The 144,179-nt window shown below is 45.1% G+C and overlaps 1 protein-coding gene and 1 long non-coding RNA gene across 5 annotated transcripts in view; one reads left to right on the top strand and one right to left on the bottom strand.

Moving 5' to 3' along the window:
• The first annotated feature begins 45,957 nt into the window (after nucleotides 1–45,957).
• On the top strand, nucleotides 45,958–109,228 carry LOC137561158 (uncharacterized). Its single transcript, XR_011029895.1, has 5 exons — nucleotides 45,958–46,011; nucleotides 63,928–64,044; nucleotides 85,044–85,209; nucleotides 99,045–99,146; nucleotides 109,132–109,228. It is a non-coding gene; the product is annotated as an uncharacterized lncRNA (long non-coding RNA).
• A 3,389-nt stretch (nucleotides 109,229–112,617) lies between these two features.
• KCNU1 (potassium calcium-activated channel subfamily U member 1) overlaps nucleotides 112,618–144,179 on the bottom strand; it is a 330,251-nt gene continuing 298,689 nt past the window's right edge. For all 4 annotated transcript variants that reach the window (XM_068274953.1, XM_068274954.1, XM_068274951.1 and 1 more), the window contains 4 exons: nucleotides 136,056–136,195; nucleotides 130,955–131,143; nucleotides 118,171–118,274; nucleotides 112,618–112,871 (listed from right to left, as the gene is read on the bottom strand). In XM_068274953.1, coding sequence (XP_068131054.1) covers nucleotides 112,742–112,871; nucleotides 118,171–118,274; nucleotides 130,955–131,143; nucleotides 136,056–136,195 — 563 coding nt within the window. In that variant the 3' untranslated portion in view covers nucleotides 112,618–112,741. The remainder of the gene's footprint in view (nucleotides 112,872–118,170; nucleotides 118,275–130,954; nucleotides 131,144–136,055; nucleotides 136,196–144,179) is intronic.

The following is a 144,179-nucleotide window of genomic DNA, read 5'->3' as shown; positions in this document are numbered from 1 at the left end:
TCCTCTCCTATGATTGGTTGCTAGGACCTGGCTGGGGGCCTCTGATTGGCCCAGGGATGTCATTTCCGCCCAATCATGACCTAATCCCGAATTTCCAGTGCGATCACGACCGTGATCGCTTTCCGAATATTTGCAATCACGGAATTTCCGTGGCCGATTTCCGTGGTCCAGAATTATTTGCGGATTCGGATTCGGAAGTCGAATAGTGAAAAAGTGCTCATGAATCACGGGTATTCCGTGATCACGGGAATAATCTGCCCATCACTGGTCCCTTCCACTCTGCAAAAGATTCTATTTTAGTTCTGGAGAGATGCTAAAGATGTGGAGGAATTGCTCTGCTGCATGAATTGTGTTGGGCTTCTAATCATGGCGAATACAACTAAAAACCTGACAGAAGTTATTCTGGGAGGTCTCTCTCAGGCTTATGTATTATTTTTGAACGACCTCTGAAGAAAACGGATATTTGCTGATTCACTGGATAAATGCTGCCAGGGCTTGTATGCCAATGTTTTTGAAAAAGGATATCGCTCCCTCATGCTGACAGTGGTTTAACCGAATTAATAAAATCACAAGAACGGAGGACCTCACAGCCTCTTCACTTCATCATAATACAGTATCTCAAATACATTTCTGAAGCCCTTCCTTTATTTGATATTCAGAATTCCTCTTTCATGACCTCTTGCTTCTTTAAACTTATTATAAGTAAAAGAGAACTAATCATTTTTCCACCGCCTCTGTCCATCTCTCTGACTGAAATAACAATAATGTTAATAACAACCCCATAACTTCAGTTCCCAAAGCATGGTGCTAGGGATAATATTTGATTTCTCTCTCTCTCTCTCTTTTACCCCTCACATTCACTCCCTAACCAGCTCCTGTCATCTCCAACTAAAAAAAATCTCGCATTTGACCTTTTCTCACTCAGGACACAACTAAAATGTGAATACATGCTCTTATAATATCTCATCTGGACTATTGCATCATACTACTTTGTAGACTGCCAACTAATAGACTAGCACCGCTGCAGTCTATACTGAACTCGACTGCTCGTCTCATTCATCTTTCTTCTTGGTCTTCCTCTGCTGCTCCTCTCTGTCAAGCTCTTCATTGACTACCAATTAACCAGAGGATCCAGTTCAAACTCTTAAAGAGACACTGAAGTGAAAAAAAAATTATGATATTATGATTTGTATGTGTAGTACAGCTAAGAAATAAAACATTAAGATCAGATACATCAGTGTAATTGTTTCCAGTACAGGAAGAGTTAAGAAACTCCAGTTGTTATCTCTATGGAAAAAAGCCTTTAATCTCTACAACTTTCAAAGTCATGGAGAGGGCTGTCTTCTGACTTTTATTATGTCAACTGTAAGTAAACAGTTTTCATTTTATCTGCCAGAGGAGAGGTCATTAGTTCACAAACTGCTCTGAAAGAATCATTTTGAATGCAGAGTGTTGTGTAATCTGCACATATTAGAGAATGATGCAATGTTAGAAAACACACTATATATACCTGAAAATAAAAATATGAGAATATTTACGAGTGGGGAATACAAATCCGGCGCACGCGCGGCGAGGCGGGGACGCGGCGGGTCCGCGCAGGGACGCGGAAGAGGCGATCCGGCGGCTAATCGAGCCGCTGGATTGGAGCCTCATCTACCCGCGTAGATGAGGCTTAAGCCCTAACCTACAAAGCTCTTTACAATCTCTCTTCCCTGTACATCTCCTCACTAGTTTCCAGATACCAACCCAATCACAATCTCAGATCTGCACATGACCTTCTTTTGACCTCGTGACAATTACCTCCTTGCATTCACGTACACATTCACGGATACAAGATTTTGCCCATGTTTCACCCCTCCTCTGAAATGCCCTTCCTCAACAGATATCTTTGAACGCTTCCTCAAAACTCATTTTTTCTGACAAGCCAACGCTCGACCTTAGGCCATTCCCCCTTTGACCTACGCCTAAGTTGCACCCCTACTAGATATCCTAAAAACACATTGCCGCTAGGTATGATAATTGCATACGTCCCCACCTCTTGCCCCCCCCATATCCTTTAGATTGTAAGCTTGCAAGGGCATAGCTCTCTCACCCTTTTGTGTCTTGGAATATGTTATGCATTTTATTTATGTTATGTCATGTTACTTTTGTCACTGTAATTACCGATTCTGTATTTTGTAGCAATTATGTATTTTGTATATTGGTGTACACCATTGTTTGTATTATTATATATCCCATGTTTGTTTTTTACTTTGTACAGCGCCACAAGAATATGTTGGCACTTTATAAAACAATAATAATAATAATTCCTTTAGAATGTAGATGCCAATTATGTAAAAGTGGTATAAGGGAGCTCAGACCTCTCATCCTAGTCCTTCCCCTAGTTCTTCCCTTCCCTACTATTCCAAGTTTCTTCTCTTGCTGGATTTACTTTTCATGTTTGGCTTTTATACTCCCCCTTCATGACTTTTTTTCTTGCTCTTTCCTTTTTTTTAAGTTGAAGATGTTTACATCAATAAGGTTATGCACTCTAGTAAATTTGTGCTGGTTGGTTGAGACTGCTGGTTAGTTGAGTTCCAGATAACCAGGACTCTACAGTAACACCCATCCCTTTCTTATGCTAGGTTGTAACAATTGCGGAATCGTCTCCGTGGTCAGTGCACCAGACGTGCGCTGACGCGGCGGATTTCCTCCACAAGCGTATAATTGAGGACACCCAGGCTAGGTGCTATGCACCTGCAGAGGGAAATTCCTGTTGGCAGGTGGAGCTGTGGAGTGCAGAGGAACAGCTCCTCTGCCCTACCACACACGCCAGACAGGAATTGTACAAAGGGAAGAAACGCAATCGCAAGAGAAGCGATTGAGAGTGAGCACAGAGACAGATTGTGTGTGTGTGCATAAAATTAGTCGCCAACCCGCGACTGTGCACACACCACAGCAGATAAGAAGCAGGAACGCGATCGCGAGAGGTGCGATCGCCAGACGTGACACAAGGTACAGCAAGGCGGAGCACGAGAGTAACAAAGGCACAGCAAATAATACAATAAGGAAATACGGAAAATAACAAACGCTAGCTAACCGCGAACACCGCACTCATTCGCAACAGTGCACGCGGTTATGCGCGGTCTCCACGTGATAAGCACAATAGAGACAAGCACGCCTAACTAACCATTAACAGACAAACATGAAACAGAGAACGCGAGCGCTTCCTAACGGTTACCTCACCGAGCCTCCAGCAAGCGCAGCAGACAAGACAGACACACGAAAACAGGGACAAGCGACAGAAGGATCCCCAGCGCTAGCGAAAAGTGGCTAGCGCGATCCCAGAAGACAGAACAGAAGGATCCCCAGCGCTAGCGAAAAGTAGCTAGCGCGATCCCAGGAGACAGAGTAGCAGAACAGAAGGATCCCCAGCGCTAGCGAAAAGTGGCTAGCGCGATCCCAGAAGACAGAACAGAAGGATCCCCAGCGCTAGCGAAAAGTGGCTAGCGCGATCCCAGGAGACAGAACAGAAGGATCCCCAGCACTAGCACTAGGGCGAGTGCGATCCAAACACACGGCAGACAGAACAGATGAGGTAGGCAGAAACAACCGCTGTTCCAACCTACACTCCAGACTCAATCAGAAGGATCCACAGCCGCTAACGCTAGGGCTTGTACGATCCAAACACAAGACAGACGGAACAGGCAAAACAGATAATACAACCTGACTGGACTAGAAGGGGAGCCTAAAGCAACCCCCAGAAATTAACTATACTAGATAGCAATGGCTGACACTCCAGCAGTGTCCATCAGGAACAGACCATGGAAGGGAAATGTCCAGCAAAGCATTCTGGGAGCAGAATGCTTTTATAGTGCCAGTCATCAAAAGAAGGCAGGTAACGGATTTGCATGACTAATGTATGCAAATCCCTCAGCAACACAAGCTGCACAACTGACAGAAGGTCTCCTTTCCAGAGTCCTGCAGCAAGCAAACCTAAACAATGGTCAAAAGGCTGCCTGCCTGCGCAGGCAGCTGAGCGGATTCTCACATAGGTACACACTAAGATTTTCTGGTAGTTTTACTGTCAGATCGATTTTTTTCAACACGTCCGATCTGATTTCTGAGCATTTTCCGATCGATTATCGATTGCTTTCTGTTCACTACGATAGGAAATCGATCGGAAACTGCTCGGAAATCGATCGGAAATCAGATTGGACATGTTGGAAATAATCGATCTGACAGTGAATCTGCCAGAAAATCTCATAGTGTGTACAGTGATGGGCAAAACTATTTGCCCCCTTCCTGATCTCTTATTCTTTTGCATGTTTGCATGTTTGTCACTCTTAAATGTTTCTGCTCATCAAAAACCGTTAACTATTAGTCAAAGATAACATAATTGAACACAAAATGCTGTTTTAAATGATGGTTTTTATTATTTAGTAAGAAAAAAAACTCAAAACCTACATGGCCCTGTGTGAAAAAGAAATTGCCCCCTGAACCTAATAACTGGTTGGGCCTTCCTTAGCAGCAATAACTGCAATCAAGCATTTGTGATAACTTGCAACAAGTCTTTTACAGCGCTCTGGAGGAATTTTGGCCCACTCATCTTTGCAGAATTGTTGTATTTCAGCTTTATTTCAGGGGTTTTCTAGCATGAACCGCCTTTTTAAGGTCATGCCACAACATCTCAATAGGATTCAGGTCAGGACTTTGACTAGGCCACTCCAAAGTTTTCATTTTGTTTTTCTTCAGCCATTCAGAGGTGGATTTGCTGGTGTGTTTTGGGTCATTGTCCTGCTGCAGCACCCAAGTATTATGTTCTTTTGCTGAAATGCTGTGTTACTTCTACGCCAGATGTAACGGGACACGCACCTTCCAAAAAGTTCAACTTTTGTCTCATCGGTCCACAAGGTATTTTCCCAAAAGTTTTGGAAATCATTGAGATGTTTTTTAGCAAAATTGAGACGAGCCTTAATGTTCTTTTTGCTTAAAAGTGGTTTGCGCCTTGGATATCTGCCATGCAGGCCGTTTTTGCCCAGTCTCTTTCTTATGGTGGAGTCGTGAACACTGACCTTAACTGAGGCAAGTGAGGCCTGCAATTCTTTAGATGTTGTCCTGGGGTCTTTTGTGACCTCTCGGATGAGTTTTCTCTGCGCTCTTGGGGTAATTTTGGTCGGCCGGCCACTCCTGGGAAGGTTCATCACTGTTCCATGTTTTTGCCATTTGTGGATAATGGCTCTCACTGTGGTTCGCTGGAGTCCCAAAGCTTTAGAAATGGCTTTATAACCTTTACCAGACTGATAGATCTCAATTAATTTTGTTCTCATTTGTTCCTGAATTTCTTTGGATCTTGGCGTGATGTCTAGCTTTTGAGGTGCCTTTGTTCTACTTCTCTGTGTTAGATAGCTCCCATTTAAGTGATTTCTTGATTGACACAGGTGTGGCAGTAATCAGGCCTGGGGGTGACGACAGAAATTGAACTCAGGTGTGATAAACCACAGTTAAGTTATTTTTTTAACAAAGGGGGCAATCACTTTTTCATACAGGGCCATATAGATTTGGAGTTTTTTTTCTCACTAAATAATAAAAACCATCATTTAAACCTGCATTTTGTGTTCAATTATGTTATCTGTGACTAATAGTTAACGTTTTTTGATGAGAAGAAACATTTAAGTGTGACAAACATGCAAAAGAATAAGAAATCAGGAAGGGGGCAAATAGTTTTTCACATCACTGTACCTAGCATTAGTGAATCTATGTTTGGTGGGGGAGAAGGGCAAAGAAGCCGCGGTGTTAGCTTAGCGATAAGGGATGCAGAGGCTGTGACCGCACTTGGGCCCCTGGATCAGAGGGTCCCACTAGGGTCCTTCTTCATCCATCTTATTAGTTTTTCATTGATATTATGCTGGTAATGAACACCTATGTATGTGCATTTAATAGTGGTAATCCTTAAAGGGGCACTATGGCAAAAAATTGTAAAGTGTAAAATATGTGCAAACATAACCAAATAAGAAGTACGTTTTTTCCATAGTAAACTGAGCCAGAAATGACTTTTCTCCTATGTTGCTGTCACTTACAGTAGGTAGAAGAAATCTAACAGAAGTGACAGGTTTTGGGCTAGCCCATCTCTTCATCGGGGATTCTCAGCAAGGCTTTTATTCTCACTGAGAATCCCCTATGAAGGGATGAACTTGTCCAAAACCTGTCACTTCTGTTAGATTTCTACTACCTTCATAGGGGATTCTCAGTGATTTATTTATTTTCAAAAGCACTTAGTGAATGGCAGTTGCTCTGTCCAACTGCCAAAAAACTGTGTTGCGAGCAGGGAAGCTGTCCAGCATTATTGCTTAAATCCTTTTAGGGGAATATCCTTAAAAAGAATAAAAGCCTTGCTGAATCCCCGATGAAGAGATGGGCTAGCCCAAAACCTGTCACTTCTGTTAGATTTCTACTACCTACTGTAAGCAACATAGAAGAAAAGTCAATTATGGCTCATTTTACTCTGGAAATGTACTTCGTATTTGTGTATGTTTGCACATATTTAAAATTTTACAGTTTTCAACATAGTGCCCCTTTAACAAACTGTTTCCTTACTCTGATTACACCTCTCTGACACTGAAACTGTCCTTGGTAGGTTTTGAGTGCTTGGGGGCCTATGTAAAACTTGCACTAGAGCCCCAAGTTCCTTAGTTCCGCAACTAGAGATAAAAAAAAAGTATTAACAGCAGTGGCTGTAGCAAGATGTGATGTGGGGGAGTTGTTAGGGTTGCTAGGATATGGTGCAGGGAGTTGTGGAAGTGGGAGGAGTCAGGACAATGTGGATTGAGTGCATTGGCTCCATGTCTGTCTGGGCAGAGGGTGAGGTTACAAAGATTGCTAAAAAGTAGGCTAGGACAGACAGCCATTAAAGAGATACACAATGTACTACCCAACTAGCATGGAAGAGGAGCCCTATAGGGGATTTGTATCAGGGTTGCAGAAGGGGTGCATTTTTGCCCAGCTCTGACTCTAAGTACCCCAAATGTGCCCCGGCTCCTCAACTCTGACTCCACAGTCCTGAATTATATACAAATGTTGCAGTACTTTGTGCCTGAGTCGTTGGAGATCTTAAAGAGAAACTCCGACCAAAAATTGAACTTTATCCCAATCAGTAGCTGATACCCCCTTTTACATGAGAAATCTATTCCTTTTCACAAACAGACCATCAGGGGGTGCTGTATGACTGATATTGTGGTGAAACCCCTCCCACAAGAAAAGTTCGAACTTTTGTGGGAAATAGCTGTTTACAGCTGTTTCCAACTGCCAAAAACCATGCAGCAGCTACATCACCTGCCAACAGTAAAATGTTCACTGGAGTTCCTCTTTAAAGATCTACTGTGGCGGTCGTAATTGGCAAGCATCACTGAGCATCGTTCGTGTAATAACGTGCCTGTACCCACATGTGAGATTGCAGAAACGACTGCTGGGAAAAATCATCGGAAAAATCATGTAGCGGGTATAGGCCTTAAGACAGCTAAAGAAAAAAAAAAACATAAATGGTTTTTAGCATAGGAGATGCAGTCATCTTTTAATTACCATCAGAACAAAGTTTCTGTTCAAACTCTTGTGAGAAATGCACTGAATGGCCACTGAAAAGTAATGTGTTTTGGAATTGTAGCTCTTGTTGTTTGTAGTTGTAATTACAAGTCTTCAAGTGACTCCATGAGCTGTTTAAAGAGATTGAGCCAGATGACTCCACAGGCTGCAGTGAGGAATCTGAGCAGACGGGATGTCGGTGAACCCGTCTTTTAACACTTTTTCAGAGACCAAAGCTGAAGGCCTGTCTTCCTACACACACAGTACATTCCACATCCTGCCGCCAGATGAAAGATCGCGACAAGGCCAGGTACTTGTCAGGCTGCGGGTACAATGACAGCAAGGGATTAGGATGTTCATGATGATGACCTTCACTTGTCTGTCTTCCAGACAGCATGGCTGAGGAATTATGGTAGAAATATATCTGGATAAAGTACACAGTATTCATTCTAGGCATGCTGGTGGATGTGCATTCTTTCTGTGTTATTATCTGTGGCCACAAGGTTACAAATAACAGTTTAAACAAAATAAAATTAAGGGGATTTATCAAGCAGCAGAGTCAGGGACCTGTCTAGTGCAAATCAAGATTATATTGATCAAAAAGGTCAATAATATTTTCTTTATCCCTTACCCCTGCAATGTCAGACAGCTGGCTGGGGACAGATCTGCTACTACCAGGGGCGTAACAATAGACCCTGCAGGGGATGCAGGCACAGTGGGGCCCAGAAGCAACAGGAGGTCCCGTCCTGGGAGACAGACAACTAAGGTCAAGGAGAGAAAAAACTTTCTGCTCTCTGCACAGTTGCTCTAACAACTGCATCTGCTCAGCCAGTAATAAGGAATCATACAAAATTTTGTAGTCAAAGATTTGTAGACAGTCCCTATTTAGAGTGCAGGGGGCCCCATCCAATGTTTTGCAGGGGGGCCAAGTGATTTCTAGTTACGCCCCTGGCTACAACAACTCATTTACTGTTCTTACCCTTTTTGAATGTGCGTTTACTGCGGACCTGAACTCAGAACTTCCTCTCTGCTCTAAAAGCTACGCAGCAGCATAACCTTTAAAAAATTCTTTGTTACAACTGATACAAATCCTGCTATAAATCTGCAGAGTGTCTACTTCCTGCTTTCATGGAAGCAGGAATATTGTTAACATCCTATGTTTACCAATTAAAGCAGACCTGAACTCAAAACTTCCTCTCTGCTCTAATGATAAACAACAGCATAATGACCTTTAAACAAAATCATTTCTTTGTTACAGCTGACACAAACTCTGCAATACATCTGCAGAGTGTCTACTTCCTGCTTTAATGGAAGCAGCCATTGTTAACATCCTGTTTTTACCAATTAGCTCTCTGTCGTGGCAGTCAGCTGACAAAGCTGAGAGATCAAAGTACAACTTGTGCTTAGTCACAGAAGAGGGAGAATTAGACAGGCTAAGCTTTCTAAATACATACAGGGTGCATTTCTCTATGTTTTCCTTCTGTCCTTTGCAAGAGTTCAGGTCCACTTTAACTCTCTGCCGTGGCAGTCAGCTGACACAGGTGAGAGATCAAATTACAACTTGTGCTTAGTCACAGATGAGGGAGAATTAGACAGGCTAAACTCTGTAAATACATACAGGGTACATTTTAAAATGTGTTCCTTCGGTCCTGTGCAAGAGTTCAGGTCCACTTTAAATTGTGACGAACCAAAACCTGTGAGCTTTTGTAACTGACTGAAAGGAACCAAAAATTGCCCCTTCTTAAAAAGCTATCTAATTAATAATTACCCATCTTAAAGAGGCACTCCAGTGAAAATAATGTAATTAAAAAATGTGCTTCATTTTTACAATAATTAAGTATAAATTATTTAGTTAGTGTTTGCCCATTGTAAATTATTTTAAATCCCTGATTTACATTCTGACATTTATTATATGGTGACATTTTTACTGTTGGCAGGTGATGTAGCTGCTGCATGCTTTTTTGACAGTTGGAAACAGCTGCAAACAGCTATTTCCCACAATGCAACAAGGTTCCCAGACAGGAAACTGCCAGGAGGAGTACGTACTCAAGAGTTTCTTGTGGGAGGGGTTTCACCACAATATCAGTCATACAGCACCCCCTGATGGTCTGTTTGTGAAAAGGAATAGATTTCTCATGTAAAAGGGAGTATCAGCTACTGATTGGGATAAAGTTAAATTCTTGGTCGGAGTTTCTCTTTAAAGGCAACCTGAAGTGAAAAGTATATGGTGGCTGCCATACTTATTTTCTTTTAAAGAATGCCAGGCTGCCCTGGTAGTGTGTTTGGCTACAGCAGCGTCTGAATCACACCAGAAACAAGCATACAGTTAATCTTGTCAGATTTGATAAAATGTCAGAGTCAGAAACACCAGATCTGCTGCATGCTTGTTCAGGGTGTATGGCTAAAAGTATTAGAGAGAGAAGATCAACGGGATAGTTAGGCAACTGGTATTGCTTAAAAGGAAATAAATATGGCAGCCTCCATATATCTCACTTTAGGTGTCCTTTAACCCCCCTGGCGGTATGATTTGTGCGGCTGCGCAGCCGCGGGAGGGTTTTTTTCGCCTTTTTTTTAGCATGTAGCTAGCCTAGCGTTAGCTACATGCTTCCCCCCTCCCCGCGGCGTCCGCCCGTCCCCTCCGATCGCCGCCGGCGCCGTTCTGAACGGGATTTCCTTGAGGGCTTCCCCCGTCGCCATGGCGACGAATGGAGTGACGTCACGACGTCACGGACGTCGTGACATCACAGGGAGTCCTGAGCTACCCCATAGCGCAGCCTGGCGGCAATTGGCCAGGCTGCGCAAGGGGTATGCGGGGGGGGGGCCCTGTTTCCGCGGCAGGTAGCGGCGCATCGGCGGCGGGCGGCGGCGATCAGAGCAAACACGCAGCTAGCAAAGTGCTAGCTGCATGTTTGAAAAAAAAAAATTATGTAAATCGGCCCAGCAGGGCCTGGGCGGCACCCTCCGGCGGCTTACCCCGTGTCACACACGGGGTTACCGCCAAGGAGGTTAAAAGAGAATATATGTGCAATTGTTCATCAAGAAGTTACTCCCACAAATTATTTAAGGATAGTGGGTGAATATGCAAATTACCAGGGACTGCTGTTTTTACTAGCACCAGGGAAATGTAAGTAAGCAGCATCCAGTCACCCTCTAGTCCCACCCACGTGGCACTCATTAACCTCTATAGACCCACCCACATGGCACTCATTAACCTCCATAGTCCTACCCACATTACACCCATTAAACTCCTTAGTCCCACCCACATGGCACACAGGACCTTCCAGAGTTGCATTGTCTGGAGTGGCAAATATAAATTATTATTTAGTATTTATATAGCACCGACATCTTCCACAGCTCTGTACAGTATATAGCCTTGTCACTAACTGTCACTAACTGTCCCTCAGAGGAGCTCACAATCTAATCCCTACCAGAGTCCCTACCAGAGCACTGAGGCGCTATTCCTGTCATTACAGACCTACTGTTGTCCCCAATTTTTTGCCTGATGAAGCGGGCTTGACCTGCGAAACGCGTTGCATTTCTGTTTGGGGTACCGTATAAATAAATGTGTTAATTTATACTAACAGGACTTCTCGTTTGCTTTTGGGAGGCAAGCCCACCACTTCCTCCAAGCATTTTTAAAGGTTTTACTTATTTTTATCCTGCTGGCGCCTCTGTTCTACATTCAAAATACACAGAGTCCTATGTATGTATCGTGTAGTGTATGTATTTTAGTCTAGGGCCAATTTAGGGTGAAGCCAAATAAATTATCTGTATGTTTTTGGGATGTGGGAGGAAACCGGAGTGCCCGGAGGAAACCCACGCAGACACAGGGAGAACATACAAACTCCTTGCAGATGTTGACCTGACTGGGATTCGAACCGGTGACCCAGCGCTGCAAGGCAAAAGCGCTAACCACTACGCCACCGTGCTGCCCATGGCAATATCCCATGGTGGAGAACTGCAGGCAAATGGCTTATTGCTAAGCTGAATAACATATATTGGGCCTGATTCACAAAGCGGTGCAAACTGTTTAACACGGGTGTGCTAAACAGTTAGCACGTGAAGTGCATTTCGCGGACTTTTGCGAATCGCGGCAAATTGCGCACGCAAAAGTCAGCAATCGTGCGAATCGTGGCACTTTGCGCGCGCAAAAGTCCGTGCGAAACAGTTTGCACCACTTTGTGAATCAAGCCCATTGTGTGTGTGGATGGTTTCACCTGCTAATAGATATGTAAATTTGTCAACTCTTGAATCTTTGATGCCACAGACACATGTATAAGGTGCATACACATGCACATTACTGTTGCCTGTAGGGATCAGGCCTTGATCCCCCAGGCACCAGTTTGGAGCCACATGCTGTACAAATGCATTGCTAGCCCACAGGCTAGTGACATGTTATTTTACTATGGAAGGGGAGGATGGACGATGGATTGGCTTTGAGTGGGTGGGCTCATTAGGGAAACAGTGGACTTGGACTGTGCTTCTGGAACTCCAGATCTATTGACAATGCACTGGGGCAGCTGTACACAAGCTACATTCTTGGCAGAAATGTACTGCGCAAGTGCAAAATGTTCCCAACCAGGAGAGTGGGATGGAAGGGGCCATGCTTTCAGCATGGGGGACAGCAGAGCAACTGAGCAGCGCAGAATTGTGGAGAGGGCCCAGGAGGACTTCAGGGGGCTGGAAAAAGCCCCAAGTAAGTAATTTATCACTTAAATTTTCACTTTACATTTACTTTAACTACTGAATAACTCAGCTCTACCCATCCACAGCCACTTTTGGGGGAAATAGGGCCAGAGGAGCCTCAGATTCTTCCTTTTCTCCCTCAAATCTACAGGCTTTTTTGTACCACCTGATAGCCGCAGTTCACATTCTGTCCTGTTTAAATGCAGAGTAGCACAACAGAGTTGTAATCACATTACCTGCAATATGTTACTTTCCACGCAGCAGTCCCCTGTCACTCACCACTTTTCTGGTCTCACAACAAGCAAGGCCGGATTTACAGTTTTCCCGCACTTAGGCCAACTTTCTTATGGCTCCTCCCATTCCATGTGCTGCCCCATCTTCCATGCGTAACACCCATGTGAAGCAGTCCTTCTCTTTTATATACAGCCGTTCTCTTCTACCATGTGTTGTGCCAATTTGAACCCTTCATTTTTAATTTATAGCCTCCTCCTTCATATAAAGCCACTCCTCTTCCATATAAAGCAACTCCTCCTCCTCCTCCTCTTGAATAGCAGCCACCCAAGACCCTGGCCTTTGTGGCCTTTCCAGAAATATGGCCCTAGCAACAAGTGGGAAGAGTTGTGAGCAGCAATGGAGTCAATACTTGTTATGGCCTAAAAACCTATGAATGCTCTTGTACACAATTTGCTGAAGGACTCTCTGGCTTTTGGTTGCACCATTTATTATACTGTATTTTCCCTTCTTCTCATGTACCATAACTTGCCATTAATAACAGGGCATAAATCACAGCTTTGACATTAACGATGAGATGTTTCAGAAACGATTGCCCAACCTGCAACATTAACAAGAGAATATTTACAACATGACTAAAAAGACAGGCCTCTAATTACACAACAAGACGATTAGAGCGTGTTTGAAATCAAGTGGAAGGGCTGAGTCACACGGCATTTTTCTTTCTGATGTTATTACAGGGAATGATGTGATGTTTGACAGACTGACAGGGATTACTTAAAAGTGGCACTTAAAGGAAAGTCGTGTTGAGTGAAATATGTGAAATTTGTTTTGTTGGTAATTCAACGGATCAAGTGAGAATCTTCCCATCTAACCGACAGCCTGAAATGCAGGAGATGCAGATTTTACATAGTTGGTTAGACTATTTACTAGGTCAATAGAATGTGTCATTCACTGGTGGTGAAAAAACACACTCTACCTCCAGCCTTTCTCATCTTACCTACTAACTGAAGGTTGTAAATACAGTATGCTTAATTATGGCACGATTATGGGCAGTGGCTTAGTGTGGGTGGAGCAGTCCTGAGTGGTGGCTTAGTGTGTGCTTCTGATTAGTGAGGCGGCTGTAGTGTGCGCGCAGCTGCAGGTGCGTCTGTGCATACCTAAGTATGCACCAAGGCATCTATAGGCAGCGGCTTAGTGTGGGCAGCACAGTTGTGGGCAGCAGCAGCTTAGTAGATAATGAAAGCCTATTTCTGAAAAATATTTTTTAGCTTTCTGATCTACATGGTAGGAGTCTACTGGACCATATACCAATACACTATACTGCAGTTTTAAAAAAAGGGCTTGGACTTACATCAATCATTGCCCCCACCCCATTATGGACAAGGCCGGATTTATGCTTTTTTTCTGCCCCAGGCCAATTATGTTGTAATTCCATTTTCATGTGCAGCCCCTCTTAACCACTTTCCGACCGCCGTATGTACAATTGGCGGCCGGGAAGTGCACCCCGCAAGGACCGCCGTATTGACAATTGGCGGCGGTCCTTGTAGGGGCATGGGCGGAGCGATCGCGTCATCAGTGACGCGATCCTCCGCCTCCGCCTGGCGCCGCTCACCCGCCGCAACATCCCGCCGGCTATACGGAAGCGCCGGCGGGATGTTAACCCCGCGATCGCCGCATACAAAGTGTATAATACACTTTGTAATGTTTACAAAGTGTATTATACAGGCTGCCTCCTGCCCTGGTGGTCCCAGTGTCCGAGGGACCACCAGGGCAGGCTGCAGCCACCCTAGTCTGCACCAAAGCACACTGATTTCTCCCCCCCCCTGCCCCAGATCGCCCACAGCACCCATCAGACCCCCCCTGCCCACCCCCCAGACCCCTGTTTGCACCCAATCACCCCCCTAATCACCCATCAATCACTCCCTGTCACTATCTGTCAACGCTATTTTTTTTTTATCCCCCACCCTGCTCCTTGCCCCCTCCTGATCACCCCCCACCCCTCAGATTCTCCCCAGACCCCCCCCCCAGACCACCCCCCCTGTTTACTGTATGCATCTATCCCCCTGATCACCTGTCAATCACCTGTCAATCACTTGTCAATCACCTGTCAATCACCCATCAATCACCCGTCAATCACCCCCTGTCACTGCCACCCATCAGCCAGCCCCTAACCTGCCCCTTGCGGGCAATCTGATCACCCCCCCACACCAATAGATCGCCCGCAGATCCGACATCAGATCACCTCCCAAATCCATTGTTTACATCTATTCTCTCCTCTAAACACCCACTAATTACCCATCAATCACCCATCAATCACCCCCTATCACCACCTGTCACTTTTACCTATCAGATCAGACCCTAATCTGCCCCTTGCGGGCACCCAATCACCCGCCCACACGCTCAGATTGCCCTCTGACCCCCCCTTATCAATTCACCAGTGCATTAATTACATCTGTTCTTCCCTGTAATAACCCACTGATCACCTGTCAATCACCTGCCAATCACCTATCACCCATCAATCACCCCCTGTCACCCCCTGTCACTGCCACCCATCAATCAGCCCCTAACCTGCCCCTTGCGGGCAATCTGATCACCCACCCACACCATTAGATCGCCCGCAAACCCGCCGTCAGATTACCTCCCAAATGTATTGTTTACATCTGTTATCTTCTCTAAACACCCACTAATTACCCATCAATCACCCATCAATCACCCCCTATCACCACCTGTCACTGTTACCTATCAGATCAGACCCTAATCTGCCCCTTGCGGGCACCCAATCACCAGCCCACACACTCAGATTGCCCTCAGACCCCCCCCCCCCCCCCCTTATCAATTCGCCAGTGCATTAATTACATCTGTCCTTCCCTGTAATAACCCACTGATCACCTGTCAATCACCTGCCAATCACCTATCACCCATCAATCACCCCCTGTCACTGCCACCCAACAATCAGCCCCTAACCTGCCCCTTGCGGGCAATCTGATCACCAACCCACACCAATAGATCGCCCGCAGATCCGACATCAGATCACCACCCAAGCGCAGCGTTTACATCTATTCTCTCCTCTAAACACCCACTAATTACCCATCAATCACCCCCTATCACCACCTATCACCACCTGTCACTGTTACCCATCAGATCAGACCCTAATCTGCCCCTTGCGGGCACCCAATCGCCCGCCTACACGCTCAGATTGCCCTCAGACCCCCCCCCCCTTATCAATTCGCCAGTGCAATATTTACATCTGTTCTCCCCTGTAATAACCCACTGATTACCTGTCAATCACCTATCAATCACCCATCAATCACCCCCTGTCACTGCCACCCATCAATCACCCCCTGTCACTGCCACCCATCAATCACCCGCTGTCACTGCCACCCATCAATCAGCCCCTAACCTGCCCCTTGCGGGCAAACTGATTACCCACCCACACCAATAGATCGCCCGCAGATCCGACATCAGATCACCACCCAAGCGCAGTGTTTCCATCTATTCTCTACCCTAAACACCCACTAATTACCCATCAATCACCCCCTGTCACTGCTACCTATCAGATTAGACCCCTATCTGCCCCTAGGGCACTCAATCACCCGCCCACACCCTCAGAATGCCCTCAGACCCCAGCCCTGATCACCTCGCCAGTGCATTGCTTGCATCTATTCCCCCCTCTAATCACACCTTGAGACACCCATCAATCACCTCCTGTCACCCCCTAGCACACCTACCCATCAGATCAGGCCCCAATTTGCCCCGTGTGGGCTCCTGATCACTCGGCCAATCCCTCAGATCCCCCTCAGACCCCCTTCCGATCACCTCCCCAGTGCATTGATTGCATCTATTTTCCCCTCTAACCACCCCCTGAGACACCCATCAATCACCTCCTGTCACCCCCCTAGCACTCCTATCCATCAGATCAGGCCCAATACAACCTGTCATCTAAAAGGCCACCCTGCTTATGACCGGTTCCACAAAATTCGCCCCCTCATAGACCACCTGTCATCAAAATTTGCAGATGCTTATACCCCTGAACAGTCATTTTGAGACATTTGGTTTCCAGACTACTCACGGTTTTGGGCCTGTAAAATGCCAGGGCGGTATAGGAACCCCACAAGTGACCCCATTTTAGAATAAAAGACACCCCAAGGTATTCTGTTAGGTGTATGACGAGTTCATAGAAGATTTTATTTTTTGTCAAAAGTTAGCGGAAATTAATTTTTATTGGTTTTTTTTCACAAAGTGTCATTTTTCACTAACTTGTGACAAAAAATAAAATCTTCTATGAACTCGCCATACACCTAACGGAATACCTTGGGGTGTCTTCTTTCTAAAATGGGGTCACTTGTGGGGTTCCTATACTGCCCTGGCATTTTAGGGGCCCTAAACCGCGAGGAGTAGTCTAGAAAACAAATGCTTCAAAATGACCTGTGAATAGGACGTTGGGCCCCTTAGCGCACCTAGGCTGCAAAAAATTGTCACACATGTGGTACCGCCGTACTCAGGAAAAGTAGTATAATGTGTTTTGGGGTGTATTTTTACACATACCCATGCTGGATGGGAGAAATTTCTATGTAAATGGACAATTGTGTGTAAAAAAATCAAACAATTGTCATTTACAGAGATATTTCTCCCACTTAGCATGGGTATGTGTAAAAATACACCCCAAAACGCATTATACTACTTCTCCTGAGTACGGCGGTACCACATGTGTGGCACTTTTTTACACCCTAAGTACGCTAAGGGGCCCAAAGTCCAATGAGTACCTTTAGGATTTCACAGGTCATTTTGCGACATTTGGTTTCAAGACTACTCCTCACGGTTTAGGGCCCCTAAAATGCCAGGGCAGTATAGGAACCCCACAAATGACCCCATTCTAGAAAGAAGACACCCAAAGGTATTCCGTACGGAGTATGGTGAGTTCATAGAAGATTTTATTTTTTGTCACAAGTTAGCGGAAAATGACACTTTGTGAAAAAAAACTATTAAAATCAATTTCCGCTAACTTGTGACAAAAAAATAAAAACTTCTATGAACTCACCATACTCCTAACGGAATACCTTGGGGTGTCTTCTTTCTAAAATGGGGTCATTAGTGGGGTTCCTATACTGCCCTGGCATTTTAGGGGCCCTAAACCGTGAGGAGTAGTCTTGAAACGAAATTTCTCAAAATGACCTGTGAAATTCTAAAGGTACTCAATGGACTTTGGGCCCTTTAGCGCAGTTAGGGTGCAAAAAAGTGCCACACATGTGGTATCGCCGTACTCAGGAGAAGTAGTATAATGTGTTTTGTGGTGTATTTTTACACATACCCATGCTGAGTGGGAGAAAGATCTCTGTAAATGGACAATTGTGTGTAAAAAAAATTAACAAATTGTCATTTACAGAGATATTTCTCCCACCCAGCATGGGTATGTGTAAAAATACACCCCAAAACACATTATACTACTTCTCCTGAGTACGGCAATACCACATGTGTGGCACTTTTTTGCAGCCTAACTGCGCTAAGGGGTCCAAAGTCCAATGAGCACCTTTAGGCTTTACAGGGGTGCTTACAATTTAGCACCCCCCAAAATGTCAGGACAGTAAACACACCCCACAAATGACCCCATTTTGGAAAGTAGACCCTTCAAGGTATTCAGAGAGGGGCATGGTGAGTCCGTGGCAGATTTCATTTTTTTTTGTCGCAAGTTAGAAGAAATGGAAACTTTTTTTTTTTTTTTTTCACAAAGTGTCATTTTCCGCTTACTTGTGACAAAAAACAATATCTTCTATGAACTCACTAGGCCTCTCAGTGAATACTTTGGGATGTCTTCTTTCCAAAATGGGGTCATTTGGGGGGTATTTATACTATCCTGGAATTCTAGCCCCTCATGAAACATGACAGAGGGTCAGAAAAGTCAGAGATGCTTGAAAATGGGAAAATTCACTTTTTGCACCATAGTTTGTAAACGCTATAACTTTTACCCAAACCAATAAATATACACTGAATGGGTTTTTTTTTATCAAAAACATGTTTGTCCACATTTTTCGCGCTGCATGTATACAGAAATTTTACTTTATTTGAAAACTGTCAGCACAGAAAGTTAAAAAAATCATTTTTTTTGCCAAAATTCATGTCTTTTTTGCTGAATATAATAAAAAGTAAAAATCGCAGGAGCAATCAAATAGCACCAAAAGAAAGCTTTATTAGTGACAAGAAAAGGAGCCAAAATTCATTTAGGTGGTAGGTTGTATGAGCGAGCAATAAACCGTGAAAGCTGCAGTGGTCTGAATGGAAAAAAAGTGGCCGGTCCTTAAGGGGTAGAAAGCCCTAGGTCCTCAAGTGGTTAAAGCGGAACTGAAGAGGATCTTAAAACAAACTCTTTCACGTACCTGGGGCTTCTGCAAGCCCCCAGCAGCCACCCTGTCCTGCGTCAGTCCTCCATGAACCTCCGTTCTCTCACCGCCAGCTACTTTCGGTTTTGCCACCGGTCCACTGTGCGTCTCTGGCCTCTTTTATGTCCAGGTGCCCGCTGGGGTCTTTGCAGGAATCCGGCCCTGATTATGGGCAGGGCCGGATTTCTGGAAAGGCCACAAAGGCCATGACCTAGGGTGGTAAAAAACAGACGGATAAAAGGGCGGCAGGACCTGAGAGAGGCTGCATGTCAAAATAAATAATTTCTCCTGCTCCTAAGCCGCCCTGGCTTTGCTGCGCACACAGTCAGAATTCCAGAGCTCCGTGTATTTTCCTTACTTCTTGGTGTGCGATGAGACCTAAATATCTCCTGAACATACAAGCTTCAGTTTAATGCCAGGGGTGTAGAGAAACATGGATCGCCATGTGCTTGCTGGGCTGACTCTGGTTGTAGACACAATTTCTGATCCAGTAAGGTAAACATTTTAACAGAATTATTTCCACTTTACAACTCAAGCTGGGCTAAACAATGTATTGCTGGTCAGACTCTGTTAATGACTTGAGCCATTCCTTCTCCTCTCTCCCCCTGGATTGTAAATCTTAAACAGAAAGATAAGGTTTTTTTTTTCCTGAGAGATTTATGGCAGCCCCTTCTAAGCTAAATCTTAACCCCTTGCTGGCTCATTTTAAAGTCATCAGTACTGCAGATGTATGAGACAGACAACTCCTCTATGATTATAATTGCAAGTGTTCTGTTGTATACTTTTGTATTGTTACATTATGTTTTGTATACCAAAAGTAATAACATATACTAACAATTAAAAAATATATATTTGTACTGTGTTGGCAAACAGTAAAAAAAAAAATCTGTGAAAGAATCAGTACAATAAATAATATAAAATAAATGCAACAAGTCTTATTACAGAAGAGCAGAGAGGGAGATGAACTGCTCTGCTACTTCATGGCTGGTACACACCATGCAATTTCCCATGAGATAGACCGGCCGAATCGATTATTTCTGACAGGTCCAATCTGATTTCTGATCATTTTTCTAATCGACTTTGTATAAGTGATCGGAAAATCGATTCAACCCATCTATCTGGTGCGTACCAGGCATTAGGGACTCACTGCTCTGACAGGAAAAACAATCATTCATCATTTTTCAGAGAGAAAACATTCATACATATACACAAGTCACGAAACAGGCATTTTCTCCAGCAAACAAGTAATCGCTAGTCAGGGTGTTGGACAGAATGATAGTGTGTGTGTGTACGCTTGTGTGTGTGTGTGGGGGGGGGGGTGGAGGGAGGGCGGTTGGTGGTACCGGGTCTAGGGCACTGGCAAGTCCAAATCCGGCCCTGAGTATGGGTGATTTCTGGTTACTCAGCCAGGAATCTTACCTTTGGTGACTAAGCGCCCTCCTATCACCACTATCATTCTTATAAATGCAGGCCAGGAGCTCCAGGCTCTGTCACTGGTCACTGAAGATTATTTGAAGTACACAAATGTCACATGATCAGTCACTATTTCACACCGATGATCCATCTTTCACAGAGGTCACGTGGTCTCTGTACACACACTGTCACTCACAATGGCCTTTATTGTCTGCCGCAGCCGAGTTCATTCCAGAGTGTGTATGTAGCATTAGGACAAAAAGATCCAACGCTGCATAATATGTTAATCAACAAGAGATTCAATGAAATGGTCACGCATCTAACCAAGATGCACCTGACAGACACTCACTGCATAGGGCTAATAAGCCTCACAAAGGCACAACTGTGCTCATTGCAGTGGAACAGGTGCATTAAGAACTAATGCATCTCACAATACAAATAATGGAAGCAAACCTATGCATTACACATTATTCAACTTATTAGGGGACCTTACCCTTCTCTTATTGAGAGAGACATCAGTTCAGTAGCAGGGACGCCACGTGCAGCCTTCTCTCGGGGTCCCCACCCTCACCTAAGTTTAAAATCACCCAACGATTTGGGAACATGCTAGCAACATTGCCTCAATAAGAGAAGGGTATTGTGAGATGCATCAGTTCTTAATGTACCTGTTCAACTGCAATGAGCACAGTTGTGCCTTTGTGAGGCTTATTAGCCCTATGCAGTGAGTGATTGTCAGGTGCATCTTGGTTAGATGTGTGACCATTTCATTGAATCTCTTGTTGATGAACATATTATGCAGCGCTGGACCATTTTGCCCTAATGCTACATACACACTCTGGAATGACCTCGGCTGCGTTCAGTCTGAATCAATGATATTCAAAGTAAACATGACATCATTGTTATCTATACACTTTATTTATAAAGCACCAATATATTACTCAGGGCTGTACAACAGACAGATGAGACTTTCTAACATTAAACAATACTACACAGGGACATTACAGCGATAAACAATGTTACACAAAATAGAGATGCAAATAGGTTACTAAGGAAGGGGGTGGGAGAGGGACACATAAGAAGGGTGGAGTGTAAGTCAAAGAGGGGGAGGGGGGGCTATGAAGATAGCAGGTAAGCAATGGTGAACAGATTCATAAGAGGGGTGGAGTGTAAGTCAAAGGAAGGGGGGTGGAGCTATGAAGATGGCAGGTAAGCAATGGTGAACGGATGTGTGTTTAATCCTTGCATATATGACATTGAGCAGATCAGTCTACTCAACACTAATAGGTCATATAGTCCTCCCTCCTCAGTTAATAGGAATTTCCATACTGACCACCCGTTTCTTGAATAGTGTTTCCCAATATACTTCAGAGTTGTTTCTCTATTCTCTGTTCTCTGATAGAGATGGCCCAAACCTCCGATTTTCGGTTCGCGTACCCCCCTCGAAAGTTTGCTTCGCACGAAGTGACACTGCGTGCGCTCAGCTCATGTAGGTAGGTGGGTGCACTGTGCACAACAGGTAGGTAGGTATATGCAGTGATGGGTTTTGCAATGTGCACCTGTCACACACAGACAAGTAGCGGACAGGCACAGTGACACTGCGTGCGCTCAGCTCACGTAGGTAGGTGGGTGCAATGTGAACAACAGGTAGGTAGGTATATGCAGTGATGGGTATTACAATGTGCACCTGTCACACACAGACAGGTAGCAGACAGGGACAGTGACACTGCATGCGCTCTGCTCATGTAGGTAGGTGGGTGCACTGTGAACAACAGGTAGGTAGGTATATGCAGTAATAGGTATTACAATGTGCACCTTTTACACAAACAGGTAGTCACTGAATGTGCTGGGCCTGGCAGTGGCACACACACAGTATGAATTATCAAGGCTGTCTATGCAACACAAGTGTCAGTAGGACACACAGAAAAAAAAATAGACCACAAGAACAAGATTAGCTCTGAAAAGCTCTTGTTGTGGGGTGCTTTTTTAGCAATAAGAATCAGCAAGGAGCAAGCTAAGAAGCCTACAAGAGCCTAACTAATCTTTCCCTATGAGAGTCTGCAGCTGCAGTAGCAGCTGACCCTTCTCTATTTACTGCAGGCACACGAGTGAGTAAAATGGCCGGCGATGCTTGCCTTTTATAGGGGGGGGGGGGGGGGGGGGCAGTGGCTCCAGGAGGGAGTGTAGCCTGATTGGCTACAATATGTCTGCTGACTGTGATGTAGAAGGTCAAAGTTGACCCTAATGGTGCATTATGGGGGCAAACCGAAGTTCCGGTAAAGTTTGCGGTTCTCCGCGATCGCGAACCTCCGGAAGTTCGCCGGGAACCGATCGCCCGCGAACCGTTCGGACCATCTCTATTCTCTGATTGGTCCAATTCTTCCGAGTTCTGTGATTGGTTTAAAATTACTGAGTTGCTGTAATGCAGTATATCCACCAAAATCCAATCTCTGAGTTATTTCCGACTTCCGAGGAGTATCTTTTTGGTCATTTTTTGCATTCGCTGATTGGCCAAATACTTCCGAGTTGTTTCTGCATTCTCTGATTGGTCCACTGCTTCCGAGTTCTGAGATTGGTCTGCAATGACCAAGTCATGGTAATGCGGTATTTCTGCTGAAATACGGATTTCCGAACGGAAATGCGTAAATTTTAATTTTGCAAAATCCGAATGAGCATCCCTATCTAACAGCAGAACACACAGTTGTCTGCACACTGTACCATTCTACATCCATAGCTTTAGTTCTGCTTTAAGAAAATACAAACTGCATGCAGAAAGTGTTGTGGTCTGATCAGCGCTGAGGATCACCTCGCTGGTGCAAGGCGCCACTGCTAACCGCTGAGCCGTCATGCTGCTTCACTTCTGTGTGCAGTAGCTAAACTATTAAATCCTCGTTGTCCTTGAGAGACACCGGAGAAAGTCTATGATTGCAGACTGGGTCCACGCCCAGAGAGCATCTTTCATTGGTGATTTTTACACCTGGTTTAGTTGATGAGAGTTTTATGACATGGTGTGTGAGAAAACGGCGACAGCTGCGAGATGGGAACCAAACAAAGCCGATGAAAAGTTGATTCTCACCCGTGACACATTCACAGTCATCACTCGTCAGCCTTAACAAGTTGAAAGGCAAAAACTCAGACTTGATCAGACAGAAAGCAAACATATCTGTGAAGCTGGATTACCCTGTGATGACTGCAGCACAATGGCGGCTTTGTCAGGGGAACTTCACCTTCTTGTTGCCTTTGAGGATTGAAAAGAAGATAATGCACATGGAGCTGAAGTCATAAGAGATGGGCTCACCTTCAGTCACAGCCTGCCAATGCCAATGACAAGTTTAAAGAGTCACTTCCACTGTTAATAAGCTACAGACTACCCAGCAAGCTCATGGTGAACCAGAACTCCTAGGAGTGTGTAAGGGGCTGGAAGAGACCAAAAAGCCTCCTTACTGAAATGCTATGGAAAATCAAAGTTTGCCTTCTTAAAACAGAAAGTATTTGCAATTTTTCAGGTTGGAGTGAGTTCTGAGGTGTCCCACAGTGCATCAAATGCAAATCATACTTTGTTGTCCCTGATAGCTAAACACACCTCCAGAACCACTGGAATGCAATGATCTGTCAGCTTGTTAATTGTACAGAGCCACAGTAATCCAACATGCATACACCCAGAGTTACAGAGTACCCAGAACCAGTCAGCATGCATGTTGGATTATTGTGGCTCTGTATATTTAACAAGCTGACACATCATTGCGTTCCAGCGGTTCTGGAGGCGTGTTTAGCTAACAGGGACAACAATGGATGATTTGCATATTCATCCATGATCATCATATGCTCACTCCAACCTGAATAATGGCAAATACCTTTTGTTTTAAGAAGGCAAACTTTTGTTTTCCATAGTGTTAATAAAGAAATAGAACTGAATGCTCTGTTATGTTCAAAACTACTAATAGCTGGTAGATAAGTACCAGAGCTGACCAGTTACTTCTGGAGTTGTGCGGGCCGAAGACAGGACTGGAAACAGGAGTGGTATGACTGGTGTAGCGGGACTGGTATGACAGGAACAATGACAGGGCTGACATGACAGGACTGACTGACAAGAATGGTGTAACTGGCTGGTATGACAGGTCTGATGTGACCGGACTGACTGACAGATGTGACTGGGCTGGTATGACAGGACTGAAGACAGGAGTGGTATGACTGACTGGTATGACAGGACTGATGACAAAACTGATGAGAGGACTGACGTGACAAGACTGACTGACAGGCACAGGTGTGAGGAATAACAGGTACACACTGAGTCTCAGATGTAACAGCACTGAGCGCTGTTTGGTCAGGGTTTAAATATGCTGAACTCCGTGCCAGTGCTGAAGTCATGCCCCCCGGCGTGACTACAAAGGAGCTGGGGCGCACGTGCATGCTCCTAAGAGCACGCGCCCCAATGGATTGTAGTTAAAAGATACCTTAGCGCTAAAATAATGCAAAAAATGATGTCTACTGGGTGTGTAGGGAGTAGTGCAGAGTCCTACCGCACCTCCCTTTCCCCCGGCGTCAGTCTGCAGTTGCCTGAAAAGCCGGCCGTTCTGAAGTCCTTGTTGGTGGGTCGGCACATGCACAGTATGTCTGCTGGAGTACGCGCACACTCCGCGGGAAGATGTACCCGTTGTGCAAGTGCACTGCACTTGAAGTCGCCAGAGATTGTGGACACAAGGCCCCCAAGCAGACATACTGCGCATGCGTAGCATAGTATGTCCAGGTCAGAGGGCACCGAACATGACTACAAAACGAGCCGCTTTTCAGAAAACTGGAGACTGACGCCGGGGAAAGAGAAGTGCGATAAGACTCTGCACAACTCCCCACGCACACAGTAGGCGTAATTTTTGGCATTTATTTTTAGCACTAAGGTATTCTTTAAAGGCCCACTTTCACTTTCGTGACCTCTGGGTCACGTCGTTGCAAGGAGAGACTGTGTGTCTCTCACCAGCACGCAGAGAGGCGGAGTCGCGGCAGGAGTCGCCAATGGCAGCTCTGGAGACCCTGTAGGAGTGCACCTGGTGGGTGTTTTGAGCAGGAACAAATAATGTCGCCAATCTCGGAGGGCTATAGCGAGGCAGTGGGGGGCAGAGAGCGGTGGCATGGGGACACAGGCATGTCGTGAGGAAGAGAACATGCCTCTGTGTCCCATCTCCCCCCCTCCCCCCCCCCCCCTCAGAACCACCTCGGGTTCTTTTTAAGCCCCTGATGCCTTCAGTTAGAAAATGATAATACAACTATTTATTGGTTACTACAAAACGTATGGTTTCCCTGTTGATGAGAGAGAGAGAGAGAGAGAGAGAGAGAGAGAGATTTCTCTGTTGAAGAGAGAGAGAGAGAGAGAGATCTTAAAATTTAAAGCTCAATGCCTCATCTGCTAATCTCTTTGTGTACACCCCTAGGGCTTGATTCACAAAAGAGTGCTAACTGATAGCACGACCGTTTTTGCGCAAATGTTTGTGTTTCGCGTGATTGCGAATTTCCGCCCAGAACGATAAAGTTCTTACGCATAAACGTGAATTTTCGTGCGCAAACAATATTGATAAATTCGCTATTGTGCGCAATGCAAAAATTTGCGCGAAAACGACCGTGCTATCAGTTAACACTCTTTTGTGAATCAAGCCCCTAGTGTCTCCTACCCACAACATACCTTACAACTTTTTGAGATCAGGAAGAGGGACACTTAAGCCACACCCCTGCCACACTGCTAATCTCGCCCTGATACACCCCTAGTCATGCATAATACAATGATTTCCTAAGAAAAATATGTTGTTTTATAATTCAAACCACACTGGTCCTTTCTATCCTGGTTCCTTTTCCTTCATGTTAACATTTAAAAATAATGAAATATATCAGTTGAAAGGAAGGGAATAAAGTTTAGAGTCAATTAACACATTTTTTATTAGAAAAATACATATCCAACTATAATTGTAAATGCGAAAGTTTGGATGTTTGTTACTCAATGGCTGAACGGATTTGAATGGAATTTGGCACACACATCGTACATTACCTGGAATAACATATAGGATACTTTTTATCCCCATAACCAAAAAGTGGGCAGAGGCAAATACAAATTTTACTGGGAAAATGTAAACTGCAACCATTCTTAGGCCTCCTTTCCACGAACCGTTGATAGGCAGTGAAATGCCTCTCAAACTCTCTCAACTGCTCACTTCTGCCTGGTAACTGCTTGTTGCTGGATGATAACTGCTTACTGCTGCCTGGTAACTGCTTGCTGAGCACACAGCTCAACAGTTTGTGGAAAGGAGGCCTTACACTGTTAATGGTAGGGTTCTCAAACTTTGCACAGTTGGTCACTGGGTGACTGAGATTAATATTCAGAACAGTGGGTGGAGCCTCGAAAGCCAATTAAAATTCACCTATTGCTTTTCAAGAGGAATATTTAATTGCTGCCATTCTTGCACTGTTAATGGCACAAGCCTCAAACCTGGTACAGTTGGTCATTGGGTGACTGGGGTTCAAATGCAGAAAAGAGGGTGGAGCCACAGCCAATCAGATTTGTTTCATGTCAATGCAAATTATTGATGCCAAAGACGGCAAAGCTTACAAGCTAGGTAATTGAGTAATTGTGTGTTAGGGTTAGAAAAAGTAGGAGGAGCCAACACCAGCCAAATACATACCCGGGCATCCCCGAGCCATCAGCTAGTATTTTCTCGCATCTGTACTTCAGTCCTGAAAGAGGGACAGATGAGCAGGAAAGAGGGACAGAGGGACTGGGTTCCCAAAGAGGGACTGTCCCTCCAAAAGAGGGTCAGCTGGGAGCTATGCCACTACCCTCTAGATTGTAAGCTAGTAAGGGCAATTGATCCTCATTATTGGTGATGTTATTCAAACTACACATCAATTGTAAGTATTGGTACTTGTGTCACTGGTTGTCCTGATTGTACAGCATGGTGAACTGTTCATGTATCTATGTATCCCCATTGGTGTATGTTTTGCACATTGTACAACACTACGGAATATGTTGGAGCTCTATACATGAACAAAAAAATAGGTAAAATCAACAATCACCTGATAATACTCAAACGTGGATTTTTTTTTTCTCTTAGCACTTTTTTTGTTTTCATTTTCACAGTCGTACCTGTTCACATATCACTTTCCAAGTGTTGCCTTAATTAAAACATCAGCTACATAGAGGCCTGTGGTATTATTAGTTTTTTGTGCAGATGGTGTGTTTAGGTGAAAAGAAGCTGGAGATAATTGAAATGACAAATAGAAGGAATGGTGTAAAACAAACAATGACTCATGTAGTACTAATTAGGATTTTTTAGACATGGTGATGATGTGTACATGTTAGCAGCGCTATGTACTGTAAATAGCTCACTTCTGAGTTGGAAGTACAGTTCTCTGTGTACAGAAAGTACTGCAAGTGCCTCATACTGTCCTACAGAAGGAACAGATGCTTTATCTGTAATCCATATAGTCTCTGAAATATGAAATAAATGTGGCAATAGTCTTCTATGGAACAATCTCTGTAAACCTCCTATGGGTAAGAATAGTTACGGTAATTGCTATCAGAAAGTCAGCAACCCTTGCCTAAATCAAGACAGACCTGCTGCTCCGCTGTCAGATTAGTGCCTGTGTACATTGAAACTAGGCTATATATGAACTTGCCTTCTGAATTGACTCCTGAGGTGAAAAATGCAATCAATCGTTACTTACCTGGGTCTTCTTCCTGCCCCTAGAAGTCTTCCGGGTCCCTCACCACAGCTCTGGTGCTCCCTGGTGTCCTGCTGGCCGCCCGTAAAGCTCGGTGACCCATCGGAGGCCGGCGCTTATGCGCATGCGCAGGCGGGTGTGGCTGCCCATGTGCGAGTGTACCCACATCACCACAGCTCTGGTGCTCCCTGGTGTCCTGCTGGCCGCCCGTAAAGCTCGGTGACCCATCGGAGGCCGGCGCTTATGCGCATGCGCAGGCGGGTGTGGCTGCCCATGTGCGAGTGTATGTACCCACATCACTAGGCAAGTACTGCATCTGCAAAGTAGTCTGTGTAGACTTAGTACATGTCTGATTACATGGGCACTTTCACGTGCAGGCAGCCATGCGCATGCGCAGAAGCAGAGCTTTATGTACGGCCAGTGGAAAACCAGGGAGCACCGGAGCTGCTGTGAGGGACCCAGAAGATTTCAAGGGGCTGGAAAAAAGACTCAGGTAAGTATAGATTAATTGCATTTTTCACCGCAGGAGTCCATTAAAACATAAGGTTTTTGCAATTATTCAGCTTTATGTGAACAAGAAAGATCTCCCATGATATATCACCACTGAAGATGGAAATTGTTCCTTTTTGGTCCCTGAAAGCTAGACACACATCCAGATTAAATTGTAACCTGCCTGCAGTGTAGAATGTGTTGCCCCTGTCCCTCATATAGCTAGTGCTGCTTCCTGCCCCCAGTATAGTATGCGTTGCTCCCTGTCCCTCATAAAGCTAGTGCTGCTACCTGCCCCTTATATAATATGTGTTGCTCCCTGTCCCTCATATAGCAAGTGTTGCTCCCTGCCCCTTATATAATATGTGTTGCTCCCTGTACCTCATATAGCAAGTGTTGCTACCTGCCTCTAATATAGTATTTGTTGCTCACTGTCTCTCATATAGCAAGCGTTGATACCTGCCCCTTATATAATATGTGTTGCTCCCTGTCTCTCATATAGCAAGCATACCTTACAACTTTTTGAGATGAGAAAGAGGTACATTTAAGCCACACCCCTGATCACCCCCCCCCCCCCCCCCATCACGCCCCTAGTCACACATACCAAAAAGATTTTATAACAAAAATATGTTCCTTTATAATTCAAACCACACTGGTCCTTTCTAGCTTGGTTCATTTTCCTTCATAGTAACATTTTAAAATGAGTAATCAAGTTAAAGCAAGAAGTTTTAAATCAGGATAATACCATTTATTGGCTAACTTAAAATGAATAAAAATAAGCAAGCTTTCGGCCTTGCAGCTTTCGTCGGGCTTATATCCCGTTAGTTTGCAGGCTGGTGGTACAGACAGCTATATAAATGGAACATCAAAAGGGAAAACAGATATTTTTTTCAAGCATAAATACATGTCATTAAGATGCCTTAATTCAAACAGACCATCTAAATGGGGTTAGAGGTTGTTAGCTGAGATAAGGATCCTTGTTTACTCCATGCTCGCAGACCTGGGATGAGGATTGACCCAGAGGTATCGTAAAACAAGTTCAGCTAGAATGGCTGAGAAAGTTCAAATATCATCAGCCTCATGCCAATGTAAAAAGTTGTTGTCCTTATTCAAACCCTTCTCCATAGTTTTGAACCAATTTATAAATTTTGTTTCTGCTATTAATCGCTCATTTGACGTTTTGAAGCCAACCTTCAGGGCAGTGACACGAAGATCATCCATGCTGTGTCCGTTGGACCGAAAATGTGTAGCAACTGGGAGTCCAGATTTGGTATGATTAATAGTGTGCCTGTGTCCATTCATACGTTTGCGCAGAGTTTGTCCAGTTTCTCCCACGTACATAACATTGGGGCATTTAGCACACATGATCAGATATACCAGATTGGTGGAACCACAGGAAAATGTGCCTTGTACTCTGTACTCCTGTTGTGAACCTGGTATCGTTAACCTGTCAGTGGAGTAAATGTGTCTGCAGGTCCCACATATTTTTTGTCGTAAAGTGATGTTCCGTTTTGTTGAGGCCTATTCAAAGAACTCCTGACAATCATCTGTTTTAGATTGTGTGGTTGCTGATATGACAAGAGTGGAGGTTTAGGGAATATCGTTCTTAGTCTGTGATCCTTGTGTGAAATGGGATGAAGTTCCTTAGCAATCCTCCTTAAGATTTCCAGGTGTGGGTTGTAGGTGACAACCAAATGGACACGTTCCTCTTTCTGGTTTTGCTTATATTTCAGGAGTTCAGTCCTGGGGATGATGCTGGCTTTCCTGATTTGGGCCTCAGCCATAGGAGGACTGTAACCTTGTTTAATGAAAGTGTTCTTAAGGCGATCCAGGTACTTGTCTCTGTCCATCCTGTCAGAACAAAACCGGTTGTACCTTATAGCTTGGCTGTAAATTATAGAGTTCTGAATGTGCTTGGGATGAAAACTGTCATATCTTAGGTATGTGGGACGGTCTGTAGGTTTGCGATACACAGAGGTTTGTATGTTGTTACCCCTGATGTATATGGTGGTGTCCAGATAGTTAATCTCTGTGTGAGAGTAGGTAAGTTTCAATTTGATTGTAGGATGGAAGGCATTGAAGTTCCTGTGGAACTGGAGAAGATCATTCTCACTTGCGGACCAGATGATTAAAATATCATCAATGAAGTGGAAGTAGGCCATGGGTTTTATGCCACATGCATTGATGTATTCCTCTTCGAATTTGGCCATGAAGAGATTTGCATACTGTGGGGCGAATCGCGAACCCATTGCCACGCCCATCTGCTGTAAAGGTCCTGTCCAAAAGTGAAATAATTATGAGTGAGAATGAATTTGATCAGTCCACCAATAGGCTTTACAGGTATGCCCTGACCCTGAAGATATTTACGGCAGGCCGCAATACCATCATCATGGGGAATGTTCGTGTACAGGGACTCCACGTCCATTGTGGCCAGTATGGTTCCCTTAGGTACTGGGCCGATGGCTGTCAGTTTGTTCAGGAGGTGGGTGGTATCCTGTATGTAGCTGGGCCTTTTACAGACAAGAGGTTTCAAGATGTTTTCCAGCCAACCTGAGATGTTCTCTGTAAAAGTTCCGCTCCCTGAGATTATGGGCCTGCCTGGGTTTCCCTCTTTGTAGATCTTGGGAAGCATGTAAAAGCAGGCTATTCTAGGCTCTTCAGGGATAAGGGTCCTTTCATGTTGTCTGATGTTTGCAGGCAATCTGTTAACCATCCTATTGAGTGCCATCCTGTAGCCTTTTGTGGGGTCCACCTGTAATTTGGTATAGTGAGCGGTGTTGGATAACTGTCTTTGTGCCTCCTGGATGTAGTCACTGGTGTTCATTAGACTATGGCACCACCTTTATCTGCTGGTTTAATAATAATGTCCTTATTCACCTTAAGGGATCTGATGGCCTGTCGCTCCTGTGGTGTTACGTTCTGGGCCAGTGTCTTTCTTTTACTCAGGATCCTGTCAGAGATTCTGTGTCTGAATTTGTTGATGTATTTATCCAGGGCCGGGTTTTTTCCTTCTTTGGGGGTCCATCTTTTTTTCTTCTTTTTAGATCTGGTGCGTTTTGGCTCATTATCTATTGTATCACAGGCAGTGCAGTTTCTAGGCTAAAATGCACCCAGGGCGAGGGTGTAAAAATTGCGCCTCCCCCGAGCAAGGTATGGGTGCCCGCAGTATAGGTTAGCCAGGTCTAGTTGCACTTAGTATAGGTCCCCCCAGTATAGGTAGCCAAGAATAGGTACCCCAGTATAGGTAGCCAGGCATAGGTGAGCCAGTATAGTTGCCCCCGCTATAGGTTAGCCAGGTAGGTGCCTCCAGTATAGGTAGCCAGTATAGTTGCCCCCAGTATAGGTTAGATAGGCAGGCGCCCCCGGTATGGCTGGATGGTGTAATGGTTAAGGGCTCTGCCTCTGACACAGGAGACCAGGGTTCGAGTCTCGGCTCTGCCTGTTCAGTAAGCCAGCACCTATTCAGTAGGAGACCTTGGGCCAGTCTCCCTAACACTGCTACTGCCTATAGAGCGCATCCTAGTGGCTGCAGCTCTGGCGCTTTGAGTCCGCCAGGAGAAAAGCGCAATATAAGTGTTCTGTGTTTGTTTGTTTGTTGTATAAGTTAGATAGGTAGGTGCCCCAGTACAGGTTAGCTAGGTGGGTGCCTCTAATATAGGTAGCCAGAATAGTTGCCCCCAGCATAGGTTAGATAGGTAGGTGCCCCCAGTATAGGTTATTTAGGTAGGTGTCTGCAATATAGGTAGCCAGTATAGTTGCCATCTGTATAGGCTAGCTAGGTAGGTGCCCCCAATACAGGTTAGATAAGTGCCCCCAGTATAAGTTAGATAGGTAGGTGCCCCCCAGCATAGGTTAGGTAGCTGCCCCCCAGCGTAGGTTAGATTAGGTAGGTGCCCCCAGGATAGGTTAGATAGGTAGCTGTCCCCTATAATGGAGGGGGGAGCCAGAGCCGCGGGGAGGGCAGCCCGACCTCTCCCTCCCTCTCCTCTCCCGGGCTCCCTCCGTGCTCCCCCATCAGATGCATAGTCAGTGAGCAGGCAGGAAGCGCTGTTTACAACTCAACTGCCTGGCTCCAAGAGCTGCTCCCTCACCGCTGGTCTCCTCTGTCTGTATACATGCTGCTACACACACTGCTTCCGGCTAAACAGGAAGCAGCGTGTGTATCAGCATGTATACAGAGAGAAGAGACCGGCGGCGAGAGAGCAGTGCTTGGAGCCAGGCAGGTGAATTGGAAACAGCGCTTCCTGCCTGCTCACTGACTATGCATCTGAGGGGGGAGCACGGAGGGCGGCCCGGGAGAGGGAGGGAGAGGTCGGGTTGCCCTCCCCGCGGCTCCGGCTTCCCCCTCCATTATAGCGCCCCCCTCCCAACAGCGCCCCGGGCGGCGGCACGCCCCGCACGGCCCTAGAAATGGGCCTGATCACAGGCTTCTTTATCAAGTTAAAGGATGAGTATAAAGTTGAGAGTCAATCAAACACATTTTTTAGTAGAGAAATATATATATATATATATATATATATATATATATATACATAGAAAGAGGGACAAAGTCCTGAAAGAGGGACAAATGAGGAGGAAAGAGGGACAGAAGGACAGGACTCCCAAAGAGGGACTGTCCCTCCAAACGGGGGACAGTTGGGAGCTATGAGCAAGCGTTGCTAACTGCCCCTTATATAATATGTGTTGCTCCCTGTACCTCATTTAGCAAGTGTTGCTACCTGCCTCCAATATAGTATACTAGCCGACCAGCGGCGTAGCATACTCCGCATAAGGGGGTAGCAGGCAGGAAGGGGGTATTGGTCACAGCGGCTCCCCCTCCACCTTAAGTTGAGCAGCAGCCGCCGCTCTCTTCTTCTATCTTCTATCTATCTATAGAAGTAGTGCCCTGCCCCCAGGGCCGGTCCTAGACTTTTTGCCATCCCCCTCGCCCCAGCCGTGGGTGGGGGTCCCCGAGCTAGAGGGAGTAGCAGGCAGGAAGGGGGAATTGGTCACAACGGCTGGGAGGGGGGTTGGACCCCCCCCTTCCTCACCTGGGTCCCCATCTGTGCTCCCTCTCAAGCTTAAGTTTAGCAGCAGCCGCTGCTATTAGTAAGAGGCATCAGGCGGGGATGACTCACCTCTTCCACATTTCAGCGTGCGTTCCACTCTCGTCACTTCCTGCAATGCCGCCCACTGTATTGTAAGTGTGCGGCATTGCAGGAAGTGAAGACATTGGAACGTATGCTGGAAAGCAGAAGAGGTGAGTCATCCCTGCCTGATGCCTCTTACTAATAGCAGCAGCTGCTGCTAAACTTAAGCTTGAGAAGGATCGCAGATGGGGGACCCAGGTGAGGAAGTGGGGGTCCGACTCCCCTCCCCGCCACTGTGACCAATACCCCCTTCCTGCCCCCTTTAACCGGGACGCGTCCCGCCTTCGGGGGGCGCTGTCCCAGGCTGCATGAGGTCCCGGGAAATGTCCCGCTTTTAGCAGCAGGACGCCCCGGCCTCGGGACTCTGGCCACCGTACTGAATGAACTAGCCGCAGCGTCTCATAGACGCTGCGCTAGTTTATTCCCCGCAGCCCCGCTTCAGCAGCCTGCATTGTCCTCCGGCAGGCACAGGCAGAGCAGGGCTGCGAGAAGATGGCATCTGGAGGCGGAGCCCTGTACTAGAGACTATTTGTGTCTCCAGTACAGGGCTTCGAGTGCCATCTTCCCGTAGCCCTGCTCTGCCTGTGAGCGCGGGAGATTGAAGGAGGATCGTCCGGGGAAGCTGCGCGCTGTCAGGTGAGTAAAAGCTTTTTTTTCCAGGTGAAATGTGCCCACATTACGTTTATTTTGTGCTGACATGTTGCCTGCAATGCGTTTATTTTGTGCTGACATGTTGCCCGCAAAGCGTTTACTTAGTGCTGACATGTTGCCCGCAATGCGTTTATTTTGTGCTGACATGTTGCCCGCAATGCGTTTATTTTGTGCTGACATGTTGCCTGCAATGCATTTATTTTGTGCTGACATGTTGCCTGCAATGCGTTTATTTTGTGCTGACATGTTGCCCGCAATGCGTTTATTTTGTGCTGACATGTTGCCCGCAATGCGTTTATTTTGTGCTGAAATGTTGCCCTCAATGTGTTGATTTTGTGCTGACATGTTGCCCGCAATGCGTTTATTTTGTGCCAAAATGTTGCCCGCAATGTGTTTGTTTTGTGCTGCCATGTTGCCCGCAATACGTTTATTTTGTGCTGACATGTTCCCCATTGCGTTTATTTTGTGATGTCTGGGGTAACTGTTGCTGCATTCATTATTTAATGGTCATAGTTGGCTATGTTTGCTGCTTTGGGGTTACAGTATACTATTAAATAGCATCCCACGGTTTTTGCACACCCATGATGCAAATCCTCATTTGACCACATCATGGCGTAAACACTGCTTTCTTATGCCTCGCTGTTACATCATTACGTTAGCTCCGTCCACACAATGTCATGGCCACGCCCATTGTTCGGTGCGGTGCGCGCACCACATTGTTCGGCGCAGCACGCAGCCCCCCATTTTCGTGTTGCTACCTGCCCCCAATATAGTATTTGTTGCTCCCTGTCCCTCATATAGCAAGTGCTGATACCTGCCCCCAATATAGTATACTGTCAGGGCCGGATTTGGGGGCAGGCATCCGAGGCCGGGGACTAGGGCGACAGAATTCACTAGAATCTGTAGGGCGGGTGACAGGTTAACTGTACCCTGCCATAACTAAAAGCCGCTCTGCAAATTCGCAGCCAGCCGCCCCGCTTTCTGTGTTTGGAAATGCCTGTGTTACAGCTCAGCTAGCGGGGCGGCTGCCTGATAGGAGCGGAGTGAGCAGGGCAGCTTTGAGGCTGGAGAGAGAGCTGGCAGCAGCCTGCAGACTCTCTCTCCCGAGTCTCGACCCCAGAGTAACATGATGTCAGCCCCCTGCGACTCATGTCGTCAGCTGATCCCGCCCAGCCAGGAGTATGGAGTGGTACATGTGCTGTGTATACTACCGATGCCCAGCTTCCTCTCTTCCATAACTTACTCGAAGCACAGGACACAATTCTGCCACCTCGTCCTCTATTGCTTTCTTTCTGTTTTCTGTACTCGGCACCCTCCATGCCTCTGTCAGCTAAAGCTGCTCAGCGTTCGTTTAGGTCAGCAGAGGTCAGGCAGCTGCCGTGCTGGGACTGACACTAATGATCCAGGCAACGTGTTGAGGAAGGAGAGAGTTTTTGGGTAAGATTAATAAGTGTCTGTCCCCTCTGCCTGAGCTGTTTGGAAATAAGAAATAAGCATTGCTTAAACCCTGAACACACATCACACACCTTCAAACACAACTACACACAGGTAAAGTACAGGTACTGCTTGGTCCACTTCCTTTTTCTCTATCCACGTGAGTCCACACACACACACACTATTTATTTATTGTATTTATTAACCACCCTGGCGTTCTGATTAAATCGCCAGGGTGGCTGCGGGAGGGTTTTTTTTAAATAAAAAAAAAACTATTTCATGCAGCCAACTGAAAGTTGGCTGCATGAAAGCCCACTAGAGGGCGCTCCGGAGGCGATCTTCCGATCGCCTCCGGCGCCCAGAATAAACAAGGAAGGCCGCAATAAGCGGCCTTCCTTGTTTTGCTTATATCGTCGCCATAGCGACGAGCGGAGTGACGTCATCGACGTCAGCCGACGTCGTGACGTCAGCCGCCTCCGATCCAGCCCTTAGCGCTGGCCGGAACTTTTTGTTCCGGCTACGCTGGGCTCAGGCGGCTGGGGGGACCCTCTTTCGCCGCTGCTCGCGGCGAATCGCCGCAGAGCGGCGGCGATCAGGCAGCACACGCGGCTGGCAAAGTGCCGGCTGCGTGTGCTGCTTTTTATTTCATTAAAATCGGCCCAGCAGGGCCTGAGCGGCAGCCGCTGGCGGTGTTGGACGAGCTGAGCTCGTCCAGACCGCTCAGCTGGTTAAGCGCCAACATATTAGGCAGCGCTGTATCATTTGATTTGACTTCCAAATCTCCTACATGGGCATTAGAGGTCACAGCCACCCATTACTTTCATCTGCTTTCTGCACAGCAGTGTAGATCTCTATGTACCCCAGAGGGAACTTACATGATCTGACACACCCATGCAACACATGGCGCTGTAATACACACACACACACACACACACACACAGTGTGTATACACACACACACACACACCACATACACCACACACGTACTTAAAGGAAGCCTGAAAGTTTGAATACATGGATATTTACTTTATTAGTGGGACGCCTCTGGTTAGTCCCGAGGTTTCTCGCATCTTCTTACACCCATCATTACAGCGTTGACCTCTCTGGTCGCATTGGTTTCCTCAGTGTGCATGTGCTCCTGTCCATACTTGACATGTGCGATTAAGGTCCGTGGATGCCCAGTAGATGAAAGGTACCTGTGCAGTGCTTTTTTCCTTTGCGTACAAGTGCCTTCATTCTACTGGGCATGCATGGACTTTACTTGTACATGCCCAGTACAGGCACACTCGTTCACGGCAGCACCAACACACTGAAGGAACCAAGAGACCCAGCACTGGTATGGAGGGGTGCAAGAAGATCTGGGAAGCCTCCCCAATATCCTGAGGCTTCCCACTAGTGAGGTAAGTAACTACATATAAATGTATTTTTAATCTCTTTAGGATTGCTTTACACAAAGAATATTAAAATACAGCACATTTCAGAGAACAAAAAAAAATCATAATCAGTATGTGTAGAACCACTAAATACATTGTTAATTATTACCATCAGGAATTGTATTTCCTGACGCACTTTTAGGAGAAAACATTCTCCCAGAGTAAAACAGGGAGAATGTGCCAGGAGGCTGTGGAAGTAACATTGGATAATTCTAACGATTTCCACACCTCCCTCCGGAGCACTAGAGAATTGGCCCCCTTTACCATCTGCTTTGTTGCCCATATAGCAGTGCAGTTCTCTGTGTCCTCCACAGGAAATTTACAAGCTCAGCTCTGGCCTCTCCTTCCTTGCTACAATGCGTAATGTGCATGCGCCAATCGCTGGCATGTGCAATACGTGTTGCATGGGTGTTTGGGACGCATCAGATCATGTAAGTTCCCTCTGGGGTACATAGAGATCTACACTGCTGTACAGAAAACAGATTAAAGTAATGGGTGGCGCTACCTCTAATGCCCATGTAGGAGATTTGGAAGTCAAATGATCCAGCATTACTTCCACAGCCTTCCAGAGGGCATTATATTTCATTTAGAAAATTGCTGCATATATTTTTGGAGAATGTTTCTGCTTGACTGGGGTAGTTGGTGAGGTTGTTATTGGAGGGGGCGGTTTGAAACAGTGGGCCTTGGGCGGTGAAAAGTACAAATCCGGCCCTGTATACTGTATGTTGTTCCCTGTCCCTCATATAGCAAGTGCTGCTACCTGCCCCCAATATAGTATATGTTGCTCCCTGTCCCTCATATAGCAAGGTAAGTGTTGCTACCTGCCCCAGTATAGTATATCTTGCTCCCTGGCCCTCATATCACAAGTGTTGCTACCTACCCCAATATAGTATTTGTTGCTCCCTGTCCCTCATATAGCAAGTGCTGATACCTGCCCCCAATATAGTATACTGTATGTTGTTCCCTGTCCCTCATATAGCAAGTGCTGCTACCTGCCCCCAATATAGTATATGTTGCTCCCTGTCCCTCATATAGCAAGGTAAGTGTTGCTACCTGCCCCAGTATAGTATATCTTGCTCCCTGGCCCTCATATCACAAGTGTTGCTACCTACCCCAATATAGTATTTGTTGCTCCCTGTCCCTCATATAGCAAGTGCTGATACCTGCCCCCAATATAGTATACTGTATGTTGTTCCCTGTCCCTCATATAGCAAGTGCTGCTACCTGCCCCCAATATAGTATATGTTGCTCCCTGTCCCTCATATAGCAAGGTAAGTGTTGCTACCTGCCCCAGTATAGTATATCTTGCTCCCTGGCCCTCATATCACAAGTGTTGCTACCTACCCCAATATAGTATTTGTTGCTCCCTGTCCCTCATATAGCAAGTGCTGATACCTGCCCCCAATATAGTATACTGTATGTTGTTCCCTGTCCCTCATATAGCAAGTGCTGCTACCTGCCCCCAATATAGTATATGTTGCTCCCTGTCCCTCATATAGCAAGGTAAGTGTTGCTACCTGCCCCAGTATAGTATATCTTGCTCCCTGGCCCTCATATCACAAGTGTTGCTACCTACCCCAATATAGTATTTGTTGCTCCCTGTCCCTCATATAGCAAGTGCTGATACCTGCCCCCAATATAGTATACTGTATGTTGTTCCCTGTCCCTCATATAGCAAGTGCTGCTACCTGCCCCCAATATAGTATATGTTGCTCCCTGTCCCTCATATAGCAAGGTAAGTGTTGCTACCTGCCCCAGTATAGTATATCTTGCTCCCTGGCCCTCATATCACAAGTGTTGCTACCTACCCCAATATAGTATTTGTTGCTCCCTGTCCCTCATATAGCAAGTGCTGATACCTGCCCCCAATATAGTATACTGTATGTTGTTCCCTGTCCCTCATATAGCAAGTGCTGCTACCTGCCCCCAATATAGTATATGTTGCTCCCTGTCCCTCATATAGCAAGATAAGTGTTGCTACCTGCCCCAGTATAGTATATCTTGCTCCCTGGCCCTCATATCACAAGTGTTGCTACCTACCCCAATATAGTATGTGTTGCTCCCTGTCCCTCATATAGCAAGTGCTGCTATATTAGACTCCTACCATTGAGCTGTTGCTCTCGGCTTAACAATAGTGAAACCCAACTATTAGGCATGTGGTCTTTCCTATTGTTAGATGAGCTTTAAGATGCATAAATGTTTATAATATTTATTTATATCAATAAACTCACCAGCTCAGCAGCGGTGTACACATACATACACCTATACTTGAGCTGTTTGGGCCATGTGATCTTCCCAAATTCCTGCCATTGGTACCTGTTCCATAAAATATAAGGGTAGAAGACCGAGAGCCCAATATGGTGTAGTATGTATCGGAAGGGAAGGAAAGTAATATGAGAGGTAAGTAATATACTCACAAACCAGGGTTACCTCCAAGGCAACCACTGTAAAGGCAGGTGGGGAGAACAAGCCTGTCCCCACTCAGGATTAAGACGTCGCTCTCTGTAGATAGGAGGAAATAGCAGGGTATGTCACCCTTCCACCAAGGGTGGACTTCTAGATGCGTGGAGGTGTACAGAGGCGCCGGTAGGATAAAAGTCAATAAAAAGTTTAAAATTGCTTCGGTTGAGGTGGTGGACTAGCCAACCAAAGATAGGCACATGTACTCGTAATAATATCATCAATAATATACAATTTATTCGTTTGCTCCCAATAGTAGTCGCAACGCGTTTCACGGGCAAGAACCCGCTTCCTCAGGCAATAAAAGACAGGAGCAATACACTGAAAAAACGACAGAGACAATTGACAACCATCAGAATACTAGGTGTGTTGTAGTTGTATCACATAATGTGCTTAAAGAGAATTAACATGTGGATATCCAAAATAAGGGTATTCTATTGTACAATGTAGTAGACAGTACCAATTTAAAATAGACCTAGTGTCACTATGAGAATCAGTACCTGTGGAGGTTACTCTATATCAACAATATAATAGTCTGATTACACATAAGGGTATGAAAAGGAGTGATATAAAGATAAAGATAATAATAATAAGAGGCAGGGGGGTATGGATAGTGCCTAGGACTGATCAATAGAGGAGCAGGTGAAAAGGAAGCAAAGAAAATGAACCAGGGGCGCAAAATGCGGGGAAGTCACTTCCCCGCATTTTGCGCCCCTGGTTCATTTTCTTTGCTTCCTTTTCACCTGCTCCTCTATTGATCAGTCCTAGGCACTATCCATACCACCCTGCCTCTTATTATTATTATCTTTATCTTTATATCACTCCTTTTCATACCCTTATGTGTAATCAGACTATTATATTGTTGATATAGAGTAACCTCCACAGGTACTGATTCTCATAGTGACACTAGGTCTATTTTAAATTGGTACTGTCTACTACATTGTACAATAGAATACCCTTATTTTGGATATCCACATGTTAATTCTCTTTAAGCACATTATGTGATACAACTACAACACACCTAGTATTCTGATGGTTGTCAATTGTCTCTGTCGTTTTTTCAGTGTATTGCTCCTGTCTTTTATTGCCTGAGGAAGCGGGTTCTTGCCCGTGAAACGCATTGCGACTACTATTGGGAGCAAACGAATAAATTGTATATTATTGATGATATTATTACGAGTACATGTGCCTATCTTTGGTTGGCTAGTCCACCACCTCAACCGAAGCAATTTTAAACTTTTTATTGACTTTTATCCTACCGGCGCCTACTGTTCCATAAAATGTGTGAGTCTAGCTTTAAACTCTTCAAAGAATGTAAATTGAGATTTCCATGCCTTGGCAATGGTCTGCTTAGCAGCCACAAAGACAAAGTTTGCTAGCTTTTTCTGGTGCTTAGTAAGTCTCTCTGGTGCTTAGTAAGTTCCTCTAGTGCTTAGTAAGTCCCTGGTGTTTATGTAACTCCCTCTGGTGCGTATGTAAGTCCCTCTGGTGCCTAGTAAATCCCTCTATTGCAGACATGTTGAACTCCAGTCCTCAAGAGCTGAGATCTTCACACATTTTTGGCACAGTTTAAATGAATTGATGAGATTGAATCAGGAAAGCCGTGGTTCAAGTAAAATCTAAATTTTTCAGACCATCCTAAACACAGGCAAGCACAGATATGGCCCTTAGGCGACTGGAGTACGACAAATGTACTCTACTAGGAACCAATGACTGTATCTTTATATAACGATGTTTGTTCCTTACTCTGGACAGCACCATGGACAGTGGTGGCGCTATATACTCTAAATCAATGATAATGATACAAATTATTTGTGCCACCCAGGCCTGGATTTACATCACAGAAGCCTACAGGCACAGATGTCACCCTAGACTTCACCCTCCATAAACCTACAAACACTGCAGTGTGTTGATTGGCTCAGCTATCACTTCTCCCTTACTTCCCTTGCCCCTTATAGCTAGCTACAGGTGCCCCTTAGTATTAGGTAGTCAGAGCTATACTAGTAGCTAGAGGTGCCCCCAACTGAAGGGAGATCTGATCAGTGGAATGCCGAGACCAGGGTGAGTAACCTCTTATTTATAGTCCGCTCAGGACTCTGCATAGGTAAGGTGGGAGGGTTGGCAATAGGGGAGGGGAGTTAACCACCTTTCCATCATCAGGCGCCTGTAGCTACGAGTCAACAGTGCCTTATGGTAAATCCGACCCTGGTGTCACCCATGGAGGATTGCTCAAGGTCCCTCATGGTGTTTACATATCTGCATATCTTCTATGAAAAGATGAACGGAGAGAAAAATTTTTTGCCTTGTTTTTGTACTCTAATCGCCTATAAATCATTGAAGTTTTCTGTTGCTCAGTGCCTCATGACAATTACATCACAGGATATGATTGGTTTACTGGCCACAGTGCTGCTGTTTCGTACAGAAATTCCGTTCTCCAGGTCAGCTTCAGAAAGGGGACATCTGACAGCATAACACGTTTGATGATTCAGAGTTCATCGTTTGACACCGGACCAAAGACTGAAATAGTTTCCATTGATGAACAGTTTTAGAATTCCACTTAAAAGAAACAGTAAAAATCCCCCTTCAGATACAACCAGGTATTCATGCCGCAAAAGAAAACACCCCCTGTCGTCTTTTGTACATTGTTATTATGTAGGTGATGGACTGTGACCATTTCCAGCATGTCAAGAATTGCATCTATTGTCCTGTTGCCCACGGCCCTGCTAATGACATTCGGAGAATTCTCTGACAATGTTCCCTTACTGGAGGGCCATTATATGGTGTCGACAGGAGCTGTGAAGAATTTTGGTCACAGTGGAGATGCCAATTCTACTTTCCTCCTCTGAGCTGATTGAACAGGCCCTTACATGGGGAGAGGTGTGATTCTTTAATAACAAAAGTCAGTGGGCTAAAGGAGAGCAGGCAGGGAAGGTGTGACTCCGACAATTCTATAAGAAGCAGAGAGAACTTGATTAGGTGAAGCTCTTTTACACATGTCTTGTCCAAGCTCTTCACTCTTGATGCCTCACGTCAAAGCAACAAAAAAATCAATGATGTGATGCCTCTGAAATAGCCAGAGCTAGTCTGTAGCTGTACTTGATGCAACATTTCTTTTTCATTTAAGCAAGACATTTTAAAGTGGACCTGGACTCTTGTACAGGAGACAAGGAATACACAGAGAAATTGACCATGTGTCTGCTTATAGAGAAAAGCCTAATTCTCCCTTCTCAGCAAGTAATGAGCTAGTGTAATTTGAGCTTTCAGATGTCTGCTGACTCTGCTGAATTCGGTAAATATGTAAACACAGGAGGCTAACTCTTTCTGTGCTCTCAGGATACCAGGAAGTAAGCACTCTGCAGAACCTCAGTAGGCTTTCTATAAGCTGTAACAAGGAAAAGTTATTATGCTGTTGCTTATCTTTTAGGGCAGAGAAGAAGTTCTGTGTTCAGTTCCACTTTAAGTTAAAGTAGATTAAAGAAAAATGCCAGAAACTGAAGCAAATTCTACAAAAAGGAACTCCAGGCAAAAATATGTTGAAAGTTAAATGAAGTGGTTGTCTTTGCTAATAAGAGTTAGTTGCTGTCTATTATTATGATCTAGTTATGCTTTGCTTTACAGAGTACATAGACATGATGCCACTAACTGTTCCTCCGAGGAATACACTATCTAATCCCTGTCACCGGAGTATCCCAAGGAAATCCATGCAGAGATGGGGAAATCATACAAACTCTGTGCAGATAGCGTCCTGCCTTAAGCCTTTTACACCCACTGTGATATTGTCTCATGTTTTACTTCGCTCTCATTGGCCACTTACGTACATTCTGCGTGCTCTTGCTGAAATTTTCCTCAGTTTGCTTTGAAGGCCGTTTGAAATCAGGACCTATTGAATCCAAACGTTTTGGATCTGTTCAGTCAAACACCATTGAAATTATGGGGAGTTTGACTACCTGGTCAGAAAAAAAGGGGGAAACATTCTAGTGGATTATTTGGAGACCAACTATGGCAGCATAATGCAACAAAATGACATGAGGAGACCACCAAAATAGCGTTTCCCACCGTGCACGAGCGGCTCTGTGCTCCTGCGCAGGCACGGGCATCAGTGCGCTTGCTCTCATTCATGGATGGGGGTGCGGCCACAAACTTTCAGAGGATCGACAATGGTGGTGGTCTCAAGAAAGACATGTGAAACCTCTAGAGGGTCCAGAGGCTTTCTGCTACCTAGGTAAATATCTGACTTTTTCCCCCTAAAGCCACAGGTTTGCATCAAAAGATACCTAAGACATAACGTCTTGAAGAAATGGTGGCTACATGTGGGTAGAGGTCTTCATGCTTAATGCACATCCTGTTCTTTGTCGTCCCCCTCCGTTAGTGCGCACGAGTAGGCCAAATCACGCACTACTATGCATGCACATTAGGATATTAGATCCTAGTTATCCTTTGAAACCAACTAAACCAAATTAGCATGAGGGATATAAGGAGTAAGTGTTCTTATTTTAAACTTTCAGTACACTTCAGGTGTGCTTTAAAAATGATACCTGACCCAAGGAAATGCTACCTAAGGTAAGCACAGAGATACTGTATGATCATGCTAAATCCACATACATTGTCCATTCCCACTGGTTCCCACACTGCATAAAACTTTTTACTTTTGGCTAAAGTCAAATTTTCAGACAGGAAGAGGCAGGCTTGCTATGATGTTCCCTTTTATCATCCTGCCTTAGGGCCTGAGCCCACTGCTGCGTCTTTAAAATGCATAAAATGTATGCGTTTTTTAAGTGTTTTTGAAACGCGTTTGATGTGTTTTAACATGTTAAAACGCCCAGAAATGCATTAAAATGCCTGAAAACGCATTTCAAAAATGCTAGAAAAACGCATGCATTTTTATGTGTTTTTAAAAATGCAGCAGTGGGCTCAGGCCCTCAGGGGGAGTTAATAGGGAGGGGGTGGGGAGAGGAGGGAAAGGAATCGTGATAGGATAGAACATTGCAGCAAATCTGCATCTTCTAGTCTGAAAATGTAACCCAAAGTCAAATTTTTAAAGTATTAATTACGGAACCAGGAGTAGCAAGTAAACAAACGGAAAACCCACTGAGATATGTGCATCCAGCATGAACATATCTCTGTGCTACTTACCTCAGGCAGCCTTAGCTTGGCTCAGGTGTGATTTAACCTTAATAAAACAGACTGTTTGGTTACTCTGGGGTTTTGTCAGTGGTTTAGTGATTGAGGACACTCCAACATGACAACTCCAGCGGCACAAGCCAAGCCCTTCCTGACTAACATCAACAGTGTTTGGCAAACAAAACACAAATAAATAAAGTTTTTTTTAGAACCTAAAACTAATTTGAACTGTAGCTAGTCTACTTTAGGGGACCAAGCAGGAAACCTCATAGGGAACAGTTCTCCTAACATAGCACCCTCTACAGCCCGGAGCATTGTGATTGGCCAAACAGTGTAGACTAGGCGTACGTTAAAAAGGGGCGCTGGGAAAAAAGGGCGCGGGGTTTTAAACGATACGCATGGATAACGTTTAAAAATGTATTGTACTGTATTTCGTTTAAAATTAATGTTTTATAAAGTTATAAATCTTTAAATAATGTGCATTAAATCGGCAATTGTAAAAACGTTAATCTTCCGTTTAAATATTGAAACATATAATAACGTTTAAAAATTTTTTACTAAGTAACCCTCCCTGTACCTACCCCTAACCCCTAGACCCCCCTGTTGGTGCCTAAACCTAAGACCCCCCTGTTGGTGCCTAAACCTAAGACCCCCCTGTTGGTGCCTAAACCTAAGACCCCCCTGTTGGTGCCTAAGTAACCCTCCCTGTACCTACCCCTAACCCCTAGACCCCCCTGTTGGTGCCTACACCTAAGCCCCCCCTATTGGTGCCTAAACCTAAGACCCCCCTGTTGGTGCCTAAACCTAAGACCCCCCTGTTGGTGCCTAAACCTAAGACCCCCCTGTTGGTACCTAAACCTAAGACCCCACTGATGGTCCCTAAACCTAAGACCCTCCTTAGTGATCACTGTATTGTGTGTAGAATAATGTTTTAAAAACAGTAAGGGATAAAATATATTACAATTTACATTACGTACTGATCGCTTTGTTTCGTGAATAATAATGTTTTACAAACAGTAAGGGATAACATTTAAAATAATGTTTTATTGAAATAAGAAACGTAAATCATCACAAGCAGTTATAAAACATGAAAAATCTTCGGGCGCCGTTGGAAAACGTTATTATTCTCGGGCGCCCTTTTTTCCTGTTCGGCGCCCAGTAAACGATAATTATTATGGGAGTCAATGGCGGCGCCCGATTTGTCCACTAGCCTCCTGCGCCCTTTTTTACTGTTACCATAGACTAGCACCTTTGAACCTGTTTGACTGGTTTAAGGCGGAAGTTTGAACATCAGCAAAGTTTTGTGTACCCACAAGAGCGGGTCATGTTGGTGAGTACATTATGGATTTTACTTTGCTTGAAGCTGCTATTTAAATAATAATAATAAAGAAAACTACTAATCTGTTGCAATTTGTAAGACATTTTAATATCTGCCCGACAAAATGTACTTGCAGAAACATTAATTGGATTGCAGCTCTGCACTTGTCCTCGTAGCAGCGATTGATAAGCACAGTCCCGGCATTCCTCCCCACCACCCGTCTGTCACTGTGAAGCGAGGTCGGAGCTGGCTGGCAGTGTGTTAATGTAAATAGCGCACAGCGGTGCTGCTCGGAAGCAACAGACACTTTCACAGAGGATGTAGAAAGAGGAGGCTGCAAATTACATGGTAACAATGAGAAGCTGTGCAGCAGGTGGGAGACATAGCAGGTCATACCCTTCTATGCTCACGTTGTGCTTCTTGTTTAACACCAGACAGGACAAACAAAACATCACGGAGGCAAGAGAGGCTAATTACATCTAGTGTTGCCGACAATGACTCTAAGAGAAAACTTGATATTGCAGCCAGAGAAATTGATGTGTTCCTCCACTTCTCTGTCTGGTTATTCAGGACCTATATTTAGACTGACCGCCAACCATCTGCTTTTAGAGCTCAACTTCATGCACTAATGTTTCCCTAGACTAGTGTAGGCACTCCGCTTGTTTTTATCTGTTTATGAGGCCCTTGATTATCATATATCGTCAGGGCTGGATTTCTGGAAAGGCCACAAAGGCCTAGGCCTGGGGTGGCAGCAGCAACAAGGCGGCTCCTGAACTTAAAAGAGGAGATTCTAAATAGGAAAAAGGAGGCTGAAAAAAGGGAGCAACACATGGAAAAGGAGAAATTGGTGCCCTAGGGAGCTGAAAGAGAGGGGCTATATTAAATGCATGATACACATGGAAGAAAGGGCTGCGTATGGAATGGGAGGGGCACTGCTGTACATGAAAGTGGAGCCACAACATACTTCGCCTAGGGGCACAAAAGGTATAAATCCGGCCTTGCATATCGTTTAAATTATTTGTATAGTACCTGGCCAGGAGCTCCACAATAAGCCACTAGTGATGGTTACATCTAGGAGAACTCATGGGAAAGCATGCCATCAGTTTGGTCAGATGATAGGTATGCAAGTCTCTGATTTGAAGTCATGATCATGTGCTAAATGAGAATGTGATCAAAGGAAATCAGAGCTTTGCAAATCTATCAGCTGATCAAACAAATAACATGCTTCTCCATGTGTTCTCCTGGACATGACCATCACTATCAGCCACATCATGCAGGAAAGGCTTTTATAGCTGCAGGCTGGGATTTCAGAGCTAGGTCCTGCCCCCTTACAGTCTCAGCAAATACATGATGCTGAGGATGCAGCAGAAGCCCCACCCACTCAGCCTACTGTTACCCTTTTTTTAGCTACAGGAGGTTGTTTGTCAAAAACAAAACAAAAACAAACCTAGATAAATAAATTACACATGGACACTGCTCACTAGCTGTCACATGACATATTCAAAATTGTGCTTGGAGTTGTACTTTAACCTCCTGACTGCCACTGATGAGATAGAACTCAACACATCTGAATCTGTCATTGAAAACCATTAATTAATTTTCTTCTGGCTTTTAAAGAGTTAAAACAAGCTTATGGTGTTGTTTTCACAGGTTCTTTTTAAAAGTTTGATGTTGTCTATCTCTTCAGTCACCTGACCACATCTGAGAACTAAAGTCAAAAACTGATACACCTTGGGGCGTGATACAAATGTATTGATCCCTGTATGAACTGCTAAACACTATGCCAGAATCCTCAGTCCAGTGGCAAAAAGAATTGGACACAAACCACCGCAAATCAGTCAGTTTTGTATAAGAGAACCACCGTAAAATGCTGCCCACCCACAACTACCCATGGTCAGTGCTACAGCAGCTGCTGCCTTCCTCCCCCTCCACTGCTTCTGGTATTGCTACAGATGATTTGAGCAATGATCATAATGGCTGAAGCAGGATCTTCATCACCAAAGTAGGTCTGGCCATAAGCCAGCAATGATAAATAATCAGCATCCCCAGCAGCCAGGCAGAGACTGTATTGCTCTGATTGGTCAAATCTGTGTTTAAAAAGTTGCTGATTGCATAGTCATTGACACTCATGAGATAGGAGAATAGGGCCGGTCGTGAAAGAAGGAAGCTGCTGCATTTGTTCTAATTTCCAGAATTATTTTCAATTACATGAGGAAGAGGCCAGTCATGACCTCTAGCAATATGTATAATTCACTTTGTGCATAACAAACAGGTGTGTGTGCAAGAAGGAGAAGTACTGGCCGTAAGCACTGTAGATTGTCAGTATGGCTCGCTAATATCAGCACGCTTTACGTAACGGAGCACTTCAGTCTCTAGCCCATGCTTACTGATAAAAAAAATAAATAAATAAAAAAAAAATAATTAAAAAAAAAATATATAGTACTAGCTGATGGCCCGGCATTGCCCGGGTATGTATTTGGCTGTTGGCTGCGCCCATTTTTTTCTAACCCTAACACACAATTACTCAATAACTCAATGACCAAGTTTGTGAGATTTGCGGTCTTTGGCATCAATAATTTGCATTGAAATGAAACAAATCTTACTGGCTGTTTGTGGCCCCACCCCTTTCCTGAATTGGAACCCTAGTCAACCAATGACCAACTGTACCAGGTTTGAGGCCTGCGCCATTAACAGTGCAAGAATGGCAGCAAATAAATATTCCCATTTAAAATCAATAGGTGAATTTTGATTGGCTTTTGTAGGCCCCAACCACTTTTCTGAACATTAATCCCAGTCACCCAGTGACCAACTGTGCAAAGTTTGAGAACCATACTATTAACAGTAAAAGAATGGCTGCAGTTTAAATTTTCTTAGAAAAAAATTGTATTTGTCGTCAGGCATGCTCAGATGTACCAAAATTCGGTTCGGGTACATTCGAATTCGGATCCGCATGACATTCGAATTCGAATTCGCCTTCGACCACGAAATTCGGTTCGAGTTCATATTCGGTTTGAGGTTACGCCTAAAAATTCGGTAAAAATTTGTATTCGTGAATTCTGGGTTTTTTTGTGTGTTTTTTTAAAGTGAATTCACATTGAAATAGGTGTACTTAAAAAAACAAAACTGAAAACGTGACGTGTGGCACTGGCAGCAGGCAATGCATTGTGTGGACCCTGGCGGTGGGACCACTGACAGCAGCAGGATAAATACAACAGCAGCAGTAGGAGGAGGTGGAGTGACGTGTGGCACTGGCAGCAGGCAATGCATAGTGTGGACCCTGGCGGTGGGACCTCTGACAGCAGTAGGATAAATACAACAGCAGCAGCAGGAGGAGGTGGAGTGACGTGTGGCACTGACAGCAGGCAATGCATAGTGTGGACCCTGGTGGTGGAACCACTGACAGCAGCAGGATAAATACAACAGCAGCAGGAGGAGGTGGAGTGACGTGTGGCACTGACAGCAGACAATGCATAGTGTGGACCCTGGTGGTGGGACCACTGACAGCAGCAGGATAAATACAACAGCAGCAGTAGGAGGAGGAGTAACGTGTGGCACTGACAGCAGGCAATGCATAGTGTGGACCCTGGCGGTGGGACCACTGACAGCAGCAGGATAAATACAACAGCAGCAGGAGGAGGTGGAGTGACGTGTGGCACTGGCAGCAGGCAATGCATAGTGTGGACCCTGGCGGTGGGACCTCTGACAGCAGTAGGATAAATACAACAGCAGCATCAGGAGGAGGTGGAGTGACGTGTGGCACTGACAGCAGGCAATGCATAGTGTGGACTCTGGCGGTGGGACCACTGACAGCAGCAGGATGAAAATGAGCGCAGTGTAATATGTTGCCGCTTTAGAAATACAATAAATACATAAATAAATTGATAGGTAAATCAATGCAGCAGGCCAGCAGGAGGAGGAAGAGTCCGGTAGAAATACAATAAATAAATAAATACATAAATAAATTCATAGGTAAATCAATGCAGCAGGCCTGCAGCGGCAGCAGGAGTCCGGTAGAAGTACAATAAATAAATAAATACATAAATAAATTCATAGGTAAATCAATGCAGCAGGCCTGCAGCAGCAGCAGGAGTCCGGTAGAAATACAATAAATTAATAAATACATAAATAAATTCATAGGTAAATCAATGCAGCAGGCCTGCAGCAGCAGCAGGAGTCCGGTAGAAATACAATAAATTAATAAATACATAAATAAATTCATAGGTAAATCAATGCAGCAGGCCTGCAGCAGCAGCAGGAGTCCGGTAGAAATACAATAAATAAATAAATACATAAATAAACTCATAGGTAAATCAATGCAGCAGGCCTGCAGCAGCAGCAGGAGTCCGGTAGAAATACAATAAATAAATAAATACATAAATAAATTCATAGGTAAATCAATGCAGCAGGTCAGCAGCAGCAGGAGTCCGGTAGAAATACAATAAATAAATACATAAATAAATTCATAGGTAAATCAATGCAGCAGGCCAGCAGGAGGAGGAGGAGTCGTCGTCACGTATGGCAGGCAGCAGGCAATGTATTGTAATTCCCAGGCAGGCACCTCATGTCCTCCTTTCGCCGACAACAGGTGCCAGGAACCTATCTAGGCCTGGTTAATCTTCAAAAATGTCAGTCTGTCCACGCCCTCTGTGGACAGACGAGAGCGCTTCTCGGTGACCACCCCACTGGCCGCACTGAAGCACCTCTCAGACAGCATGCTGGAAGGGGGGCAAGACAATACCTCCAGGGCGTACTGCACAAGCTCCCTCCAGATGTGCAAGCGCTCCACCCAGTACTCCATGGGGTCCACAGGCTCTTCGCTGCCGGTGTCAAGCCCACTGAAGGACCCCATGTAGTCGGCCACCATCCGGATCATGCGCTGGCTGTGACTCTCACCGAAGGTGGCTGCTGCCCGCACCTCCTCTCTCGGCTGCTGTACCTACATGTAGAACGCCTGCGTCAATGACAGAAGGTCTCCTGGGCGCCTGATGCTGCTGCTGGCCACAGGCACCTGCTGCTGTGCTGCTGGCTGCTGGACAGGGACAAAGGGAGTGAAAGGCGGGGGGAAGGCTTCCTCCAGTCGCCGAACAAGGATCTCCTGCAACTCCCTTGCTCGCTGCTCACGGTCTCTGGCAGGCAGAAACTGATCCCACCTCCCCCTCAGCCGTGGGTCCAGGATCATGCTGATGCAGGCGTCCTCCCTTGCTTGCATCCGCTTGACCCTGGGGTCTGTGCGCAGGCAGCGCAGCATGTGCGCTGCCATGGGGAACAGGGTGAACCGTCTAACAGAGACATCAGGGTCAGCGTCCTCCTCCTCCTCCTCTTGCCCCTGAGACTCTTCCTCCTCTCTCCACCCTCGCACCACTGCTGCTGCGCTCCGATGTTCCCCCCCAGCAGCAACGTCCAGCACCTCCAACTCCTCCTCCTCCAGGGACTCAAATACCTGCGGAGCAGTGGACTGCACAGGCGGCTGCTGTTCCAGCTGCTTCAGGGCCTTCTCTCCCAAATCCACCAAATCGCCAAGTGCCCTGTCCAGCAGACAAACAAAGGGCACCCACTGGCAGAGGGATGCCCGTTGTTCACTCACCAGGTTGGTTCCCTGCAGGAAGGGAGCCAACACCAAGCAGACCTGCAGCATCTGCCCCCATTGCGCGTTGGTGAGGAGCTGGAATGTGGTGCTGCTTCTGCTGCCGGTGTCGGCGACAGTGGCATCATAGATGTACCGGTTGACAGCCCTCCTCTGCTCAACCAGCCGCTCCAACATCGCCAGGGTGGAGTTCCAGCGAGTTGGCACATCTATGATAAGGCGGTGTCGTGGCAGGCCCTCCTGCTGCTGGATGTCTGCCAGTTTTGCTGCGGCAGCTGCTGAGCGGCGGAAAGTGCGCACAATTTTCAGCGCCACTTCTAACAGCTCCTCCATCCCCACGTAGGTGCGCATGAACTTTTGCACCACCAGGTTCAGGACGTGGGCCAAGCAAGGGACGTGAAGCAAGTCTCCACTGCTGATGGCAGACAGCAGGTTGGCGGCATTGTCGGACACCACCAATCCCACAGTGAGGCCTCTGGGGGTCAGCCACGTCCTCTCCTGCTCCCTGAGGTACCGGAGCACGTCAGTTGCCGTCAAGGAGTGTTTCCCCAGGCTTTTCATCTCCAGCAGCGCTTGGCAGTGGCGGGCCTTCACGCTGCTGGAGAGACGGGATCGCTTGGCGGTGGTTCTCCCCTGACCCCGCGCTGTGGCACCACGTAGTGGGCGACTGGTGCTGCTGTGCCCGAGGATGGACCTGCTGCTTCCTCGCTCAGGCTTTCCACCAGGCTGACCCAGTGGGCCGTAAAGGACAGACAGCGCTCTGTCCCAAACCGGCTGCTCCAGGAATCCATGGTTATGTGGATCCGCGCACTGACAGCGTGATCCAGCGCGCGGCCCACGTTCTCCATGGCAGAGCGGTGCAGTGCTGGGATCGCCCTGCGGGAAAAATAGTGGCGGCTGGGGACTTGCTACTCCGGGATCCCAACCTGCAGCAGTGCTCTGATGTCACTCCCCTCCTGCACAAAGGAATATGGCAGGAGCTGGGAGCACATGGCCCGGGCAAGCAACGCGTTCAGCAACCGGATGCGCCTGTGGGCGGGAGGCAGCACCTTGGTCACACCGGGGAATGCTTCGCTGAGCAGGGTCTGGCGGCGTTTGCCTGCACGGGAGGATGAGGAGGCCACTGTGGAGGGAGCTGATGAGGCCACTGAGGACTGGCTGCCCGGGGAGGGGGGGTGGAAGTGAGTTGCTGCTGTGCTCCTACTGCTGCTGCTGCTGGATGGGCAGGAGGGTCGGCTGCTGCTGCTGCTGCTGAAATCTGTGCAGTGACTGTCTGGCTCTGACCACTGCCTGCACCACTTTGCATAAGCTTCTCCAACTCATTAAAGTCCTCAAAATGTCTGCTCTGTAAGTGGGTCTGCAGGCACGAGGTACTCAATTTGTGGATATCGCAACCTCTGCTGAGACTGAGATTGCAACTGTTGCAAATTGCACGGGTCGGGGCCACTGGGCACTTGGTGAAGTACCGCCAGACTGGGGACTTCAACCTGCTCTTTGCGCTTGAGGGCTGGGGTTTTTGGGTGCCCTCAGACGCGTATCTGGAGGGATGCAGGCATGACACGTGCCTCAGGCGACCTCCCTCTTCAATCATCAGGGGGGCGCAGTGCTGCTGACAGCATTCCTGAGTCTAAGGGAGTAACAATCATCCAGCAGCCTGCCTGTCTCAGCCTTTGTCTTATATCTACATTACAAGCTATTGAGAGGTGAGCTCCGAAGTTTTCCCTCACTCCCTAATGTCTCAGTCCCCTGAGATAGCAGCAGATGCCTCTGGTCTGGAGGTTACAAGACCTCACATCCATTCAGCTCTGTCATTCACACATTCCTCAGCCTTATCTCAGTGTGCCGTTTACTTACTTTTATTTATGACACTCTCTGCACTTTAACCATTACACTGCTGGCATCTCTGTGGCCAGATTTAACAACCTCTCTCTTGTACAGTGTACCTCAGTTGTGCATTATATTTCTAGCTCAGTACCTATCTACTTATATTTAATAGGTTGTCAGCCTTTTATTATGTTATAATTGTCACTGCAAATGTTTCATTGCTTTCATTCATATGAGAGTGGTGGCTGCCATATTTTTTTCGTTTTAAACAATACTGGTTGCATGGAAATCCTGCTGATCCTTCTGGTCACTAGGGTCTAAATCACACACCTGAAACAAGCATGCAGCTAATCTTGTCAGATGTGTTATAGACATTTGATCTGCATGCTTGTTTAGGGTCTATGGCTAAGGCAGGGATCACACTTGTTTTTCAGTTTTCAACTCAGCTTTTTCTGCGCACATTTTCTGCACACCAAGTGTGTTTCTATGCAGAAAAACGTGTGCTTTTTTTCACAACAGTTAATGTAATTGATACAGAAAACTGACAAAATGAGCAGAATTATCATGCAGAATGTCAGGGTTTTTTTCTGTGCAAGAAAAACACATTAAGTGTGAACTAGCCCCTTGATTAACATGAGTTTTCAGTAGTTCTGTGCAGAAAAACGCATATGAAAACAGTCAAGTATGTTCCCTGCCTTAAAGTATTAGAGGCAGAGGATCAGAAGGATAGCCTCATTTATTTCATAGTGACTGTTACATTCTGGTATTTGTGTGTGTGCGTGTGTGTTCTGAATGCATGATGGGGTTACCCTGTCCAAAAAGGTTAGGCAGGATGCTGTTGATTGTAGGTGTGTGTGTGTGTGTGTGGGGGGGGGGGGGGGCTGGGGGCGCAATTTTAGTATTTGCCATGGGCGCTTTCTTGCCTAGATCCGCCACTGGGTGCCCTTGGAGGATTGTGCCTTTTTGGTTGTAGTTAGAGATTTGCTGCGAGTGGTGGTAGCGACTGAAGCAGTAGGCTGTGGCTCCTGCCTTCCACGCCCTGTGCTGGCCGCCTTGCTGCTGCCGCGCCTCTGCGCCAGAGACGCCTCCTCCTCCGATGATGAGCTGCCTTCAACCAACTGTGCTGGTGGTACTGGTGGCACATAGGAAGGATCTATCAAGTCATCATCATCAACCCCAAACAAATCCTGTGAGCCCGACTCAACCAACTCCTCTACCCCAACATCACCTGCATCACGCCCCTCCTCCTCAGCGCCAACAACAAACTTCTGCACGTGTAACTCCTCCTCCTCCTTGCATGGCCCCATTATCTCCAACTCATACTTCTCCAAAACATCCCTGTACATGGTCACAGTCTCAGGGGAGAAGAGCGTGCTCATTGAGGGCAGGCTGGTCGATGGGGTCACCGTGACCATGGCCTCAAGCGCTGGTGGAGGCCTGCTGCGGACAGGAGTGCTGGTGGCACTAGTCTCGCTGCTGCTGGAGGCCTGGCTGGAAAAGGTGGCTTCCTGCCCCGCCATCATTTCCTCCACAGCCTGCACCTGACTCTCCCCAATGGGCCGTGGGCGACGACCCATCTCAAAGATGGGCGCAACACGCTGCTGTTGCGCCTCTGCTCCCTCCTCCCTGTGGTCAGTGAGTGGCTGGCGGCGCACCAGTCCCAGACCTGCTGCTGCTGGCAGTGGCTCCTGCAATGGCGCTTCCTCTCCTGGTGGTGCCTCGCCCTCTACCTCTACCTCTGCCACTCATAGTGCACTATACAAATACAGTAAAAAAAAAATAAGTAGAAGAGGGCGGGAAAGGGTGTAAACTTTAATAAAGTCTGTGTTGGTGGTGACTTGGTGGTGACTAGTAGTACAGTAGTAGACACTAGTAGTATGCACGCACGCAGGTAACTAAGAAACACCTAGCGTACTACGCTACAAGTAAGTCGTGCGGCAGACAATCGGTGACAATTACAAACGGTCACACACGGTCAGACGCAATCAATCAATAGGCTCGGGCAGGTGAGGTGACAGACAGTCACAGGTCAGGTCACTCACAACGGATGCTGGTGTGGTGGCCTGTATGTGTTGTAAGTAACTCTTATTTATTACACACACTACAGATGATAATAAAATCACACAGTAAAATTGAAAGAAAAATTAGTGAACGGGTACTAGACTAGTAGACTAGTAGTATAGTAGTAGACAGTAGACACTAGTAGTATGCACGCAGGTAACTAAGAAACACCTAGCGTACTACGCTACAAGTATGTCGTGCGGCAGACAATCGGTGACAATTACAAACGGTCACACACGGTCAGACGCAAACAATCAATAGGCTCGGGCAGGTGAGGTGACAGACAGTGTTCGGCCCAACTCTAACAGTCACAGGTCACTCACAACGGATGCTGGTGTGGTGGCCTGTATGTGTTGTAACTCTTATTTATTACACACACCAAGGATGATAATAAAATCACACAGTAAAATTGAAAAAAAATATTAGTGAACGGGTACTAGTCTAGACTAGTAGACTAGTAGTATAGTAGTAGACACTAGAAGTATGCACGCACGCAGGTAACTAATAAACACCTAGCGTACTACGCTACAAGTAAGTCATGCGGCAGACAATAGGTGACAATTACAAACGGTCACACACGGTCAGACGCAAACAATCAATAGGCTCGGGCAGGTGAGGTGACAGACAGTCACAGGTCACTCACAACGGATGCTGGTGTGGTGGCCTGTATGTGTTGTAACTCTTATTTATTACACACACTACGGATGATAATAAAAACACACAGTAAAATTGAAAAAAAAATTAGTGAACGGGTACTAGACTAGTAGACTAGTAGTATAGTAGTAGACAGTAGACACTAGTAGTATGCACGCAGGTAACTAAGAAACACCTAGCGTAATAGCCTACAAGTAAGTCATGCGGCAGACAATCGGTGACAATTAAAAACGGTCACACACGGTCAGACGCAATCAATCAATAGGCTCGGGCAGGTGAGGTGACAGACAGTCACAGGTCAGGTCACTCACAATGGATGCTGGTGGTGACCTGTCACTCACAGTCAGTAACTAACTAACTAACACAGTACTGAAACCAGGGGCGTAACTAGGCCCCACCGGGCCCCCCTGCAGATTTTCTGAGCGCCCCCCCGGGCCCGCTCGCGGCCGTTTTGTGGGTGCTGGAGGGGTGGCAGCATGAGGGGAAAGCCTTGCCCACAGTCGGCGGGGAGAGGGGTAGTTCCCCCCTCTCCCTCACCTCGGGGCTCTCCCCTCTGCGCTCCCCTCTAGCTCGTAAGTGTCTGTGGGGCTGTGGTGGGCAGCGAGCGGCGGGCAGATACATACCTGCTTCCGTGCGTTCCATCGGAGACTTCTCCCTCTAGCGGCTGACGTCACTTCCGGAAGTGACGTCAGCCGCTAGAGGGAGAAGTCTCCGATGGAACGCACGGAAGCAGGTATGTATCTGCCCGCCGCTCGCTGCCCACCACAGCCCCACAGACACTTACGAGCTGGAGGGGAGCGCAGAGGGGAGAGCCCCGAGGTGAGGGAGAGGGGGGAACTACCCCTCTCCCCGCCGACTGTGGGCAAGGCTTTCCCCTCATGCTGCCACCCCTCCAGCACCCACAAAACGGCCCCGAGCGGGCCCCAGGGGGGGGGGGGGGGGCGGGCCCCCCCCCGCGGGCGCAGGGGCTGCAGGGCCTATTCCTACGCCCCTGACTGAAACTAATAAAGTAACAGACTACAGCAGTAATAATTAACTAAACTAGTACTACTAGTACACAACTAACTAGAATCCCTAACCTACCTAAGCTAGTAGTAGGCTAAGGCTACCTAGGCTAGCAGGCCTAGCCTGCTCACAGACTAACACTAGCCTAGCACAGTATACACTATACACTAGCTGACTAAAAACAATCAAAATACTAGCTAACTATATAAGACAACAATAAATGTGTTTAGGAGGTGTTTAGGAAGCAAAACGCTAGGTTTAGCAGTGAAAAGCACTTGCTCAGACACAGCACAGCACTGGAGAATCTCTCAGTACCAGCAGCAGTCACACAAGTGCGTGGCTCCGCAACATGGCGGCGGCCTTATATAGAGGAGGGGAGGGCCAGGCTCCCCTCCTCTGATTGGTTGCTAGGGTTGCCAGCTCCTCGGCAGGAGGACTTCTGATTGGCCCAATCACGTCATCCCTGAATCCCGAAGCCGAAACCGAACTCACAGCTCCATCCGGCCGAATTCCAGCGCGCGCATTCGGCATGCTTCGTATTCGGGTTCGGCTCGGAATCGCAGCACTCGGGTTCGGGTTCGCATGCGGCAAACCTTAAAAACACCCAAATTTTTCGGGGAAACTTCGCATTCGGGGTCCTGCTGAGCAACCCTGTTTGTCATTGTCCACTTTTTGGTTATGGGGATAAAAAGTATCCTATACGTTATTCCAGGTAATGTACTATGTGTGTGCCAAATTCCATTCAAATCCTTTCAGCCATTTTTGCGTTACTGAGTAACAAACATTCAAACTTTTGCATTTATAATATTAGTGATAGGATGCGAAGGTTTAAGCAACCTTGTTAATCGTTATGATTTTCCTGTATAAATCGTTGGTTGTTACGATAAAAAATGTCAGTTAAATGTATCATATAGGAGACACACACAGTGATATTTGAGAAGTGAAATGAAGTTTATTGGATTTACAAAAAGTGAGCAATACTTGTTTAAAGGGAAGGTTCAGGGAGTCTCCCAAAAAAATAAAAATCCAAATCCACTTACCTGGGGCTTCCTCCAGGCCGTGGCAGGCAGGACGTGCCCTCAACGCCGCTCCGCAGGCTCCCGGTGGTCTCCGGTGGCTGACCTGACCTGGCCAGGCCGGCTGCCAGGTCGGGCTTCTTGTGCGCTCCAATCTGCGTGTCACTGGTGCGCGCTGACGTCATCGGACGTCCTCCGGGCTGTACTGCGCAGGCTCAGAACTACTGCGCCTGCGCAGTGCAGCCCGGAGGACGTCCGATGACATCAGCGCGCACCAGTGACACGCAGATTGGAGAGCACAAGAAGCCCGACCTGGCAGCCGGCCTGGCCAGGTCGGGTCGGCCACCGGAGACCACCGGGAGCCTGCAGAGCGGCGCCGAGGGCACGTTCTACCTGCCACGGGCTGGAGGAAGCCCCAGGTAAGTGGATTTGGATTTCTATTTTTTGGGAGACTCCCTGAACCTTCCCTTTAAAACAAAATTAGGCAGGTGCATACATTTGGGCATCACAAAAAATAAATGAAATCAATAGTTAGTAGATCCTTCTTTTGCAGAAATTACAGCCTCTAAACGCTTCCTGTAGGTTCCAATGAGAGTCTGGATTCTGGTTGAAGGCATTTTGGACCATTCCTCTTTACAAAACATCTCTATTTCATTCAGGTTTTATGGATTCCGAGCATGGACAGCTCTCTTTAACTCACACCACAGATTTTTTTAATTATATTCAGGTCTGGGGACTGAGATGGCCATTCCAGAACAATGTACTTGTTCCTCTGCATGAATGCTTTAGTGGATTTTAAACAGTGTTTAGGGTCGTTGTCTTTTTGAAAGATCCAGCCCCGGAGCAGCTTCAGCTTTGTCACTGATTCCTGGACATTGGTGTTCTGAACTCTGCTGCTCGACTCATTCATCTCTCCTCTCACTCTTCCTCTGCTGCTTCTCTCTGTCAAGCTCTTCACTGGCTACCAATTAACCAGAGGATTCAGTTCAAACTCTTAACCCTAACCTACAAAGCTCTCCACAATCTCTCTCCCCTGTACGTCTCCTCACTAGTCTCCAAATACCAACCCAACCGCAATCTCAGATCTGCACATGAGCTTCTTTTATCCTCTTCTACAATTACCTCCTCACATTTACGTGTACAAGACTTCTCACGTGTCTCACCCCTCCTCTGGAATGCCCTTCCACAGCACAACCGCCACTCTCCCACCTTTGAAATCTTTAAACACTCCCTCAAAACCCACCTTTTCCGACAAGCATATTCTCTAGCTTAGGCCATGCACCCACTAAATAACCTAACTACGCACTGCCTGTACATATACTGTATACTTCCCCCACCTTTTGTTTCCACCCCATTCCTTTAGATTGTAAGCTCGCAAGGGCAGGGCTCTCACCATTTTGTGTCATGGAATGTTATTAATTTAATTGCTTGCACTCTGTTAGACATTTTAGTCATCATGTTAAATTTGCTATTGTAATCAGCAGTTCTGTATTTTGTATCAGTGTTCATATTTGATATATATCATTGTCTGTATCATTATGTATCCCTTGTTTGTTTTCTTACATTGTACAGCGCCACAAAATATGTTGGCGCTTTATAAATAAATAATAATAATAATAATACTGAGTGGAATCCATGCATCCCTCAACTTTGACAAGATTCCCAGTCCCTGCACTGGCCACACAGTGCCACAGCATGATGGAACCACAACCATATTTTACTGTAGGTAGCAGGTGTTTTTCTTAGAATGCTGTGCTTTCCTCCATGCAATAATGCCCCTTGTTATGCCCAAATAACTCAATTTTAGTTTCATCTGTCCACAGCACCTTATTCCATTAAGCTGGCTTGTCCAAATGTGCTTTAGCAAACCTCAAGCGGCTCTGTTTGTGCTGTGGGCGGAGAAAGGGCTTCCTCTGCATCACTCTCACATACAGCATCTCCTTGTGTAAAGTTGCCGAATGGTTGAACGATGCACAGTGACTCCATCTGTAACAAGATGATGTTGTAGGTCTTTGGTGCTGGTCTGTGGGTTGACTCTGACTGTTTTCACCATTCGTCGCTTCTGTTTATCCAAGATTTTTCTTGGTCTGCCACCTTGAGCATTAACTTGAACTGAGCCTGTGGTCTTCCATTTCCTCAACATGTTCTTAACTGTGGAAACAGACAGCTAAAATCTCTGAGACAGCTTTCTGTATCCTTCCCCTAAACCATTATGGTGAACAATCTTTGTCTTCAGGTCATTTGAGAGTTGTTTTGGGACCCCCATGTCGCTACTCTTTAAAGAAAATATAAAGAGGAGGGAAACTTACAATTGACCCCCTTAAAGATAACCCGAGGTGGGATTTAATAATGTTAGTAGAGCACAGAAGCTGGTTGTGCATACTATCACTGGCCTCTGTTGCCATATAGTGTGCCCCAGCCCCCCCCCCCCCCGCTGCGCTCTGCTGTCCCCCGTAATAAAAACCGCCGTGCTAGCGACATGCACCTTGTCGCTAGCACGTTGTTTACATTTGTGGTGCCATTCAGCACCGATCCCCCGCCTTCTCTATATCGCCACTCCCCGCCCGCGTCCCTTTCCTCCCGCTGATTGGAGGGAAGTGACGCAGACGCGGAGCGGCAATATAGAGGAGGCTTGGGAGAGGAGCTGAATGGCACCACAAAGGTAAACAGCATGCTAGAGACAAGGTGCATGTCTCTAGCACAGTGGTTTTTATTACGGGGGACAGCAGAGCGCAGGGGGAGCCTGGGGGCAACAGAGGCTGGCGATAGTATGCACAACCAGCCTCTGTGCCCAACTAACATTATTAAATCCCACCTCGGGTTCTCTTTAAATACTCTTTCTCATAAGTGGATTCACCTGAGTATGTAGGTCAGGGGTCCCTGAGCTTTCTAAGCCAATTTGAGTCCCAATAATTAGTTCTGAAGGTTTTGGAATCAATAAAATGACAACAGTGCCCAAATTTATGTACCTGCCTAATTTTATTTAAACAATTATTGCGCACTTTCTGTAAATCCAATAAACTTAATTTCACTTCTCAAATATAACTGTGTGTGTCTCCTATATGATATATTCAACTGACATTTTTTATTGTAACAACCAACAACAACCGTATATACTCGAGTATAAGCCGAGTATTTGAGGCCAAAAAAGTGGTCCAAAAGTGGGGGTCTCGGCCTATACTCGAGTCACTCGTCAGTGGTGCCCCCCTCATGCAGCCCCACTGTAATTGACACACATAACAAACAGAAAAAGCTATGCACTGACCGGCGGGTACTTAACCCTACATGTGCGCAGTGCAGCAGGCACATTTGTTGACCGTGTCACCCCCACCAGCATGCCGCTAGACAACAATGTCTGCCAGCTCTGAGGTGTCCCCCATTCCCCACCACGAAGTGTGTCTGCAGTGTGTCTGCAGTGATATGCATAGCAGTGGGGCTTAATTTCCTTACTGCCAATCCACGCCCGCTGCCAGGTGTCCTCTGTAATCTACGTCCGGCAGCTCTGAGGTGTCCCCCGTTCTCTACCTGAGTGTGTTCGTAGTAATATGGAAAGTGTGCGGCTTCTTTTGCTATCTGCCAATCCACAGCCGCTGCCGGGTCTCCTCTGTAAGCTACATTCACAGCAGTCTTGTTGCTATGACGCCATCTAGTGGTGCCTGCCATCACGTGAGTCACTGCACAGATCGATAATGATGAGACTGCTATGGACTGAGGAAAACAAGCCACTCCGCTTTGCATAATACTGTGAACACACTTGAGGGGAGTACAGGGGACAACTTAGAGCTGCTGGACATAGGTTACAGCGGAGACCCGGCGGAGGCCATGGATCGGCGGTAAGCTGCACCACTTTGCAAATCACTACGGACACACGTGTGAGTGCAAGGGCGTAGGGCGGTGTGTGTGGGGGGGGACTCCTCAGAGCTGCCAGACATTCTTGTCTGGCAGTGCACTAGGGTTAACATGGCCACCATTTGTCATGCAAAAATGTGCACATAACTTATCTCATCCGCAAACTCCAGTGTGTGTCACCACCTGATCTACTGACCACAATGCAATCCCCAGGAGTGAAGAAATACTGCTAGGAGTGGGCACATCTTTTTTCCTTATTCAGGAGATTAGTGTTTACAGGATATATGCTTATCTACACAGCAGTATGCATTAAAGAGAGACAGTCAGTTTTTAGTCTGTGATGGTCTGAATTTTCTTTCTGAAATGAATCTTAACAAGGTCCCTAGTATAATTTCCACCTGCACCGCTCCTACATTTCTGACCCCCGGCTTATATTCGAGTCACTCATTTTTTCCAATTATTTTAGGTAAAAGTTGGGGGTCGGCTTATACTCGGGTCGACTTATACTCGAGTATATACGGTATACAGGAAAATCATGACGCTTACCAAGGTTGCCCAAACTTTCTCATCCCACTGTGTATATATATATATATATATATATATATATATATATATATATATATATATATATATATATATATATATATTTTTTTTTTTTATATTTTTTTTTTTTTATTTTTTTTATTTTTTTTAATTCAGAATTATTTTTTAGCATCAATTTAGCACTGACATCTTCCACAGTGAAATATATATATTTTTTCATATATATACAGTATATATATATATATATATATATATATATATATACCGGTATATATATATATATATATATATATATATATATATATATATATATATACCGGTATATATATATATATATATATATATATATATATATATATATATATATATATATATATATATAAGAAAAGAAACGTAGGGTTGCAGCACACAGCTCTTTTTATTTAGAGCAAAAAGTATAAGGTACAGGCATGCCTGTACCTTATACTTTTTGCTCTAAATAAAAAGGCATGCCTGTACCTTATACTTTTTGCTCTAAATAAAAAGAGCTGTGTGCTGCAACCCTACGTTTCTTTTCTATAATCCAGAGGGGATTGGGCACCCCTGGCTGCGTGCACACCCACCCACTGAGGGTTTACTGTGACAGCTGCTGACCTCCATTGGATCTTATATATATATATAGATATAGATATATATATATAAAAAGGGCGCCAGGAAAAAAGGGCCCGGCTGGATAATGGCGCCGGTGGATAACAAAATCTCAATAATGAGAAACATCGTTAACAAAAGTGGTTAACGTAAAATACAGTTTTAAAACAGATGGGAGTTGATGACGAAAATATATTAACGTTAAAAATTGTAACGTAACTAAACAATACAGCTCAACCCAACCCTACTCTCACACAGAACCCTCCCCTGTAACAAATTATAGTTGAATACTGTATTATACAGGTAGTTTGTAACTATTTATAGTTGAACGCTGTATGAATACTGTGTGTCCTAACCAATCCTTTCTTTTAGTCCTATATGCCAGACCCAATTCCGGGTATGACTCAGTCGTGCTTGGTGATTAAAATGATTCTGATTATTCATCTATTAGCACGTGCCAAATAAAGTGTTTGTGCATTCTATATTACTAATTGTTGAATACTTTATGCATATATTTGTTTCTATTAATTGCACATATCCTTGCACAGTAATTTTCATCAGTTTCTCAATTTATTATAAAAATTTGGGGGGCGCTTGACAATTCGCTGATCACAGCTATGTTTTTCATGCTGCATATTATGGGTTTGTGCTCAGCTTTAGATGATACCCCCAATGGGAATACTTGTTATGATGCATCAAATATTGTTGCTTGTTTCTTGGTTGGCACTACAGGCCTTTATTTTTCTCTTGTTACCTTGCCTACAGGAGCAAACGCAGTGATCCAGATGTAGTCACTCGAGATAGAAGATCTATTGGTAGCTGGAGGCCAGGATGCTTGTAGAGATACTTGTCTTTTGCTGCCCTTGGAAGATGAAGCATGAGGTAAGATTCCTACTTTATAGCATAAATACGCCTGTGTAATGGCTTGTGAGGCAGGACACGATAAGGGCTTAAGCTCTTTTGCCCACAGGAACAATCAGTTACCAAGATGGCTTTCACAGATGATCACAGTAGACAAAGTCCTGGTTATCTGTATGTAAGACACTAAACAGACTGCAGCTTAGGTGTACTCACTCACCACCATAACCTTCTCTGGCATGTGCAGTCTTTCCTTCCCTTGAGCCATATGTAGAGATAATGACTGCACACCCTTCTTCAACGAAAGATCTTTCCATCATAATGCGCCGACACATTACGCAGCACTGAACAATAGATAAATAGGGAGACAGACAAGGTACAAGATCATGCAACAGAGTTTTTAAGTCTAGAGACCACATAGTTCCAGTCCAAGTTGGTCTGCAGGAGGATACCTGACGAAGGGATGCATGATTAAGGTGGATACACTAGGGGGCAAGTGAGGTTTACAATCTAAAGTGACGGAGTAGGGACACACTAGGTGCAGGTTGCTCAATAGGAGCTCAGCATTGACGTGACATTGATGCAAGGGGGTTAGGTGATCTTGAAGAGGTTTGTTTTAGTAGGGGAAGCTCTTGAGAAGTTCAGCAGTCTCGCATTGGAGTGGGAGATGCACAGGGCAGACTCTTGCAGGATCAGAGGGGGTGACCAGGCAGCAAACTGGTGTAGTGGTTAGCATTCTCGCTTGCCGTTCTTTGCCCCCGGCTTGAATCCCAGCCAGGACAACATCTCCAAGGTGTTTGTATGTTCTCCACATGGCTGCATTGGTTTCCCTATGGGCACTCAGATTTCCTCCCACGTCCCCCCAAAAAACATACAGATAAGTTATTAACCTTAGCCCCAAAATTGGCCCTAGACTACAATAGACATATGACTAATGCTGGGCATACACGGGTGGATACTTGTTATCAATCGAGCCGCTGATGGCTTGATTGATCATTTCCGGCAGGTCCGATTGCCCGCCGGATCGATTCCGTGCTCGATACCGGCGGGCAGGACAATAGAAAAAACAAAGCGCTGATTAGGAAGTGCCCGCGGGGACGAGCCGGTATCGAGCCGCTGGCTCGATTCCGGCGCATAATCTACCCGTGTATTCCCAGCATTAGGTAGGAATAGGTTGTGAGCAGCTCTAAGTGACAGTCACCATAGTGACAAGACTATATACGCTCTGAAAAGCACTGCCGGAGGTGCTGGCGCCATAAATACTAAATAATAATAAAGTCTGTGAACGAGTTCAACCATGTAGGTTGGGCAGGTCTTGTGTACAGATTTGTAGGCCAAGCACAGAATTTTGAAGGTGATCCTGGAGCGAAAAGGGAGCCAATACAGGGATTTACAGAATGGGATCATATTGCCACTATGCCAATAAGCACAGAAGCACAGGAGCTGAAGAAAACACAGAGCAGATAGCTATGTACTTAAAAAGGCCCTGTAGTGATATATATATATTGGAATGCAGTAAAATATTCAGGATACCTACTTTTTCAATCATTTTCCTGGTTTCAGCATCAAAAACACTTCCTATAGCTACAGGTAAAACTCAAACAATTAGAATATTGTGCATTGTCCATTTATTTCAGTAATACAACTTAAAAGGTGACACTAATATATGAAATAGGAACCCTTTGCAGGTGTTTTGGATTAATTAGCGTTGAGCTTAGAATATGGAACATTTTTATAATATTGTATTATTTATTGTATTTATAAAGCGCCAACATATTACGCAGAGCTGGACATTAGTTTAGGTTACAGACAATATTTAGGGTGACATACAGCAATATGACAATACAGGAATACAAGAAAACCAGATCACACAGCACAGTATGAGTACAAAATAATGCTTAGTCAGTCACTGGATGGGAGCATGGAGATTAGGCAAGTTAGGTTCACTCAGATGCATAGCATGGGTGTACAGTAATGGAGGTGCATGATCAGGTAGGACACACAAGGAGGAGGACCCTGCCGAAGGCTTACAATCTAGAGGGAGAGGTAAGGACACGAAAGGTAGAGGACTAGAGTTCAGCTGCGGGTTTAGAGCACTTGTGAGGGGTGGTAGGCCAGAGTGGAAAGGTGAGTTTTAAGGGCCTTCTTGAAGATGTTAAAGGAAGGGGCTGCCCTAATGGGTGGAGGTAGGGAGTTCCATAGTGTTGGAGCAGCTCTTGAGAATTGAAGGTAAAGAGGCGCCCTGGTTGAAATAAAAGCATCTAAAAACAGCTTAAAATCGAGGAAATAATATGAGGTGGCTTACCTCAATAACGAAATCCTTGTATATGACAAAAGATTTTTATTTAGCACAGGCAACGCGTTTCGCGGTTTCAAGCCCGCTTCATCAGGCCAATAAAAGTGCCAAATGAACAAGTCGATATGGCAAAGGGAGCCTCCCTTTGCCATATCGACTTGTTCATTTGGCACTTTTATTGGCCTGATGAAGCGGGCTTGGAACCGCGAAACGCATTGCCTGTGCTAAATAAAAATCTTTTGTCATATACAAGGATTTCGTTATTGAGGTAAGCCACCTCATATTATTTCCTCGATTTTAAGCTGTTTTTAGATGCTTTTATTTTAACCAGGGCACCTCTTTACCTTCAATTGTGCATAGCTATACCCCCAAACAATCTGTGTTTGAGGGGTGGTGACAGACCACCTGTGGGTGCCCCACAGTGGACACCTGTCCCTACTTTTTCAAGGAGAGCGACCACATCCAGGTCCCGGCTGGGACTACCCCGAGTGGAGTCGGGTTTATGGCCTCCACCTGCTTCCTACGGTTGGTTGCCCTTGCAACCTCCTTTTGTGAGTAGTAATTTATTGAAATTCCTTTTTTCAATTGCATACTAATATACTACACTATTGGGCTCCCGTATTTCTCTCCTATATTTTTTTCCTGCAAGGTGCTGAGACACCCCCCACTACACTACAGCTCTTGAGAAGTCCTGAAGGCGTGCATGGGACTGGGTGATGCGGGGGTCGGTCAGGCGAAGTTCATTGGAGGAGCGTAGTGAGCGGCTAGGTTTGTACCTCGGAAATGTAGGTTGGGCAGGTTTTGTGGACAGATTTGTAGGCCAGATACAGTATCTTGAATCTGATTCTGGACTGGATAGGAAGCCAGTGGAGGGATTCACGGAGGGGAGCCGCCCTGGTGGAGCGATGTAAGGAGTGGATAATTCTGGCTGCCGCATTCATGATGGAGTGCAGCGGGGCTAATCGGGTCATATTGGCTACTGTAATGGTGAAAGTTTTAGATTTTGAGGGTTCTCATCTCATAAGCTGTAAGCTATAATCATCAAAATGATAACAAATAAAGGTTTGAAATATCTTGCTTTGCATGGAATGAGTCTATTTCATATATTAGTTTCACTTTTTAAGTTGAATTAAATGAAACAAATGAACTTTTGCATGATATTCTAAGATATTCTATTTTTGGAGTTTTACCTGTATATATTATTGAATATTGGTATGTAGCCCTGCCCTATCAGAGATGCTTAGCCTAGGCTGATTAGATATGCTACCAGAGCATTCTGGGAGACCAGGTGTATTTCCTACTGGCTTTAGAACTTTCAGTAAACAAATATTCTGCAGAGATCAAAGGAATAAAGATGACGACACCTGTGATAACATTTCAGAATGTAAATTGGGATTAGAAAAGATTTTACATTGTGCAGATGCTGACTAAATAATTTATGCATAAGTATTGTGAATAAAAATAAGCAATTTTATTCATTATGCTATTTTCACTAAAATTCCTTTTTAAAGTACTGTACTTCCTGATGATCTCTGCTGAGGGAGAAGCACCTTGGCCACCTCAGCCTCTGCAGTATGCCTCTGCCAGGGGTAATTAGGTAATCATTAAGGCCCCACATGGTTTTGTAAGCAAAGGTAGTATTACTATAGATTGTGTAAATAAGAGAATAGTTTACCTACAGGCGATGGTCATATTGAGCTCCTGCTGGTATATTAGCCTTACGCTTATTTATCCTTGGCTGAATGCTTTAGTCTCTATGAAGTGATCCAGTGAAGGGCGTCTCTAGCAATGACTTGATATGTTACATGGGGGCTTTGCCCTCTGTGATCTCTGCTAGGTCCCATTCATCCACCTTGAGATATGGTTCAATGAGGCCACCATTATAAATTGTATTTATGACTTTAATCTTTCAAGCTCTGCTCTTGAGGTCAGGTCAACATCTGCGCGCCTGTCTTTTTTCAGAAGACATGTACTCTATTGTTAACTCATTTGTCACAGGAATGACCTTTGCTTTCATCTTCATATGAAACACTTGATTGGTGTTAAAGGAATCGTGAGGAATTGCAGATTCTTTTCCGCCACTAAAATCACACATCATGTGACTCAATCGGAACATGTCAACATTACAGAGTCACTGTATCATTTATAGAAAAATGTGCACTTTCCTTAGGATGAATAAAATAAAATGGTTGTTTGAAGTTTCAACCACCTGATACAAAAGAAAGCAATATTGTTAAACAGTAACGGCAGAACAAAGAGAGTCAGTGTAATAAACCTTTGTTGGTTGCTATGGGCAACAACACTACACCTTCGTTCGGCACCATATCACAGGAAGTTTGATAACTCGACTCTCATCACAGCAGCAGCATAGGAGATAGAACTTCTTAGTATGTCTGAACCACGCCCACCTGAGGAAACCGGAACTGCCCGGTGAAACATGTCGTGGTCTAGCATGGTACGCGTGGCTGGTGTTTGATCTCTGCCTGGACGCTCCTGCTCGCTCCCCCCTGGCAAAGGCTGCCCTCACCCACCTCTCAACCCCCCCCCTCCCTCATGGCGCACTAGATGGGGACACTTTCATTGTTCACAAAAGAAACAGCAAAAAAATCCGTGCACCTTCCGTCTTGATAGATAATTTATATTTGCAAAACAGTGGTTAATCACATTTCACGTACAAACTTCCAAATATGGCACAAGTCAATCAAACATGGCATGGAATGAATGCTCGGCTTGGCTTACGTGTCCCCAGCATTGGGCAGGATGAGCGGTGCGGAAGTGGGTGTCAGGCACTGGGTGGAAGAGCGACGGCCGTTTCGCGTCTAAGTGATGCTTGGTCACGCTGCGTACCACTATATACACTACATAATGTATATACACCACGTATATACACCACATATACACCACATAGTGGTACGCAGCGTGACCAAGCATCACTTAGACGCGAAACGGCCGTCGTTCTTCCACCCAGTGCCTGACACCCACCTCCGCACCGCTCATCCTGCCCAATGCCGGGGACACGTAAGCCAAGCCGAGCATTTATTCCACGCCATGTTTGATTGACTTGTGCCATATTTGGAAGTTTGTACGTGAAATGTGATTAACCACTGTTTTGAAAATATAAATTATCTATCAAGACGGAAGGTGCACAGATTTTTTTGCTGTTTCTTTTGTGAATGATGCCATTTGTTTTCTGCACGAGTACATACGGAGCACACGTCTGAGTGGCTATTTTTGTTACAAACTGTGGACTTTGCAGGTGAGTGGAAGGCATTTTACCTGTGTTACCAGCAGCTCACAGAGTAATACAGTGGGAAGTGCCACACCGCACCCTTCTAACTTGCAACACAAAGACACTTTTATTGTACCTGCATGTGAGAGATTGCCTGGACTTTACATCACATGGACGGATATCGCTCTGATGGCGCAGGCGTGCATTCTATCTGGAAGCTGGACACCAGTGATCTGGTACTGTATGTGAATCAATGCTGAGAGGAACTTTTCCTACATGTAACACTGTTGTTATCGCTGTCCACTGCATACAGTGTCGGCTTACTTGTCTGCTTGCCATTGGAGCATCATAGACCTAACTGCTTCTTCACGCTTCTGCTGTGACTAACATGTCATTGCTGTGGTAACTTGTGCATCAATTTACTGATGAACTGTATTCTGCCTATTGGTTCACATACGGCGTGACTATAGCACAAAGTTGACATAGGGTCTGTCTTGTGATTCGCCTTAATAGGATGTTATATGCTGGATCCCTATTGGAACTGTATATGAGTGTATTATTCACTGGATCTTCACAACAATATCTGATTGGGAACTGAACTGTTCAAGTTAGCTTGGTCAACAATTACGCTGGCATTGTGGCCATCGATTAACCGTCCTGTTTGGGGGGGGGGGGGGGGGGTTGGAAGTGTGTAGTGTGGTTGGAGTGTGGTGTGTGAGCGAAGGGTGACTTGATCAACCACCGCTTCGATTCTTAATAATTTTTTATTCTCTTTTGATAACAATTAATAAAATTATGATATTTTAATTGATAATAGTTTATTTTTGTGAATCAGTTGGGGTATATGCCCTCCTAATTTCTCCACCAAGGTTTTTTTATAGAACTTCTTAGACGTCGTCAAAGTTTCAGGAGTTTATTCAGTAAACAGATATACAGATGCTTATCTCTACATGTTCGTTACACCTCAGCGAAGCAATTGTTCTGTAGTATGTCCTCTTTGCGTTACAGGCTCTTGGTCCATTCCTTTTGAATGGCAACCAGGCTTTCCCTTATGTTGCATCTATACTACATTGCACTTAGGACTATATACAGCATACAGTTAGATAAGATGACAAGACATTACAAAAAGAGTAGAAAGTGGAAGTCATCAGCCAGAAGTCAGAAGTAGCTCCGCCAGGAGCTCGTTAGCTCTTCTTATACTAAACTCAAAAAAGTTAAATGTGACATCATCAGAGCAGGGACGGATCACTAACTCATCGCCTGCTATTGGCTGATAAGACCCCATGATATCATGACAAGCACAGTCTTTACTGCGCATGGCCTGGAAAATTTCATGTTCTAGGGACCTGACTCTTAATCTAAAAAGAACATTGTTTACCTTTAGGAAATATGAAAACACTCAATGTTTACAGAACAAGACTGCATTTCTGTCTGTATATCGTAGCCTTGTGCAGCCTGAATCACACTGTTCTTCATTGCTTCTAGAAATGCTCCTTAAAGGTATACTCTGCAAATCAAGTATTTTAACTAAACTCAGCTAAAGTAACTGAGGCCTATGAATTCATATAATACTTAAATTCTAAAGGTGGCCACTAATGATCCAATTTCTAGCAAAAAATCATTAGAGCGATCAGAAATTCTGATCGGAAGTGAAATATTGTAATACATCGTTCACTACACCATCAACAAACCAATCTTTGCTTTCTATCTATCACAACCAACAAGAAAATCCAAATTTTGGTTCGACGAAAATTAATTCGGACGACATTTTTTTTCACTCGTTCATAATCTATTGTGTCCATCAACTGAGGTTATTTACAACCAATCCGATCAGAATTTCTGATCGCTCGAACGATTTTTCTCTAGAAATTGGACAGTTAGTGGCCACCTTAACAGCCCTCCTGAGGAGGCTTGATCTGCAGATCCCTTCTTCTGGTTCAGACAGTACCCATGATTCTTTCTTTATGTTTATGTTTCACTTTTCAATTCTCGTGTTCACACACTTTCTCTGCTCTAGGTGGTTATCCCTGGGAGAGAGAGCAAGACCTATTTGCCTCATTTTTAACCAGGCTCTCTAGTGATGCCCTACTTCTAGGTCCCTATTAACCAAACTCTCCACATTTGCGTCACATGCGTATCCCGTACAAACTTGCATGGTCATGGAAAAGTGAAACTGTCTGTTAAGCAACGGGGCAGTGCCAGGTGTCTTCTAAAAAAACGCCTTTAAACAGTCAGCTCCATTCTCATAGGTACTGCTGAAAGCTAGACACCTACCCTTGTATATCTCTTAGCTTGGAAATATTGGCTTATGAGATTGTTTATCTGCCACCAATCTCTTAACCATGTTAATTAATTTGCGTAATTTCACACACAAACTCACCTGTGGAATGATGCCCAAGACTGTCATCCCCATCATTACGACCAGTGGGTGTAGAAAGAAATTTTGAACTGCAGAGGCTCAGTCCGAGTGTCTCTGGAACATCGCCAGAAACCTTCTCCACCAGGTCAAACTGGAACTCAGCTCATTATATTTGTGTTCAACCTCTTTAAGATCCCCTTGATGAGGGTGAAATATCACCTCTAGTTTAGTGTTCTGTTTGTTTAACCGTTGTAACAAAGTGTGGTCTTGTATTAAAACCTGTACCTATTTATCCCATGGCGTTTTATCTCTCAGGATGGGCACTTCCTGTGGAGCTGCTTTGAACTTTAGAGTTCTCTTAACAATTTGAGGAAAACGTAGTCAAACCTTGACGACTGGATCCATATGGGATCTCCGCTCACACAATAAGTTCCTCTTGGAAGATCAACCTTGTCAGAACAATTATGAAAATGTACCATGAATGTGTCAGTAGACATCATGTTTAAAAAACAAACTTTTCCTTCAGCCACCGGAGATATTGGTTTGGCTTTAGGATGGATCTTTTGAATGGCAGCTGTGCATTCTGTGTTATTGTGCCAGCATGCTTCCTCACTAAATCTGACTTGCCCCGGCAAACACAGGTACTTCTCTGAGAATTGCTAGCATGATGACAAATTTACTTGTTTCACCTCTCCGTCTAGCACCAAAAAATGTTGACCTCTCAGGTCATGGTGTAAGACATGTGTGGATGAAACAGGTGTCCCCAGTAATACATAAGGGTGTACCGGAGGTAGAAAAAAAAGGAGTTGACCAATCCAGGTGTCCGTCACCACGGCTGCAGAGCGGTAAATGTTTTTTTGGGGTTTTTTGTCGTGGACAGGGCCAGAGCTTGACAAAGAGGTCAATGCTGGGCTGTTTGTGTGTTTCTTCGTGTCCACTGATTGGCCAAATATATTTTTTCCAGCTCCTATCAAGTTTAACATAAAGAACAGAACGGAAAGCAGTTCAAGGGGCAATTACAAACCAGCCCTTAGGTGTACTGGAGTCATGTTAGGTTTCTTCATGCATCCCTCTGTCCAAGTTGGCCGACAAGTTGTCTAGTCAGTACAGCAGGATGTAAGTGACACCTCTTATAATGTTACCTGTGCAAACTATCAGGACATGAAGTGCTCACTCTCTTTTGAAAAATCATGTTTGGACTTTTTTGTGTTAAATCCCCATAGCATGTTTTATTTATCAACCTAGGAACATATTCAATGTGATGCCCAGAATTCTAATTCAGGATGATTCACAATTAGATCCTTGTGTGTGTGTGTGTGTGTGTATGGGGAGGAGCGGGAGGGGGTATGCATGCTGTTTTTTCAGACACTATGTCCAATTGTTTTCTATTAAATTACATAAAACTTCATTGTTTTTATTGTATTCAAATGTACGTGTTGTCAAGGAAAGTGCACACAGACAAAAATGTACATTTTAACACCTCGCAAATGCAACCCAACTCTTAAGTGCGCCCCATTAGTTAAGTTTATTTTAGATTAAATGGAAAAGATAGAAGAATATCTTTCTCATTTTCTACCCAAGATATCTCACCTAATGGCTATGTAAGCCATTATAGTAACCACGAGGGAGACATTAGGACATATTATAGAGCATTCAGTGCTGCTGGACATACAGTATATAGATACATTTAGCTGATTAAAAATCACATACACTCTTATCTGCAGTTGTCCATGCACCTGTGAAAATATGTTCATGTTTATCCTTTGTGAAGAAAATAAGAGCCCATGGCTACATTCCTGATGTTTCTCTGCATGTTCTTCTCTTCTGGACACCATTAACAAGTGTTGGAAAACAAGAGTGTGCTTACTTTTAAACTGAAACATGCATCTTTCAACAGCGGCCTCTAGTGGCAGGGATGTAGCTAGAAGTATTAGGGCCCTGTAAAAATGTTTTGTTTGGTTTTAAGTAGCCTTTGTGTTTGGTAGTCAGGAGTGCCCCCCAGTATTGGGTAGCCCCAGGTAGCAGGCCCGGCCCTAGACTTTTTGCCGCCTGAGGCAATTTTCAGTGAAATCGCCGCCGCCCCCCCCCCAAGCCGTTGTTGTGGGGGGCCGCCCGAGCTGGAGGGGATAGCGGGCAGGAATGGGGTATTGGGCCTAGCGGCGGGGAGGGGGTCGGACCCCCCCTCCCTCGCCTGGGTCTACCGTCCTCCGCTCCCCTCCAGCTTTAAAAAGGTCCGTGCTGTGGCTGCAGCTATTCGTAAGAGGCAACGGGCGGGGATTACTCACCTCTTCCTCGTTCCAGGCCAGCGTGCGCTCCACTGACGTCACTTCCTGCGGCGTAGCAGGAAGTGACGTCAGTGGAGCGCACGCTGGCCTGGAACGAGGAAGAGGTGAGTAATCCCCGCCCGTTGCCTCTTACGAATAGCTGCAGCCACAGCACGGACCTTTTTAAAGGTGGAGGGGGGCGGAGGACGGGGACCCAGGCGAGGGAGGGGGGGGTCCGACCCCCCTCCCCGCCGCTAGGCCCAATACCCCCTTCCTGCCCGCTATCCCCTCCAGCTCGGGCGGCCCCCCACAAACATGGACGGGCGGGTGCCGCCCCCCCAGAAGTGCCGCCTGAGGCAAAAGTTTCACCCCGCCTCATGGGCGGGCCGGCCCTGCCAGGTAGCCACAAAGCATAGGTAGCCAGAGGAGCCCCAGTAATAGGTAGCTCTCAGTACAGGTAGTCAGATGTGACCTAAAGTATTAGGTACTCCCCAGTAAAGGTAGCCATAAGTAAGTAGCTGGGGGGCACAATTAGCCCCCTAGTATAGGTTGCTAGAGGTGTCTTCAGTATAGGTTGCCAGATGTGACCCCAGTCTTAAGTAGTATCACCCAGTATAGGAGTCCTTTCCTTCACAGTCACTGCCTCTATGCTTCTCAATACAGTCTCTTGATGTAACCCACCAGAATGTACGTCGGGTCACGTAATGAGAAACGGTGCTGGAGTCACAGAGATGGACATGATAAGGAGGAGGCTGATAGCTGGCACAACCTGGCGAGGTGAGTTACTTCTCCCCTCCACTCCACTCACAACTCAGCACTTTAGGGGTTCTGCTGCAGAACCCCTTATTGCCAGCCATAGAGACCGGGACCCTCTATGGCTACGGGACCCATAGCAGCTGTTATGATGATCCCTATGCCAATGTCTAGTGATGACCAGGAGCTGTACACAAAGCTTTTGTTATAAACAAACATTAGAAAGCTGCAGGTCATGGGGTGGGAATTGCCCTTCACAGGCAAGACTTTCTATTGACTATTTTCTCCAGGCAAATGTGCGAGATCTGAGAGGCAGAGAAGGAGGTAAATAGGACACAAGGGTGGGCCAAACGAGTGAAAGAGGCATGTTTTATGGGCACAGCGCGATCTGTTCTTCCATACCGCTCTAATAAACAGGTAGACAAGAAGAGCTGACCAATCCACTTAGGGAGAGGGAGAGTTGACCAATCCAACCAATTGCCTATATACTGTTATATACTGGGTACCACATACAGTACAGCACCAGTATCTGTTTATAAATAGCAATAGTATAGGATAATTTAAAAAAAATGTATTTGGTGTGCGTTGGAAGAGGGGTGGTCTTTTACGGCGAGTATATGCCAAACTCTATAGTTTAACTGGAAAAGTTGGGGGGGGGGGGTCATCTTATACGCCCAGTCGTCTTATACGCCGGAATATACGGTAAACTATAGCCTGTGTTGCCCTACCTGAAAGTCCCTCCTAAATCACATAAAATAGGTGTCCCTCTTCTACAAGTCTCATTATCTAGCCACAATGCTACCAGCATCTCTGGTTCTCATGGCATAGGAAGGACCTGGAGCGCCAACTGGATGCCAGTCTGCATTGCAGAGAGAAAGAAGCTATGAGTTATTTTTTTTAAATACTGTGGCCCTTATTCAATTCACCTTTTCTCCTATGTTTTTGCCTAGGAAACAATTTTTAACCTCCTTAGCGGTATGACACTATGTCGGGCATACTGCTCTGTGACTCCAGAAGAAAATTGATCCAATGGCTGTAAATCCTGTAGCTAGCCCTAGGCTAGCTAGTAAAAGTCTCTGGCACCCTTCGCTTCCCTGCGATCCCCCTGTTTATACGTTACACCCCTGGATCCAGCGATCGTGCAGCCTCCCGGCACAGCTCCGGTCTCTTAATGGGGAGGATCAGGTTTGTGAATGACGTCATCTGCGATCCTCCTCATAGTGAATAAAAACAGGGAACACCAAGAGCCCCTGTCAGGAACCGGCCCGCGGCACGCCTGCGTATACGGTTCCCGACTGCGGGTTTGACCAGATTAAGCGGGGAACAGCCTTATTTAAGCTACAAACAAGGCTGGAACCCCTCAAACACTTCCCACTGCCACCACTAGCCGTTGCTAGACACGTCCACTCAGCTGTCGAGGGCTAAACACGCAATCTGCGTTTTCGTATTTGGGTCAGCTTTGCGCTTAGGCCGAATACGAGAACGCCACGCACCCACACACACAATACAGTTGTACAGTAACACAGCACAATCAGACAATGATTTGTAATGCAAGTTACACTGTCGTGCATCCAGTACATCCTCAGTCATAATTGGATTTCCAGAGATCCAACATCCACTATAGTACACACACCCAACAAAAGACTTCCTTAGTCCAATTTCCCCAGGTTACAATGTCTATACATCTAAAGATTACCTGTAAACAGACACAGACAATCACATCCGAGATTGTCTGCTATTGTTCTCCCTCAGGTGACTGCTAGTGGCCTAATGAGCCCCTTCCTTGCCTATTGAAGGTGACTGGTCTATTCAATAAGACACTGGCAGTTCCTTTGATCTCTGCCCTGAATGACTGTTTTAATCTACATACAGACATATCCAGGTGACACCTTTCAAAAGCCAGACTGGCTGGCCTACCTACACCTCTGACAAAATATATAGCTGAAGGCGATAGAAAATGAAAGAAATATGTTCCTGTTATCCTTACATCATCAGCACCCCAATATATCACCACACCTCCCCTCTTTAGAATGGCGCTGGCAGATGATTCTAACGAATCATCCTGCCAAAGCCTACATTGACGGCCTGGCCAGGTGGGGTAACCCTTTAGCATCCTCAGGAGGGTTCCCCACCTGTCAGTTAGCTCCGAGCTACACGACTGGAAAGCTAGGTCAGGTTGCTGCAATGTGTCGTTGCCCTTGGCAACCTGACGTAACCAACTGGGGAATGCGGGTCAGTGGCGACCGTGAATTCGCAACCATAGAGACCGTGCTGCAGCTGGGGAAGGGTTCCAACCGTCGCTACACGCACTTTCTCTATAGTGGCAGGAGCTATCTCTCGGTCCCTTTGGGAAACGATTATCTGCCGGTCTGCCTCCTCCACTTCGGACAGCTCCGAGGGAATAATTTCCCAGGACCCTCACAGCCCGACCCTCCCAGCTGGTGACCTGCTGGCCAGACCCCTGAGCTGTTCCAGGCTGCTGTCAAATCGAACAGCCCCAGAGAGCTCAGTGCTGCCTGTCACGCATTCCAGGAAGGCTGCAGACGGAGAGGCCCCTGGGCCCTCAGGGCCAGGTTCCGAATTCGATGTGGCTGACCCAGCAACATTTGTCACTTCAGTGGACAGTCCCTCTGCTGTAGACTCGCTAGCACTGCGGGTTACCACGGCAGCTGAGGGAGCGCCCACATTACACACAGCATTATGTAGCACAATACATATGACATCAGCATTATCCGTCTTACACATATTGACATTTAGAACATCACATTCCACATCAACATTATCTGCCGCATTATACCCAGTGCTACCCAGCACTTCACAAGTAGCCTCAACAGTTCCTGCATCGATCGCCTCGATAGTCTGTGCGTCATGAATGACTTCATCAGTTTCTGCATTCTTTGTATCGACACGTCCCACTCCAGGCCTAGGCACTGGAGAATCACTAGGGCTGGCTCCTAGTATACAGTCCGTAGCCCCGGGAGACCCACCAGCACCCCCCATTTGCACAGCATTATCAAACAGCACCTGGCAAGAGTCCTGAACTTCTGCTGGGGAGGTGGGCTCCACGGGGTTTGGAGTAGGCTCATACCGGGCCACCAACCGTCCCAGGTCAGTACCCAGCAAAACGTTGGTGGGGATTTTGTCAGTTACCCCAACTTCTTTCAGTCCGCTGCCGGCCCCCCAATTCAGGTGGACCAAGGCGGTGGGTATGGCTGGGGTGACACCCCCAATTTCTCGGACAGCAATCATTTTCCCAGGTATGTACTGCTCTGTGTTCACAAGCTGGGGATGTATGAGAGTCACTTCTGCTCCAGTGTCTCTCAGCCCAGTGGCAATTGTACCCCCAACCGTGACAAGCTGCAGATTCTCTGCATAGCCACTGGCATTTCTCATAGCACACAAAGCAGTTGGGACTTCCCTGAGGTTTGAGGCCTCACTGGATTTTGGGGCCTCCCTCTTCCTCTCTGGGCAAGTCATGCTGATATGACCCACCCGGTCACATACAAAGCATTTCCGAGTGTCCGTGGTTGGTTGCCTGAATCCAGGAGACAGCGGTGCTTGCCTCCTCTGGGTGCTGGGTGACACAGGTTTAGCAATCTGTTCTCCCCTCCAGCTGGGCGTAGTAGTCCTCCGGGACTCAGGTGCTCTATGGGCGGTGTAGGAATCGGCCATTTCCGCAGCCTCATCCACTGTCTTTGGTTCTCGATCCAGCACAAACAGCCGGACCTCAACAGGACAGGTGTTGAGGAACTGATCTTTTATCATCAGCTCCTGCAGGGCATCCAAGGTTTTGATTGACAGTCCTTTTAACCACTGCTGGAAGGCAGTGCGCAGGTTGCAAGCATGATCCAGGTAGCTGTCATTAGGACCTCGCTGCACTGTCCTGAAACGTTTTCGATACACCTCTGGCGTGAGGTGGTATCGCGCAATGATGGCTTTCTTAATCGCCTCAAAGTCTGTTTCTTCCTCCTGGGGGAGACTCACAAACGCCTCCAGGGCCTTGCCTCTCAGCCCTGGTGTGAGGTATCTTGCCCACTGCCCACGGGGCACCCCATACTGCCGACAAGTCCTTTCAAACCCCTGTAGGAAAGTGTCTATTTCGGAGTCCTTGTCCATAGCGGGGAACTTATCCAGGGGGATTTTGTGGACTCGCTCACCTTCGCGTTCTGCGGGTCCAGCAGACCGGTTCTGCTGCTGGAGTTTAGCCAGCTCCAGCTGGTGTCGCCGTTCAGCACTTTCTCTCTCGGCCTGGTGTCGCTGTGCAGCTTGTTCCCTCTCGGCATGGAGTCTGTCCCTCTCGGCCTGGAGTTGCTGTGCAGCTTGTTCCCTCTCGGCCTGGAGTCGCTGTGGCGCTTGTTCCTTCTCTGCCTGTCGGTGCAGTAGGATCAGCTTTAGGCGTAGTTCAGGATCAGCCGAGTTCAGTAGCTGTAGATCAGCTTCCAGAGATGTCATCTCCGTGTTCGGTGGATCATCCAGGACATCGTCTCCACTCGCATCCTGTGGCGGGAGCGATTCCTCCTCTGGCGTGTCGTGAGCTGCATCCGCTGACGTTGAAGCACGGTCTTGCTCTGCCTCATCATACTCCCCGAGGGCACGAACTAACTGCTCCTTAGTCTGGCCGCTCACCATCTCGATGCCTTTGTGCTCACACAGGTTGAGTAGTATCTCTTTGCTTTGCCTTGCATAGCTGGATGCTTTCTGAGCCATCGTGTTGCAAAATAAAAAGAAAAAAAAAGGGGGGAGGGGAAGCAAAATGCCAAGTGTGTATCTTTGAACAAAAAAAGGTATATATATTCTGCACTGAGTAGACTTCTGTAGGCTAGTTGCTTCTAGCAAGCTTCCAGCCTTTAGTACTCAGAATAGTGAGCTAAACTGCGTACTAATGTACTAAACGTTCCCACCACTGCTAGCCAATTATGTCAGGAATCGGCCCGCGGCACGCCTGCGCATACGGTTCCCGACTGCGAGTTTGACCAGATTAAGCGGGGAACAGCCTTATTTAAGCTACAAACAAGGCTGGAACCCCTCATACACTTCCCACTGCCACCACTAGCCGTTGCTAGACACGTCCACTCAGCTGTCGAGGGCTAAACACGCAATCTGCGTTTTCGTATTTGGGTCAGCTTTGTGCTTAGGCCGAATACGAGAACGCCACGCACCCACACACACACACACAGTACAGTTGTACAGTAACACAGCACAATTAGACAATGATTTGTAATGCAAGTTACACTGATTTGAGGTATCTGTCCCCTGGTTTTTATAATGAAATATTCGCCTCGAGGCTGTAAGCCTGTGTGGATGGGTGGGGGTGGGGGCTAGATTTAATTACATCCTCAGTCATAATTGGATTTCCAGAGATCCAACATCCACTATAGTACACACACCCAACAAAAGACTTCCTTAGTCCAATTTCCCCTGGTTACAATGTCTATACATCTAAAGATTGCCTGTAAACAGACACAGGTAATCACATCCGAGATTGTCTGCTATTGTTCTCCCTCAGGTGACTGCTAGTGGCCTAATGAGCCCCTTCCTTGCCTATTGAAGGTGACTGGTCTATTCAATAAGACACTGGCAGTTCCTTTGATCTCTGCCCTGAATGACTGTTTTAATCTACATACAGACATATCCAGGTGACACCTTTCAAAAGCCAGACTGGTTGGCCTACCTACACCTCTGACAAAATATATAGCTGAAGGCGATAGAAAATGAAAGAAATATGTTCCTGTTATCCTTACATCATCAGCACCCCAATATATTACCACAGCCCCAATAGTGTAATACGTACTGGATAAGGTGGCAATAAGTTCGTATTGCTAGATCCTCACAAGTCAGGGTCACCAGCAGGCAACCACTGTAAAGGCAGGTGGGGAGATTATCCTGACCCCACTCAGGATTAAGAAGTTGCTCTCTGTAGACAGGAAAAAAGGGTAGCAACCCTCCACCAAGGGTGGACTCGAAATTGTATACAATGAACAGAGGCGCCAAAAGTATAAAATTAGATTAAATGAGCTTAAAAACCAACTCAAATGGCAAAAATGAAGGAGGAAGTGATGGTCTTACCTCCCTCAAGCAGACACGACAACGACTGCTATTCAGACAGTCAAACACATTTATTAGAAACTCCCCAAAAATTTTTGCAACACATTTCGCAGGCTCAATACCGCTTCATCAGGCAATACAGGGAGGAGTATCAAGCGATCTGCACAAGGATTCAAGTTAAGCGCCTCTGTTCATTGTATACACTCCCATAGTGAAGACCGGAGCTGTGCGGGGAGGCTGCGCCGATCGCTGGATCCAGGCTGGGTAATGTATAAAGAGGGGAGCGGCGGGGATCGGGGGGAGCTGGAGATTTCTTCTAGCTAGCCTAGTGCTAGCTAGAGGATTTACAGCCATTAGGAACAAATATTATAAAATCGGGCAAAAAATAACAAAATCACCTGAGCGGTGTAACTCTCAGGAGGTTAATCTTCTATTTAAAGTAACTTTTAAGACCTCTGCAATTGAAAAAGTACCAAAAAGTAGGTGAAAAAGTACTGTCAAGTGTCAACATTATTATGAGTATTTTCTAGCTCGCTGGTGACTTACAAGGTATTTTATTGATATGAAAATGAGAAAATATCACCTAAGAGAAAACTTAGGAAGAAAAAGTGAATTGAATAAGGCCCTGTAGCCCATATGCAATTAACTTTTTCTCTTGAGTTTTCTCCTAGGAGATAATTTTTCATCTTCTAGTTGAATAACTACTATCAAAATTATTTTGAGTATTTTCTTGCTTGCTGGTGATTAAAATGCATTTTATTTCAAGGTATGAAAATATCACCTTAGAAAAAACTCAGGTGAAATAGTGCATTGCATACGGGCCCTGGTGTCGTATTTTATAGTAGATAAAACAGATGCTCTTCTATTAAAGATTCAACAGACTGGTATTTTTTGCCAACGTATTAAGAAACAAAAGGTCATTTAGATAAATTGATTTGTTGGCCTATATTCAATTAAACTTTTCTCTTAAGTTTTCTCCTAGTTGGTATTTTTACACTTTATGAATAAAATGCCTTTTAAGCCACCAGCAAGCAAGGAAATACTCAGAATAAGTTTGTCAGTACTTTTTCACTTCGTTTATGAGAAATTTCAGAAAAGAAATGAATTGAATCAGGGCCAAAGAGTGGATCCCCTCTTGCTGAACTGTAGGCTCAATTGCCGTCCCCATATTTATATGGTGTTTGTACTTTTGTATAATACTTGGCAGCTCTTTCTGACGCTCCTGTTGGGTTCCTATAAGCTAATGACAGCTTCTTGTAACATTACCACTGATCCCTGAAAGTGAAAACCTCATTACATCACTGGGAGATTACTGTCTAATCCCATCACCTTACCAGCTGCCAGCAGTTGTTAAAGTTGTCATAGTGGTGTCACACATGTCACACATTCATAGACATAAATTATGTTTACACAGATATCATAAAAGTAAACACAATTAAAAATAATAATAATAAAAAAAAAACTGTTACATTTGATGAATTTTAGTGGAAGCTAAACAAAGTCCCTGTGAATGCGTACACAGTAACTTATGTCCAGAATTATCTGCAGATGAGGTGACTTTTGTTGACGGTGATAAACCATTTTTAATTTGGTCAGTCCTTGCTAAACATTGTGTCATTTTATGACCACATGTGGCTTTTCCTGCAATCCTTAGGTTTGTGGGCTCACTTTAAAGCCCCATACACACCTGGGGATCTTTGGGGATCTTTGTCGCCCGGCAGGGATCAGAACACAATCACTTGGGCAACAGAGCACAGCCAACGCTGTACAGATGCATCATCAGCCTCCAGGCTAACAGTGCGTCTCTGCTTATGCATGGGGGCAAACGGAGAATGAGCGACAGAGCAAATTCCCATGGGCCAGTGGGAGCAGAGAGAACAACGCAATCATGCGGTACTAGGAAGGTGGGGATCTTTAGCAGATGCTGTGGGGCCACTGTTTTTTTTCCCTCCAATCAGCGGAAGGGAAGGGACGCGGGCGGGTAGCGCCGATACAAAGGAGGCGGAGGAGCGGCGCTAACAGACACGGCATAGGTAAACATTGTGCTGGCGACACGCTGTGTGTCGCTAGCACTGCGGAGGGTATAGCAGCGGCCAGGGGGTCTTAGAGGCACACCATGGGGCAACAGAGGCTGGTGTTAGTGTGCACAACCAGCCTCTGCGCCCCACTAACATTATTAAATCCCACCTCGGGTTCTCTTTAAGCAGTGCCAGTTATGTGGCAGCCCTGCAGGTCTATTTGGCTGCAGTAGTGCCTGAATAACACCAGAAACAAGCATGCAGCTAATCTGTCACATCTGACAAAAATGTCAGAAACGCTTGGTCTATAGCTAAAAGTATTGGAGGCAAAGGATCAGCAAGACAGCCAGACAACTGGTATTGCTGAAAAGGAAATAAATATGGCCACCTCCATATACCGGTACCTCTCGCTTCAGTTGCCCTACAAAAAAAAAAAAAAAAAAAAATACTTCAGTTGTTTTCTATGCAAAAGAGCTTTTCTGAGTCAGTTTGTCGAACTCATTCCCTGAAGAGCTTAAACAGCCAAGAAACAGTGATAGTCAGCGTGAGATAAGGTTTTACTGCAGGAAGGTTCAAAGGGCCATTGTCTCTGCTCTGTTTTATAGCTTAAAAGACAGAGTGTGGATTCTAAACTGAAACTGTGATAGTCTGATGCAATGTTATAAATAAAGCTATATAACTGAAAGTAAAAATATGAGACTCTATGCTGCTAGTGCTACTAATGTTCTATTTATTATCTGTACTACACATACAATTCATTATAACATCTATATCATTTATTTTCACTTCAGATTTGCTTGCAATTTGGTCATTTCTGCCTCTGCAGCTCCTCTGCCAGTGGCTTGATTAAAGTAGTGGGCAGGGCCGGATTTACCATAAGGCACTGTAAGCAGGTGCCTACAGGTGCCTGATGATGGAAAGTTGGCTCACTCCCCTAGTCCCTCCTTTCCTCCATCCCTATGCAGAGTCTCAAGCAGAATGTAAATGAGAGGTTACTCACCCAGCTCTCCGAATTCCACTCACAAGAACTTCCTTCAGTCGGGGGCACTACTAGCTACTTAACACTGAAAGTACCTCTGGCTACCTAATGCTTAGGGACACCTGTAGCTATGACGGGCAAGGAAGGTTAGGGAGAAGTGACAGCCGTGTCTGCCAGCACACTTGCTGTGCAGTTCGGGGGTGAAGGGGTTGTAGGTTCATGAAGGGTGAAGTCTAGGGTGTAAGGACATCTGTGCCTATAGGCTCCTGTGATGTAAATCTGGTAGAGGGGCCTGGTAGAGGGGTTCAGCTGATTCAAACAATCAAGCAAGGGTGTAAAATTCACACAAACTCTCAGGGAGACTCAACACTGACAGAGATTATATTCCTCTGAACGGTGCCTCAGTTGTGCAAGCAAAATGTATGTGAGGAATCAATTTTGTGATTGGAACTCATCGTTACCTTTTGTTTGCAATAAAGTTCCATCCACAGTATGTGTTTTTAAACCTGCGAGACTGAGCAATAGTGCATGTATTTATGTAGCCTGAGCTATAAAGATAGACTCCACAACATTAATGCTCAGTAGTTTATTTACCTGTGTAGATATCCATAAATCAGGAAGTGATGGTAAACATAAGCTCAGGTAGCGGAAGCTGTGCATGACACCATATGTGGTACGTTAAATTGAATCTAGAATTTGATATAATCAGCCTGGACAGCTTTCCTCTCAGCATAGAAGAGTTCTGCCTCGGAAATGTTCTGAAGAGCCACCTTTTGCTACGACAAAATTTGGTTTAGGCTCCCCACGGGACTGTCATGGCTTCCTCTCACAAAAATGTTTGTGCCGTGATAAATAGGATCCTTACACAAAGAGAATCAAACTTAAACTCTTCCCTCTCCTCTCTCATCTCCTTTTAAGTATCTCTTTATTCATCTCGATAATTACCTAATCGTAAATTTCTTCAGGGGGTTCATCGCAAGAAAGAAAATGAAGATCAGAGCCTGGCAATTAAATCGACTTGGACGGGATCCAAGGCGTTTCACCTGTGATTAATTAAATCCTTTTTCTCTGTATCATCAGGTGCCAGAAGATAACTTAGGAACAAAAACCTGTTCCTGGCTCGTTAGAGAATTTTGGACGAGGAATAAAGGGAAGGCGTTCCACGTTTCTGTTCTTCATTTTTTTATGGCACAAAGGAAAACATAACAACACACACAAATTACTTGGGAGGTCATAAAACTAAAAGGTATGGATGATACTTCTGGCTGCAGCCTTTATCTGCCTGCCTTCTTGCTTCTACTCATCCATCTTTCATTTTACTTTTTGCTGCCAGATGGCTGTTTTATTGCTGCTAAGTTATAACTGCTAATAACTACTTGTCACACTTGCCACCTACTGATATTATTACTCATAATCATGTTACCATAGCTTGTATTTATGTATGTTGTATTTGCAATGTTTTATTTCAATTTTTTGGCTCATTTACACTGAGTTCACGGGATGTGATTCCTGGAGCAGGCAACGAGGGCGCCCGCTAGCCCCAGAAGTTTGGGCGCCGCTTATTGAAATATTGGCATTGAGGGGTAAGCACCTGCTATTTATCAGGCGCTGCTGGCACCCAAATTATTTCTCAATGCAGATATTTCAATAGGCTTCTATGGGGGGCCCATGAATTTTTTTTTTCTGGCGGGGGGGGGGGGGGGGGGGAGGGAATGTTAAGATTATGCATGCAGGGGGAGTTTAGGGTTAGGCGTCAGGTAGGAAGGTTGTGCGTTTGGGGCGGAGTTTAGAGTTAGGCATCAAGTGGGAAGTTTGTACGGGAGGGTGGGGGTTAAGGTTAGGCATCAGGTGGGAATTTTTTGTGCGGGAGGTTTAGGGTTAGGCGTCAGGTAGGAAGTTTCTGCAGGGGGTGGTTTAGGGTTAGGCGTCAGGTGGGAAGTTTGTGTGGGAGTGGTTTAGGGTTAAGCATCAGGTGGGAAGATTGTGTGGAGGGGTTAGAGGTAGGCGTCAGGTGGGAAGTTTGGGGGGGTAGAGTTAGGCGTCAGGTGGGAAGTTTGTACGGGAGGGTGGGGGTTAAGGTTAGGCATCAGTTGGGAAGTTTGTGCGGGGTGGTGGTTTAGGGTTAGGCATCAGTTGGGAAGTTTGTACGGGGGGTGGTTTAGGGTTAGGCGTCAGGGGGGAGGTTTGTGCGGAGGGGGGTTAGGGTTAGGCTTCAGGTAAGAAGTTTGTGTGGGGGCTTAGGGTTAGGCATCAGGTGGGAAGTTTGTGCGGAGGGGGGGTTTAGGGTTAGGGTTCAGGTAGGAAGTTTGTGTGGGGGGGTTTAAGGTTAGGCGTCAGGTGGGAAGTTTGTGCGGGGGTGGTTTAGGGTTAGGCTTCAGGTAGGAAGTTTGTGTGTGGAGGGTTTTAGGGTTAGGCGTCAGGTGGGAAGTTTGTGTGTGTGTGTGTGTGTGTGTGTGTGTGGGGGGGGGGGGGGGTGTTAGGGTATAGGTGTCAGGTGGGACGTTTGTGTGGGGGGTGGTTTAGGGTAAGGTGTCAGGTAGGAAGTTTGTGGGAGGAAGGAGGTTAGTAACCAAGTAATTTAAGTAACCAAGGGATGTATTCCCTAAATATTACATTGTGTATTGTTAATTTTAATGGATACTTTTACCTTTGTAAAATTTCCTGTAGTTTTCGCAATTAGGCTACTGATCGTAATTACAGTTTCGTATGTAATCTTGATTTTGCTTGATTTTCGCAAATTGCGCAAAACTACATTCACAGAATTCACTAAAGTGTTTTGAACATATTTTCACTTAAGAGTACATGTGCAAAAATTTATAGACATGCATGCAAAAATGTATGTTTCCCAAATGCATTTAAGTCAATGGGCATTTTCACATAGATTACTATTTTACAAAATTATGAGTCAATGCAAAATGATGCATTCTCATTGCAAGCAATATTAAATTTGCAATAGTTTGAATGTTTGCGTTTCAATTTAGCATCGTAATTGCAAATTCCAGTGCAAAATTACTACTATGTGAAATTCAAGCTCATCACTGAAAATTGTGTAACACACACAGTGTCGGTGTTCCAACGAACTATCATCAAAATACCATACATCTAAAGGGGTATACCCTGCTTTACTGGAATCAATGTCCTCTTGCCTGCTTGCCTTGCTCGCTGGGTGTTATTCTAAGTCTATGTCCACTTGGATAGGGGACCATTGCTCACCAGTACTCTCACCACTTGTTTCATTGGCTGGGCTGTGCGCTTATGAAGGCAAATTACACGCTTTTTAGTAGGAGGGCTTTTCAGGCTCGTTTAGTTACCTATACTTTCCTCATAGTTTTGGTCATCCAAAGTTGTTTGGGTATTTCTGTTATGTGCATCATGATTTTGCACATGTTTGCATGCTGTTTAGATGGATATAATGAAATGTTGGGACACCTTATCATCCACAAGGCAAGTGTAATGATCCGCTCAGCTGTCTGCACAGACAGACAGCTGTTTGACCATTCCTCAAGTTTAAGGGCTGTAGGTCTCTGGAAAAGAGACCTGTCTTTACTTTGCAAGTTTCAGACCTGCTCTGCTGCTGAGGAATTTGCATACATTTGTTATGCAAATTGTCTAGCTGCCTCCTTTGAAGGCTGGCAGTATAAATACCATGTTCTCCCAGAATCCTTTGCTGGTCATCCTTCATGGTTTGTTACTGATGAACTCTCCTAGAGTATCAGCCCTGTTTTTTTGCTAAAGTTTATCTTAGAGTAATTCCTTGGGACTGCACTAAGCAGCTCTTCTAGTGCAGTCAGGTTGCTGTATCTGTTTTGCCTGTTCAGTCTTTGTGTCTCGATTTCCTTGTCGCCAGCGGCGGTCGACAGGGAATCATTCTGTCTGTCTGGGGTGCTAACCAGAGCAGCGGTTGCTACTGGTAGCCCCTTCTGTTCATCTGTCTGGATCGCACTCGCCCTAGTGGTAGTGGCAGTGCCTCCTTCTGCATTCTGTCTGGGGGTGCTACCAAGAGCAGCGGTTGCTACTGGTAGCCCCTTCTGTTCATCTGTCTGGATCGCACTCGCCCTAGTGGTAGTGGCAGTGCCTCCTTCTGCATTCTGTCTCAGGGGTGCTACCCAGAGCAGCGGTTGCTACTGGTAGCCCCATCTGTTTGTCTGTCTGGATCGCACTCGCTCTAGCGGTAGCAGCGGTGGTTCCTTCTGAACTCTGTCTGGGAGTATAGGCCAGAGCTGCGGTTGCTGCTGGCTGCTCCTCCTCTCTGTCTTGTCTTGTACGAACGCTTGCTGTAGGCACGGTGAGGTAACCATTTAGCAAGTGTTCTCGTTCTCTATTTCGTGTTTGTGTGTCATTGGTCAGTTAGGGTGGCACGCTGATCACTGGGCGCCTAACACGCGGTGATCGTGCAGAAATGCATTTGCTGTTGCGAATGAGTGCGGTGTTCGTGTTTAGCTAGCGTTTGTTATTTTCTTTATCTTCTCATTGTTGTTTGCTGTGCCTTTGCTACTCTCGTGTTCTGTTCTGTTCAGCCTTGTGTCACTTCTGGCAATCGCCTCTCTCTTGTGATTGCGTTCCCGCTTTGTTTCTGCGAATGTGTGTTAGCCGTCGCTGGGTGGCGACTAGATTGGGGAACACACATTTAGTCTGTCTCTGTGCTCTCTCTTTTGGAGGGCTATTGTGCCCTACTTTGCCTTTATCTGTACAATTCCCATCTGGCATCTGTGGCCATGCAGAGGCTGTGCTCGTCTGCACTCCACAGCTTCATCTGCTGGTGGGAATTTCCCTCTACCGGTGCATTGCATCCAAGCTGGGTACTAGCTAATTATACGTTTGTGGAGGATTTCCGCTGTGTCAGAGCGCATCTTGTGTGCTGACCACAGAGGTAGAAACCCGCAAACGTTACAGGATGACCAGCCAAACCGAAATTCCCAGGGTAGAGGGAATGTTCGATTTGCTTCAGATTTCATTGCCTAAGGCAAAGGCATATGTGGATCCTATTATAGGTAGGATCATACATTATATTAAAGCAGTTAAAAAATCTGTGCATCTTCCTGATCCCAACCCATATGAAGGTTACCTTGATACAGGGTTGTTTGAACCTCCATTTGCTCCGTGGGAGTTGGGAGCTTTGATGGCGGAATTTGAGTTTGATTTGAAGGCCTTTTGTGATTTTTACATCGCAAAAAGCGAAGATATTCTGAATGCTTGTCTTAATTCTATGTACATTTTGATTGATTCTGATGAGTGTGACAAGTGTTTTGTGGATCCGGTGATTTGTGTGTGGCAGACGATTTTGGATGAATTGCACACACACCAACCAATTGATTCCAATAAAGAGACACCGTTGTCAAATGATTATTCCTGCCTTTCTGGGGTAAAGCAAGTGAGTTTAAACACTGTGTGACCTGAAATGAATGGGTGTGCCTCGTTTGTGGACACCTGTGTGAATTCTGATGGATTCTCTTCTGTTTGTTTGGAGTTTGAATCTGTGCGATCTGATGCCCGTTTCTCACATAATCCTTCTATGGAGAAAATTCCTAAACCATGCAGCCTCAAAAGTAACCCTTTGAACACCTTGCAGTCTGCTCCACAGATTGCAGAGGCTTGTGCTTTGGAAGCATCAGTTTCGCAACCTAAAGCCATCTTGGATTCGCAAATTTTGCACTCTGTCTCCTCAGATTCGACATTGTTAGCCGAGTCTAGGGGTGAGACAGCGCTTTGGTTTTGCGAATCTGATACTGAGGAAAGTAATTATTCTCCACCCTGTACTCTGGATGAGTCAATATTATCTCACAATGAAGCTCCTGCAGGGAGACCAGAAGCTCCTCTAGGTATTGCAGCTAATTGCATCTGCTGTCCTGCCATTTCAGAATTGCAGTCTGGTTTGACTGCTATGGAGGATTCTGCCTGCAGTGAAACGAAACTCAGAGAGTCAGAGCTAGTTTCACTAGATATTTCTGTGTATCCTTGTCTTGATGATGAAATTCAGTCTCAGCATATGGTAGAACCATTCCTGGGACATCTGCCCTGTCCGCAGAAGGTATTTAATGTTCGGCCCTGTAACATGGATAGTTCAGAATCCTTGTCAGAAAATTTGGAAAATGACACTTCTGAGGTCTTGCTTGATGGTTTGGAGGTTTCCAAGTCTCTCCTAAAGGGTGCAGAACTTCTAGGAGATGCCTCCTGCCCCCCAGATCCGTCTGAGGTTTTGCCCACTTCAGTGGGCATTGCTGTTGTGCTGACTACCTTTGCAGCTCTTGTGGAGCTTCACTCATGTGTAGTCAATGATGAGTTTTGGTTAGACGATATTACAGTCACAGAAACTTCTGAGTCTGAGTCTTCTTCTGAAAGACCAGTACCTGTGACCTCTACTCGTGATGATTTTCTGCCCGGTCCTGGTTTTGGTCTTGTCGTGTCGGACTCTGAGGTTGGCAGTTCCCCGACATGTCCTGAGGTTTCTCCTGTGCTGGTGTACCCCGATGTGCTCTGTGACCCAGAAAGCCCAAGTGTGCCTTGGTTACCAGCATGCTCAGATGCTTCCTTGGTGGGGACATGTTCTGATATTGCCTGCCTGCTTGCATGCCCAGAAGTGGTCCCTGAAAGTCCTGATCTTGATGGGTGTCCTGGTAATTCTGAATTCGGAATAATCATAGGTTCCATAGGGGTTCTTGGTAGTTTCTCCATGTGAGCCTGGTGAGCGTTCTGGCCTCTTGGGATCTCTGCGGAGCTTCAAAGAATTCTGGGAGATTCCAGGAGAAATTTTGCTTGGTACCCTGGATAGGATCAACAGTGGCTTTTGTGTTGAAAGGGACACTTCAAACAGGTATTGTGGCAGGTTTGGTATTTTCGGACGCTCCCTGGAAGGTGGTGGGTATTGCCTGGAGGGTGTCGATGGCTTCTTCTCTGGCATTCACAGTTCTGATGGGTGTTACGCTGAGGCTTGTAGTACTGATGGGCATGTTTCGGTGGCTTCTGCTTCCGACGAGGTCGGTTTCGGGAGGATTGACTCTAGAATTGGGCCAGACCCGACCTTCATGAGTCTTCAGTTAGAGTTTTTTGGAAACGTTTTGAGAGACGTCTGGAATCCGTCCCTAGGGGGGGGGAAGTACTGTAATGATCCGCTCAGCTGTCTGCACAGACAGACAGCTGTTTGACCATTCCTTAAGTCTAAGGGCTGCAGGTCTCTGGAAAAGAGACCTGTCTTTGCTTTGCAAGTTTCAGATCTGCTCTGCTGCTGAGGAATTTGCATACATTTGTTATGCAAATTGCCTAGCTGCCTCCTTTGAAGGCTGGCAGTATAAATACCATGTTCTCACAGAATCCTTTGCTGGTCATCCTTCATGGTTTGTTACTGATGAACTCTCCTAGAGTATCAGCCCTGTTTGTTTGCTAAAGTTTATCTTAGAGTAATTCCTTGGGACTGCACTAGGCAGCTCTTCTAGTGCAGTCAGGTTGCTTTATCTGTTTTGCCTGTTCAGTCTTTGTGTCTCGATTGCCTTGTCGCCAGCGGCGGTCGACAGGGAATCGTTCTGTCTGTCTGGGGGTGCTAATCAGAGCAGCGGTTGCTACTGGTAGCCCCTTCTGTTCATCTGTCTGGATTGCACTCGCCCTAGTGGTAGTGGCAGTGCCTCCTTCTGCATTCTGTCTCAGGGGTGCTAACCAGAGCAGCGGTTGCTACTGGTAGCCCCATCTGTTTGTCTGTCTGGATCGCACTCGCTCTAGCGGTAGCAGCGGTGGTTCCTTCTGAACTCTGCGAATGTGTGTTCGCCGTCGCTGGGTGGCGACTAGATTGGGGAACACACATTTAGTCTGTCTCTGTGCTCTCTCTTTTGGAGGGCTATCGTGCCCTACTTTGCCTTTATCTGTACAATTCCCATCTCGCATCTGTGGCCGTGCAGGGGCTGTGCTCGTCTGCACTCCACAGCTCCATCTGCTGGTGGGAATTTCCCTCTACCGGTGCATTGCATCCAAGCTGGGTACTAGCTAATTATACGTTTGTGGAGGATTTCTGCTGTGTCAGCGCGCATCTTGTGCGCTGACCACGGAGATAGAAACCCGCAAACGTTACAGCAAGCTACGCAGTTGCTGTGTTAAGCTATTTAAGCAACATACGCATTGTGTGTATAACAGAAGCTATTCACACTGTTTGTAGACTGTTTCTGTTATATTTTATTAAATGTACTAATATTGGTAATGTCTCAAACTACACATCAATTGTATTTATTTATTTGTATTGTACTGCTTGCTGTCCTCATTATTGCCCTGATTATTATTATTTATTGTATTCATAATCATAAAGCACCATCATATAACACAGCAATGGACAATAAATACTAATACAAAGGATGACAGATGTAAATGATACAAAGGATGACAGACGTAACAAGGTTATACAACACATGACAACGTTATACGCAGGCATAATAAAACAAGGTTATACAACATAGGACAAAGCTATACAAGGCAAACGGTACAAGATACATGATCGTGCGATTTTGGGCTGGTTAGGTAGGCCCAGTAATACAAGTGCGAGGCTGTCAGTCATAGGAAAGGAGCACACGAGCACACAATTACACTAGAGAAGGGAGGACCCTGCCAAATGGCACAATATGTTGAACTAGCAATTAATCTATGCTCCTCATCATTGTCAACACTACAGAAGACGTTGTAGCTATATCAATAAAAACAATAATAATTACTTTGCATAATGCCTGGTAAAAGTTAAGTTCATAATCTGCATATGAACATTTTCCCATTAATAGCTGAATACACCGCCTAGTGTAGTATATATACTCCTATCCAGTGGCAGATTTATTAAAAACAGAGCAAGGTAAATGCAAAACTGATGCAAAACAGATGCAAAAGTGGAACAGATGCTCAGAGCACCAAATCAGGATCCTTCATTCTGCATACATCAAATAAGGGCGCCAGGAAAAAAAGGGTGCTGGGTATAGCTGAAATTTTAAGATATTGTCTACTATAACAATATTTTTATCATTTCTTTTATCATCTTCATCTGAGATAGAATAATAAATATATGTTAAAATAAAATATCATCTATAACAATGAAAACAAAAATATATGTATAGTCGTAATAAGCATAGTAAAACATCGATAAATACCAATATGTTACTACAACTAAACCTAATGTCTCACACAGAACCCTCCCTAACCCTATGACCCCCCCTGGTTGTGCCTAACCCTAAAACCCACTTCTTGACGCATAACCCTAAAACCCCCTTTCTCTGCTGCAAATAACGTTTACACAAAAAGCGATACATTTCGAAGATAATATAGTTAACATTGGTATTTATCGAAAAACACTAATTCTCAAAACAAAAAAGTTTGTATGGACGGACGCAGTGCCCGCTATGTATCGAGTGCCTACATTTCTTCTTTGGCGCCCAATAGACGATATTTTGCATTAATCCCTATGGGGTGCACAAATAGTCCATTAGCCCCAGACACCCACATTTCCTGATTCCCCTTGATCTTGCCATCTGCTCCCTTTTTGCTCCTGTCTTATTCCAGTTTTCCTTGTCCTGGTTTTGATAAACCTGCGCCTGTTATCACCATGTCACTGATAGTCACTTCTCCATTTATGTTTGCCTCCACTTGGCCATCTAAGCATGAAATTCCACTGTGTAGCACAGCTTAAAACTAATCATGCAACTGTCAATGAAGTGGCGATGACACACCAGGGGATTATGGGGGTATATTGTCCACTCCACCCAATCTGGGGAGAGGGAAGTAAAAACCCTTGGTGGAGGCTAGCGAGTTGGTCACATGGTGCTTCTCACATATGTGAGGTTGGAGTTCATAATCACCAAACAAAGCTCTTAACCCAGTATATAAAGTCCCCAACGTATGATACCTTTAGATATCCTTGAAACCTTTTATAAATTATTTTAAAAATGTTTTTTTTTCTGCTTTAGTCTTCCAGTAGATGAGTTAGAAGAGTTAAGGTGGCCATACACTCGTTAGATTAGCAGCAGATAGATCATCAGATAGATTTCTGATATATCTGATGTGTTTAGGAACATTTTTTCCTAGGAACAGATTTCCAATAGATTTCAGTATGAAATCTATTGAAAATCGATCAAATGGCATTTTTTTTGCCATCAGATTTCCATTAGGTCCAATGCAAAATGATAAGCAATCTCAACAGATCGACCTAGATTTTCCAGCATGTCAGATCGATTGAAATCGATCGAATTCGGCCGCAAATCGACCGATCGGTCAATCGATTTGCGATCGATCGATCAGCCGCTAATCGGCTCAGTGTATGGGCCCCTTTAGAAGCTGAAGCTGAGCTTAACTGGCATGTCTCTTGTTTTAATGCTGGGAATACATAGTTACATAGTTACATAGTTATTTTGGTTGAAAAAAGACATACGTCCATCGAGTTCAACATACGTTTTTTTAGCAGATAAATGGTTCGATGGAAATTGATAAGAAAAGATAAGAAAATTGATCGGAAATAAGATTGGACAGTAAATCGACTGAAAAATATCGTCGTGTATTCCCAGCATAACATTTGTAACTGTGAATTCTACAATCTTGTGATTGATTTTTTCCACAACTGTCTTCTGACGTTGCTGTTGTGTTTGATGTTATTATGCTTTCAGATTTTATGCAGGAATGTAAGTTAAATAAATGAGGTAGATGACAAACTGAGATAACAGTTGCAAACATTGCTGGAGAGAGTTGTACTCTTATCAGAGATTATGCTGTAGTTTAATCATAATTGCTTAAATGACCTGGGCCTATACTCTTGGTAACATCCACTTTCATGTGCATCATCAAGATAAAATTTAATTTGTTAAATTTCTGATTTCATCTTGAACGTAGTAGCATATATTAACTAGTTATTAAATAAACCTAAATTCTCATTTGTTGTTGTCATTCATCATCTGACGGAACACGGTGCCTCCCTATGTATTTCTTCATCCACTATCATTTAACATTTATTTTATAATTAATTTGTGTTGAAGTATCAAGGAACAACTGTTTGTGTGTTCAGTCGAAACCTGCAGCTCCTGATCTTACTAGTTATGAGCAGCTTGAGAGAGAGTGAGGCCCAGTTCCTACTTGAATGGATGCAAAATAGACAGCGTAAGTCCATTAAGCATCCGCTTTAAGCCGTCCCCTCTGCATCAGTGCTCCGCCCGAAGAGATTACTGCAACAGACCAATTCTCCCTAGCAACAGGGAGAATTTTAATTGGTCCACTATGAACCAATAAGAATTGCTGCTGAGGATTACCATTGGGGTTTTTTTTTTGCAGCCCAATAGGGATCCCCATGCTTCTTCCCTGTGTACAGGGAGCATGTGGTGGCAATAAGTGGCGGGACACATAGCCCGGGGCAGATGCATCCACCTGTCCGGGATTATTGTAGACTGTACAGAAGTGTGGTCCGCTTTCTGCAATGGGTTCCACAGATCCTAGACGACTACTGTCTTGCTAAAGAAGCTAAGGGTAAAGGTGCTTGACTGACCAAATATGACTCCAGACATAAAACCTATTAAGCATCTGTGAGGTATTCTTAAAGGAAGGAAGAGGAGTGCAAGGTCTCTAATATCCACCAGCTTCTTCATGAAGGAGTGGAAGAGGATTCCAGTGGCAACCTGTAAAGCTGCTCAAGTGACCTCCATGCACAGAAGAGTTTAGGCAGTGCTAGAAAATAACGGTGGGCACACAAAATATCGACACTTTGGGCAATTTTTTGACATTCTTCACTTAGGGGTGTTGTTGTCAGCAGTTTAAACATCAATGACTGTGTGTTATTTTAATGAGACAGCACATTTACACTGCTATACAAACTGTACACTGGCTACTTTACATTGTATCAAATTGTCACATCTTCCGTGTTTTCCCATGAAAAGATATCATAAAAAATATCTATAAAAATGTGAGAGGTGTGCTCGATTTTGTGAGATACTGTATACTGATATATATTATTTGTTGTTCCACATATGGCACAAGGGGTTCTATGTAGTAGCATCCTTGTTCATCTATTTGATTTTTTTGGGTATTGTTACTTGTACAGCAGCATAAAAGATGTTGGCATTATATAAATAAAAATAATTATAAAAGTTGGGATAAATAAGTGATGTCTCCAGGGCCCATATGCAATTCACTTTTTCTCCTAGGTAATGTTTTTACAATTTGCCAAAAAATGTATCAAGATAATTTTGATAGAACCTTTTCATCTAATTTTAATACCTTTTCAATTGCAAAATGATGAAAAGTTATTTTCAAAGAGAAGATGAAAAATTATCTCCAAGGAGATAACTCAGGAGAAAAAGTTGATTGCATATGACCCCCATGTGTTTATACAAACAACCAATAGATACAGCTGAAAACCCAAACTTCCTCGCAATGAAAGATTAGGTGGGTCCTGGCTGATAATTTGCTGATAGGAAATATCAAATGAACAAAAGACTAACCACATATCCATCATGTGTAGCAGGTCTAATGGTGGGTCTACACGCGGCGATGTGGCTTATCAATTGAGCCGCTGATGCGGCTCGATTGATAAGATCCGACCGGTCCGATCACGCCGCCGCCGATTCCCTGCTCGTTCCCCACGACCGGACAATGGCAGGGAATCGAGTGGAAGATAAGCGGCGCCGACGGGTACGCGCGGGGATGCAGAAGAGGCGATCCGGCGGCTAATCAAGCCGCCGGATCGCTGCGTGTAGATTTAGCTTTAAGCCTGGTACACACATCCAATTGTGATTGGCTAATTTTACTTTCATGCAGTATGAGAGCTTACTTACACAATATGTTAATAGTACAACTGTTATCCAGCTCCAGCACTGATGGAGAGTGGTTGAAACAGGATAAGTGGGATTTCTGGTTACTTGAGACTCAATGATAGAAATAGGCCTAGCTATTACAGTACTATACCCCACTCTAGGTAAATACCATGAACTCTGTATTAAATGTTAAAATACAGTAAATTAAAGTATATTGACCTTGGGGGATCCATGGACCCCAGCAGGGCACAGCCCACAAACAGCCTAAGGGCCTGTTTCCACTACATGCAGATTGGATGCAGAATGGATGCAAAAAAACTGACCCCAATGAATGCCTATGGGAAAATCTGCATCAGAAAAATCGTGTTTAGTGGAAACAGGCCCACAAGCATTTGTTGGAGTCAGTTTTTCTGCATTCAATCTGTGTGTAGTGGAAACAGGCCCTAACAATTTAGCCTTCATCAATGTGAGTACTGCCGGCGATTTGACCATGTTGGTTGAGAGACTGCTGGTTAGTTGCATTCCGGATAACCGTGACTCTACTGTATTCAAAATCTGCTATATGGAGGTGGTAAAATTGGATGTGTGTACTAGGCTTAAAGACTCATCCACACCTTCAATTTTGATTGGCTAATTACTGACCAATTTTACCACCTCCATGTAGAATAAGAGTTTACCTACACAATCTGTTCATAGTACTCAAAATCTGTTGACTCTCATACTACTACACGGATGTGGTAAAATTGGCCAATCATTGGCCAATCAACATTTAAAATGTGCCTTAGTTTGATGTAAGGCCAGTTGCACACATAGCGCGGTGTAATTTGAGGGCAGCAAAAGAGCCAGCTGCAGCGCATCACACCATTTCAATTCAGATTATTCCCTCTGTCAGATTGCAGTGATGGGGGACTCTGCATGCCCCCGCTTCATTAGCATGTACACAAGTGACGTCAGATGTCAGTTGTGTCTGTCCCCTGTGTGCACTTCAAGACAAGAAGTGTTTCACACAACTTCACCGTTATGTGCATGTGCACCACACCACATACGCAACAATATATAAAGATTGTTGCAGTGCCATTGAATGCCTTGCAATTGTGGGCCGTGTGGTATGAGAAACACGGGTCGCACATTCTGTCGCATTGCGTCGTGTCGCACCTTCCGTAGCATCATGTTGCCTGAAATACCACTATCGTGTCGCCAGAAACAATACCATCGCATTGCCATCAACCTTCTATCGTGTCGCACAGCGGGTACTGTGGCCAGTCTCAATGAGATTAATGGCCATGGCGGCGGGGAAGCGGCAAGAGTGGCGCAACGCCATAGTGTGAAAGGGGACCAGGATGAATCTCTGTATAGGTAAAAAAAATTGCATAGAAGAGGTGCTGCATAGTTTCACGGGTTACCAAATATAGGTGTTGATTCACAAGACTTAAGGTTGATTCACTCGTTAGATTAGCAGCAGATAGATCATCAGATAGATTTTCTGTTCTATCAGATGCGTTTAGGAACATTTTTTACTAGGAATAGATTTTCAATAGATTTCAGTATGAAATCTATTAAAAATCAATCTGATGGCATTTTTTTGCCATCAGATTTCCATTAGGTCCAATGCAAAATGATAAGCAATCTCATCAGATCAACCTAGATTTTCTAGCATGTCAGATCGATTGAAATCGGCCGCAAATCAATCGATCTGGCTAATAGACTGAGTGTATGGGCCCCTCTACCTTGTGAATTATCTCCCCTTATCTGTTTATCACATCTTTTATCTGTCCTCATCGGTCTTAACTTATGATTTATCTCTTAAGGTACACTTATAGATTTGCAACAGATTTGACCATCAGATAGATTTCTGTCAGATGCCTGTCTAGTCGAATCTGACAGGAATCTGTCGGATGTGTGCCACACAAAAGGAACAGATTTCCAACAGATTTCAGAATAAAATCTATTGGAAATCTGTTGAAAATCGATCTAAAAACATTATTGAACCATTAGATCCAATGCAACTCTATAGGCCATCGATCTGCTGCCAGCAGCAGATTGACCCAGATTTTCCATCCTGTCAGATCAAATCGATCGAAATCGATCGCAAATCAAGCAATTGGCTGGCTTAAAAGAATCGATCGATAGCTGAAATCGACTAGTGTATGGGCCCCTTTAGCTCTATTGAATCATGAGTTATGTCTCCTTATCCGCCTTAATTTACGTTTATCTCTCCTAATTGATTTAACTCATAAATGATCTCTCTTTATAGCTAAGGTAAAAAAAAATATGCAGGGTGAGTAAATTCAAGAGAGGTTTAATAAATAAACTCCATGTTGTCTGTTCTCAGGGTGAATGGTAATGGAAGAAAAATAAAGGTATTGATGTGGTACGAGTCGGAATGCGCTGCTGACAGGAAGTAGAGTGGCTCTGAGCAGCAGATGACCAATGTGTAAGTGTCCTCTGTCTCTCACCCAGACACTTGATTGCTAAATTGGATAACAAGGTTATTTCCCTAATGCATTATGTCTCTTTAAAACCCGACATGATAGTGTGCTCCTGATAGACAAAGCGACTTTATAACATCTTATTAAGTATGTTGTCAGTCTGCTCTGTTCCTCGCTGGTATCTGCCTGGCATCCTTGAGTTTAATGAAACCTCCTGTTCTCAGCCTCCTCCTGTGTTTGTTAAAGCCTCCTCTGCCTCATCATCGGAAATGTACACGCTAGAGAGAAATCTCATCAGATCCTATTGACTATCTGTCACTCGCGAGTCTGGCAAGCCACAAGTGTCAAAACACTGCAGGCTGACACCCATCTCCGCTCCTAATTCCAGGTGACAGAGGCTGGGAAGCAATTTCACAGACTGAAGAATGGATCTGTGTGTGTGATGTACTTGGCCTTGAAAGGAAGCTGACATCTTCAGAGTGACTCAGGAGCCACAGCCTCCAGTTTAATTAGATGCAGAATAAACATCACTTATAAGTAGGCCAATCTGTGTTAACAGTGTGAACATGTAGGCAGATTCACATCACCAAGTTATAAAGAGATTTCAAGATATGACCAGCTCACTGCTGTTGGCAAGTACTCACAAACTTATATTTCTGTTTCATAGCACAGTGCCTAATAACAGGAGCCAATAAAAAAAAAATCTATTTAAGCTAATGAGAATTTGTTGTTAAAATTCTTATGGAGTTACTGTTTGTCACAATGAGTTAGATGATATTAATTGTTTGAGATGATTGATGCCTACCAATGTCCAAAAGGTGTTTTTGGAGTTGATTCACTTGCCTAAGAAGATGACCAGAGAAAAACATTGAGGTTACACTGTTTTCACTCTAAAGTATACCCGTGGTTACCAAAATGTTAGTGAAAACAAAAAGATACTTGCCTAGGTAGAGGGAAGCCTAGTCCATTGGCTTCCCATGTCCTCTTTACCACCACTGTGGCCGCACACAGATCCCCTAAACATATATTGAGCAAGAGCGGGTAAGCTCCTGGGGTTCGTCGGGGGGTCCATCATCAGATATGTTCTCATGACTGTGCTTCTCTTGCAAGAAGGGAACCGCACTTGTTAATTAAAAGAGGGTCCCGATGAGTGGCGGTGGGGGCCAGGAGGACATGGAGGATCCAGAGGCTTCCCTCTTTCTAGGTAAGTATCTGTTTTTTTTTTACCATAGGTGCCACCATACACTCCCTCCATCCATAACAAAAGGACCACCGTGACTCCCTCCTTCCATAACAAGTGTTGCCACCATGACTCCCTCCTCCCATAGTAAGAGTGACCACCATGACCCTCTCCTCCGATAACAAGCGTGGCCACCATACACTCCCTCCTCCTATAGCAACAGTGACCACCATGACTCCCTTCTCCCACAAGTGTGGCCACCGTGTCTTCCTCCTCGTATAACAAGTGTGGCCAACGTGACTTCCTCCTCCCATAACAAGTATGACCACCGTGACTTCCTCCTCCCATAACAAGTATGACCACCATGACTCCCTCCTCCCATAACAAGTGTGGCCACCATGACTCCCTCCTCCCACAAGTGTGGCCAAAGTGACTTCCTCCTCCTATAATAAGTGTGGCCACCATGACTCCCTTCTCCCACAACAAATTGGTCTCTGTGACTCCCTCCTCCCATGACAAGTGTGGCCACCGTACACACCCTCCTCCCATAACAAGTGTTGTCCCTGTGACTCCATCCTCACATAACATGTGTGGACACCATGACTCCCGTAACAAGTGTGACCATCGTTACTCTTACCCCCCATAACAAGTGTGGCCATCTTACACTCCCTCCTCCCATAACAAGTGTGGCCACCATGACTCCCTCCTCCCATAATAACTGTGACCAATGGGACTCCCTCCTTCCATAAAAAGTGTGGCCACCATGACTCCCTCCTCCCATAACAACTGTGACCAACGTGACTGCCTCCTCCCATAACAAGTGTGGCCACTGTACACGCCCTCCTCCCTTAACAAATGTGACCACCGTAACTGCCTCCTCCCATAACAAGTGTGGCCACTGTACACGCCCTCCCCCCTTAACAAATGTGACCACCGTGACTCCCTCCTCCCATAACTAGTGTGGGCACAACAACACCTGGTGTGTGGAGGTGGCCCCTGGTTTCAGAAAGAGGGATAAAATTTGGGGGTCCCGCCAGCCTTGTGTCCCCAGCAAGGGCTGCTCCCCAGCAGTTATAATTCCGATCCTCTCACATAGCCTGTGTGCTTCACAAGTTGCATACACTGGGTATTACATTGTGGGGTATCAGCTCAGGATGGAATGGATGTTTGCTTCAGGTGATGTGGGAGCTCTCTTCAGGCGCTCCGGAGCAGGTCTTCACTTATGTGCCACTTTTTTCTTATTTTTTTCCCCTCAGTATAACGTTTTCTCTACATAAGTGCTTGAAGTAGATGTGCAAGCCATATTTGTAGAGAAATAGCCAGCCTTAGTCTGTGAGAACAGGCACCTTATGAGTTACATAAACACAAATCTAGTCTTACTCTTTACTTATCTTGGCCGCAGAGTGGCATTTTCATCACCGAAGGTTTTAGGGGTAGAGGATTCCAGCTGGCTGCCATCACCACCAATTCTAATACGGAACACAATTTGGTCTCTATTGCACGACTACGTAAAAATAGATAATAAGCCTTTGCTGCTTCAGGGCTCGACAATACAGAGCTAAGCAAGCAGTGACAGGGATAATAATGGATAAAAAGCCTTATGAGACTTAGCCTGCTTTAGCAGATCAGAATTATCCACTTGAGTGAAAGATGATCCTGTTAAATTGGTGCTGAGAGTCTCTCCATGGCTCATCTTTCAGCCCTTGTCTGTTTGATGTTGGACAGGCATCAGACTCTACAGGCCTCTCATCCCACCTGAATGAGAAGCCGCTCACCATCGGATGTGGCTTTTGAAGTTGACAGTGGGACGTTCAGTCAGAGCGCAGCGGCTCCTGCCTGTCACAGATTACTGCAGAGACAGCCAGCTTGTCATTGACAGTTTGCTTTCCATGTAGACCTCTCCACTTAGATCTGTGAGAGGGACGCCAGGAGTCGCCTACAGGGCATCCCCAAAACATCTCTTTAAAGCGGAAGGGAACAAGGCATCGCTGGCAGCAGGATGTAAGAGGCCTTCCTCTGGATGTCTGTCTGTGATGTCTCATTAAGGCTCCAGCTTCGATCTCTGCATAATGGTATCTTATTAGTGTGCTGTTTTTGCTGACATAATCAAGAAGATGCTGACTGTGTGTCAAGCCCACTGCTTGTGGGTATTAAAAAAAGTGCTGAATTGTCCCACAGTCAGGCCAAAGCAGAAGGATGCTTTGACTTGATGTGCACATATTGATACTGAATTATGTGCGTAGCAGAGATAAGACTCAGAGCTGTAAATTCTATTGTGGTACCAGCGCTGGTTTTGTCGTTTTGAAGAAGAGGATGCTGTGAATTTGCATGTCTGGGAAATTAATTTTTCTAACCTTTTTTTCTTTGTAAAATAATGTGATAATTAAATACTATAGTTGCTGTGCCACTGCCTAGAATGCAGCAAGGTTTTTCAGTACACGCGGCACATTTTTTTCAGTCTTGACTTAAGCTGGCCATACACTGGTCGATGTGGCCAATGGATAGATCCCTCTCAGATCGTTATCAAATCCCATCACACTCATATTTTTAATAGATTTCATTATGAAATCTATTGAAAATCTGCCTGCATTGCCTGCTGGGTCTACCCATTTATGTCACATAAATGGGTAGACCCAGCAGGCAATGCAGGCAGATAAATTATGTCCCCCTGACACTCCCCACCGATTCCGTGCAGAGTGTAGGCAGTGGACACCGACCTGTCCGCCAACACGTGCCTTTTCTCTACAGCCAGGCACTCCTCCTTGTCTCTACTCTCCTGGGTACCCTGTGTGTTCCAGGCCAGATTTATTCTTTTTAAAAAAATACTTTTTCTGCCCCTAGGCCAAGTAAGTTGGGGCTCCACTTCCATGTATATTAGTCCCCTCCCTTTCCATGTGTAGCCCTCACTTCCATGAATAACATTCATATACTGCAGCTTCTTCAAATACAGCTCCCTAGGGCATCAGATTCCCTTTTTCATGTGTTGCTCCCCATTTGGAGCCTTCTCTTTCATATGTAGCAACCCCTATTTCAGGTCTAAGTGCCCCCCGGGCTGCAGCCGCCCAAGGCCTGGGCCTTTGGGGCCTTTCCGGAAATTTGTCCCTGGCTGTGTCCCAAGGCTAAATGCTGGAGACCAAACGTTAGCGGTACTGAGGCATGTACCTTACGTGGCCACTTAAGGTCTCTAGTTGTTGGCCTCTAGTGTTTGTGACATGACACAGATGCCCCGAGAGAGAAGAGAGAGGGAGGAGCATCTGTCAGTGGAGAAGACAGATACTGGCAGACAGGTAAGAGTAAACTTTGCTGCATATGCCACACATTGCTCATTGCAAAATCGAACACTGTGATCCAGCAAATCTAACAATTTCAGATGAAAATCGATTGAACAGCAGTTCTTTGTGGCATCAATTTCTACCAGATTTGATCAAATGATCCAATCGGCCAGAAAACAATTTTAAAAATTCGGCCAGTGTATGCCCACCTTTACTTCAGAAGATATTCCATTATTACACTAATACAGGGAAAGGATTACTATGGATCATGGATATAAGGTAAAATGAAATGTTCTGAAATAATCTCAAGCACAAATTTCAGATAGGAAACAGTTTAGAAGACGTGCAAAAGAGGCCATCTGCAGCTGCATCACACTGAAATAACCATCCCTAATATGGGTGGAACCTTCAGCACCACTTCTCAACAACATGACAAAATTATCTTCAATTAATTTCTTCTGCACTTTGAAAGACAAGTCACATCCTCAGCCCCGGTAACATGAACTATTTGCATAAGTGTAATGAGTCTGAATTCGGCTTGACTATGCTGCCTGAAGTAAGTGAGTAATCCATACACATTCATGTCTGCATATTCCTTCCACTCACTTGAGATGAAGAAGTCCTCCGGACTAAAACACACTAAAACAAACTTAGGCCCGGGGCCAAATCAGAGCAACTCCCAGATCAATTTTATCCCCTGCATTCCCTGAATGAAATCACTCTGAAAAGGCTGCATACACAGTGATTGCGATTATAGCAAATCGCAATGGCTCCTGTGGTATTACTGCCATAGGCTTTCATTAGCCTAGCGCTTATGGAATCACAGGCGATTCCTAGACAGCAGAAATGCTGTTGAAACAAGTGAAGAAAGGCCTGCTTTACATACACAGAGCAATGGATTTCAATATACATTCTGCTGCATGTTACTTGTCCATCCTAGTGGTCAGGGATGTATTTCTGGAAAGGCCACAAAAGCCAGGGCCTTGGGCACCTGGACATGAAATAGGGGTCGCTACATATGAACAAGAAGGCTGCAAATGGGGAGCAACACATGAAAAGGGAAGCTGACATACAAGAGAGTTGTAGCTGCGGTATAGTAAGTATGGTATGATATGGAAGAGGGGGCTGCGCATGGAATAAGAGCGGCTCTGCGCCTCTTGGGAGGGGAGCACCAACACACTTGGCCTAGGGGCAGAAAGAGTATGAATCCGGCGTTGCTGCTTGTTCTCCTTTGAAGCTGGCAATTATGGCACAAGGGGCCATTTAGTTTGCAGCTGAACTTGGGATTACGGCAGAGATTGTGGCTAGGATGAGTAGGAGGGGTTTCATGTAGTGACAGGAGTGTAAGGAGTAGGAAGATGGGAGTTTAGGGCTAATGGTGGTGGTGATGATGGGGAGGGGGGGGTGCGTTACTGTTAGCTCTAGGGAGAGGGGAGGTGTAAGGCTCCCTTGCACACTGCAAATCAGTTTTGCGATTCCAATTCCGTTTCCGATTCCGATTTGCAATTCCGATTTTCTCTGAATGCAATCAACAGAAAAACGGAGGAAAAAACACAGCTTGCAGTAATGATTAAAAATCAGAGTCGAATGTAAAAACTGATTAAAAATCGGAATCGCATGCAGTGTGCAGGGAGGCTTAGGCATAGGTAGGGGAGGGTTAGTTTGAGAGATAGGTTGGGGTACGCTATAGTTCAATATCATTAAAATTACCAATATTTTACTATCAGAAATCATTTTCCTCTTACATCCAGCGCCATCATTACCTGCTGCCCTTTTTACAAGTACGCTTTCTTCTTAGCCTAAATGGGTACTTTGCCTCACTGCCAGAGCAGATTCATCTACAAGGCAACCTAGGCAGGTGCCTGGGGTGTAGTGGGTGCCAGGGGGCCCCCAACTACCACTTTCTCTATCCCATCTCCCACCTCAGATTGCCAAATGGACCATCAGGATAAGCCAAAGTTACTACCTTGCCTAGGCCCCCAATTCATCTTAATCCATCACTGCTCACACAAGCTCCAACTCCGCAGTGCCATGGAAATCCATACCTTGCACAGATTATCCCTACATAACTTGACGCATCTGTGTGAGATTACAATCCAGTGCTGTGCATGTTTCAGGCTATAGCTGGACTATACAGCAGCAGCTCTGGATGCACAAGTTACCACAGATGCATGAAGGAATACTTTTTTTTTTTTGCTGTCATTAAATAAGCAATAATTGATTGATTTTTGGATATATGTTAGATGTGATTATACATAATAATGTAATAAGGCAATGCTCTTTTTAAAGAAAGTAAAACTGTACTTTTCGTTTCATCTGGAAATGTATTGAACATGATTGGCTGATACAGATTTGCTAAAATAAAAATAATAATATAATAGAAGCCATCATGCAATCATTTACAAACCACATAAACCCTACGTTTAACCAAAAATAGAACAATGTAGCAAATGTTGAAAAATGTTTTGAAAAAGGATTTCAACTCCTTAACAGTTCGGAGGTCTCCTTTGTTTTTTGTTTTTTTTTCTCATTTTATAATGCGCTACGCTTTCAATGGGGGACAAAGCTGGACTACAGGCAGGTCAGTTTAGCACCCAGTCTCTTTAACTGCGAAGTTTCCTTTTGTAATTTGTGCAGAATATGGTTTGGTGTTGAGTTGCTGGAGTAAGGAAGGCCTTCCCTGACAAAGACGTCATATGTGGTCAGTGGCGTAACTACAATTCGTGGGGCCCCCCAGCGAAACTTTGATGGGGCCCCCTAATGTCCACATGCCTTCCCTTGGTGCCCTTTATGGTCTTGGGGCCCATCTCACAAGGGTCATAAAATAAGTGTGGCCATCATGATCTTTACACCTATAACAAGTGTAGCCACAAAACATCTGACCTGAAGTACAGTCCCCTGTATCAGAGAAAGAGGAGGTTAGTAGTTGGGGCCCCAAAACAGCTCTGCCCCCCCCCCTGTAATCGCATGGGCTGCTCCCCTCTAGTTACACCCCTGCATGCTTTCACATTATGTTTAAAGCATACAGTGGTAATGAGATCAGGCCCAGTGTTGTGTCTGGATCATGTGCACAAATGGATTCAGGACTAAGGCTGCTTTCACACTATCGGCTCGATTCACAAAAGCGTGATAACTGCTATCACAGCAGTCATCACGTGATCTGCTGCGTATGCAATCATTCGTTTATTACAATGAGTAATGCTTTGCACGTGCGAAGCGCCGCGTGCGTCAGATTGAGTGACAACTGCTGTGATAGCAGTTATCACGCTCTTGTGAATCAACCCCTATGGCCCTCTAGTTAATTTTATGCCCCTATATGGGGTTCAGCATAGGTTGCTCCAAAATCTATGAGAATAGTCTAGCTAATGTTTACCCAGAAGTGCAAGCTACTCATGCCACATAGATTAATGCAATGCATTTCCATACCCAGATGCTGGCTCTTAAATCATGTATGTGTATCCATAATTTTTGAAAGAGAGTTTCAAGTTGTGATTTTTCAGACCACAGAGCAGTTTTCCACTTCTCTCCAAGTCCATTTTCAATGAGATCAGGCCCAGAGAAGGCAGTGTTGTGTCTGGATCATGTTCACAAATGGATTCAGAACTAAGGCTGCTTTCACACTATGACCGTTATTCAATTTACTTTTTGTCCTAGGTTTTCCCCTAGGAGATCATTTTTAAACTTATGTTTAAAATACATTTTCATCACTCTGCAACTGAAAATGTACCAAATAGTAGGTGAAAAACTGTCAAATTTGTTCTGAAAATGTTTTTGTCTTTTGTTTTGTCTAGTGGCTTGAATGCCTTTTTATTGATAAGGTACAAAAATATCACCTTGGAGAAAAAGTAAATTGAAGGGCCTGTGCATATTGCTGTGTGTGGTATTGTTACTAGAACTCACCATACAATTGCATGCATGCGTTCACTTCCCTGTGCTGTAATAGACCGCATTTGTCAAACGCACTTTCTACTGTGCATTTCTGGATAATGTACGTTAACATAAATGTTACCATAATAATCTTCATGCAATGAAAAGTAACATGCATGTTTCATTATACCTTCATTGTAGCACATGCGTTGCACAGCACCTATAGTATGAACTTAGCCTATAACTTGCAGATTTCTCATCGAATATCTGTTAGTGTGTCGAATAAGTTCTTATCAGCAGCTGTGAATAGACAGCAGGAGCTTTGCCACGCAGATCTAGCATACAGTAAACACAGTGGGCTTGATTCACAAAACAGTGATAACTGAGTTATCACGCCTAAAAGCTTTGCATGTGCAAACATGCGTGCAAGCCATTTAGTGCGCGTGTTGCGTGTGCAAAATTTTAGTTAACTTTTACCGTGCGTATGGCGTTACACCGTACGCGCGATAAAGTCCGCTTTGCACGTGAAAACTACGGCGCTTCGCGTGCTAACCTATTAGAGTGTATGCTTAGCACGCCCGTGCTGAGCTGGTTTGCACGCGATGTAATACGAAATTAACGCGAATGAATTAGTTTGCACGCGTAAAGCTTTACGCGCATGATATTACGTGCAAAGCGGCTTTGCACGGGCGCGCTGAGTGTTAGCACTCTTTTGTGAATCATGCCCAGTATGAGGAATAATTCATTGGGCCTGATTCACAAAGCGGTGATAACTCAGTTATCACGCCTAAAAGACTTTAGGCGTGATAACCTTTGCACTGCTGAGTTAGCACCGCTTTGTGCTCTTTATCGCGCGCAAAGTCCCATGCGCAAAGTTTTGTGCGCGCAATCGCGCAACTCCGCGCGCAGCACCCATAGGGTTTAATGGGCGCATCGCGCACACTGCACCCTGCGCGCGCAGAACTTTGCGCGTGGGAATTTCGCGGGAGTTTCATTTTATCATGCCTAAACTGAGTTTAGGCGTGATAAAGGGCTTTTCACAGGCGTGCAAACACTTTGCACCGCTTTGTGAATCAGGCCCATTATGTGGAATAACTCATTCAAGTGAATGGGAACCGCATTAAAAAAAATGAGACAGATACTTACCCAAGGAGAGAGAAGGCTCTGGGTCCTATAGAGCATTCCCGCTCCTCTCCTGATCCGGTCGTTCAAGTGCTGGCTCGCCCGGTAGCAGTATTTGACTAATTTAGTCAAATATTGCTTTACCCGGCCGAAGGAGGCTTCAGAAGTCTTCAGGGAGCCCAAGTGCTCCTGAAGAAGGGCGGCCCTGTACTGCACCTGTGCAAGCACGCTCTCTTGCACGCTCACGCCTGTGCAGTATGGAGCCGCACGTCTTCAGGAGGACACGGCTCCCGAAGACTTCCAAATACCCTTTCGGTGGGGGATTGAAACGGGGGGGAGCCAGCACAGGATAGAGGGCACCGAGAGAGGAGATGGAAGGCTCTATACGACCCAGAGCTTTCTCTCTCCTTAGGTAAGTATTTGCTTCATTTTTTTTTAAATGCGGTTCCCATTCACTTTCAGTGCTGCTTGTAAAAGTAAAACCATGTATAACTTCAGTTTTTTCCTTATAATTTCCATAAATTGTAATAAATATTTTTTTCCATAAAGGTTATCATGCTGGGGCTAATCTTTTACAGAAGTTTAATACTAATTGAATGAGGCCCAACCATACTGCACACCAATTAATGAAGACATCAACATGGAACAGACTACCATTCATTGTGTAGCCTGAACAACTTCCAAGGCAGTGTCTCAAGAGTAGAGTTGGGCCGAACCTCCGATTTTAGGTTCGCGAACCCTGTTCGCGAACTTCCGCAAAAGGTTCGGTTCGCGAAAAAGTTCGCGAACCGCAATAGACTTCAATGGGGAGGCGAACTTTCAAAGTTTTAAAACATTCTATCAGCTGGAAAAATGATAGAAAACATGTTTCAAAAGCTCTAATACCTGGAGCCACACCTAATTGAGTGAAATACACATCACTGCTGGAGGACCCCCCCTCCCTCCTCCAAGCAAGGTCCTTTATACCATTTGCCTACCTACACTAATTAGTTATGGGACAGCTGCTACACACTCTGCTAGGGAGATTTTAACCTCCCTCCTCCCTCCTCCCTCCTCCCTCCTCCCTTTATGCCCTTCTACCTATTCCCTCCTCCCTCCTACCGGAGGGAGGAGGGTCTCTTCTGCCAGGGAATTATACTATTTTAAAAACCAGTATACATCATACCATAGCTGGGAATACATACATGAGTATACATCATACCATAGCTGGGGATACATACATGAGTATACATCATACCATAGCTGGGAATCGAACCCAGATCTCACTGTGTGGTGGGCACGTCACCCTAAGCACTGTACCACTACAGAAGTAAGTGAAGCTTGCCTAAAATTTAACATTTATGCTCAATGCAATAGAACCATTAGGTTGCTTAAAGGAGAACTGTAGTGAGAGGTATATGGAGGCTGCCATATTGATTTCCTTTTAAGCTATACCAGTTGCCTGGCAGCCCTGCTGATCTATTTGGCTGCAGTAGTGTGAATCACACCAGAAACAAGCATGCAGCTAATCTTGTCAGATCTTACAAAAATGTCAAACACCAGATCATACCATAGCTGGGAATCGAACCCAGATCTCACTGTGTGGTGGGCACATCACCCTAAGCACTGTACCACTACAGAAGTAAGTGAAGCTTGCCTAAAATTTAACATTTATGCTCAATGCAATAGAACCATTAGGTTGCTTAAAGGAGAACTGTAGTGAGAGGTATATGGAGGCTGCCATATTGATTTCCTTTTAAGCTATACCAGTTGCCTGGCAGCCCTGCTGATCTATTTGGCTGCAGTAGTGTGAATCACACCAGAAACAAGCATGCAGCTAATCTTGTCAGATCTTACAAAAATGTCAAACACCAGATCATACCATAGCTGGGAATCGAACCCAGATCTCACTGTGTGGTGGGCACGTCACCCTAAGCACTGTACCACTACAGAAGTAAGTGAAGCTTGCCTAAAATTTAACATTTATGCTCAATGCAATAGAACCATTAGGTTGCTTAAAGGAGAACTGTAGTGAGAGGTATATGGAGGCTGCCATATTGATTTCCTTTTAAGCTATACCAGTTGCCTGGCAGCCCTGCTGATCTATTTGGCTGCAGTAGTGTGAATCACACCAGAAACAAGCATGCAGCTAATCTTGTCAGATCTTACAAAAATGTCAAACACCAGATCATACCATAGCTGGGAATCGAACCCAGATCTCACTGTGTGGTGGGCACGTCACCCTAAGCACTGTACCACTACAGAAGTAAGTGAAGCTTGCCTAAAATTTAACATTTATGCTCAATGCAATAGAACCATTAGGTTGCTTAAAGGAGAACTGTAGTGAAAGGTATATGGAGGCTACCATATTGATTTCCTTTTAACCACTTGAGGACCCACCCTTTACCCCCCCCTTAAGGACCAGCGCTGTCTTAGCTGATCTGTGCTGGGTGGGCTCTGCAGCCCCCAGCACAGATCAGCGTGCAGGCAGAGTGACCAGATCGCCCCCCTTTTTTCCCCACTAGGGGGATGATGTGCTGGGGGGGTCTGATCGCTCCTGCCTGCCGGGTGTTGCGGGGGGGGGCACCTCAAAGCCCCCCTCCGCGGCGAAATCCTCCCCCTCCCTCTCCTACCTGGCCCCCCCTGGAGATCCGGGCTGCACAGGACGCTATCCGTCCTGTGCAGCCAGTGACAGGCTGTCTCCTGTCACATGGCGGCGATCCCGCTGATTGGCCGGGGATCGCCGATCTGCCTTACGGCGCTGCTGCGCAGCAGCGCCGTACAATGTAAACAAAGCGGATTATTTCCGCTTGTGTTTACATTTAGCCTGCGAGCCGCCATCGGCGGCCCGCAGGCTATTCACGGACCCCTCCGCCGTGAATTGACAGGAAGCAGCCGCTCGCACGAGCGGCTGCTTCCTGATTAATCAGCCTGCAGCTGGCGACGCAATACTGCGTCGCTGGTCCTGCAGCTGCCACTTTGCCGACGCACGGTATAAGCGTGCGGTCGGCAAGTGGTTAAGCAATACCAGTTACCTGGCTATCCTGCAGATCCTCTGCCTCCAATACTTTTAGCCCTAGACCCTGAACAAGCATGCAGCAGATCTGGTGTTTGACATTTTTGTAAGATCTGACAAGATTAGCTGCATGCTTGTTTCTGGTGTGATTCACACTACTGCAGCCAAATAGATCAGCAGGGCTGCCAGGCAACTGGTATAGCTTAAAAGGAAATCAATATGGCAGCCTCCATATACCTCTCACTACAGTTCTCCTTTAAGCAACCTAATGGTTCTATTGCATTGAGCATAAATGTTAAATTTTAGGCAAGCTTCACTTACTTCTGTAGTGGTACAGTGCTTAGGGTGACGTGCTCACCACACAGTGAGATCTGGGTTCGATTCCCAGCTATGGTATGATGTATACTCATGTATGTATCCCCAGCTATGGTATGATGTATACTCATGTATGTATTCCCAGCTATGGTATGATGTATACTGGTTTTTAAAGTAGTATAATTCCCTGGCAGAAGAGACCCTCCTCCCTCTGGTAGGAGGGAGGAGGGAATAGGTAGAAGGGTAGGTGGGAGGTGGGAGGAGGGAGGCCAATAAAATCTCCCTAGCAGAGTGTGTAGCAGCTGTCCCATAACTAATTAGTGTAGGCAGACAACTGAGTCAAATAGTATAAAAGGACCTAGCTTGAAGGGAGGGTGGGTGGCATCTTTAGCACTGAAAGCAGTGTGTTTCACAATAACATGTCTGCTGACAGTAAAATGGAGGCGAAAATTTTTGCTCAATACAGCTTTATGGGGCGAATCGAACTTCCGCAAAAGTTCGCCTGATGCAGGCGAACGCGAACCCCCAAAGTTCGCCTGGAACCGTTCGCCGGCGAACCGTTCGGCCCAACTCTACTCAAGAGTTGCTAATAAAATATTATAATATTATACTGTAATTTTTAAAATATTTTTGCCAGTCCCACATACTGTATTTTCAGCATTATCTTCAAAATTACTAGCAATAGTATTTCACAAGAGCATACACCATTCATTGTGCAACCAAGACTGGAACAAACATTTTATTTATAGCAAACTAAATATGTAAATAAGGGTATGGCTTTCTATTGGTTGCAAAGCAACAGGGTTCAGGAAAATCTTTCCATGGGGTAACGTAGCTGAAAAAAAAAACTTAGGAAAAAGTTGGTGGTTTCAGATCTTTAGGGTCTTCAAGATATATCGGACCTGCATAAGGAACCACACAGTACAGCAGGTCAGTGATGTCCAATGGGAAGTTCTTACCTGGTCTAGTAATCACGTACCTACAAAACAAGACAGAGCAGTCATTTTCTGCTGGAGCGTAATAGGTCAGATAGTCCCTTAGCACTATAAAGTAGTAGTAGTAGTAAGCAGCAGCAGTAGTAGTAGTAGTAGTAGTAGTAGTAGTAGTAGTAGTAGTAGTAGTAGTAGTAGTAGTAGTGTGACCCAGAGATCTGTGCACTAGGATATCACTAGCATCTCCCATTGAAGGAATTCTGTATACAAGGTGTAAAGAAGAGGATGAACAGGTTTGGTAAGAATAATCACCAGTCACTCACTGGTTCATGTTTGGGGATGACATGTGGGTCAAAGTTACGGGTGGCCAACGAGACGCAAATAATTATGGCTCGCAAATGTCATGAAGTCTGAATGTAGTTTTGAATTGGACCAAGCAAAATTGTCAGGAAGTGGCTTTGATTAGCCCAGTTTCACACTGCATATATTCTGCACGCAAGTTGTAAATATTTGCTTTTCATTGACCATCTCTGATCAGATTGAAAACATATGAAGTACAACCTGTTTCTGAACACATAAATTCAATAGATATAAATATGGATTTGACACAGAAAGACAACAAAGCAACAAATTAGCCTTCCAAGACTGCATACTACATGTCAAAGAGACATACCACTCAGTTTCTGTGTCAGTAGATATGAGTCAATCAGGAGGTTCTGGCCTGTTTAGATTTTCTGTAGGCCTTTATGAAAATATTTTCTTCCATAGAGGTCTATAGAAAATCTGAACAGATCAGAACCTCATGGTTGACTCATAACTACATGAACAGTAATTTTGTTGTGTTACACAATGACAATAACAAACAAACAAACAAACATCAAACAAACACAGAACACTTATATCGCACTTTTCTCCTGGCAGACTCAAAGCACCAGAGCTGCAGCCACTAGGGCGCGCTCTATAGGCAGTAGCAGTGTTAGGGAGTCTTGCCAAAGGTCTGCTACTGAAATAGGTGCTGGCTTACTGAACAGGCAGAGCTGAGATTCGAATCCTGGTCTCCTGTGTCAGAGGCAGAGCCCTTAACAATAAAGTGCTTGAGTTTTACTTGAATCTTTAATCTACTGACACAGAAACTGGGTGTTATTAGAAGTCATCACCAATGGACTGAGATATAACTACCAGCACTAAAGTGAAGAATGAGGAATACTAATGGAACCCACCTTAAAAAAAAGAAAAGTCAGATACCTAAGGAGAGGGAAGGCTCGGTCCTAATGAGCCTCCCCTCTCCTCTCCCGGTGCCCGGTCCCGCTCAGAATCCCCCGTAGCAGTATTCAACCGTTTTGGTCAAATACTGGCACTTCCGCCGCCGAAGGGAGGTTTCGGAAGTCTTCGGGAGCACTCGGGCTCCCAAAGACGGGCTGCTCCAAACTACACATGCGCGAGCGCCCTCTATGACGCACTCGCGCGTGTCTATGTCGTACTCGCACGTGCGCAGTATGGAGCCACCGACCTTTGGCAGCCCGAGTGCTCCTGAAGACTTCCGAAGTCCCCGCGGCGGTGGATTTGACCGGAGGATCCACCGGGCACCGGGAGAGGAGAGGGTAAGCTCATTAGGACTTAGAGCCTTCCCTCTCCTTAGGTGAGTATCTGACTTTTTTTTTTAAAGATGGGGTTACATTAGCTTTAATGTTTGTGGCTACATAGCTCAAAAAAAAAAAAAAAGCAAAACCTAAAAGAGGAGAGACTCAGAAATCATGGACTGTAATGTTGGAAAACATCAGGAGGATCTTTAAAGCAGCAAAAAAACAAACAAAAAAGAAACAACACATATATAAGTAGATAACTACTTACATAACAGATGTAATGTACTGTCCATGTTTTGATTTCAGTGAATTTTATATGGTAAAGAGAATTCTGTTTCAGACATTTGCCATCTTGGATTCCCTCTGGCTGAAGTCAATACTGATGTCATTTCCTTCCTTACTTTTTTCCTCCTAGAATCTGCTCTGTCATAGCTAGCTTGCTTTGTAAACATGTGAGCACAGCAAGATCAGATTGCAGCCTTGTCAACTGTCCTTAGCCAATCAGTGAGGAACAGGGATGTGGGAGGAGAGATGACAAGCTTCTTTCTCATTGGCAATGTACCAAATAGAGCCTGTCTGACTGAGAGAAAATGTATTAAAGCAGAAACTTTTCTGATTAGATTGGGATGCTTGCAATGCAGGGTAAGGCTGCATAATAAACACAGAGAAGTAGGTAAATGGAATTTGATTTTGTGGCTGACAATCCCACTTTAACAAATATCACAACCTGGCAACCTATTAAAACTTGGACATAATAAGGTTCCAACACTTATACATAAGCAAAGTAACTTAAGGCAGTCCAGTTCGACGGGTAATCTTGAGCAATTAAGACACGGATGTGGGAGTGGGCTGTGGTCAAAGAGTTTCGGGCTGGACTGTGAGAATATATCCCACCCAGGCTTTGGACAAGTGCCACAGCATTTTTTTCTAACACAAGCGTACAGATTGAGCACACTTTAGGTGCTCTTTAAACTTTACTAAAACTGTGAAAAAGAAATGTGAATAATATTAACATTTACAGTAACTGAAATAACACACAACCATGTGAAAATGTGCACAATATTATTTTTTAAGGTAACAATACTAACACAGAATTATGTACAAATGTGAATAATATTTTACGTAAAGGTAACAGTACTAATGCAGAATTATGTACAAGTGTGCACAATATTAACCTTTCATTTACAGTGGCTTGCAAAAGTATTCGGCCCCCTTGAAGTTTTCCACATTTTGTCACATTACTGCCACAAACATTAATCAATTTTATTGGAATTCCATGGGAAAGACCAATACAAAGTAGTGTACACATAAGACGTGGAATGAAAATCATACATGATTCCAAACATTTTTTACAAATCAATAACTGCAAAGTGGGGTGTGCGTAGTTATTCGGCCCCCTGGGTCAATACTTTGTAGAACCACCTTTTGCTGCAATTACAGCTGCCAGTATTTTAGGGTATGTCTCTACCAGCTTTGCACATCCTTTGTGAAATCCTTGCCCATTCTTCTTTGCAAAACTGCTCCAGCTCAGCCAGATTAGATGGATAGCGTTTGTGAACAGCAGTTTTCAGATCTTGCCACAGATTTTCGGTTGGATTTAGATCTGGACTTTGACTGGGCCATTCTAACACATGGATATGTTTTGTTTTAAACCATTCCATTGTTGCCCTGGCTTTATGTTTAGGGTTGTTGTCCTGCTGGAAGGTGAACCTCCGCCCCAGGCGCAAGTCTTTTGCAGACTCCAAGAGGTTTTCTTCCAAGATTGCCCTGTATTTGGCTCCATACATCTTCCCATCAACTCTGACCAGCTTCCCTGTCCCTGCTGAAGAGAAGCACCCACAGAGCTTGATTCTGCCACCACCATATTTGACAGTGGGGATGGTGTGCTCTGAGTGATGTGCAGTGTTAGTTTACCACAAGAAGATTTATGTGTGCTCAACACCAAGCTTAACCCTTACAAGTCTGGCTGTGCAAATCTGGCTAAATTGGCTTATCATGAGGCATTGCTCATGCAAAATTGCATTTGCTTTCGCATGCCAAACTTTGCAGGGTCAAAAACTAATACCGCGAAGCGGTTGCCCTGCGGGAATTAGTTCATGCTACATAGCACTATCCAGGAGCGCCACGGGGAGGCTTCCCAAAGCCCCCATACAACCGGGGGGGGGGGGCTGCGGGGCCCCAGGCTCTCTCACTGCCACCCCGGAGGGGACCACAGCGACACCCCGGAGGGGGAGGCTGGGTGGCGCAGACAACCCCCCAAGCGTTGCCAGCGCTGGGGAGGGCCATCCGCACCCACCTCCCAAAATTAAAAACAGGCACTTATCTAAATTTTCTTGTGGTTAGCAGTGTTAGTTTACCGTCACACATAGCGTCTTGCCTTTTGGCCAAAAAGTTCCATTTGGTCTCATCTGACCAGAGCACCTTCTTCCACATGTTTGCTGTGTCCCCCACATGGCTTGTGGCAAACTGCAAACGGGACTTCTTATGCTTTTCTGTTAACAATGGCTTTCTTCTTGCCACTCTTCCATAAAGGCCAACTTTGTGCAGTGCACGACTAATAGTTGTCCTATGGACAGATTCCCCCAACTGAGCTGTAGATCTCTGCAGCTCGTCCAGAGTCACCATGGGCCTCTTGACTGCATTTCTGATCAGCGCTTTTCTTGTTCGGCCTGTGAGTTTAGGTGGACGGCCTTGTCTTGTTAGGTTTACAGTTGTGCCATACGCCTTCCATTTCTGAATGATCGCTTGAACAGTGCTCCGTGGGATGTTCAGGGCTTTGAAAATCTTTTTGTAGCCTAAACCTGCTTTAAATGTCTCAATAACTTTATCCCTGACCTGTCTGGTGTGTTCTTTGAACTTCATGGTGTTGTTGCTCCCAATATTCTCTTTGACAACCTCTGAGGCCGTCACAGAGCAGCTGTATTTGTACTGACATTAGATTACACACAGGTGCACTCTATTTAGTCATTAGCACTCATCAGGCAATGTCTATGGGCAACTGACTGCACTCAGACCAAAGGGGGCTGAATAATTACGCACACCCCACTTTGGAGTTATTGATTTGTAAAAAATGTTTGGAATCCTGTATGATTTTCGTTCCACTTCTCACATGTCCACCACTTTGTATTGGTCTTTCATGTGGAATTCCAATAAAATTGATTCATGTTTGTGGCAGTAATGTGACAAAATGTGGAAAACTTCAAGGGGGCCGAATACTTTTGCAAGCCACTGTATAATAAGGAACAACATACTCAGTTACTCTGTCAATGTAATAAAATGTTCTCTCTATACTGTATCTGTCCTTATAGCTAGAGTGGAAGCAGGGAATAGAATAAGAAAACCCTCCCACTCTCCCCGTTATAATATAATGACGATGCCCTAATCCATATTGGTGGCTCAGGGAAGGCTCTATATGGGGTGATTCCTTTGCAAGGATGCCTGGGAACCCTTTATTGCATATTCACCTTGTGACTAATTTTCCTCTCATATCTGGGAAGTATTTTCCGTAAGCTCATTACCAGACAGATGAGCCGTGAATCTGAGTTTGTGAATTTTGCCTGCTCATCATCCCCACCTGTTGGACTGTTTGCATTGGTTACTGCCACATTTATGTTGTACATCACCTAAATATTATGTAATCATCTACTACATGTATCTACTTTATGTATAAATGAATATATGTGAAAATATAATGATTATATTTTTTATGATTATAAATAATTTAAAAACTCAGATCACGACTGTGACCAAGTAGCACGCTCACCTGTCCTGACATAGGTTGGGAGGATCCATGAGGCGGTAAACACCAAAGCAGATTATACCCAGTGATGCCAGAGCTCTACAGAACAATTCTCCATATGTTTTTACCTGTAATAAAAGTAAGCTAAAGGTTAGGGATAGCAAAGAAATGAACAGCGCTACTTAAAAACAGAGAAGTGCCTACCTGCAAGAGAGTGCAAGCCCCACTTGTGGGATAAAATACACACCGAGCATACACATAACCTGTCTACCACTGGAGGATGTTGGTTTCCTGTAACAGCTTGCATGCAACTTGTTAAGTACTCGTCCCTCCCACTGCGAAGAAGTCATCCTCATATGGGAGGGGATCTAACACTAACTAAATCCTAACCTATCAAATTGAAGAAAGGTGACCATGCACAGGAGGCTGAATCAGAACACAGAGGGAGTGCAATCAGCCAAACAACATGAAGTCCAGTATACACAAAAAGAGCCAAGGCCTCTTGCTCTTTTTGTGTATAAATCCTAACCTATGCATATGCATAGCCTGGGTGCGATACCAAGTAAAATCGAAAATTGAAAATTGCGCGAAAGGTGGATCAGCGCATCACCAGGCTGCTTCCGATCAGGTAGGCACTTATCTGTTTTAAAGTAGCGCTGTTCATTTCTTTGCCATGTACTAATTTAATTCATTTTTGGTCAGCTGCTCCCACTTAGCAGCCTTGCTTTTGGTGTATATGCAGAGCTTCTGTTTGGGTTCAAGGTGCGTTTGCAGTTTCTGGGGGGGCTCAGCGCACCTCTGATTGTAGGCCATTCGGAGGCGGCCTGGTGATGCGCTGATCCACCTTTTGCGCAATTTTCAATTAAAGATTAAGGACCCCACAACTGGAACCCATATTGTATATTAGATGATGTATAAAAAAATAAAGTATCATGGAAACAGGAGCAAAATATAAACAGCTGCCCAAAGCAGTTAATCAGATTTCAGCCTGTGAATGAAACAAGAATGCTTGATTAAATACAACGGACGACTGTTAACCTTTAGGCCTCTTCACCACTTGAATGCATCAGGAAACAAAACTGCTATTGCAATGCATGGCTCTTCCATTTCGATGCGATTTTTGGCAATGTGATTGCAATTCCATCCATTATAATGAATGGAAATCGCAATGCATTTGCACATTTTTTCTAAACTGTTCACTCTGATTCTGCAGTGAATTGCAATGCATGCAAGGACAGGGGATATCAGACAGAGTCATCTATGCATCCCTATGTCCCTGGGGATCATAGCGCATCCAGAGGTGTAGCTAGATTTTTCAGCGCCAGGGGACAAAGACAGATTTTGCGCCCCCTCTAGACAAATTGGGCATGGCCATGCATCAGAATATGGGGGTGGTCATTTGTGGAGCCAAATGTACAAATGCTGTTTAGATAGCCAGATGTGCTCCCCTTCCCCACATGTAGATAGCCAAATGTGCCCCCCTTCCCCGCATGTAGATAGCCAAATGTGCCCCCCTTTAGATAGCCAGATGTGTCTCCCTTCCCCTCGTTTAGATAGACAGATATACCCCCTATAGTTAGCCAGATATGCCCCCTATAGTTAACCAGGTGTGCTCCCAGTGGCGTAGCAATAGGGGTTGTAGAGGTAGAGAGGGCCCTTGGGTCAGAGGGGCCCCAAGGGGCCCTCCCTCAAGCACAATATTAGCTCTCAGTTGACCCTGTGCTCATAATAATCACTTCTATAGATGCTTTAAATAGCAGTAATCATTAACACACTGTTCCCCATCCCCTTCTTGCACCTCTGACACTGTAGTTGTCATTTGCAGGTTTTGGTGCGCCGGATCAATTGTTATGTATAGAGTGCTTGGGGGGCCGCATGTAAAACTTGCACCGGGGCCCATAGCTCCTTAGCTACACCACTGTGTGCTCCCCTTGTTCTGCTGCTGTTAACACTTCTGCACTCCTCTGCAGAGGGAGGGAGGGGCACTTCAGGCAGCCAGCAAGCCACCACTAGTGTTGGGCGAACATCTAGATGTTCGGGTTCGGGCCGAACAGGCCGAACATGGCCGCGATGTTCGGGTGTTCGACCCGAACTCCGAACATAATGGAAGTCAATGGGGACCCGAACTTTTGTGCTTTGTAAAGCCTCCTTATATGCTACATACCCCAAATTTACAGGGTATGTGCACCTTGGGAGTGGGTACAAGAGGAAAAAAAATTTAGCAAAAAGAGCTTATAGTTTTTGAGAAAATCGATTTTAAAGTTTCAAAGGGAAAACTGTCTTTTAAATGCGGGAAATGTCTGTTTTCTTTGCACAGGTAACATGCTTTTTGTCGGCATGCAGTCATAAATGTAATACATATAAGAGGTTCCAGGAAAAGGGACCGGTAATGCTAACCCAGCAGCAGCACACGTGATGGAACAGGAGGAGGGTGGCGCAGGAGGAGAAGGCCACGCTTTGAGACACAACAACCCAGGCCTTGCATGAGGACAAGAAGCGTGCGGATAGCATGCTTTGTACCACCATGCAGTCATAAATGTAATAAAGATAAGTGGTTCAATAAACAGGGACCACGCGGCAACGCTAACCCAGCAGCAGCACACGTGATGGAACAGGAGGAGGCGCAGGAGGAGAAGGCCACGCTTTGTGAGACACAACAACCCAGGCCTTGCATGAGGACAAAAAGCGTGCGGATAGCATGCTTTGTACCGCCATGTAGTCATAAATGTAATAAAGATAAGAGGTTCAATAAACAGGGACCACGCGGCAACGCTAACCCAGCAGCAGCAGCAGCAGCAGCACACGTGATGGAACAGGAGGAGGCGCAGGAGGAGAAGGCCACGCTTTGTGAGACACAACAACCCAGGCCTTGCATGAGGACAAAAAGCGTGCGGATATAGCAGCAATGCTTTTTGCCGCCATGCAGTCATAAATGTAATACAGATGAGAGGTTCAATAAACAGGGACCGGAAACGCTAAACCATCCCAGATGTTCATCGGTCATGTTACTTGGTTGGGGTCCAGGAGTGTTGCGTAGTCGTTTCCAATCCAGGATTGATTCATTTTAATTTGAGTCAGACGGTCTGCATTTTCTGTGGAGAGGCGGATACGCCGATCTGTGATGATGCCTCCGGCAGCACTGAAACAGCGTTCCGACATAACGCTGGCTGCCGGGCAAGCCAGCACCTCTATTGCGTACATTGCCAGTTCGTGCCAGGTGTCTAGCTTCATGCCCGGTTTCAGGTCCAGCGGTGCCAGCCACAAATCCGTCTGTTCCTTTATTCCCCTCCAAATTTCCTCCCCTGTGTGCTGCTTATCCCCAAGGCAGATCAGCTTCAGCAACGCTTGCTGACGCATGCCAACAGCTGTGCTGCACTGCTTCCACGATCCTACTGCTGCTGGTGCTGGGTTAGCATTTCCGGATGAGGTACAGCTTTGAGATGCGTTGGAGGAGAAGGAGTCAGAGAGGTAGGTGCTGCTGTTGTTATCCAGCTGTTTGCGGCGTGGGCAACACCCGCGCCGTAGCAGGTGAGGAATCGCTGCCAGGCTCCACAAGGTTCACCCAGTGCGCGGTAAGGGAGATGTATCGACCCTGGCCGAACGCACTCGTCCAGGTGTCAGTGGTGAGGTGAACCTTGCAGGCAACGGCATTCTTCAAGCTTCGGGTTATTTAGCTGACCACGTGCTCATGCAACTCAGGCACTGCAGAGCGCGCAAAGTGGTAGCGGCTGGGAACCACGTAACGTGGGATGGCCACTGACATCATGCCCTTGAAGCTGTTTGTCTCCACCACTCGATATGGCAGCATTTCGCAGGCCAGAAGCTTGGCTATGCTGGCTGGCTGTTACTGCCACGGCCCGGGGGTCATTTGCTGGCAATTTCCTCTTGTGCTCAAACATCTCAGAAACAGACAACTCAACCGTAGCGCTGCACACCGAAGGGCTGTTGGTTGTTGTGTTTGATGAACACTGGGAGACCTCAAGAGCACTAGTCCGGAAAGTGACAGTGTCAGCATCGTCTGATGTTTGTGAATGTTGTGAACCACGCAATGGCTGGGCTACTGCTGCTGCTGAGGCGGGTCTGGTGGTGAGTCTGGTGAACCCAAGGGAGGCAGTGTTGCTGGTGGTACCCTGTCCTGCCGCGTTTGCCCACAGAGTGGGATGTTTGGATAGAATGTGGCGGCTCATGCTGGTGGTGGAGAGGTTGTTAATACTTTTCCCCCTGCTCAGGCGGGTCTTGCACACCTTGCAAATCGCCATGGTAACATCCTCAGTGCAGTCTTCAAAGAAAGCCCAGACTTTAACTGGCTGAGGACTCGGACCTCGTGCGTGATGTGCTGGTGCTGCTTAACCCACTGCTGGACGCTTGAGAGGTCATCCAAGTAATTATCTGGTCCTGTTCTTTTGGATCTGTGAGGGTTGTTGTCCTGGACAACATGGGCAGTATTGAGTGGGTTTTCTTGGGTGCTCCCCTGTGGCCTGTACGTGAACCGTCAGGGGAAACACCTCTTCCCTTGCCCCTCCCTCTTTCACCGGATTTCTTCCTCATTTCACTTATCCTTAAAGTACACGCTGACTGGCAGCAGTACAGTGGCAGTACAGAAATGCTATACAGTGGTGGGTGAGCGGTGTACCACTATTGTCAGCAGTGACACAGAGCACAATGCTATACAGTGGCGGGTGAGCGGTGTACTACTGTTCCCAGCAGACACAGAGTGGAAGTAAACACAATGCTATATAGTGTGGCTGAGCCGTGTACACAGAGTGGCATTAAACACAATGCTATATAGTCTGCTATATAGTCACCCCGAACAGGGTGATGTTCTGCAGAACCCGAACAGTGGCAAACACTGTTCGCCCAACACTACTGGGAGGGAACGCAGATTTTAGTACCTAAACACACGATACAACATGTTTTCCGGGGTCGGACTCTGAGGCACATACAGATGGTCCCGATCATCATCCTCATCATACAACTCTTCTCCTGAGTCTGACCCACCCACCACCTCTGCCACCCCAACATCCCCAGACACAGACCCCTCATCGTCCTCAACATTAACTTGGGATGCTGGCCTGAGCCAGACCTCCTCCTCCACATCAGGCCCCATCATCTCCTCAATGGCAGCCCTCATTAATCGCTCTGGCGACGGACTGATGGACACAACGTTCTCCTCCGGGGAGGGCTGCTGCTGACCACTGGCTGCTGGGGTGGATGTTATAGCTTGCGTGGGGCGTTGGCTGTTGCTGTTGTTGGGAGTGCTGCTCACAGCGGAGGTCTCTGGGGAACTCATGTTGAGCTCATATAGTGGTTGACGGTGAGTGGAGTATTACTGATCCCAGCAATATACACACTGACTGGCAGAGTACGCAATGCTATATAGTGTGGCTGAGCGAGGTACACAGAGTGGCAGTAAACAGAATGCTATATAGTGTGGCTGAGCGAGCGGTGTACCACTATTCCCAGCAGACACAGAACAGTGAACAGAATGCTATATAGTGTGGCTGAGCGAGCGGTGTACCACTATTCCCAGCAGACACAGAACAGTGAACAGAATGCTATATAGTGTGGATGAGCGAGCGGTGTACCACTATTCCCAGCAGACACAGAACAGTAAACAGAATGCTATATAGTGTGGCTGAGCGAGCGGTGTACCACTATTCCCAGCAGACACAGAACAGTGAACAGAATGCTATATAGTGTGGCTGAGCGAGCGGTGTACCACTATTCCCAGCAGACACAGAACAGTGAACAGAATGCTATATAGTGTGGCTGAGCGAGCGGTGTACTACTGTTCCCAGCAGACACAGAACAGTACACAGAATGCTATATAGTGTGGCTGAACGAGCGGTGTACTACTGTTCCCAGCAGACACAGAACAGTACACAGAATGCTATATAGTGTGGCTGAACGAGCGGTGTACCACTATTCCAAGCAGACACAGAACAGTGAACAGAATGCTATATAGTGTGGCTGAGCGAGCGGTGTACCACTATTCCCAGCAGACACAGAGTGGCAGTAAACAGAATGCTATATAGTGTGGCTGAGCGAGGTACACAGAGTGGCAGTAAACAGAATGCTATATAGTGTGGCTGTGCAAGCGGTGTACTACTATTCCCAGCAGACACAGAGTGGCAGTAAACAGAATGCTATATAGTGTGGCTGAGCGAGGTACACAGAGTGGCAGTAAACAGAATGCTGAGCGAGCGGTGTACTACTATTCCCAGCAGCGACACACAATGACTGGGGGGGACCCTGGCTAGCGTGGCTGGAGCGCGAACTACCCTGCCTGCCTACCCAAAGCTAAACCCACAGACAAATGGCGGAGATATGACGTGGTTCGGGTATTTATTTACCCGAACCACGTGACAGTTCGGCCAATCAGAGCGCGTTCGGGTCCGAACCACGTGACCCGTTCGGCCAATCACAGCGCTAGCCGAACGTTCGGGGAACGTTCGGCCATGCGCTCTTAGTTCGGCCATATGGCCGAACGGTTTGGCCGAGCACCGTCAGGTGTTCGGCCGAACTCGAACATCACCCGAACAGGGTGATGTTCTGCAGAACCCGAACAGTGGCGAACACTGTTCGCCCAACACTAGCCACCACTCACTCACTTGGGAGTGTTGTGAACTGTGTGCACACTACTGCTGTTGCCTCATTAAGTTGCAGGCACAGAACCACTCCAATACATAATTATTTCACTTTATTCTGATAGTACTATTGTATCTCTCTGTGTGAGACACTCCACAGCCCACTGACACCCAGAGCTGTGTGCACACTTGTGGTGTTGTCTCATAAAACTGCAGGCACAGAACCACTCCAGTGCATTATTATTTCACTGTATTCTGATAGTACTATTGTATCTCTCTGTGTGGGACACTCCACAGCCCACTGACACCCAGAGCTGTGCATAATGTAATTCCTGCCCTTTAGGGTTTAAAACCCGACTTTGCGTCAACCCCGTAATTTTTGGTGGGACTTTTGGCATGGATCCCCCTGGTCAGGTGTTACACCCCTTGAAACAACAATTTTAATCACTTTTGTGGCCAGAAACAGTCTTTGTAAGTTTTAAAATTCGCCTGCCCATTGAAGTCTATGGCGGTTCACCAGATTCGCCTGTTCGTGATCAGAAAATTCTATGTTCGCGACATCTCTATTTATCAAGTTTAGGGCCTGATTCACAAAGCGGTGCTAACAGTTAGCACCGTGGTGAAAAGCCCTTTATCACGCCTAAACTCTGTTTAGGCATGATAAGTTTAGGTGTGATAAGTTTAGGTGTGATAAGTTTAGGCATGATAAGTTTAGGTGTGATAAGTTTTTAGGCGTGATAAATTTAAGCACCAACTGGGTTAGCACCACAGTGCACAGCTGATCAAAAGTTTTGCGCTAGCAAAGTCTGGTGCACTTTGCATAGAGTTTAATGGCGCTGCTTTGCGTGCGGGACTTTGCGCGCGTAATAAACTTATCTAAACTTAGCATGCCTAAACTTATCACACCTAAACTTATCATGCCTAAACTTAGCATGCCTAAACTTATCATGCCTAAACTGAGTTTAGGCATGATAAAAATGGTTATCACGCCATGGGCCTGATTCACAAAGCGGTGATAACTCAGTTATCACGCCTAAAAGACTTTAGGCATGATAACCTTTGCACCACACTGGTGAAAAGCCAGTTTAGGCGTGATAAGTTTAGGTGTGATAAGTTTAGGTGTGATAAGTTTAGGCATGCTAAGTTTAGATAAGTGTAGATAGCGTGCAAAGTCCCGCACGCAAAGCAGCGCCATTAAACTCTATGCGAAGTGCACCAGACTTTGCTAGCGCAAAACTTTTGATCAGCTGTGCACTGCGGTGGTAACGCAGTTGGTGCTTAAACTTAACATGCCTAAACTTATCACACCTAAACTTATCATGCCTAAACTTATCACACCTAAACTTATCACACCTAAACTTATCATGCCTAAACTGAGTTTAGGCGTGATAAAGGGCTTTTCACCAGGGTGCTAACTGTTAGCACCGCTTTGTGAATCAGGCCCCTAAAGTATTTAACTGGGTTATCACCGCTTTGTGAATCGAGCCCATAGGGTTTAATGCATAATTTGAATCTTCTTTGTATTGAATGTGTGTTTAAGTCTATGGGGGGTGCTGCACACCTTTGTTGGTTTCATTTCAGTTGCAGCCTGATTAAGAACGCTGCCAGTTTTTTGGTGTTCTTTAGAAAATGTGTGGACCATTTTATGGCTAGCTGCCTCAAGTTTACACTATAGTTTTAATTGTTAGTTAGAGGGTAGGTCTTTTCTGCGAGGACCTCTCAACGCTGCCCGTGTATTGGGCTTCGCATATCTATGCAGCTGGTTAATTTGGGTGCAGCCTGCATTTGGAAGTGTTGCCATTTCTTCCTGTTGTATGAAAATGTAAATCTTCTTGTGGCTGGCTAGCTGCATCCATGTGTATCAGTTTACATTCAATTAGTCTAGTTTTGGGTTTAATGCATAGTTTGAATCTGATTTGCATTCAATGTGTATATTTAAGTCTCTGGGGGGCGCTGCACACCTCTGTTGGTTTCATTTCAGCTGCAGCTTGATTAGGAGTGCTGCCAATTTTTTGCTGCTAAACATTTTGACTAGAGATACATTTTAAAAATATTTTAACCTATTGGGCACCACGTGTAGTAAAACGTACGCCGCACTTGTGGCTGTTCTAGCCTGATGCGGCGTAAGATTTACGCGGCCTGTTGTTTCCACTCCCGCCGCGATTGTGCGCACCTGAGAGGGGAGATTAAGCTGCCATATGACAGTTGACATCTCCCCTCAGTGATCAAGGGCCATCACGTATGGCTCCTGATCACGTGATCACTACGATCGCCGCTGGTTCGTAGTGATCACTGTTATAGCTGCGGCGGTGGTGGGGGAAGAAGAGGATCCACTCACCTTCCTGACGTTACCCCGGCGATCGGCACTCCCCTCCGCTCCGGCCGACATCCCCGCTCACTCTGACATAAGTTCTGGGTCCCGGCTTGATGACATCATCAAGCTGCGACCCGGAACTTAACGGCAGTAGGAGCGTGGATGCCGGCCGGAGTGGAGGTGTTCACAGCTGCTCATCGCTGGAGCCTGGGAGGTGACTAAAGGCTGCTGGCTACAGGGGGGACACCATGCCTAGCAAGCCACACTGGGGATCCGGCTGCCTGACCCCCCCTAAACGCGCCCCCCCCCCACATGTAAAATAGCCTGGTCCTTAAGTGGGGTTAGGCAGCCGGTCCCAAAAGGGTTAAAGCAGGATGAATTATCCATATTTATTGAAAAATATCATCCAAAAAAGATACCTATATTGTTCTGTTTAGTGGTCACTCACTGTCATATTTAGGAGAAATGTGATATGAAAAAAAAAAATAATCTGTCTGCTGGTTTTCATCTCTACTTTTTTTCTGTATTGCCAGAAGTGACATCACTTCTGGCCTTTTTTTTTTTCAACCAAGCTCAGTGTTATTTTTCTCACAGCAAATATCACCTCAACAGGCTTACCGTATTTTTCGGAATATAAGACGCTCCGGACTATAAGACGCACCTAGGTTTAGAGGGCAAAAATCAGGGGGAAAAACAAAAAACTAAAACCTGGTGCATCCAAGGTCCAGGAGCGTCTTATGGACATTTTTCCCCCTAACTGTCTCAAAGCTACACTAAACGTATCCCTTCTGCCCACAGTTACACTACACTCAGGTAGCCATTGCCCCTCCCCTAGTTTAGGTAGCATTAGCACCAGTATAGCTAGCCTTTCCCCTAGTATAGGTAGCCTTTGCCTATCCCCCACTGTATCCATAGCCTTTACCCCTCTCCCGCTGTATAGGTACCTTTTGCCTTTCTCCATTGTATAGGTAGCCTTTACCCACCACATCTATAGGTAGCCTTTGCCCCTTACCCCACTTGTAGGTAGCCTTTGCCTTCCCCCCTCTATAGTTAATGCCCCTCCCTTCACCAGCCGCCGCTCATTTACCATCTGCCCCGGGAGCTCTTCTCCTGCATGAAATCTGCTTCCTCCAGGAAGCTGACCCGGCGATCCTCTTCTGCATAAAGTCTGCTCCCTCTTGCAGTGCTTCTCAGCGGCACACTTCAAAGTGACCTGCGGTGATAGCGACCAATTGCTGTGGCCACGGTATACAGGAAGTAACCAGTGATGTCACTTCCTGTATACGTCGGCCTCTGCTATTGGGCAATTCTCGCTATCACCCCGGGTCACTTTGAAGTATGCCGCTGGAGAAGCGCAGCAAGAGTGAGCTGACTTTATGCAGAAGAGGATCGCTGGGTCAGCTTCATGGAGGGGGCTGGCTTCATGCCGGAAGGGATCGCCGCAGCAGTTGCCTGGAGGGGGCCGACTTTATACAGAAGGGGATCGCCGGGGCAGATGGCAAACGAGAGCTGCCTGGAGGAAGCGGACTTCATGGAGGAGGGGATCGCTGGGCAGATGGCAAACGAGAGCTGCCTGGAGGAAGTGGACTTCATGGAGGAGGGGATCGCCGGGCTGATGGCAAACGAGAGTTGGCTGGAGGAAGCGGACTTCATGGAGGAGGGGATCGCTGGGCAGATGGCAAACGAGAGCTGCCTGGAGGAAGCGGACTTCATGGAGGAGGGGATCGCCGGGCTGATGGAAAACGAGAGCTGCCTGGAGGAGGAGGACTTCATGCAGGAGGGGATCGCCAGAGCAGATGGTGAACTAGCGGCGGCTGGATGAGTAACTGCTTCCCAGTGCACTCTGCATGACTTTTTACCGTACATTTGGAATATAAGACGCACTCAATTTCCCCCCCCCCCCCCCAGTTTTGGGGAAGAAAAAGTGCGTCTTATATTCCGAAAAATACGGTACATTATTGTGTACATTTCTCAAAGCCCTTATGTTATTTGAAATAGAAAGTTTTCTGTTATTTGGATGCTGAGATAAGCTTGTTGCTGTAGCTACAAAAAAAATATAAAACATGCAATCCTGCTGGCACTGCACAGTTCCTGCACTTAGGCAAACGCACATAAACCAGGTAAAAGGAAAAAAAAGGGGGTGGGGGCATATGGGGATCTATTTTAGAAAAAAAAGGGATTTACATATAATTTGGGGCCACTTACTATTTTTTGGAAATGTTTAACCCATTCGCGTTCTGTCGTTTTCACTTGAGAAATGTTCACCTCCCATTCATTAGCCTATAACTTTATCACTACTTATCACAATGAACTGATCTATATCTTGTTTTTTCTGCCACCAATTAGGCTTTCTTTGGGGGGTACATTTTTCTAAGAGCCACTTTACTGTAAATGTATTTTAGCAGGAAGAATAATAAAAAAACTGAAAAAATTCATTATTTCTCAGTTTTCAGCCATTATAGTTTTAAAATAATACATGCCTCCATAATTAAAACTCACGTATTGTATTTGCCCATATGTCCCAGTTATTACACCGTTAAAATTATGTCCCTATCACAATGTATGGCGACAATATTTTATTTGGAAATAAAGGTGCATTTTTTCCGTTTTGCATCTATCACTATTTACAAGTTTAAAATAAAAAAAAATATAGAAGTATTTCATCTTTACATTGATATTTAAAAAGTTTAGACCCTTATGTAAATATTTACATGTTTTTTTTTATTGTAATGTTTTGTTTTGCTTTTATATTAAACATTTTATTTGGGTAGTTTTGGGAGGGTGGGATGTAATCAAGGGATTTATAATGTAAATGTGTGTTTGAATTCTATTTTTTTTACTTTTAGTTGTAGTTTTACTTTTTGGCCACAAGATGGCGGCCATGAGTTTGTCTACATGACGTCACTCTAAGCGTAACACACGCTTAGAGCGACGCATGGGGTACGTTACAGCCAGAAAACGCGAAGCTTCTGAGAGAATCTGTCGCTTTTTCAGTGGGGGAGAGGAATCAGTGATCGGGCACCATAGCCCGATTCACTGATTGCCTGGCTAATGAACCGCGGGCCGGGAGATCAAGTGCAGGCGCGCGATCGGCCGCGGGAGCGCGCATGGTTCCTGGACGTAGTTTCTACGTCCAGGAACCAAAATAGGTTAATTTTTGGATGTTACAGCCCCCTTTAAAACTGCATAAATGTATTAACCACTTGAGGACCATGGACTTACACCCCCCTAGTGACCAGGCTATTTTTCACATATTAGGTCACTGCAGCTTTAAGGCCTCGCTGCAGGGCTGTACAACCTAGCACACAAGTGATCCCCCCCTCCGTTTTCTGCCCACCAACAGAGCTCTCTGTTGGTGGGCTCTTATCCCTGCCGGCATGTTTGTTTATTTTTATATAAATATTGAATTGTATTTTTTTCTAATAAACATCACACTTTTTTTTTATTTTCCCTAACCGCCCCTCCCCCCCCCCCCCCCCCCCCTCAGCCAATGATAGCAATCGGCTGTCATAGGCATCAGCCTATGACAGCAGACTGCTCTCCTGCCTCCCAGTGGGACAGCCGTGTCACACGGCTGTGTACTGCGCTGCCATGGATCGCAGTGCTGTGCACAGTAAATAGATCGGTTTCAGCGTCTAACAGTCTCCAAGTGGCGATCAGCGCTGGGAGACGTCATTCAAGCGGAGATGCTCGTGTATCGGCGCGCACGATCTTCTTCAAAACCCCGCCCCAGGACTTTATGCCAATTGGCTTTAGGCGGTCCAGGGGCTGCTACCGAGGTGGTCGTTAAATGAACACATAATGCTTGTTAATTTAGCAACTATTTAATTTATATCCATAGTTTTATGAGAGAATTCAGCCAGTGTACTTAGCTTTATAGTGCAGTCAGATTGATAATCATACTTACATTTAATGCAGACATTCTGTAATCATTCATTGGAATGAGGGACAGTTTGCTTCGATCCCGGGGAGCCATGAGTTCTGTGTTATGTGTTGATAGCTTATTAGCTTCAGCCAACTGCTCTTCCAGTTCTGGGGTACTGCCTCCTGTCACCAGTGTCTGCAGCAGAGGCAGTAGGTGCCAGTCATAGTATGTCTGAGGAGAAAGACAGAACTGCTCATGCTGACATCCCATTCCCTACACAAGAATTTAACAAACGTCAATTTAAAAAAAAAAAAAAAGCCACAAAAACTGAAAGGTTTTTTTTGGCTGTTACAATACCCCTGAAACTAAATTAAAAAAATCATATTAAATATTTCAAGTTTTTAAGCACTTACTCTTGAAAGTCTTGCTGCTGCTGGTTATTTTCAGGGTCCCTCCCATTTCCTGTTATCCTTCTTATAATTCTTTTAAACTGGCTTGTCAAGTTCTCTCCCCAGGAAATGGACATGGTCATGCACAGGCACATTTGCACGGGGTATGCATGTGGGCTGGGAGTGCCAAACCGTGCATTCCCTATCTTGCATGAAAGAAAAAACATGCGCACAAGTGCTTTCTTTCACTGGTCATATGAAGGGTTGAGTAATCAAATTACACAGAATTCAGAACTTCGAGTTCTGCACTGTCATTCAGCATTACGAATCGGCATTTCTAATTTGTAATGTCGGAATGCAAAATTCTACATAATAAATTGCAAAGCCCCCATACATGCCATCATCACCAAATTCTGTAGGAATGTAACTAGGGAGAATAGTGGGGATAAGTCAAACATTTTTCAAAAAGACCTTGTAGTTTTTGAAAAAAAGTCAATATTAAAAAGTTCAAAGAAAAAAATTGTAGATGTGGGAAGAAAAACACCGGGAGATCCGGGAGCCCAATCTGGTGCAACATCGGTAGGTCACCAGGAAAAAGAGAAGGTAGTAAGAGATTTACTCACAAGGATAGGTTGCCAATTGAAGTAACCACTCGTTATCGCTTATGGGGAAAGTCCGTCCCACGCGGCCTTTGTCCAATAGGGTGGTGGTCACTGCTCCAAAAAAAGATTTTCTAAGGTCAAGGGTAGAACCGTAGATCTCTTGGATACGGCGCCCCGGAGTTGCAACACCCTTACTGTCAGGCACTGTTACTGACCTGAGGAAGCAGCTGTGACCGTGAAACGCATTGTTAAGTGCATTGATAAGATCATTTTGGCTTTTACCCTGAACACTGTCTCTGTCTTGAATGAGAGACTTATAAGGTAGGACAATATATACAGTATCTTTTCGTGAAAGGAGATTGTTGCAAACTACCTTATAGAGCCATTTATTTATATTTTCCAATAATAAGGACGCCTCAAAGAAAAAATGTTTTTTAAACTCGGTAAAATAACATTTTGTGGAATTCCATCATTTACATTGCAGTCAATACCGCTGACTTTAGCATTTAATTGCAAAGCCCCCATAACAGGCTATCATCACCAAATTTCTAAAATGACATTTAATATGCACTTTCATATGTATCAAGTTCCAAGCTCTACCTACTAGTGTTGAGCCGAAATGTGTGTAACTTCGCGTTTCCGTAATTATGAACGCAAATTTTGCAGCTACGACGCAAATTCTAATTTCGTAATTGGCATACAAACCATATTTTGGAATTCCATAAGTGTAATTTCCGTTGCATAACTTCACATTTCACCGCAAAATTTGTGTTTAATGCAAAACTTTGTGATTTTGTGTATCTAAAGAAACAGTTATTTTAATTACGAAAATGGACGTAATTTCGTTTAGTAATTATGCAAATTTAAGTAATTACTAAACTCTGGAAGGTCACTCATTGATTGCAATTACTGATTGCAATTACTGATTATGCAAAGGCCCCTGCAGGTGCTGTTGCTTAAATGTATCAGGAGGCTCTACCTACAGCCACTTCTAAGACAGGTGCACTTTGCCAAGGTGCACTTAGCGGTCATACATGCTAAAACACTTGGTTTTGGGCCTTGCGATATCTGATAATGCAAAGGTCCCTGCATGCGCTGTCACTTTAAATGTTTCAGGAGGCTCTACCTGCAGCCACTTTTAAGGGGTGGTGTACACCACAAGAGCTTTTTAAACGCCAGCGATTTTAAAAGTTCCTGCTAATGCAATGCTACAAAATCACATTGCTCCAGTGTGCACACACATAGGATAACATTAGCAGGAGCTTTTAAAATCATTGAGCGTTCAGAAAAGCTCTTCAGGTGTGCACCAGCCCTGAGACAGGTGCTCTTTGTCACGGTGCACGTAGCGGTCATCCTGAGACACTTGGTTTTAGGCCTTGTAATATCTCATAATGCAAAGGTCTCTGCACATGCTGTCACTTTAAATGTAATTGGAGGCTCTGGACTGGAATTCAATTTAGAGAATGGGCTAATTTCCACATTAAACACAAAATTCCAACTTGTTTTCATTATGGAAAAGATCATAATTACAAAAACCATCGAAATTATGACATTTTGCGTAATTCCACAAAATTATGAATTTCCACTTACGGCCATAATCATAATTTTGCGAATTACGCAACATTTCGCGTAATCATAATTAGGTCATTACACTCATCACTACGATACACACATTGTATACATTTTAAGAAGAGGGACAGCATGGAGTCCCTCCTCCCAAGCCTCTTTAACCCCTTGTTTCCAATGAACAATAACAACAAAAACATTTCTACAGCGCTTTTCTCCCATACGACTCGAAGCGGTTAGGCTCTCTCAGTAGGTAGTAGGATAAAGTATCCACACAACAAAATTTATATTTCTCCAAATGCCAAAGTGAACAGGTGGGTTTTCAGTCTGGATTTAAACACATCCAGGGATGGAGCTGTCCTGATCTGCTGAGGTAAGGAGTTCCAAAACATAGGAGCAGCATGACAGAAGGCTCTGGAACCAAAAGTGTCCAAGTGGACTCTGGATATGACTAGATTATTAGAACCCGTGTGGATCTGAGATTGCAGGGATTGCTGGTATAAAGGATGGTATAGCCAGAATTTGGAGCCTAGACTGTGTGGAGCTCCACACTCTTAGCTATACCAGCCTGCATGGTCCATGATGTGGGGGGCTTTGGAAGAGAGGAGCGGCAAAGCCCCCCCCCCTCTCTCAAAGATCCCTTTATTATTATTTATTGTATTTATAAAGCGCCAACATATCATGCAGCGCTGGACAATAAAAACATACAATGATACAAAGGATGAGAGACATAACAAGGTTATATAACACTAGTAAAAAGGCCTGCCTGTTAAAAAACGGGCGCTAGGTCACAGCCGCTACCCCCCGCAATGCGCGCACATACGCGTTCCGCTTGCTCGTTCCCCACCACTGTCTGAAGTATATGCACACTGGGAGCTGCTTGCTTGGCAGTTGGAAAAGCTGTTATTTCCTACAATACAATGAAAACCTTTGTGAACCACACAAACTGTCAGATCCGACCCTGTGTTCTAACTGCCCTGGCTGCGCACATGCTCAGTACAAAAAAGCCAGGGACACACAACCATTCAGTTGACGACGCAGGGACACTTGCATTTTATTGTACTGGCAGACCTTAGTCCGTTTAAAAACGGGCTCTAGGTCTGTGATTCACCGCCGCCTGTTAGTGTGCACCTGCTGCGCGCTCCCGTTGTGCGCGCACCCTCCACACACGCAAGCACATGCACACTCGGCCGCCCTCTCACGCGCCCGCCTATGCCCATCTGTGTGAGGCTGGGTCCGTGCTGCGCACATGCGCAGTAGCATAAAGCACGGACCCAGCTACACAGAGACAACTGTCCCTGCTGTACGCAGGGACAGTTGCCTATTATTATACAGGATAGGACAAAGCTATACAAGGCAAATGGTACAAAATACATGATCATGTGATTTGGGGCTGGTTAGGTAGGCCCAGTAATATAAGTACAAGGTGGTCAAAGGAAAGGGGCTTTCCTTATACCATGGACAAGGGGCTCTTCCTCAACATTTTCACATACCGTAATTCTATTCAGAAATCAAAATTCCTAGACAGAATCAGAATTCAATTGATTTCGGAATTTTGCTAGTTTGACCATCTCTGGTCACCATCTCTGGCGGTTCGGAACTCATCCCTGCCTAGTTCAGATGTGCTTGATCAAAGCCTAGTGAACTTCCAGGACACTGAACTGAAAACCTAATGAAACACGGAACGGGAGTAACCTTGAAGACAAGGAGCAACAAGATGAGTGTCACTACTATTGAGTGCTTTGGCCTACCAAGGTTTTTATTGTACAGTTTTATGTGTGCTTTAATGAAAATAAGGTCTACCCTAAAAACAAGACCGCAAGATTTTTCAATATTTTTGAGGATGCTTAAAATATGAGCATGAGCACAAGTCTAAAAAATAAGCTCTAGTTACAGTTCAGATAAAAAGTCAATTTAAAAGGTGCCCAGGCAGAATAGTGTACAGGCAGCTACGGTACACATGCAAAAAAGTCAAGTGAATTGGCAATAGAATGCCGCAGGACAGATAGACCCTTCACCAAGTAAAGCAGACACCCCATAAAGAATGGGACTCAAAAGACCCCAAAACAATCAGGGTTGGCAAGTGCTAGATTCTCTATTAACACAGATTCTTATACATGGAGAAAGGAAGTTGTGTCAATTATGAGAAATTTGTGATAGAAAGTTTTAACAATGTTCCATGATGTAATGGCATGACTATATTGTAATAAATATTGATGTAGATTTTTATTAATGTAAAAATAAAACAACCCCTAAAAATAAGTCCAACGCATCTTTTGGAGCAAAAAAATGAATATAAGTACTGTACTTTGTACATACAGCTGAATTACAACAGTGAGAGTTCTTGTGTTTGTTGAGATTTTGACATTTTGATCAAACTCGGTTAAACTTTATTTATAAACAGGCTTACAAGTGTAAATGTTATTGTTCTACTGTTTACAAAATTAGGCATCCTTGAGGAACGTGGGGGTGTATGTTTAATGCAGTGTATTGCTGGAAATCATAGAAAATCTTGTAATGATCCATACTGGTATGCTACAGTGTAATCAACATCTATGCTCTTGACATTTTTAAATGTGTACTTACCATGGCCATTAAGGAGTCCAACAAACATGCAGAGATCACGGCACCACAGGCAAATGTATCTGTGTTAGTGGCTGTTGTTGTTGGATGTTTGTGGTCAGCTGAAATGTTCTGTTGGATAAAAGTGATGTTTGACATGTGCCCTGATGACAGCAGGAAAAAATTAAAATAAACAATTTGGAGACAGAGGGAGCAATGCTACTTTTCTTATACAACAACGACAACAACTTACTGAACAGTGAAGTACAGCAATGCCTTCTTAAAGGAGATTGCATATTCATGTTATCACTTCCATCAGGTATTTAAAAAACAAGGCAATGAAATCTCACATGAGTACAGTGGGCAAACCATGCAAATCATTGTTTTAGAATACTGTGGCCAAATTGACATTTTAGAACGAATGGTTTATAGCACATATTTCAGTTTAACCACTTTACCCCACAGGCTGTTTTACCATTCCTGCCAACAGTTTTAACCATTCAGTGCTCCTCCCATTCATTTGGCCATAACTTAATCACTGCTTATCACACCAAAATGATTTATATCTTGTTTTCCCCATAAATTAGGCTTTTTGGGGGTGATATTTGTTTTCAGTAATTACTTTATTTGTTATGCATTTTAAAGGGAAAACAATAAATCTATTTATTAAATTCCATTCCCTTTGGTTAAAAAATAAACAATGCTACTATAGATAAAAACTACACATTTTATTTTCCCATTTGTTCTGGCTTTCACAACATCTAAATTATGTTCCTAGAACAATGTATGGTGACAATATATTATTTGGAAATAAAGGTGTATTTTTCTGTTTTGAGCTTTTTGTACCCTTTCTATGACTACAAGCCCATATTAGCTAAATTAACAGATATACACCGTCATGACATATGTTTTAAAAAGCGGAGTCCCCAAATCTCTCTAAATATGTTTTATTTATTTTTTTCTTTTAATGCTGTCATTTTTTTAGTGTTTTATTATGGTAAGTAGGTTTTGCCCAAGGAAAAACAACTGTTGAAGTGGGTGCAAGGTTTCCTGGTGTTCATAGGTAGCAAACACTGTCCCATTTGGTCCAGTCCCACAACATAGCTATTATAGTGGAAACTGCAAAAGGAAAAAAATAAAACTGTCCATAAGAGATATGAGTCAGTACAGTGTATAGTGCTGTACAGCCAAATACCAGTCAAACTGCCCTTGCTGAACCCTTTGTGCTGCCATTGGGCACATAAACAACATCAAAAATAGACCGTGGAGCAATGGGAGAAAGTGACCTGATCTGATGACTTAAGTTCTCTTTGACCTTCCAGTTCTCAATAACTCAGTCTGAACCATGGGTGGAGTTGGAGAAACATCTCTGATCTGACCTACCATGCAACTTACGGGACATGAAGGCTGTGTTGCTAATATCATGGTGTCATATGCTAGCTAGAGGACACCTTCCCCTTTTGTAAAGTCTGTGCCTTGATCGATCAGAGCTGTTTTGGAGGAACAAGGAAGACCTACACAGTATTAGGCAGGTGTTTGAATGTTTAGGCTGATACAAGTGTCTGTGTGTGCTAATGAGGACAGCTATGCACTGACAGATTGAGTTTACATTAATAAGTAGAATTAAACTCTTTACATCTGTTTCACTTGCGCTGCAGTTTTAATCTGTAATTCACCTGTTCTTTTGCAATACATCCTGCAGTGAGGCTTAACCCTGAAACAGAAATGGATCTCCGTAGGATTGTACAACAGACGTATGATGACACAGGCCTCAAACAGAACCCTTCCCCATGGCTGAAGAGCTGTCTACTTTACTTTGGTTAGAAAAGGAGGGAGCCTCCCCGTGCAGTCACATAACAGGCTATGCCATGTAACATTAATTTGACAAGCATCACCTCCCAGCGTGCTGGAACCTTTGGAGGGCTTCTAATTAAACTGTAGACACCCGTCGGTTTTATTTGTGAGGTGGTTTCATTGCTGATACACACACGATGATTTAATTAGTGGCATGTGTGCTGATTAGCTACATTTAACAGAAGAATCGTTGCTAACGCAGGCAGAGGGATGATAAAATAACAAGCGTGCATTTGCCAGGTCACTGGAAAGCTTGTACTAGTGATGTAGCCAAGGACAGACACTCAGGAATCTGACAGCCGGTACAAGATGTAAAACCGCATAGAACGGTGCAGCATTACAGACGCCACAGTACAACACTGACCCTGAGGCAGTCACCTCTGGCAAGCGCGAGGTTAAAAGGTGGCAGGAGAAACATGTGAAGCAAGAGGGTAACGTCACTCTGAAGCAGGTCCACGAGGCGCTGTCCCCACGGATTTGCTGCATTTTAGATGTATGGAAGGCTCTGTCATGTAGCTGACAGTTCTGCGCTTACTTTTCTTGTTATCACCAAGAAATGATCCAGGTTTATATTACCCAGAACTCCCTGTCTGCCAGAATCAATCAGACATTCAGGTGGTATCTGACCTAGGTTAGAATATGACCGCTATGTGGATCACATCAAGAGGGTCTGTCCAAAGGAATGCAGAGTAAGAAATATTGTACTAACCGTTACTGTAATATTCCATTGTCAGTGTGTGTTGGCTCTTGTCTGCAGTGTGGATCGTTCTCAAAGTTCAAAGCTAAGGTCACATGAAAGATCTTTATCTTAATGTTTTACTAGAGAAATATGACATTTGCTAGACGGAAAACTCTCAGCCAGATCCCAGGTCTCCTGGAGCCGGCAGTGCCACGGGTAATATTACCTGCCTGTACACCTCAAATTCAGGGCAGGTGAATGGTGCAAAGTCTGTTCATCAATCATATTTAAAGCAAGTGATGTGTCACATGACCATGACATAGGCAGAGGCAGGTTTTTAACTACAGAGGAGCAGCCTCTGCTACTCTAGGGGGCTCAGAGCTGTGAGGGGGCCCTAACTACTCTGTATCCCTTCCTCCAATAAAGAGCTTCATCCTTCAGATCAGGTGTTTTGTGGATACACTTGTTATAGTTGTGAAGATCAGGATGGCCACACTTGTTTTAGGGCTCTTGCAAGACGGGCCCCTAGGCTGTGAGGGTCACTAAATATGGAGGCAATGGAATAGGTGTGAAAATTCTGGCCCCATAAAAGTTTTGCTGGGTGGCCCCATGATTTTTGTTGAAGCATAGAAAGCATCCCACTCACAATGCGGAGGTCTTCCATGCCCTGATGGGGTTCTGCATGGATATGAAGTTGTGTTGCAGGTGGTATAATAACTTAATGACAGGCTGACTGACTGGTTGACCTACTGACTGACTGACTGATCAGATTTTCATAGTGCAGGTGTTTTGCTGATCACAAGGGCACCATGATTACCATAGTAACTGTGGTTCTCTGTACAGAGAGGTGCGATACGTTTGTCACCTATTTGCAACACAGTGCCTGCTTCAGTTTGCCTGCATTTGCAATTAGGTTACATGAATGGGAGCACATATAAATCACATAGCAAACGCCATTTGAAAATCTTCCTGGATTCTTTTTTGTACTCATCAGGAAAGTGATGAGTACAAAATGAGAACGTTTATAGGGGCGAGAGCGTAAACATTTAGGTAGACAGATATAGGTATCCCCAGTATAGGTAACATGGTATAGGTGCACCAGTACAGGTGGTCAGATATAGCTGTCCTCAGTATAGGTTGTCAGGTTTAGGTAACCTGGTATAGGTGCCCCCAATTGAGTTAGCCAGATATAGGTGACCCCAGTATACGTAGTCAGGTATAGGGGCCCCCAGAATAGGTAGCCAGGTATAGGTGCCCCCAGGAGGGGGGGAGCAGCAGGCACACTTACAGCCACGGGGAGGGGGGCCAAACACCTCCCTCACCTCGGGCCCCACTCCACAGTGCTCCCCCTCCATTACAGAAATTAGTGCAGCAGGTGCGCGCTGGGAACCTGGACTTGCCTCTTCCAGGTTCCATTCAATGGAACTCCATGCTTCCCTGGTCTTCTCTGTCTCCAATGCTGCTCACTGTACTTCTGCTAATCAGAAAGTAAAGTGAGGGGCACTGAAAACAGAGAAGGCCAGGGAAACATGGAGCTCCATTGCATGGAACCCAGAAGAGGCAAGTCCACGTTCCCTGCCCACACCCGCTGTGCTAATTTCTGTAATGGAGGCGGAGCACTGAAGGGGGGCCCAAGGAAGGGAAGGAGTCGGGCTCCATTCACTGCGGCTGTATTAGTGCACTCACTGCTCCTCCCTCCTGCTCTGCACCACCGTACTGAATTGCAACCCAGGTGGACACTCGCCAGCCGGCACCACCATAGACTATAATAGGAATTACATGAATAGCGGCGCTCAGTGAGAAACTTCGGCGCCGAAGTTGCTTTTAAAACACAATAATTCGACCTCCAGCAATCATTCCCCACTATTCATGGCGTCCTGGAGGGGGAATAGTAATTAACACGGCCCGGACTTGTGCAGAAGCAGGATCAGCCATATACCGGCTGTATTCTGCGCCCAAGTCTCCCGGCGCCGATTTGAAATGTATGCAAGTAAGGCATATATATATATATATATATATATATATATATATATATATATATATATATATATATTTACATGGCTCTGTCCACTGTCTATACAAGAAGATGCAAGTGTATATTCTGCATTAATGTACAGCCAGCTATGATTTTATTATTTATTTATTGTATTTATAAAGCACCAACATATTACGCAGAGCTGGACATTTTCTAGACATGTCAGATTATTGATGTTGAGCCTCCATGCAACACTAGCAACAATGCCATTTGGAGTACAGAAAGCTTGCAAGTTCTTATTTCTAGGATTGTGTGATTGGAAAAAATGCTTGTTCTTCACGGCGAGTGTTTCTCTATTTTCAACCTGTAAGGACTGGAGTGCATACGTCTAATGGGATTTTAAATTTGACATTTCTTTTCCACAAATCTTGGTTCTTTCTTTGCAGAGACACTTCCTGTCACCACCTGCTGTAATTACCTGGCCACAATCACACATAAAGCAGCAGACTGAGGGAAGCGTGAAGCAGTAATCATTTTAATGTATATGGCTGTCTTGGAGTGCTTTTTTTTAAAACTCAGACATTTAGGTAAACTTTAAAAAATGAAAATTCCAATAAATTTTGTTGGATTGGGCAATGTACATGTGTGCATTTGTGATCTGTTATTAAAGTTTGGTTGTTCTTTGCCCTTCAACATTACCAACAGCATAATTGAACATTTGTTCACTTAGGCAGCAGAGCTCACATTTATTCATACAAATTTTGCATGCAATCCTCTCTGTTATTTTTGATTCTATGCTTTACGATTTTTGGGGTTTTGCCCTTGATTTTTTTTTCTCTGCACTTTTGCTTTTTAATGCACCTTTTTTCATGCAATTTAATGCGATATTTTGGATTGCAAATCCAAAAATTGTGCATGCCAATTAAGTTAATTTACATGAGACTGTATCAAATTAACTTCAAAATCAGATTTCAAATGTGATTTTTCTACATTTCATTACATGTGAACTGCGCACAAAAAAAGCATCACAACAGTGTGATTTAAAAATGCAGAGAGATCGCATAATGCACCAAAAAATAAGAACAATTTGTGTCAAATGTGATGCCATTGTAATACACTAGCTGTACGACGAATGCGTAACCAGAATTCTGCATGCAAAATCTACACAAACATATACAATTAAGAAGTACGCTTCTTCCAGAGTAAAATGAGCCATAAATGACTTTTCTCCTATGTTGCTGTCACTTACAGTAGATAGAATTCTGACAGAACCGACAGGTTTTGGACTAGCCCATCTTCTCATGGGGGGTTCACAGGGATGTATTTATTTTCAAAACGCACTTAGTGAATGGGAGCTCCTTCCAACTGACAAAAAAGTGTACGGTGAACAGGGAGGCTGGCCAGCATCATTGTATAAATCTTTTTCAGCCACTGTCTTTATAAAGAATTAAGGCCATGCTGAGAATCCCCTATGGAGTGATGGACTAGCCCAAAACCTGTCGGTAATGTCAGATTTCTACTACCTACTGTAACTGACAGCAACATAGGAGAGAAGTAATTTATGGCTCATTTTACTCAGGAAGAAACTTCTTATTTGTATGCGTTTTAAATTTTAACATTTTAATATTTTCACGACAGTTCCTCTTTAAATAGTCTGTCTGCATGTTGGGTTGATGTGCCTCTAAAATTTAAAGCTATAGGTTTGCTATACATCAGCGGTTCCGGATACAAGCCTGGCTTCAGGGTCATAAGGAGATAATCTGCATATTCAGCAGTGGTGCATTGTGGGTAACCACAGTTAGTGATGCTCAAATACCCCTTTTTAAAATTCGAGTTTGGTCGAATTCGAATAGTAAATTATTCGAGGTCAGTCGAATATTCGAGTCGAATAATTTTTACTATTCGATTCGACCTCGGACTTCGAGCTCACTATTCGAGTCGGTATTCGAGCTCACTATTCGAGCTGACTATTCGAATTGGCCTTAAATAGCTTCCAACACTTGTTTTGAGGGTGAATGATGCAAGAAACATCTTTTTTTCCAAGTAACAACAGCAAGTGATTATGTGGGGATGTTCCTTTAAAAAAAAATGTGGAAAGAGAAGTTGTGTCCTTAATTTTGTTCAGTAGTGTTACTGTATATACTTGTTCTTCTTCTTCTTTATCTTTCTTCTTCTTCTTCTAGATCTTCTTCTTCTATATCTTCTTCTTCTTCTTCTATATTGTCTTCTTCTTCTTCTTCTTCTTCATCTTCTTCTTCTTCTTCTTCATCATCTTCTTCTTCTTCTTCTTCATCATCTTCTTCTTCTTCTTCATCATCTTCTTCTTCTTCATCATCTTCTTCTTCTTCTTCATCATCTTCTTCTTCATCTTCTTCATCTTCTTCTTCTTCTTCATCTTCATCTTCTTCTTCTTCTTCATCTTCATCTTCTTCATCTTCTTCTTCTTCATCTTCTTCTTCTTCTTCTTCATCTTCTTCTTCTTCTTCTTCATCTTCTTCTTCTTCATCTTCTTCTTCTTCATCTTCTTCTTCTTCTTCTTCTTCTTCTTCTTCTTCATCTTCTTCATCATCTTCTTCATCTTCTTCTTCTTCTTCTTCATCTTCTTCTTCTTCATCTTCTTCTTCTTCATCTTCTTCATCTTCTTCTTCTTTTTCATCTTCTTCTTCATCATCTTCTTCATCTTCTTCTTCATCTTCTTCTTCATCTTCTCCTTCTCCTTCTTTTTCAATATCGTCTTCTTCTTCTTCACGTATTTCTCTTTTCAATTTTTTTTTTACAGAAATGCAGCTATTTTTGAGCGTAACAAATAGCTGGTGGGCGCACGCATGTTGGAAGCGCCATTGTATGTGCTCCCTGGCAGTGGAAACACAAAGACAGCAGGAGGTAAATTCAGCAGCAGGAGGAGGAGGATGAGTGTGTGGCAGCAGGCAGTCAATGAGGCAGGCAGCTCGCCGTGACATAATAGCCCTGGTACCTAGCGGTGATACCAGGGCTGTAAATAAACACAACAGGAGGTCCCAGACAGCGGTCGTGCAGCCCACATTGTGTCCAATACACAACTGGGACAACACAGTTTTCAACCCGGGCACCTCAGAAAAATTAAACCTTTTTTTTTTTTTTAATGGTTTTTTGGTTTTTGGTTTTACAACCAATATAGCTATTGTTTGACGTAATAGCTGGTGGCAGAGTGGCAGCAGAAGGTAATTCTGTGTACCCTGGCAGTGGGAAACACAGACAGACAGCAACAGCAGCAGGAGGAATGGAGGAGTAATGTGAGCAGCTATTGTTTGACGTAATAGCTGGTGGCAGAGTGGCAGCAGAAGGTAAATCATCTGTGTAGTGTACCCTGGCAGTGGGAAACACAGACAGACAGCAGCAGCAGCAGCAGGAGGAGGTGTGGAGGAGTAGTGTGAGTGTGGCAGCAGGTAGGCAGCGTGACATAATAGCCCTGGTACCTAGCGGTGATACCAGGGCTGTAAATAAACACAACAGGAGGTCCCAGACAGCGGTCGTGCAGCCCACATTGTGTCCAATACACAACTGGGACAACACAGTTTTCAACCCGGGCACCTCAGAAAAATTAAACCTTTTTTTTTTTTTAATGGTTTGTTTGGTTTTGGTTTTGCAACCAATATAGCTA

The sequence above is a fragment of the Hyperolius riggenbachi genome, chromosome 3 (genome assembly GCF_040937935.1).
Source record: "Hyperolius riggenbachi isolate aHypRig1 chromosome 3, aHypRig1.pri, whole genome shotgun sequence".
NCBI lineage: Eukaryota > Metazoa > Chordata > Amphibia > Anura > Hyperoliidae > Hyperolius > Hyperolius riggenbachi.
The sequence above is the reverse complement of the archived record's forward strand: the minus strand, read 5'-3'. Positions and strand labels throughout refer to the sequence as shown.